The sequence below is a fragment of the Rosa rugosa genome, chromosome 1 (genome assembly GCF_958449725.1).
Source record: "Rosa rugosa chromosome 1, drRosRugo1.1, whole genome shotgun sequence".
Taxonomy (NCBI): domain Eukaryota; kingdom Viridiplantae; phylum Streptophyta; class Magnoliopsida; order Rosales; family Rosaceae; genus Rosa; species Rosa rugosa.
This window is the reverse complement of record NC_084820.1, coordinates 70386659-70526363: the sequence shown is the minus strand read 5'-3', so window position 1 is coordinate 70526363 and position 139705 is coordinate 70386659. Positions and strand designations below refer to the sequence as shown.

Below are 139705 nucleotides of genomic sequence, written 5' to 3'. Positions count from 1 at the left end.
ACCCTTCTGTCATACACACTCGTTCACAAGAATCAACTTCATTCAACATCAACATTAAACAAAATAACAAATATCAATCATGACCACCACTAAGCATATGTCCATCAAGGTTGTTCATGGATATATGATGATATATCTAAGCCAAGGTTTGCATGTCCCATTAAGTCGGGGTCTCTCTATATTAACTATATCTGTTGTTTCTGACTATACTTCTCGATCAATCTGTAGCCGGCCGTTTAGGTCATGATTATAATGTTGTGATTAATAATCATATCTAGGCATATCTAAAGTTCCCTTTGATATATTCAATTGGTATTTAATCTAAAGAGAAAAGCTGACGGGTAACCGACTAACGACTGGTCTAAATCGGAAAAAAGATATTATTGTTGGCAGAAAAGATGCATACAAGAAGAAGCTTGCAAAACATGCTAGTGATGCTAGTTAACTAATTAAACGAGCTCTTGTCCAAAAAAGAAAAGTTAACTAAACGAGTTCATTGTCTAGGTTGAAAGCGTGCTTGTATCTGGTTGTGAGTCCAACATGAGCAGATTTTGGCTTACTGTTCTGCTGCAATTGAGGGATTGTCTTACTCAACAATCTCCCTGAAAACAATGGAGATAATGGAGATTGTTGAGTAACAAGAACAACCAAGCAACGTTTATTACCTTACTATATTCAGTACTGGAATTCAGAAGAAAATTTCAAATCCAGTGCCCCAAAGCGTAGGAAATCGTTGCAAAATCATTGACATTACTCTTCAAAATATAACAAGAGCAATATATAATAGGTAACATTGGTTCCTTAAATTGGTTTCTCTAATAATGCCCGAGGGTTTATAATGCTTAAGAAAACACCATCGACGAACATTAGTCTACTTAAATTATCATAGAGAACTACAACTTGAAGAGTACAGCATAACTTGAACGAAAAGGCAATCTACTAATTAACCCAAACAATTCTCACTTCCAACGAGTTGTTTGTCAGTAAAGGTGTTTCCAATATATAATAGATAACATTCTGCTTACGAACATTCGTCGCTAGTCGTTTTTCTATTTTATATATCATTCTTACCAAACAATAACAACGAATTTTCAAAGCCAATGGTGTTCCCATTGATAATTTCATATATACCTATATCTTGAAACCAAACTCAATGTTATCGGCCTCTCCTCTTAAACATTGGCAGCGGTAGTTTCGCCCATATATAAAGTGGGCTCAATTTGTAAAGTTGAACCACCAATAAAACTGTGGGCTCGTACTGAGTCTTAAACCCTAAAAGCCCAACAAGAAGCTATATATAATAGCGCAAGCAGCCATACCTAAGACACATTAAGCTTCGCCTCTCGTTCTAGCAGCAGCAGCAGCTTCTTCTTCGTTTAGTCTTTGTTTCTGTTATTTTCTTATTAAATCGATGGGATTTTTTGTTTATACACGATAAGTTGGCAAAGATGATGAGTGCTTAAATTTCTGACACCTCTTGTATGAGAAGTGCCTGTAAAAGGGCTCTTCGTTGAGCACAGTTAGCAACTCTCTGAGCCTTTTCTTAATAATCTCCTCTCTTTTTTTCAATCCACCACTGGATTTTATATTATTTGAGCCTCCGATCTGATCAAAATTTTGATTTGGAAACATGGTTTGTTTGTTTTGCTGATTTCTTATCAATCTACCAAGAAACCATTTGGGTGATATAGTTCCTCCGTGTTTTTGTTTTGCTTACAAAACATGAATCTTTGGACCTTCTGGAATCATTTTGCTTAGTTTTGGATTCAATCTTGTTCTTAAACTCTTCTTATACTTTTTTATTTATTATTATTATTTATTTTTTGTCTCCATGGATTCAGGATTTGTTTTTTAATTGAGAATGAAGAATCTAAAAGACCTAGTACAGAATTGATATTGGGTTCTGAACGAAACTGTCAAGGTATTGTGTTAGTGCCATTTAGATTGATAAATAGTCTGATATGAAGATTCAGACCATGGCACTATTTTATTGGATATGAAATGATAACAATAAATAACATTGGTGGTATTAGTAACAGAGACATCCTGAAATTTATGTCTAATGCTTCCAAAACTTTTAGTGTGCTACTAAACCAGAACATACAGGGCTAGAACCCATGTTGGAACTTAATAGAATTGCTGGTTTTGGTTATAGCAACTTCTCAGTGTTCCTGACAAGAGATTTGTAAGCTTCTTATTCGACAATTCATATCTAAGATGATGAACACTACTAGACCCTTCATAATTTCTGCATATCTTCTTCTTTGACATACCGGTCTCCCCTGCTAGCTTCTCTGCCTCTTTCTCTGTTTCAATAACTCGATCAAAGCAAATGTATCTACCAAATGCCGACTTGTTCATCGCCTCATATACACTTACATGAACTTCTGCCAGTCTCATCACATCCACGGTTGCTAGCACGCCACATTGGTACATCTCTTGGGCACCTGCACAACATTCACAAGAAAGTGTTTCGAATTTGATTTAAAAGTCTTCGAGAACAAAAGGGTGATGGTGAATAATGAGAAACTTGTAGTCTATTGTCATCCATCAGTGAAAAAATGGCGGTATAAGGGCTCGGATCAATAAGTACCTTTGAGATATGCAATTGTTGCTGTTGGGTTTCTAGAGAAAAATTCAGGGCCAGTAATAAGACCTGGGCAGATTGTAGTGAGCTTTAACCCAGTTTCTTTGGCTAATGTCCATGCAGCTTTCTCTGCTCTAAGCTTCCCCAAAGCATACCACAGCTGCCAAATTTTGAAGCCGAGTTGAGATTACAAATAATACGCTAATCAACAAACAACTGTTGCCTAGTTTTGGGTGAATTTCAAACCTTTTTTTCTATGCAGAGTGACTCATTGCTCCAGCAGTCATGGTTGATAACAGGGATTGTGGAGAGGTCATTTTGTGAAATGTCTTGCTCTTGCCATACACAGGCTAAAAGTGAAGAAGTGAGCACACATTTTCTTACTGAAGGTGTCACTGCACATGCCCTCATCACATTCTGACTGGCCTTCACTTCGATATCAGCCATGGATTTCTAACCCAGATGATTCAAAAAGCCAAGTTACTATATGAAAAAGACCCATGATGTAACGTTGTAACAAGCTACCAGAAGTTGATTCATCCAAATTAAATAAGCGAAAAGCCCCGGGTCACACAAATATTGATATCTACAATGTTGGTGTAAAAAATCAAATGTTGAGTGTAGTAAGTTCTTTCAAATTTATTCTTAATCAAATAGCTCGAACAACCCAAATAAAATATCTGAATATGCGATTGATGTGTCATTCTTACAATAATATAGTGACTATGCTTAAGTTGTTCAGAAAATTCCAAGAGTACTCAGATTGATAAGATATACGAACCAACATTGAAATTATTATATAAGTTTCTTGCTCAAGCAAGTAATATTGGCAACGTGTCCGCATCAATGTAGAAATTAAATTAGAATTAGAGTGACGGTGACAGACAAAAATGGACTCACAGTGTACCCAGAAAGGCCAGCAGGATCGGTAAATCCAGAGGTGTGGAAGACGCCACGACAGCCCTGAAATGCTTGTGATAAGCTTTCAACTTCTGCTAGCTTCGCCATAACTACAGTGACGTTAACGTTCGCCGTCGTCATCTCCCTCAGTTTCTCAACGTCCACTGCATTTCCGGCAGGTCAAAATTGTCAACCAAACATTATAGTCATAAACAAAAAAATTAACTAAACAAATGATTAAGTTATATTATGAATCAATGGTTTGAGACTTTGAGTAGTAATTAATTACCGGAGTTATTAACGATGATGCGGACGGAGTAGCCGCGGAGGAGGAGACGGTTGACGACGGCGAGGCCCAAGAAGGAAACGCCGCTTGTGACGCAGACTAGCTTCTCTTCCGAGTCATCTTCATAAGCGCTTTTGGATGAGAAGCGCTTTTGTGGAAGGTGTGGTTGGTCTTGGCCGGCGGAGGAGACCAACATGCGGCGGAGCTCTTGTAATAGCTCGTGATCTTCTTCCCTCTCTTGTAAACGAGCAATCCCCATTTTACTTGATATCCAAGAGAAAACCGAAAGAGCTGATTAATTAAGCCTGTAGTGCTCTGCTTCTTCTTCGTAAAGAGCTGATTAATTAAGCTAGTAGTAGTAGTACTCTGCTTCTTAGTCGTTTTCTTCTTTCTTGTTTGTTTGGTTTCGTAGCGAGGTAGGAAAAGAATGATGAGTTTCAGAGGGAGTCTATAATTGGTTCTAGAACTTCTAGTGGCATTCATGCAAAGATCGCGTTTACTTTTCAGCCCATAAAAACTGTCAACTGAGTAGCTAAATCCGGCGGCTTCTTTTGCGACTTGGCTTGAGCCGTTGTTAATGGCATTTGCAAATTCCAAGATAGAATTACCCAAAAATATGAATTAGTCTTTTTTCTATAGTGTACATTAAAAGTCGTCGGTTGGGTCGAAAAGAGAATTCGTATTTACAAATATAAGTATTCATGCCATTAGACCGAGTGACATAATGATGTAAAGAAGAGTGTGATTCTAGTGTCAATTGGTCACCTAAAGGTAAAGGTGTTGGTTTGTGGCTTAAATTAAAAAGCCCATAAATCATTTTTTGAATAAAGCCCACATAATTAATTTAATTCTTGTTGACCTATTAGGTTTTAGAGTTTGCCTCATGCACATATAAATATATGTTTTCTGACACCTTAGCATTATTGAGAAGCAGCCTTAGTTTCGGGTTCTATAGAAAAAATTACATTTTGGCTTGTTTCCTTTGTCCTTGTGAGTGACGATATATATTCAAGTTAGTTTGTTCTTTTATTTGAAGTTTCTCTTTTTCTGAGTGTATTAAGGTGTAATTGAGAATTTGGGAGCCTAAAACAATTGCAACTCTGGCCGATTCGTTTCTTGCTGACCTTGATGAGCTATCTGACAGTGAAGCCGATGTTCTTGTTGAAGATGATGTAAGTGTTGCAAAGATGGAGGAAGATGTCGATGGGGCTTGGCAGACTTAAGAGACACTTGGCTATGATGATCTGGAAAGTGTTTCAAAATTGCAAAAATCACAAAGATTTGTTGATATGATGCAGAAAGTGGAAGGTGCACTTGAGAAGGGCTCCGATATGTCAAGTCATGCACTAGTTTTGGAGGATGATCCAGTATACCAGCTGATTGTGGATTGTAATGCTTAGTCAGATCACATTGAGAGTGAACTTGTAATCATCCAAAATTTTATTCGTGACAAATACGGCAAAAATTTCCAGAGCTTGAGCCACATGTTCATCATCCAATTGATTATGCCCGAGTTGTTCAGACTTTAGAAAATTGGGAATGAAATGGATATAACTCTTGTTGATCTGGAGGGGCTTTTATCTTGAACAACTATTGTGGATGTATCAGTTACAGCTTCAACTACAAGTGGAAAGCCACTTCCAGAGGACATCCTAGAGAAAATAGTTGATGCATGTGATCAAGCCCTTGCACTCGATTCAGCGAAGAAAAAAGTTCTTGATTTTGTAGAAGGGAGAATGGGTTCTATTGCACCAAATCTTTGTGCTACTGTTGGGAGTGTTGTTGCGGCGAACCTTATGGGGACAGCTGGTGGTCTTGCTGCCTTAGCTAATATGCCTGCTTGTAATGTTCAGCTTCTTGGTGCTAAGAAAAAAGACTGGGTTTTATATGCAGGGGATTGAGCTCTCGAATCCTCAGGCCCGTGGACAGCAACTTGGCCGTGGAACTCAAAAGCACGCATACTTATTTGAAACATGAACATTTTCAAAAAATTCAAGAGGATCTGAGCGAGACTGGAGAAGTTAAGCTAATGCGGCCCGCTTATTGAACAGAGTTCTATGGTCGGTCCGCGACCCTTTGATACAATGTTGTCAATATGAATATACTTTCTCAATCCTCCCTAAAAGGAGAGAACTTTTTTGATTGGATAAGTTGATTTCTTGATAGGTATGTTGACTAATTAATCAACTATGTATGTGCTTTTAGTTTTCTTTATGAGCATTGCAAAGTTTTACAAATATTATTTTATATAAATAAAAAAGTCTAAATATGTAATATTTCAGATGCCAAAAAGAAAAATTTGCATACAGGTTCAAAAAAAAAAAAAAAAAAGAGAAGGAAAATTTGTATGGCTCGGCTCCGTCGGCAAAGCCAGAGAAGCTAAGAACAAAAGGTCACGTGTTGAAGGGCCAGTGAGCACGAGATATCTACTTGCCGAGTTAGTTGCCGCCAAATATTGCTACTACTAACACGTCATCAATAATAAAATAATAATTAACAATTATAAAAGAATTTCGATGTGGGCCGCACTTGAAACATATAGGCCCAAACAATAATTTTGACGCGGCGGTGGTTGATCGAGTTTCTTCTGCTGCAAGTCTTCGAGAAGTCATTAGCAAACCCTAGCGAGCGAATTGCTTCGGTTTTGTGTGACCCAAAATTCAGAGTTTTTTCTTTTTAACAACGATCTATATGTGAACACAATTGTTCTGAAAATAAAAAAAAAAGCCAAAATGATCGAGTTCTTCTTCTGCAAGGCTTCAACAAGTCATGGACGTACAAACCTGTTCTTCACAAGAATTTCTCGTCGGAAATCAAGGTAGCCCTCTTTTTCATCCATGGAAGTACCTTTAATTTTGGTATCTTTATTTGCCCGCAACTAACCCTAAAAATTTGTAGGTACTAATTAAAAAATGTATTCCGTGCTAGTTTAGGTACCATGTAATTAAGGGTTTACCCAAAAAACTAGTATTTACTGTGTTGATGTTATGTTTGCAGGCGGAGTGCGAGAACAGGGATTTAATCAATGAGTTGCCGGATGAGCTTCTGTCTTACATAGTTTCATTCTTAAGCCTAAAAGATGCTGTGGATACTAGCTTGATATCCCACCGGTGGAGGCACCTTTGGAAGCATCTAATACTGACAAGGCGGAATCTTGAATTCGACATTCCAAACAGGCAAATATGCCCAACTCGTTACCGACCTTGAACAGAATAATTTTTTGATGCTGGCGGATCAGTTTAAAAGACAAGACTTTATAAGACGTGTACATGAGTTTTTGAGGCTCTATTCTGGTAAGAAGGTAGACACTTTCAAAGTGGCATTCTATTTGAATGGAGAAGATGCTGGCCACCTAGATGAATGGATTCGTTTTGCAATTGAAAACGGAGCCCAAGTGCTTAATCTTCAATTATATTACAGCTTCTGGTGTTATTATGATTTTCCTCATCAGTTGCTACTTTCAAACTCAAGTCTAAAGCATTTATCATTGCAGAGATGTTTTCTGAAACCTCCACCTGATCATTTTGACAAGTTCAATCAGCTAGCAACTCTTGATCTACGCGATGTCATTTTAGATGAAAACTTTACAGCGTGTCTCTTCTCTAATTGTTTGTTACTCGAAAGATTGACCTTGTGGCATTGCGATGTGGGCTCATTTCTGATCATTACTGGTCATCCTCGTCTGACTGATTTGAAAGTGCTGTGGTGTATTAAGTTAGAAAAACTAGCGATACAAGCAGCTAATCTTGTCTCCTTAGAACACAACGGCTATATTATGACTTTTTGCATCAAAACTCCACGGTTAGCAAATACCCAACCCAATCCTTGCAGAAAAGTGGTCTAAACCCTACAAATTTCAACTGTTTCATGTATCCAAATGAAGGTTTCCAGAAAAGTGGGAGAATGTAAGAAATTTAATCACATAACAGTATTTCAGTCCTAATTCTTGTGAACTAAGTAATAGAGTCTTCATTAACTGGTTACCTGTAAATCTGTAACCAGTGTGTGGGATTGGTCATATTAATTACTTTTTCCTAACATAAAAATTCAATGTTATTGAGATATGTACACTTCAAGAAAAAAAAAAAAAAAATCATGTTTAACAACATGCAATTCATGTTGTCAATCACTTTTGACAACAATTAATGGTGCATGTTGTAGATCATGCAATATATGTCATCGACAATTAGACGACATGCAAATGTCTCATGTGGTGGTACACATCTTAATATAATACACATTCTTTACCCGTGTTGTGGAAGATTGTAAGTAACAACTAGCAACTAGAGCATGTTGTTATTAAGATGTTGTCGTAGACTTCTTTTCTTCTAGTGGTATTAGGATTGCTTTCCTTACTAGGTTAGGATCCTATGATATAATATCTATATAAGTGCAGTTCTCTTCTGACAATAATATAAACACATTTTTGCGTGAGATTAGATTAAGGATCAATAGATCGATGACTGTTTCAGTTCGAAGACGAATGGATCACGGTGGGAAACTTTCTATGGTAAGGTTTTTATCCCCTTTTTAATTTTAGATATATTCATGTAAATAGCTAAGAAAAATAGTTCAACCTTCTATCCAACATAAAAAACTTCAAACTCACCAACCGAGTCTAATGGTATTTCTCTCCACTATATGAGTTTAAATTCCTTCTCTAGCTTTTAACCCACAAATTCTTTTTCTTTTAAAAAGAATGAAAAATAAACCCAAATACCTTGAGGTTTTCTTGCATATTAACCCGAATGGCCATTCAAGCGATTAAATGAATTGATATTATTACAAAAAGCAATTGTATTCCCTCTGTTGTAGTCCATAGGAAACAATCAGACAAAGATCTTATAAATACCTGGAGGTTTTCTTGCATATTAACCCATTCAAGCGATTAGCTGAATTGATATTATTACAAAAAGCAATTGTATTTCCTCTGTTGTAGTTCCATAGGAGACAATCAGACAAAGATCTTATAATCTAATAATCTATGAGTACACTGTCAAGACTTCGAACAATTCTAATAATTGCTTTTTAGTTTTTACTGTCAATCTCCTTTTTTAATTTTTATTCGGTGTTCATCTGTGTAGGATTGTGAGAAGAGGGATTTAATCAATGAGTTGCCCGATGAGGTTCTGTCTTACATAGTTTCATTCTTAAGATTAAAAGATGCTGTGGTTACTAGCATGATATCCCGCCGGTGGAGGCATGCAATACTGACAAGGCAGAATCTTGAATTCGACATTCCAAACATATTTGGAGGTAAATACGACCAACTCGTTGCTGAACATGAAGAAGATGAAACTATTGGGATGTTGGAAACTATGGATGAGTTCAAACAACAATATTTTGTAAGACGTGTGAATGAATTTCTCGAGCTCCATTCTGGTAACAAGGTAGACTCTTTGAAAGTGGCATTCTTTTTTGATGGAGAATCACCTGCTGTCGACGATCTCGATAGTTGGATTCATTTTGCAACCACAAGGGGAGCTGAAGTTGTTGATCTCCAGTTGTTCCAAGCCTTTGTTTTTGGAACAAGCAGCAGCTTATATGATTTCCCTCACCAAGTGTTACCTTCAGATTCAAGTCTAAAACATTTGTCCTTGCTGAGATGTGTTCTGAGTCCTCCATCTGATCATTTTGACAGATTCAAGCAGCTAAAAACTCTTCATCTGCACACTGTTCAAGTAGATGAGAATTTTATGGCACAATGGGCATAGAAAGCTTGTTTGTTTGTTCTAGACCGATTATGGCACAATGGGCATATCTCTTCTCTGTTTGTTTGTTCCTAGAAAGCTTGACCTTAGCGGAGTGCACAATGGGCTCTTCTCTGATAATTACTGCTCCTCCTTGTCTAACTGATTTGAAGCTGCTCCGGTGTCACCAGCTGAAAAAAATAGAGATTTGTGCAGCTAATCTTGTCTCCTTTGAGTACAATTGGAAACTTGACACGATTTCTTGCATCAAAACTCCACAATTAGCAACACTTTTTTTACGTAAGCGTGAAGCTTCTTCTCATGGACTAGACCGATTTGCCTCATGTCCTGGGCTTGAAGTGTTCTATCTGCTGCTTCAAGATGAATCGGTAAGTCATGACTATCGATCTATTTCTAATGCTTGAAATTCCTATCCTTTACATGCATGTTAATGCTAATGTTTGTGTGCAGGAAGAAATACCCCAAAGCGTATCAACGTTTAGAAACCTTAAGAAAATGACCTTGGTTCTCCGGTCGCCCAACTTTGACCTTGGGAGCGTTCTGAATGTTCTCAAGGATGCACCCCTTTTGGAAGAATTTGCATTAATGGTCAGTTGTTTATTTTTCCACAAAAAAAAAAAGTTGCTTGCTTCTATTTCTAGTATATCACTGCAATGGTTTATAGCACAATTACTGACTAGAAACATTTGGTTCTTTGTAGGTATTGATAGGACGCAATAAAGGAGAGATGAGCAATTTTTCTGGATTCTCACATAATCGTTTGAGAACAGTTGAGATGCATAGCTTCCATGGTAGATCAATTGAGATAGAGTTGGCCATTTGCATTCTGAAAATCGCCACGAAGCTGGAGAAGATGGTTATCAATCCAGTTGGAAAATACTATTTGGGTAATAGTCGTTGGGTGAATCCTGGCAGTTGTTATGATTGCTCAAATGGGGAAGACGAGCGGCCTTCGGACGAAGCACTTCATATTTGGAAGCAAGGAGGTAGAGCACGCGTCCAAGAAAAACTAAAGTTTGTAGTGACTGATGCTCAAGTTATAATCCTATAATTGTTGCAGCTCAAGAATATGTTTTATGTTGCAGCAGGCTTGAGTTGTCTTTTGATCTAAACCAAGAAAAAAAGTGCCCGCATGTCCGAATTTCCTATAGTGTTATGTGTAAGCAAACTCTCCCAACTCCAAGAAGATTGCAGTATTTCCAATGCTGACATTTTAAATTTATTAATTTGTTTGATTTCTCGGATCAGTTTTCCAACCAAAGTCTGTATTTGTTTTCTTACCTTTTTTAGGTTTTTCAATCCAAGAGTTTTTTGTAATATAAAAATTTATCACGTCCGCACAACATTTTTTTTATTAATTACAGTTCATTTGCATAGTTTATTGGACCCTTACAACTAAGTAAAGTAAATAATTCCAAAATCTGCGGCTGTGCAGTGTTGCCAGTTCTGAGATTTAATACATTAAAACTTTGACATGCTGTTTTATGAATCAATATAAACGTTCCAAGGAAAATTGATCTGAGAAATCAATATCTCAACAAACGTTTATGCTGGGAAGACGAGGAGTTCTGGAATGCACCTTGGAATCCCAGTGAGGTGGCAAATTGTTAGCCACTCATTTTGTCAGCTGATGGGATCACCAAGTTTATCATATTTCCTCTTCCCGTTTTACCCCCATCACCTCTGCCTCACCTGGTCTGCAAACAAATCCAGAAACAGAAGTCTGCACATTGGGTTTATAAACTTCAATTATCAGATGATTTTCCTATCAAATTTAGATTATGTTTTTAAATTTGCTCTCTATAATTTAGTATTTCATAATGCTCTCTATAATTTTGTTCTTCCTGATGCAGTAATCAGTATGAACAGTAGTCTTTGGCTTCTGGGATATGAATGAGTAGAACCTTCAAATGTTACACTCCTCTCTTGTTCAAAAAAATTTATGCACCCCTAGCCTCTTGGATTTGAAGGCTGTTGCCTGTGGTGATGGTTATCTAATTTGGGAAGCTCTCCAAATGGAGAGTTTTTACCGTAAAATTGCCTACTCAATCACCATTTGATTTTTCTGCTCATCATAATTCTCGCTCGCCCCAAATGGACGTTGTAGCCTGTACACAGAGAGAGAGAGAGAGAGAGAGAGAGAGAGAGAGTTACAAGATGGAAATGAGCAGAAAACAAATGTGTTAAGTAATCAATATGACGCTGACATTAAAAGTCTTGAGAATGCAGTGGCGCGCCACCTCTGCAACATTCATTACAATTTTTCGTCTACTTCTTCATACCGGTCATTAGCAAAGTCTAAAACTATACCAACATTATACAAGTTCTTCCCCCTCTATACCACCGATACCACCGTTCATTACAATATACCAACATTCAATACAAGTTCTTCCCACTTTATACCACCATTCTCCTCCCTCTTTCCACCATCCATTACAATTTTTCATTTACCTCCGCCCAGAATTCTCTTGCTTCAATCACTCTGTAAGCGGGGGGCCATTTTACCTTGTCAATCACTCTTACCAATTTATTTGAACTGGGCACCAAATGTTCCCCAATGCAATTGAACTGCCATTCTGTACTGCCGTGCCATTTGTTTATAGCCTGCTCATGCAAATTCACAACCTTATCAGCAGTCCAGGGAGAAAATACACAATCATCGGCATCGCAGCCATATGGTGTCTTGAAGAGAGAGGGCGTCTTGCAGAGAGAGTTCAACAATTCCCTTTCGGTAATTCCTTGCGCTAGTCTTGCAAACACCAGTTCTTTGTACCAGGTTGAGTGACTGTTGATGAGTACAAAGAATGAACCACATTCGCTCAGACCAATTCCAGGTTGGACCAGCTGAAAGAACTAAGAGAAAAAAAAAAAAAAATTCAATTAATAAAAGTTTAAATGCTATTTTCAGTGTGTTCCATGAACAGCTGGCAAGAGATAGCAGAGTTAACCATCCATTACCAGCTCATAAATCTTTTCCTGGTTCATGATCTAATGCTCATTTTAGGTTCAGTTATCAATTACCTCCTGAAGATCATCCTGTTTTGCCTGGACATCTCCCTCTTTAACAGCAAACCACTTCCCCTTTTCACCTGTCTTATCTGCCTCATCCCATTTTGCTCCAACTTCAGCTTGAGTTAGCTCGGGCTAAAAGATAATTCAAGATAATTAAGCAATGAGAATTTTCAGTTTTAGGCGCAGCTGACAAAGTTTTAACTCAGCTCTCTCTATGAACTTACCCATTTTGCCACTCGAATCTCCTTCTCATCTGCTACGTGCTTTGCTTTTTCCAAGATCAGACTGTCTATAACGACCACATCCACTGGACAAAACGTGCCACGTCTGATTCTCAACGCATCACAAGCTGCCCTTAATGTTGTAACCGGTTGATCCAATTCAAACGCAGCAACATGTCTGATTGCACGAGCATCTATCATAGCATCCACCAGCACCTCCCTTTCCTCTTTTGTGACACTGACATAGAGCATGCTCAAAATCTTTTCAAGCAGCGGTATGCTAATCCTAAAAACACATGAGATTAGCATCATTAATAGAGAAATCTCAAGTTCAACAAATCTATATTAACATCCAAAGAGCATTCAGTAGGCACAACATGCTTGAAAATCCACTAGAAAATCCATATACTTTTACAGTATTTATAATAAAATGGACCGATCTCAAGTTCAAGGAATCTGTATTAACATCTAATACAGATAATAGTAACACCAAATACAGAGCAACAAACACTCTACAAAGCAGAGACTGGAACACAGAAAGCGTACTTCTTTTCAGGAATCCTGGGCTTTTTCGGAAAACGCATCTGGACACGGCTTGTCATGGTTGGTCGAGAAAAATAATCCTGTGCTGATGCGGATCTTGAAGATGGATTCGAATATTAATCTCAGAAACAGATGGATCTCAAGGAATGAAATTAAAGAGGACAAGAAGCTCGTTCAAAACAAGGCTAACCAGGCTCAAGAAATCCCCAAATCAAAACCGTAATTCAGATTCGAGTGTTAACACTATGAGCAATCCCCAAATCAAAACCGTAATTCAGTACTAACAAGATTGCTTTGCTTTGAATTATAAATAGAAATGGAAAAAGGACTCACCTCTTGAGTACGATCTTCGGCTTTCTTTTCCAACAGGTTTTAGAGAAAATTGAAAACCCAAATGGGGGGAAGAATGGCGATGCTTTCGGTCTTTTATAGCTACCAAAAAGGACACGTGGGCTAGCTTAGCTCTAAAACCCCACTAAAACCTTGTGGCGGTGCGGATCCATGTGGGCATATGCTAAAAGGAAAGAATTTTATATTGTCTTAAACAATATTTTTTTCTTATTCTAAAAAAAATATATATATATACACACACACACTTTTCCTCAATTCATAATGTGATCGGGAATCTCATCAAAAAAAATAATGTGATCGGGAATTCGGGATCGGTTACATGTATGATGTATTATGTATGTTTATTTTTATTGTTGTTTATTTCAATTCAGTATCATTTAGTTTAGAGATTTTTCGTAAGTGGAAGGCAAGAGACTAGTTATAATATTTGAGTTGTTTATCTGCTAAAAAAAAAAAATGTTTCCAATAATAAATTGTTTTGGATACGGCTCGGCTCAGCAACTTACAAGTTAATGACATCATCAACAATAAAAATTACTAATCAATGATAGTAAACAACTTTCGGTCAAATTTGAGGCTCAAATAACATCGAGTGAAAACAATGTTTTTCTGGGTACATTTACAATCTCTGACCTGCAGTCTGTACTTTTTTGTATCGTGTTTCAGCATAAAAACACATTGCTTTGTCCAATTATGATCAAGTATCGGCTTTTATTTCGTGTAGATATGTATGTTACACTTTTCAATACCATCACCTAAGAACTACTGTGCGGAAGCATAAAACAATGATAGTACAATTGAGGAACTGATGTGGTCTGTATTTTATTCGTTAGTAATTAATGAGGAAGGGGCGACATTCAATCCAACGTACAGGTTGTCTGTGATCTTTAGCAAGCGAGATGAGGTAATCGTGCTAACTGCTAATGCTATAGCCTCTTTGTTTGTGGACTGGCTTGTGTAGTCATCTCCATCCATTTTTAAGAGGCTTGTGCTCGTCAACTTGTGGAAAATTGTCATGCTCTGGATCTGATGTCAGTGTATTTTAAGCATCTAACGCTGAATCTAAGGTGTGAGTGCTACAAAGTGGAATATAAATAAAGTCTTCATTCTAGGCTCGTCCAAACAATTTTCGGCTTGATAAACTCACAGGACTTCTCTGCAAAAGATATTAGAGATGGGTAGGTAAGAAAAACCACGCGCTTGATCAGTAAGTAGACTATGCAATATGCCAGTGAAGCCAATGTAGTTTTACACATACCATAATATATAATATCCCAAAATACCATCACATCACATTATCCTTTCTTATTGGTTATTTTTCAATTTAATGACCTTCACGGGCACCATAATGGTAATTCCCGCCCTATACCACTGTGTGACACATCCTTACGTCAACATAACCAATTAAGAAGTTCACATGCACCATGAATAATCTCAACCTCCAATTTCATATAATATATATAATGTAAATCTCATCTCAAAAATAGACACGCTTCACTCGAAAATAGATAGATAAAATATTAGAAATAGATATGAAATTTATGACACATTACATAACCCACTCACCTCAACAATACAAATCACCTTCTACTATACCGATCATAAATCGAGCCTTCTAGAAATAACTTTCTAATCTTATTCAAAACTCCATTAACAAAAAGAAGGCATCAATACGAATCCATAGTATTTTACGGATCATAAATCAGAATTACAGATAAAAAGTTATGATTCATGAAAGCAAGAGTAAATGTAGAGAGAACAACTGAACAACTGCCTTGAAAAATGGTACGACAAATATAGCCATATAGGTTGGCTGACTTCTTATTTATAAGGAGAGATCTGCGACGTGTCAACACATGAATAGTTGGTTTGATGCCACTTGTCAAGTTCTTAATCAAACACCAAAAAACTTATGCCACTTGTTAAGCAGACCACCACTTGACAAGTGTCAATCTGATCTTAAACCATGCAAAGCTGCTGCTACTTGCTTTCCAAGCCAAGCCTATCGACTAATGGTAACGCACCATATCGCCACCTAATTTGATTTCCACCTACACTTCAAAAATTCACCAAAAATAGTTTGGTATTCTGAAAAAATCACCGAAAAATACGCGAACTCGTTGCGATCTCTTCTTTCCATGTCCCACTTAAAAAATAAAATTCTAACAATTTCAAAATTTGAAATCTCACAAACACATCTGATATAGATTGTACATACTTGCAGCATTTTTTTTTCTTTCCTCCTCTAACATGCAAATTTGATAGGCTAGCTAAAGTTCCTACCCAGCAAGTCCCACTAAAGAAAATATATGCAATTGATTTATCCAGAAAAGTTTAGCCTAGTGTTCTAATGCATTGAATTGGTTTTGCAGTAATTCGTGCTTTTCCATGCCATTATTGCTTTCTCTTGGTCTCAGAGACCATTTTGTGGTATGAACAGTGGTCCTTTGCTAATTTTTGGTTAATGAGTTGTTAGAAGCTGTAAACTAAATCCGAATTACGTGATGCAGGAGACATTGAAATGCATTGGGAGCTGTAAGTTGGTTAATTAGTTCTTTAAGAATCATGATTTGATAGTGTGAAAATTTTGGTGCGAAAATAAGAATATGTAATTTTTTCTATAAAAAAAAGGTGTGCTAGAATTTGTGGAAATTAAAAGACTCGGCCTTTTTTTTTCACTTCCCACAAAGTTGGGACATATTTCCAAGGTGTAACGACATGGTTAGACCCTCCATTATGAAATACCCTACCGAAAATGCCCATTATAAAGCCTTGCTTACGGCATTGACTTGAGTGAAGAAAAAAGGCCCAGTCATAAGTTTTGGATCTTCTTCTCCAAGTCTTCTAGTCATGGACGACAGCAGTTTCCCTGTTCCTCACAAGAAGTTCTCGTTGGAAATCAAGGTAAACCCTCGATCTCTTTGATTTTTTGGACCTTTTGGTATCTTTATTGTCGTTTGGGGGTATTTTTGCGTCGTTGGGATGTTCTGTGTTTTTGCCCACAACGTGTTCGATGTAATGCCTCTGAGAGTTTCTGCATTATCAAAACTAGCGTTGTTAGCTGGAATGTGCTTCAGTTTTGGGGACCCAGAATTCATATTTGATTTGGGTTATGTAATCTGAGTATGAAATCCTACTGACCCAAGCATTTGTGGTTGGCAGGGGAACAAAACAGATGTGGTGATTTGCTGTTATGATGATCACTTCCTTGTGAGTTTTCGGGTTCCCGTTTTGCTTGAGTTGGACTTAATGTGGTCTCTGTGTGCAGTTCTAATGTTATGGAACACTTTTCAGGTCATTGCAACTCAAATAGGAACTATGGGGACCATACTGCAAGCCAGGTTTGCATACCAATTCTTTGAGCTGGAGTTGCTATAAGTTTCTATGTTAACATAGTCTAGAAGTTTTAGTTTTACCTCAATCGTCATGGAACAAATTGCTGTGTTCATAACCATTGTCTTGCTTTGTCCAATTATGATCAAGTATCAGGTTTTATTTTCTTTTATATTTGTTATGCCTTTCTTTATCTTACTTTCTTTGTTCATAACTCGAAACTACTCTGTGGAAGTATAAAAAGAATGATAGTACCATTGAGGAACTTATGTGGTGTGTATATTTTCTTCATCAGTAAGGAGGAAGGTGCAACATTCAATCCAACGTACAGCGTGTCTGTAATCTTTGGCAAGCGAGATGAGGTAATTGTGCCGATGCTATAGCCTTTTAGTTTGTTGACTGACTTGTGTACTCATCTCTACCCATTCTCATGTGCGCAGACAATGCTAGAGGCCTGCGCTCGTCAACTTGTGGAACATATCAGGTAGATCTTATAGATGGTACAGACTGCAGTGTTTTATTTTCTTTCCTCCTCTTACATGCAAATTTGATAGGCCAGCTAAGGTTCCTACCCAACAAGCTCCACAAACGAAAATATAGACAATTGATTTCTTGCTATTCTCCTTGGACTTGGGCACACATATCTACTAGCATCTTTCTTTGGAAGAGGTTAGCCGAAGTCCTAGCATTCTAATGCATTGGGTTGGTTTTGCAGTAATTCGCGCTCTTCCAGGCCATTGTTGCTTTCTCTTGGTCTCAAAGACCATTCAGTGGTATGAAGAGTGATCTTTTGCTAATTTTTGGTTAATGAGTTGTTAGAAGCTGTAAACTGAATCCCAGTTATGTGATGCAGGAGACACTGAAAGGCATTGTATCTGCTGTAATCGAAAATCGCCTTTGGTGATTGGTGTTGTGGGTCTAGTAAACTTTCCAGTTTTCACAGCCGGATTAAACCCTGGTCACATGTAATCAGTAGTTAATTACTTTTGGGGTGTCTGTTGTAATTTTCAATTGTTGCTGTCCTTGTTGAATATGACTTCTTAGCACTGGAAACGGTCTAGAGAATGAAAGTATTGAACCAGTTGATGAAAACTCAAATTACTTTCTCACAAATACTCTCGCTCTGTCTCGGTTCGTTAGTTCAACAAACCAATTGATTGGTACTATACGGCATTCAAATTTATGTGACAGACTTCCCATAACAATATTTGCTCAAGCAGATGTGACAGGTTCCCCGAAAGAAGATGAGCATCGAGATGCTCAGTCACAGAGATGAACTATAAAAACCAAAATCTGATTTTATTAACATTTTCCAAGTAAGGAATTATTATTATTTTTTTTGGTACAAAGGGGGTCAAAGACCCAGAAAAGAAGCAAAAAACAGAAAGAACTAAGAAATAGCTGTGGCAACAGCTCTAGGCCTTACAAGGCCATTAGCATCATCAAGGACGTCTTGGACAATGAAGTTAGGCAAATGGGGCAGCCTGCATAACCCCCGATCCTGATCAATGCTTTTCTTTGCTAACCTATCTGCAACCATATTTCTCTCACGGTGGATGTGAGTGAATAAACAGCTGGAGAAAGATTCCATAAGCTTCCTGCAATTTGCGAGTAAAGTACCAAGAGGATGTAACCCTGTGTCAGAACTCTTAAGAAGGTTGATAAGGATAGCTGAATCCGATTCAACCTCAAGATTATCTATATGAAGATCGATAGCAATACGAAGACCAGTTATAAGACCCCAAGCTTCTGCCTGTAAAACCTCGCCATGACCAATATTGAGCATAAAACCATAATGCCATTGACCATTGTTATCTCTAATTACTCCACAAGAACACCTTCCCTAGACCTTGACCCATCCACATTCAATTTATAATACCCAGCGGTAGGTTTAATCCAACTCAACAACTCAATCCTAGAATTAGAAGGACTGGTAACGGCAGTAGAGTTCTTGTGCCATTCAAGAAAATATTGCAAAATAGATTCTCTGGCATTATAAGGACCATGGAAATTATTATCAAAAATGTTTTTATTACGTCACTTCCATATAAACCAACAAGTAAAGATGAAGGCATGAGATCAATCAGTATGCATAAACTTACTTCCTTTCTGAAGGATATTTGCAGCAATCCAGGCTTCCCAGTCTAGAGTAAAGGTTCTTTGCATAGAAATAGGAACACCGATAACATTCCAGGTTGTGGCAGCTTTAGGACAATCTCTACAGAGAGATGGGTCATAGTTTCTTGTATTCCGGGGCAGTGCTTGCAATGAGGATCATAGGTGAGTCTTCTTCTAGTCTGTTGACATTAGTAAGAACGCGACTTTGGACAAATAACCAAGTAAAAGTCTTTAACTTGGGGGGGGGGGGGGGGGGGGGGGTGGGAGTTGGTGTAAACTGAGGCAAGGCTATTATAAGCACTTGTAACAGTGAGCTTGCCTTTAGAAGTGTGTCGCCAAATCAGCTTATCACATTGTTGTCCAGTAACATCAATGGGAATACATAAAATTTTATCCACTACCTCAGCTGGCAGACAAGCATATAGAAGAGTTGCATCCCATTCATTGTTACTCCAAAAATCTTGGACAAGCATGCTATCACCGACCATTGTAGAGTCCAACGCAAGATCTTTAAGAGCACCAAACTCAGTCCAGTTATCAGTCCAAAAAGAAACAGAATTCCCATTTCCAATTCTCCAAGTAAGACCTTTTTTTAATAAGGCAGCACCAAAGCATACACTAGACCAGGTGCTAGAATACCTAGATGGCATTGTATAATCATGATCAAGGAAATTCCCCTTCAAATATTTTTCTGAGAAGATTTTGCACCATAAACCATTATCATTTTGAATAATCCGCCAACCAATCCTAGCAAGCATAGCCTGGTTCATTTCCACAGATTTTTTAATTCCCAAACCACCAGCCATTTTAGGTTTACAAATGGTATCCCAATTTACAAGATGGACACTCCTTTTGTCATCACAATCACCCCAAAGGAAATTTCTATTCGTCTTGTCAAGATTCTCACAAATAGAGATAGGTAGTTTCGCAGTTTGCATCGAATAAGTAGGGATGGATGATGTAACAGCTTGAATCATAGTCAACCTACCTGCCACGCTCAAGGTTTTACATTTCCAGCCTGCGAGCTTATTTTGGACCTTATCAAGAAGATCAGAATATGTATTTTTAGTAACCCTAGAGTGAATTAAAGGCATACGTAAGTATTTACCAAGATCCCTTGTCAAAGGGGAGCCACATATAGCACTGATCTCCTTAGCTAGCCTTTTCCTGGTGTTAGGAGAGCAACAGGCTTAGACTTTTCAAAGTTGACAGTTTGACCTGAGAGCACAAAAGATATCCATGCATTGCTTGAGAACTTTGGCATGTTTTGTAGAAGCTTCAGTAAACAATATAAGATCATCAGCAAAGAATAAATGGGAGATCAAGGGTCCAGATTGTGAAGACTTAATAGGCTTCCATTGTCCAACTTCAACGGCAGAATGAATCAAATGGGACAATTTTTCCATACATAGAACAAAGATATAAGGGGAAAGGGGATCCCCTTGTCTTACTCCTCTGCCAGCACCAAATCTATCAGATAGTTCACCATTCAAAATTATTGTTTCAGAGTTGTGTGCAGAGAAAGGAAAGAGAACTGAAATGCAAAATAATTTACAAGATCGGGTCAATAAATTATGTTACACAATGAGATTCAGGAAATAGGATTCTCAAAATTTGAATAACTGCACTAACACACATTCACACATATGTTACACTAGAATACAACCCACCAAAAAACAAATAATAAAAATTGCTCCTATAATTCAGAAGAATCTTGCAGACTCCATGTAACATCACTGGCACCAAAGAAATCATCCCGCCAATGGCCACAACAGCGCCATCACGCTCCATTTTCTTTCTGTAAAAGTTTCCATCTGTTAGCCGAAACTGTTTGGGTGGCAGCTGTGGACTTTGCACATGACATGACACGACATCCCCATCACACTTCACTTCTGTTTCTCATATCTTGTCTTTGTTGGCCAAGGCATTCAATTGTCTTTCTAACTGCAACCAGAAAAAGAAGTTAGGACAATGCCTTTGACTTATATTTGAATGGAGGAAAAAAAAACATTCGAGTTGAATACACAAACCTGGGCATTTTTCATCTTCTGTCTTTGTAATTGTTCAACAAGATTCCCAACACTAACAAAGAAGACGGTGTAAGTAGAATGTCAACAAGAAGATCAACTTAGATCATCAAGAAGAATTTGATTATTTTCATACCTCTGTTGCAGATTAATCACCAGAGATTGCAACTCTCTCTCCCTACAGGAAGCAGGAGGTATCTGCATCCATAACATATATAGCATTGTCAAAACCTAGTGCAAGCTGGCATCAACAATAATAAAGGCTCACAAAAATGCAACATTTGGCACAATGAACATGAGATAAAAGCTTAAAAGCAACTTTATAATCAAGAATCACGTAGCTCCAATAGTGAAAAACCCTACTAGCTTCAGTCTGTAAAGTAACTTCTTCTACAAGCTACAACTCTAATTATTAACAAGGAACAATATTAAGTAACTTCTACAACCAAGATGAGTTTAGAACGGGGAAATTCTATGGTACATTGATGAAGCGATGCATAAATGTGGACCCATAAAGTGGTAAAGTAGTTCCATGCAATGGTTGACCAGCGGTTGATCGGTCTGCTACTACATGGAGTAATCTACACTATTGCACCAAAGGGGAACCCGTCAGAATTACTTCATATACCACAGTGCATATGAAGCATAGTCCCACAGTGAATGGAAATGCGGTGGATGGTGGACTCTCAGTAATTGTGAGTCCTCTATTGGAAGGTGGATGAGCATGCAGGCAGGGACCCACCTGGAGGTGGGACCAGCTACAGCAAGACCATCAGATGGTCGAGTTAGGAAGAATGTCACAATCCCGTGTCAGACAGGAATTTGGTGACTGGGTGAGTAATAAAGCTTATTAGACAGGTTCTCAGCTTAAAGGGGAATATTCAACCCAACTTAAAAAGGTCAGTAATTGCGTTGTATACATAAGAGGGGTGGACTTTACCTGCAAAAGGTCACTGGTGCTTACATCGGTTATCTCTCCTTGCATACCTGTGTAAAACTAGAAGTATTAAACCCAAGAAAGATGGCTAAACACAGTTAAATGCCAAAAGTGTTACATGAAAAGTTGGAAACATTACCGGAGGTCTGTTCAACATATTTGATCAATTTTACTATTTCCTCCTGAGGAAAAAAAGAAAAAAAGAAAAAACATGAGGATTTTAGATATTATCTTTTGCACATCAGGGTGAGACATAAAGCTGGCATGTACCCTTTGCGAGGTGTTTTGCAGCAGCATGCATTGTAGTGATGGGAGAACAGTGGCAGCTGTAACATTTGAGGATGGTGGACTACTTGAACCTCCAGAAACAGGACTAAAGAAGCTATTTGAAGAACCCTGGAACAGAGATGACAGTGCAATGGTTAAAAAACCATTACCTAAAAGATATCCCACTAAGTTGCATCATTACTATTTTGTAAAGTGTCCAAAAAAAAGTCAATACACAAATTATAATTGTCTACTGCAGTTTGAGCATATTATAAATTTGGAGAGGAATTAATATAGAAAATCCACATTCACAGAGTAGACATAAAAGACCAACAGAAATTGGGAAAGAGTGATATAAAAAGTATTAAAAACTGAAACAAGTGGGATGCCTCAATCTAATAAATAATGCTTTTATGGTGTGCATAACTATATAAAATGCAACCACATTCAAAAACTGAAGCATAACAAGTGCATCTATTACAACTTACAAAAACCACATTTAATCACATTTTGCAAATAAGTTTCAACAAGCAGGATCTTAAGGATACAAAACCACAAGTGGTATCTATAGCACAAGCATAGCAATCAGATATCAGATTAATGTACTTTTGTTTCTGTTAACTATGAGATGAATTGAGCTGTGTAGTAATAATATTTTACCTTGGGACTGAGGTCTGCTGAAGTGACCTTGAAGCGCCCCTTACGCTGCACAACTGCTCCTTCAGACATATCCTCAGCTGGATAAACATATGCAGAAAAACCATAAGAGAGGACAATCAGTAATTAGAAATAGAGATAAACATGGCGTGAGCAGAAAACTACAAGAGGCATACCAGATGTAGGGTTATTGGCATCTCTCTTTTGACGATACAACAATGGACCACTAAAGTTCCGTTCAGGTTGATGTTTTGATTGTAGATGATCCCTTCAAAATAAATTCAAAATTTTCAATTCCTTGCAGCAAGTAGAACCAAATTTTGAATAAAATTTAAAATATTCTAAAAAAAAACTAGATAAAATGTGTTTTAAGACTAGCAGCTTTTCATTTGGTCAGAGATAGAATAGTATGCAACAATGCTTGATGCATGGGTAGGGGTTAGTTTTTCGGGTTGAGGAAAAAAAAAAAAAAAACATTATCATCTATTCATAAAGTCATTTTATAGATCATAGCAAAAGCAAGTAACAAAACCAAACTATTATCTTGAAGAAAGCTTACCTCTCCCCTTCACCAATAACCTTTTTAGAAGAAAGCACATTATCCGGGAGTAATGAACCACTCATGAACTTCTTAGGCTCAGGGATATCATGACGTGATAAAGAACTACTTTTCCCTGAAGTCTCACCCCCACTTCTTCCATTTTCTTGAATAATGGTTGTAGGACTAGTCGCACTCGCATCCTCCTCACAAACATCAAAACAGCCTCTGCATCAGAAAACGTAATTTATTACATAAGTAAAAAAATAAAAATAAAATATAAAACTTGATACATTATGTAAAAGAAGCTCCAACAAAAGAATGATAACTCTGGAGTATATGTTACAAAATAAAAAGAATAAAAAGTCGCATCCAAACAGCCAAGAAGACATTAAGCGACTTATGCATCAAAATAAAAGGTTTTATGAAAAGGGACCATTACAGTCCCAAATAAAATTAAACTACAGAAGTTTTTACTCTAAGAAACACACTGACCGACTAAAGTAATAAGTAGCATGTTCCTTAAAAAGGATTAAATGCAGTAACTTGCAGCAAACATCTTAAGATGATAACAGTAATTAGACAGACAACAACAATATGTTGCAGAATGAGAATTCTTGACAAACGATCTGCCCACAATATTATCAGTTAATAATATGAGATTAGAGGAGTTTAAGTCATACTTGAGTGCTCGAAGAGGTTTAATAGGAAATGACGCAAGTGAGCCGTCCAAATCATGAAGCTCGTCAAAGCCATCCTAAAAGGTAGATGACAAACACATGAGATAATAATCAGAACTTCATAATAGAATATCTAAGAGATAAGAAAGATTAGCTAAAGCAACAAAGAGATCATTTTTCACCGAGGCTACTGTACCTCCTGATTAGATGCAGCATTTGACTGGTTTGCCATTTCAACCGTCGACCTCTCTGTTGGAAAATTAACATCTTCATAGCTGTCACTTTGCTCCTTACTCCCTTCATGTGGCGTGCCATCATCCTGAATCTGCAGGTTATTCAGTGACAACTATATTGTGAAACAAAAAGCTATAATAATGGTAAAATGAATATTCCATTCACTAAGCAATTAATTTTCATAACTAGGAAGAAGATGATTAGACATAGCCTGACATTACTTACAAGGGCAGCCTGATTTTTTAAATCTTCAAGGTTGAAATTCCAGGCACTGATTCCTCGGATATACTCTTGCTGCAAATAAGATAACTGATATTCAGGATGGTTTGATATCTGATTACCCAGAATGTGCACAAAAACAACTTAATGTTCATGAGGGATACAAACTTAGTCACAGGTCCTAATATGAAGGGATGTAGACCCATAAGTTAACAGCATTAGACTTAAGCTTCTTGGTGATAAAAGGTAATGGCCCGTAAAAGGCTCATTCTTTTGACAACTTACAAATGTCGGAAAAAGATGGAGTCATTTTTTGACTTCTTTACAAGCTACAAATAATATTTATCCATTTAGACATACTAAATACCATATTACTGAGGGTAAAACTTTGACGAAAACGCCATTAAGTGCTATGGGAGAAGAAAGTTGAAACTGTCAAGCCTAAAGCACGGTAAACCGTTACAACCAAACAACTAGATACACAAGGTACTTAGCATAACTAGTTTTGGAGAATGAAATTCACACTCCCTAATTTGTAATCCACACCCACTCCTTCCTTTTTTGGTTGATATTCTTACAAAAAGAAAAAAAATAAGTTACTAAAAAAGGAAACATGGAGTGTGGATTGTAAAATGGGGAGTGTAAATTTGACTCCCCCTAGTTTTACGTAATGTTTTAAACAACTCTCACCTGCGACAAATGTTCCTTATCCCCATAGAGAGCCTTATTCTGCACAAGAAGATCAGCTTCTTTTGCCTATAACATAAAAAAAAAAACAAGGAAAAAATGTAGCTTAAGTTATGGCACATATTCATAACAGAATCTACAAGTGGAAAGGATAGTCTGGGAGTGGCAGTCAGACCTTCAGAATCCTAAAACGATCTCCTAATGGAGAGAGGCCATCAAGGATGGTACGAGATAGATAATCAACTGGTCGTGCATGTTTGAAAAAATGGTGCTTCAAAAGCTTTTCAGAAGTGGGACGTTTCTTTGGATCCTTCACTAAGCAAGCAGCTACCAGCTCTTTGAAAGACTGGAAAATGTAGCACTTCAGGAATTAAATTTCAGAATGGAAGATGTGAGTTTCAACTGGCCAACACAAACCTTAGAAAATCTTTTGTCTCTTTCATAATCAAGGCCTGGCGGTGCATTTTGTAAAGTCATCAGCAAAACCTACAATAAAAAGGCAAAAGTGAGTGTGAATGGGGCACGTCCATGGGCAACAGTGAAAACTTCTTGTAGGAAGATCCCACATGAAATCAGAAATTCTAGAGATTTACTTTCATTGGTGGGTACTTGGAAAATGGGGCATGTCCATGGGCAAGTTCGAGTGCTGTTATTCCAAATGACCAGATGTCTGCTCTGTTCAAGGAGCAAAAGGAAAAGTATTACATAAGACACTCCAACAATACATTATGTTGAAGCAGCAGAGAACAAGGGAAAAAATAGAGATAATAAGAAAACCCACTCACTTGAAGTCGTATCCATGCAATTGCTGCATAACTTCAGGAGCCATCCTGAGAGAAAAGAGAGTATTTGAAGAAATATAGAACCTCAATGCCGCAAGTGAATCAACAGTGGCAATATGATTTTAAATGTTAGCACACATATATAAGGTTTAAGGATGTTAACATAAATATACCAGCAAGGAGTTCCAACAAAAGTATTTCTGGAACGTTGTCTATCTCCAGTATCAAACATGCATGCAGATACACCAAAGTCAGCTAACTTGACTGCACCATTAGAATCGATCAATATATTCCCAGCCTGCAAATGAGGGCTAAGAACATCAATAAGAAACTCAATGCATAACATCCTTCAACATGAAAAGACATGCATAATGCTGTGCTATGACATATGAAGCAAACTCATGAAAGCTTATCATATACACGGACACACTCGTATAGGTCTGTTTGTCGATGTATGAGGTATTGGACAAAGATTCAAAGAGAATGTAATACAATCATACGATTAATCTTGTCAAAGGCAATAAAAAGAAAATCTCTCATGCATTTAGGTAGTATTTTTTATTCATTGATTTTTAATAAAATGGGAGACAGGGTTACATATATGATACAGAAAACAATCAATAAATGAGAACTTCTAACTTATAACAAGCATCACTAATTTTTCTATAAAATGATAAGATTAGCAGACCTTCACATCTCTATGGATATGGCCATGAGCATGAAGATAAACAAGAGCTTTGAGGACCTCATGCAATAGAGTTGCAATAACAGGCTCTTCAAAACCTTCAGGAAACGAAGTCTTCATTATATGAAGGCAGGACCCCCCAGCCATATATGGCATGACAACCCAAAGGCTGTGGCCAGCTGTGAACGAACAATGTGCTCGTAATAGATTTGGATGATTGATCAAAGTCATTGTATGTACCTCCCGTCGGATACCATCCTGCATAATTTGGCAAACAGTTGTAGACGATCATAAAATTTATACTCTAATCAGCCCATTGATGGTTTCCACTAAGGAACCAGTCAATTATGCAGACATGTTCTTACAACTATAGAATGTCCGATGCATCTAAGAGTGATCCCTAACTCAAAAATTTTAAAGAACACTTCTCAGGTAAATTCGTTATAAATGCCTCATAATTGTGCGCAAACTGTAATGGGACAAATTCTTTACATACAAGTTTCCTATAACTACTCAAGTCAGCCAAACTTTAGTGGATGTGTGGAAAAAAGTATGTTATCTATAAATGTCCATATATGTTAAGACAGAGGACCCAAGAGAACAAGTTGAGCCAAATATAAGCACTAAATCACCAATATGTTGGATTTGAAAGAATAAAATAAAGAAACAACTTTGGATTACAAAGAGATTAGTCCACATACCAGGTCATTATTGCATTTTTCCAGATCAAGAACCTTGATAGCAACTATCTCATTAAGCGGTACGCAGAGTGCTCTGTACACACTAGCACTAACACCTTCACCCACTTCTTCATATAACTTATACTCGCTTGCATCCAAAGGAAATCTTTTCTCTGATACTTGCTCCATGATTTGTTCTTATATCACACTGTTTAGACCCTCTTTACTTCTGGATTTCTCAAAGAAGACAAATAGAGTGAGCCCCAAAGAGATTAGCATCAAACTAGAATGGGGCATCTTCCAATTTGGTAGCATTTTCCCTTCGTTCAACACAAAATAGTTGATACATTCAGCAAGTTCATCGGTATTCTTTTTCAGCAGAAGTTTCAACTTATGGGAACCGTAAACCAACACTAGCTATATACAGCATTGACAAACCATCTCTAATTTTCAACAATGAAGATCCTTGAAAAAGCTAACAATTACTTAATACCACTAAATCAGGCACGCGACCCTAAGCAAAAGAATAAGTATCACTCTCAACCACTTCTAGAAGACTTAGCACTGAAAGCTCGCAATGCTATATATGGTAAATTTGGCAATAAGTGCAGACTAACAGTGTGCAACTCTCACAATACCAACTGAAATGTCTGTCATATAAGGTGCATCCTGATGATGATGATGATGATGGATGTCTTAGTACAAAACAAGCAAAGAAAACCTACAAAATTATAGAAGTAGTATTTAGCCATAGTAAAGCAGGAAGAAAAAGCAAAAACGACAACTGTAATGATTCAAAAATCGCATTTTTCACATTAATATGTTATATTCTAAACGGCCTACTAATCGAAACAACAAAATTCAATAAAATGAATCTTTAATCCCACAGTTAGGGACCGGATTTTACTTTCTGGATCTTAGACGATCAGCATTATCAGACGGCACGAGTCTAATCAACATTGCTTCCAGAAAACAAACCATCCTGCTAGAAATATTGTTTGATTCCTGATGCCACTTCCTTCTATTTATACTTCTACGCAATCAAAACATCAATTCTTACTATCGAGATTAGAATTGTGACTCTGCATTATCACACTAGCCAAACTACACATTCCAATTCAAAAAACCATCCTAAATAATCAAAACTCAAAATCCTAGTCGTATCGGATCCTCAAATTACATCAAGCAATCACAGACGACTTCAATTCAAAGCAAATACGAAGCACTTTTTCATTGCTGCTAAATTAAGTTTCGAAACAAAATCGAAAACCGAATTTCAAATACGAACCTGTGAAAATGATGATGATGATCAGCGGCGCCAGTAGAGCCTCGTTTCGTTTCGTTTCGGTAAGAGACGAAGAAGAAGGTCCGGAAGTGAATCTGAGTTGTGACAAAGATTCAGAAAGAAATAGACTTGGAAGAAACCCTCCCTCTGCTGCTGCGCTATAAAACGACGTCGTCGCGATTCAGCTCAAATTTTGGTCGATTCAAGTCCCCTCGATTGCCTCTCTTATTCTATCTATCTGTTTCTCTCTATATCCAACTGTCTTCAGATCGAATCTTTTCGCCGTTTTTTTTTTCTCCCTTTTTTTTCTCTTTTCAATTTTTTTGACTAAAATTAAAATAAAGAGAAAAAATTTAAGTGAAAACGGCACGTCTCACTCTTACTCTCTTATTGCTTGGTAATAGAGGATAAATTTTTAATTTAATAAATTATAAATTATTTTTTAACCAAAAATTGGGGCCGAAATATCGGCTGTCAATTTATGAAGCGGGATTGATTATCTGAATCGGAGAGCATTTAGTCAATTAGAGAGTTAATTATTCAGTAATATGAGAGAGATGCGTAAATTAAGGTCAACCAACAAATGGGCATGGGCTGCTAATGAGAAAAGTTGGCCCTTTAGACTGGACTGCTAATTGACCAAGCAAGTCTTTATGATTTTTTTAAGGAATAAGCTATTCATCTCAAATACATTGAAATTCAAATTTCATTTTTTTTTTTTTGATTGGGGGAGCAAAGGTATAGCTACACACGGACTCCGTTGAGGTACAGCCCACCCCAAATTTTGAAAAAAACATAAATTTATAGCTTAATTATGGTTTAAAATATTAAATATTAAAAATTAGCTCACCTCAAATTTCTAAACTTAGCCTGATATGTTATTAAACTTAGCCCATATGTTATTTCTTTTCTTATTTTAGTCATACATAACATATTTCTTTGCTTGAAGTATTTGATTTTATTTTAGGGTGGTTCTTGTTTTACCTCCAAATTTGATATTTGGACCCGTATTTTTTTTTTTTCAAATATCAATAAACTTTGTCAACTCATATGAAAAGACAACTAGAGACAGAGATCAAAAGGAAAAGAAAAAAAAAAGGTACTCTTCTTACCTCGACCATTAATATAACATTCAACAAATAAATAATTTTTTCTTCTTCAGAATTTCCTTATACTACCTACATAATTTTATAATTTACCTAAAACAATTAAGTAGAAATAATAATTCCTATGGCCCTATCATTTAATACAAAAGTAGATTCAAAACAATTTGATTTGAAATTTTCTTAAAATTTAGAATATTTTGGTGTAGATAGTACTACCTAAGATTCAAGATCAACTCATTTTAATTAGATTTAATCAACTTATTTATTTGAGAACCAAAGTCTTTTCTAGAACCATTCATATTGCAAAACAAACAAAAAAAACTATGATCTAGAATAGCAAAAAATATTTGTAATTGTCTACTTCTTTGGCATCTCCAAGAATCACTTTCTAGTTCCACTAATGAAAGATTGAAAGTACATCAAAGATGTAGGCAGCTCCCTCACAAAATTCTTCATGGATGAATTGATAGAGATAAAAAAAAACAACAAATTTTTGAAAATACAATTTTAATTGTTCAAGGATATTTTGATAAAATTAAAGAGGTATACTTAGCTTTTTAAGTAATCAAAAAAGTGAATTTGAGGTTTAATAAGTAGGCGAGGTCCAAATATCAAATTTGGAGGTCCAACGAGAACCATCCTTTATTTTATTTTCTATTATGCTTTAAGAGACATAGTCACATAAAAAGTTTTTTTTGTTTTTTTTTTGTGTAAATTAGGTATGAAAAAGAGCCGGTTGAAAATTATAATACATATTCAATAATTAAATATTTTTGCTTCTATTCAAGGGCGCGGAGTACAATTTGAGTAGATGTGTTATTTTGTCTTAAACTTTTGTTATCGAATTTCTATTACACGTTATAATGTTGATTTTTTGGATCAGTTAGCTATTTGATTATTTAATATATAATGTGGTTTAATTTAAGAAAAGAATAAAACATATTACTTGTAAAACTTAAGAAAAAAATAATTTAAAAGCATTAGTAAAATTTTAAGAAAATATTTTTTTTAGCCCACCCTATTTTTAAATCCTAGCTCCGCCATTGTGGGGGAGGTTAGCGTTAGATATTTCATTTTCTAATAAAAACAAATTAAGTAAAAGTAAAAAATGATAGCAACGAGTTTTTAACCAGAACTAGATCCCCAACGAGATGGAAACTTGTGGCAGATCATGCATGCTCTTTCTTTCGAAGATTTCCCATGTCTAACAGCATCCTCGGATCAAATTGAGGTTCACAATAAAATTACCCGATGAATTTTTAGCTCCATTTATTCTTTGTCTACTCACGACTTTATATTCTAAAGTTTGAAGTTTAAACTAGTTCAACTATTATGGTGAAGAAGTTGAAAAGGTACACTTCTACATTACTTTATTGTCGTGTGATTGATGTCATGTGATTGAAGAGTTTGACGTTTTATGGTCACACCACTAAGAAGTAAAAACTCACTCATATTTTCTCAATGTTTCAATTCTTTATCTGTAGTAGACCTAGCAAAATTGCACATTGTAACATGATGCGAACATGAATGATATTATAAGGATTGAATTTGAGGTTTATAGGTCTAGTTTTATATAAGGTCATCATGATAAAATCACGTATTTTAATGGTTTGATTTAGTGTTAATCCATTAGCACGATAAAAACCGTTAACATAAGAGTATTCTTGTAAAATTGAGTTTCTTTGTCTAATATATATTAGGAATCGTAATGCTTCTCTCTAATTCACCATAGTTGAGAAAGAGATTTTCACAACTATCAACTTTCAAAAAGAACAAGGTACCCTGATTGTATAGAATTTACTTATGTTACTCTGAGATTATAGATTTTTGAAAGTTACGATTTATTTATTTTTTAAAGAATCTTAATGGGTTTTAACGGTTAACACGAAACTTAATGATTTGTGATTAATTTTAGCATACTCTACACATTAGTTTAAAGGTTTTTTTTTTTTTGAGTTAAAGAAATAGTATATTCATCACAAGTCAGAATAGGTCGTTACATACCCTTTCACCGTCATTTAAGACCATACACAAACAAGAAGCTAGTGGTAGTACCCACAAGTGGTACGTACATATAGTCCTACTCATTATACAATCAAATACGTAGAGGTAGCGGAGACCCTCCTTTGGTACTACCCCATAGGCGCTAGAGATTACATAGAGTGCACATTGGTGCTTAGCTTCCTAAATACAAGGAATTTATCGTAATTAGATAAAAACAAAAAACATAGAGATGGGCCTAGGGCAAAAACACCCCAGCCCAAATTATGCCACAAAACAGTCCCAAGAGAATGAGCCCAACTCAAGGCCCAATAGAAAGTTGACCCGTGCCCTCCACCATCCTCAACCTCCAGTGTCGCCCCCATCCTCAACCCCATTGCCGGTCACGCTGTCAAACCTCCAGCTGCTGCGACCCCACATGAGACCGACCAGAACCGCCCAGCTACGCTGCCCCCACTATCGGTACAGATCCACCACATCCATGCCACCTTAGCGATCCTTCTAGACCGCAAAAGCCTCGCCGCCATATCGATCCACCATTGCCGCAGGTCTTGAAAGCGCTCCAACCATCCCTACAGAATCCGACTCGCCCGGACCCTTCCGCCAAACCCCGAGCCACCTCCATTCATGAGACTATTCAGCAATAGCTTTCAAGACCTGCCCGGCGGCAGCCCAAATCGGCATGGCAAAACGCCGACGAGCGCCGCCAGACGAGAGGAAAATCGGGAAAACCTAGACGCAGTCTGAGTTTCCTGGAGCAAACCTAAGAGAGTTTTTCGTTTAACATTTTTGTTTAACACATTTGTTTAAAGGTTTGTTATCATGTTCCATGATAAATATATAAAATAAATTTAATACGATACGAATATGACACGACATGGTGTTTTGACAATTCTAATTTGTAGTCATAAAAAGAAAAAATAATAAAAATAAGAAGTTATTTTGTGAACAATTGGGCCGCTTAAAAATGTTCCTGCCCTTTTGGGCCTTTAATAATAATTCTTAGGAAGCTTTTTTTTTTTTCCTTGTAAGTTGAATATTCTTTTGTTACATAGGAGGGCCCTAAGGCCTAAACACAAAAAGAACAAAAATAATTAATTAATTTGGCCATTTGTAGTTCTTTTAAATTTAGTAATCTAATCAAATAAGATAAGAAAAATCTAATCAAATAAGATAAGCCTCACTCGCATGAAATGACAAGAGAATCAAAAGTGATGAATACTAATATTTGTTATAACATCTGTAGTGTAATCGTACTGCATTCATATTTATTATGAATCAAACTCACATCATCCTCGATGGGAATTCATTTGAGCCTGGCTGAGTTGAATATATTGACAACAAAACGTGTGGGATGGGAGTAATTTGCACTTCGATTTCTTTCCACGGTCATGTTGGGGTGGGGCTTGGACAAGAGGTGACACAGCTTTACCCGTGCCACGCACGCCACGTGGTATGCTATCTTACAAAGGATTGGGCGTGGACCGACAAGAATGACATGAAATGGGGCCCGCACTGCACGTGGCACAGTGCCAGTGTACCTTTTGATGGATTTCTACGTACTAAATTTTAGGGCCCATGACCACTGCATGTGACTCTTTCTTGTCTACCGGAGCAAGAAAAAGCCACTAGGGTCAACCGGAGGTGATATTAACATTTCTCCAATCTCCACAGCCATGGTTAAGCTTGATTAAGACTGCTTAACCAACTAATTAATAGATGATTACGTTATAATTAGGCGTATAATTAATTTCTTCCTTATGAAGAAAAACAAGTGGGGGGCAACCTCTACTTTCTTGACCAGCTTTTAATGATATGGGAAATCGTGCTAAGCACACTCTTCTATTCAAAGTAGGGGAAAACCCGTGTTTCGAGCTCTAAATTTAAAGCAGTACTGGGCAGGTGAAAGGCTTGGCAGTTATGAATGGAATGAAATGGTGGTGAAATAATGAACGTTGAACGATTGATACATGACTAAAATGCCCTTATTGTAGTTTGACTCACCTACTGATTGAGTGTACAATAATTTCGTTGAAATTGTTCAATTCATAAGAAGAAATGAAAACAAGTACCGAACATTGAACGCAATTTAAACTTTTAGCAAGCTATCAATTTTGCTAAGATGTGATTAAAGGATTATGACAAATCAAGCAGTCATCGTATGGGTTAGAAGCAGACAAATGATCGTCTAACCTAAATATTCTCTTAAGGTAGTTTTCAAACCAAATATGGAAAGCTATTTACACATTATAGACGATCGCTATTAAATTTTTTCAAAAAACAGAATCAACAATTGAATTTTAATATAATTTCATAAAAGGTAGATCTGATTGCGGGGTTTCAAATTTCAATTGAAACTTAAAACGTTAATGCATGAATTCAATTTTCAAATCTTGCAAAGTTGCAAACCATATTAGACAGATTTGATTTTGACCACCTTTCCTTTAGGATCCATACAGAGAATCACAAGTAGTAAAGTTGAAAGGTTAATACATTGCTCTTTTCATATTTCTTTAATTAAGAAGGCAAAAAAAAAGGGTTAGGCCGTAACATCGAAGGGTAATTCAGACCAAAAGAGCCCCCTACTAAGGTAACAGCAGCGCAAATCCGCCACGTGTGCGGCAAAGATTGCGACCCTTCTCTTCGTCTCTTACTGACGTCGTCTTTCTTACTCTACAGAACGACTCACTCACTCTCTCTCTCTACAATCTACATGATCACCTGCTTCGCTTCTTCGGCTTCCCCATTCTCTCTCTCCTCTTTTTTTATTTTTGCTTATTAAAGCGGCAAAGCTAACCACTCCTCTCCTATTCCTACAAAGGTCCCTATCTCACTCTCTCTCTCATTCTCTTTCTCTCTCTCTACATTTTGAGCAGCTCAGGCGGCAAGAAAGAGATCTCTGGAAACCTCGAAACCGAAGTAAGGTACTTCTCGCAGCTAGGGTTTCCGTATATTCCAGGCCTCGCTTTGCTCTTTAGCTCCTATACTATGCTCTCAATATCTCTCCGATTTGATTAGCCTCGCTTGAATTTGAGGCTGTGAGTTTTTGAGTTCATGTTGTTGCTATGTTGTTGCAGATTCGGTACTGATTTTCGTGTTGTAGTTTGTGTTGAGTGCGGGGATGGCTGGAATTTTCTGTGATTTGAAGAAGTAGGTGTGACTTTTTTGTTTGGTTGGTGAGTTTTGCGGAAATTTAAGGAGCAATGTGGGTGGGAAATTGAGGGGAGTTTGGTTTAGGACTTTAGAGATTGGATTTGAGAGTTTGAGGTGTGCGAAAAATGCCGAGAGGGAGAAGGAGGACGATACATTTCAGTAAATTGTACTCGTTTTCGTGTATTCGGTCTTCTTTCGAAGATGTTCATGCCAAAATTGGGGATAGGGGGTACTCGAGGGTTGTGTACTGTAATGATCCTGATAATTCCGAGGGGCTGCAGTTGAGGTACAGGGGGAACTATGTATCGACTACCAAGTATACGGCGGCTAATTTCATTCCAAAGTCTTTGTTTGAGCAGTTTAGGAGGGTGGCAAATATATACTTTCTTGTTGTGGCTTTTGTTTCGTTCAGTCCGTTGGCGCCTTTTAAGGCTGTTAGTGTTCTTATACCGCTATTGGTGGTGATTGGAGCTACTATGGTTAAGGAAGCTATAGAAGATTGGAGGCGAAGAAAACAGGTAATGTTACAAAACTTTTCTTTGTTTTTGGGTTATGTAGGTGTCCTTGTCATTTTGTACTATTGATTGAATGTTTATTTCAACTATAGCTCATGCTTAGTTAGTTACTCTGCAAAAAATTTGGAGTTTAGTTACCTTGGCATTATGATCTTCAACTGCAAGGCTCTCTTTCTCTATATATATATATATATATATATATTCTTTTTTCACAGTGTCCAGAGTCTAAAAGAGTGAAAAGTTACCAGATATATTATGTAGCCTTTTTTTATTGTAGATGTTTTTTTCTTTAGAATTTGCACTGACAGAGAATTTTTGTATATACATTTCCGTACTGATTGGTGTTTGCCCTCTATATCCACACGAGATGCAGTACAAATGCAGAGAACAACATTACTGGGAAATTCCTTCCAATTGATATTTTGATGTCATTTATTTGTTTGCTCTGTGTGAAAGAGTTGGCTAATATTTGAAATGGTTTCAGGATGTGGAGGCAAACAATCGAAAGGTGAAAGTGTATGGTAGGAATCATACATTCATTGAAACCAGATGGAAGAAACTCAGAGTTGGTGATCTTGTGAAGGTGCACAAGGATGAGTACTTTCCTGCTGATCTGCTTTTGCTTTCATCAAGCTATGAGGATGGCATTTGCTATGTGGAAACTATGAACCTTGATGGAGAAACAAATTTAAAATTGAAGCATGCACTGGAGGCGACATCCCCTCTTCAAGATGAAAATTCCTTGGAAAGTTTTAGGGCAGTGATCAAGTGTGAGGACCCAAATGAAAATCTATATTCATTTGTTGGGACTTTGTTCTATAACGGCAGAGAATACCCACTTTCCTTGCAACAGATGCTCCTAAGAGACTCTAAGCTGAAAAATACAGAATATGTCTATGGAGTTGTTGTTTTCACTGGGCATGACACAAAAGTCATGGAAAATGCTACAGATCCTCCTTCAAAGAGAAGTAAAATTGAGAGGAAAATGGATAAGATAATCTACATCCTTTTCAGTACTCTATTTGTGATAGCTTTTGTTGGATCTGTCTTTTTTGGAATTGATACCAAAAAAGATTATAGCGGTGGAAAGATGAGAAGGTGGTATCTTCGTCCAGATGATTCCGCTGTGTATTATGACCCCAAAAGGCCAGAAAGTGCAGCTATTTTACATTTTCTGACAGCTCTTATGTTGTATGGATATCTGATACCAATATCTTTATATGTTTCAATTGAGATGGTGAAGGTATTACAGAGTATTTTCATTAACCGAGATCAAGATATGTACTATGAGGAAACAGATAGGCCAGCTCATGCACGCACCTCTAATCTGAATGAGGAACTTGGCCAGATTGATATGATACTGTCTGACAAAACTGGTACATTGACATGCAACTCCATGGAGTTTATTAAATGTTCGATAGCAGGCACTGCTTATGGCCATGGTATGACAGAAGTGGAAATGGCACTGGCAAACAGAAGGAACGGAGTGGCTGAAACTGGTCATATATCATCTGATGTGGTAGAGCATAGTACTGGTGATACTGATAGCTCTCGAAAGTCAATTAAGGGTTTCAACTTCAGGGACGAGCGCATCATGAATGGGCACTGGGTTAATGAACCTCATTCAGATACCATCCAGAAATTCCTTCGGGTTTTAGCAATCTGTCATACAGCCATACCTGTTGTGGATAAAGAATCAGGAGAAATATCCTATGAAGCTGAGTCACCAGATGAAGCAGCTTTTGTCATAGCTGCCAGGGAGCTCGGCTTTGAGTTTTTTGAAAGGACACAAACGAGCATATCATTGCATGAGTTAGATTACGAGACTGGAGAAAAGGTTGACAGGTGAGCTCCTTCTGTACTGTGGCTGATTTGTGTTTTTCATTTGGGCACCTTATTAGAGTTTGATAAAACTTAGCACAACTGCTTTATAATTTAGTTCTGAGATCTGGTCCAAGTTTTCTTTCTGCTGCATTATTCCTTAGGAAACAGGTCTTTTGAAGTTCATGCAATAAATAAACACTTCTCTTATGAAACAACAGAGGCTTTAAAGTTTAATATGTAAGAAATACTTAGTTAAACACAGGGAAAGCAAACATGTTGTTTTGAGTCAAAATATTCGTTAGATGATGCTTCTGTTCTGCCAATCGAAGGAAGTTGCATTTTAATACCATAGTGAGACAGCACCCTTGAATATCTTAAGATACTGGCATCTTATGTGTACGTCTCTCTCTCTCTCTCTCTGTACACTCGAAGAAATTCTCTAAGACCAAGCTAAATAAGGAGTAGAAACGAGCACCTAATTGTTACACTTTGAATATTTTAATCCTGATTGTATAAATAGATCCATGGCCCTCTATTGACCACTTATTTTTGTTACTTACTGATGCCTTTCTGGGTGTGTATACAATTATATTTACATAATACATGCATGCATACATGCAAAGGCATATATGACGATCACTTCATATAATTTATTGACCACTTATTTCTTTATCCCAGAGAATATGAGCTTCTTCAAGTCTTAGAGTTCAGTAGTTCTCGCAAAAGAATGTCAGTAATTGTTAAGAGTCCGGAAAACAAATTATTGCTTCTTTGCAAAGGTGCAGACAGGTTAGACTCTTGACTCCTCTTGCTTTAGGTTCTCCATTTGAAGTTGCAAGTTGGGTTACTTCATTCCTTAACTTTCATTTATTCGTATATATCCAGTGCAATTTTTGAAAGGCTGGCAAAAGATGGGCGGCAGTTTGAGGATCAAACTAAGGAGCACATTCACAAATATGCTGAAGCAGGTTTACGAACCTTGGTGGTTGCACACCGTGAGCTTGGTCTAGAAGAATATAAAGCATGGGAACAAAAGTTTTTAAAGGCCAAAGCTTCTCTCACTGAAGGCCGAGATGCATTAATGGATGAGCTTGCTGATAAGATTGAAAGGGAATTAATACTACTTGGTGTGACAGCTGTTGAGGACAAACTGCAAAAGGGGGTGAGCATTGAATTTTGACATTTTCCTATAACTTTTTCCACATTTTTTTTTTGGTAGGTTTGTTTGAAAGTTCTTTTAGATTATCTATTTGATTTTTATGTAAATTGCAAGTGTAAATCAGAACAAAAAAAAAACAGAACCTACTTATTCATGCAAGAAAAGCTTGTTTGCCTGCCTGGATAATTGATTCAATACTAATATTGTTCTCTGGAATGCAGGTTCCTGAGTGTATCAGCAAGCTTGCTCAGGCTGGGATTAAGATATGGGTATTGACCGGTGATAAGATGGAAACTGCAGTTAACATAGGGTATGATATTAGTGCTACATTACTAGTTCCATTTTTTTTCTTTTTTTCTTTTTTACTGGATGCGTCAGTTTACTTAGACAAGGTATGTTTGCAGGTATGCTTGCAGTTTACTTAGACAAGATATGAAACGGATTGTCATCAGTCTTGATTCGCCAGATATAATTGTCTTGGAAAAACAAGGGAAGAAAGACGCAATTCAGAAGGTATAGAATTCTAAAGCGAAAAATCCATGATATAGTTTTTGCTTTCTTTTCTTTTTCTTTTACCCTCTTGGATTATTTCTGAAACGTGGATTGTTCTAAGGCCTGTCTTGCAAGCATAACGAAGCAAATTGAAGAAGGTTTTTCGCAAATTAATGAAGCTAAAAAGGGTTCCAGCTCCACTAAAGCATTTGGCTTAATAATTGATGGAAAGTCCTTGGAATATTCACTTAAGAAGGACCTGGAAAAGTCATTTTTTGAGCTTGCAATTAATTGTGCTTCAGTTATATGCTGCCGCTCTACACCCAAACAGAAAGCTCTTGTAAGTGCTCATGAGCACACTGATTCAAATCATCTATGTTTATATCTATGGCCAGTGGCTGACACCTACATAATCTGATAGTACTATAAAATTTATGCAGGTTACAAGACTGGTAAAAAATGAGACTGGTAAAACAACACTTGCTGTTGGTGATGGGGCGAATGATGTTGGCATGCTTCAAGAGGCAGATATTGGAGTTGGCATTAGTGGTGTTGAAGGGATGCAGGTGAAGTTACTTTTCATTTGTGTTAGTATCTTCATGATGTTCAATCATAATCAACACAACATTCCTTCATTCTCAGCCCCTTTCGAGCTGCAGAGAGGTTCTATTTCACATACATATTATGCTTTTCTTCAACATCTTCAGTACACAATTTCTTAGTATTCTACTTGACCATATTCCCATGTTTTATATTTCCTGGTAAAGATTAATACCACCCAAATATTTTGTCCAACTTGTATTTCTGTTTCCAAGTCCAAGTGTTTAGTGATTTGGTCTGCCAATAGTGCATTTGGCATCTTTTTGAAAACCACAATGAATAACAGTATGTAAGTAACCAATAATCAGTAAACTGTTGAGGACAATGTGTTTGTATAACACTCTTTAGTCTTTGACAATGTGTACATTTTGGTGACGGACATCTCTCAAACATTTAAGTTGAATAATGGATGATTAAGTCTCAGCTGCTGATTCCTTTTAATTTCTGAATGCAGGCAGTGATGGCAAGTGATTTTGCAATAGCTCAATTTCGTTTTCTGGAGCGTCTCTTGCTTGTACACGGGCATTGGTGTTACAGGCGTATATCAATGATGGTAAAACATATTCTTAGAATTGCCACAGAAACAAGTGTTTTTCCTCAATAAGTTTAGGCAGCAAAGCTACACTTCTTGTTTCTTTTTAAATCTCCTCTGTGATGCATCATGCAGTGATTTACAGTTCTCCTGGTTCTTATTTCCCATCCTATGAGCTTGACTAGCCGATATTAGTGGTATAAATTGTAGGGTCTGGAGATTTATGTAACAGATATTTCATACCCTGTTGATCTGTGTTTTGTTCTATTTGATTGATGCAGATATGCTACTTCTTCTACAAGAACATAACATTCGGGTTTACTCTGTTTTGGTTTGAGGCCCATAATTCTTTCTCTGGTCTACCTGCTTATAATGATTGGTACATGTCATTCTACAATGTCTTCTTCACATCACTTCCCGTAATTGCTCTTGGTGTCTTCGATCAGGATGTTTCTGCACGGCTATGCCTGAAGGTATACAATTAATTCATTTGAAAGATTTTTTACACAAACAAGGGAAACAGAATAAATTCACTTACAGAATAAATTCAGTGAAATATACTGACTGTTGACAGAGTATAGCTCTAAGGTGGCAATTGACTGCATAATCATGATATGCACTGCATGTTATTGCTATAGCTTGGCATATGGTAAATTCCAATTAAGAGAAACAGCAAGTATCAATTCCAATACCATATGTTTTAGATTGAGTATGGAAAGTTGTTGCACAATGTCTTTATTCTCGAAACCAAAAGCTAGTATAATTTACTCCATTGCTTGCCATATTGAAACTTGTTATATTTTTGTTCATAATCCTTGAAGCTCATCCTGGAGCTGGAAGAGTTAATTTATTGTTCATGCATGTTCTGTTCACAGTACCCATCCTTGTATCTAGAGGGAGTGGAGAACATCCTCTTCAGCTGGACCCGCATACTCGGTTGGATGTTTAATGGATTGTTGAGCTCCATAATAATCTTCTTCTTCACCACCAATTCTATGATTCCACAGCCGTTTCAGAAAGATGGTCAAGTAGCTGACTATGAAATCCTAGGTGTCACAATGTACACTTGCGTAGTGTGGGCTGTAAACTGCCAAATGGCAATCTCCATCAACTACTTCACTTGGATCCAGCACTTGTTCATCTGGGGCAGTGTGGCCTTCTGGTACATATTTTTAGTCATGTATGGTTCTGTCTCACCTAGTATATCCACAACAGCATACAAAGTGCTCGTGGAAGAGTGTGCTCCCAGTCCTCTTTATTGGCTGGTCACCCTTCTTGTTGTTGTCTGCACTCTGCTGCCATATTTCTCATACCGTGCTTTCCAGACACGGTTTAAACCAATGCGTCACGACGTAATACAGCAGAAACGATTACTAAGTTGTAACAATGATCAGATTGATGCTTCCGGTGAATTGCCTGTAAGAGTCAGGGGCAAGCTACGGCATCTGAGGCAGAGATTAAGAGAAAGAGAGTCATGAAACTCGGTGTGTTAGTGTTGTTTGATTAGGAATGCTTGGTTTTCTGTATATGTCTTACAGTTTGAGAGAGGCATTAGTATGTTGGCCAGTTTCTGTTTAAGTCGGGGCAGTGCCCAAATGAGAATGTACTATGTAGACAGATATACAAAACCCACCCTCCTTTGTAGGTTAACCTTGTAAAGCTAATATATATCACATTATAAAAACAAAAAAGGAAATCCAGTTTGATATGCCTATGTTTTTAAGCTGTTGTATTCAAGCAGTAATACCCATTTTCAAGTTTGCAAGTTGCATCCTTTAAAGTAAAAAAACAGCAAGTTGCACAATAGTTATTTCATGATTATATATTCATTTCAGATATGAAGAAAGGCAGATGGTGATTATTGCAAATCTCATCCATATTTAAACTAACTACCCATTAATCCTCGAGATCAACATCAGTATCAAGATGTAATATATATAAATGGTGTGGAAGATCCACCAAGAATATAACTAATTGCAAAACTTTATCAGAAGCCGCGTAGAAGATCGTAAATATCCACGTGTGGGATTATTGACCCTGAGAAGATTGGCATGAATTATTAATAAAACTAAGGCTAGTATTTAAATTTCTTTATCAATAATCTCAAGTTCAATTAACATGCAAATCTTTAATGATATGTCATTTGTCGGCAAAAGCATCTCACACAAAAAATAGACACATTTTAGCCTCACTTGTCTTGCTTATGCACATAAAAGCGAGGCTATTGATGACCATGTTTAGTGAGGCTAACGGTGGGCTTCTCAAACGAGGCTAAGCACACTAAAAAATATTGTTTGCCTTTTTCAAACTCTTGAAATACAACTCTTATAACTTTCTACCAAAAACAAAAATTGTCGGAGACCATCATTTATCACCCAAAAACTTGGACTACAAATATTTTTTTTTTTTTTTTTTTTTTACCAAAACTGCATACTCTTATGTACCCCCCTTGTATTCAGTTTCATTAATCAAGACTTGAGGGTAGCCGTACAAGATCTTTATTCTAAGAAAAATACTTAATATTTTTTAGCGTCGTGATCACTTGAAACATGTTCTAAAAATCATCCTCTACGAAAATTGTGTATGACATAAGAGAATTATTATATGCTTGGAAGTGCAGTGAAAATTATGGGACTTTTTTCTTAGAACATTGTCATCAAAAGCACTAATGATCTCAATTAATCCTTCGTTTAAACAACTAAATAAAAGGGCATGCAGAAACGTGCAACACGCAGCTCAATTTGATTCAATTCCAGGCCAACTCTATCTCTCTATGTGAAAAGGCAAGGCTGGCCGGTTAGATATGTCATTGTTAATTTATTGCGTAAAGCCCTAAAGACCTAATCTGGCATAAGAATGTCAATTTGGATTTGCTCCCACTTTTCAAGTACTTGGCACTTTAACACAAATCTTTCTTCCAGATATTCTTGGCTTTTTTGAATGGGTTGGTATGGCTGGAGATCCTTTTGAAATTTTCACGTTATATAACGGATTCTGTGATTATCCAACTCCATTGTTTATTACTTTATTTCCTTGAAGGACTGCAGACCTTGACATCCATGACCAATGGCTGCTTCTAATTGACTTCAAGAGGCTTTGTAATGTTGGCTTAACAAGTCCTTCGAGCGTAATTCTTCAGCCGTTCTCTTTGTTGCTTTACTGAGTTGAACTTTTGGACTTGGTTTTTTCTGCTTGGTTTTTTTTTTTTTTTGGAAAAAAAAAAAAGGCGATGGATATATATGAAGTTAGGACTTATATATACCAACCGGCGATGGATGCTTCTACTAGAATTTTTCTTCGTCTTGAAGTTTAATATTTATAAAAAGATGATGACGTCGAAAGTTTATTACTCACCTACATGCTAGACGATTTTTTTTATTGTTATGCATAAATACAAAATATAAGTGTCATACTTTTTTTTTTTTTGAATAAAAGGGCTAGTGCGGCTGCCCTCAAGCCTCGATTAATGAAACTGTCGAATACAAAGGGGGGACATTGAGCCTATACCCCTGATTACAATAAGCATCTAGAATATTTTCTGAAATAATATCAGAAATCTCTATAGTAGACTTGTATTCTAACAAGCACCAACTAGCAAAGAGTGCACAAATAGCTACTCCATTTGCTTTAACATAGCAGTGACATAGCGGAAAGATAACTCGATATGTACCCCTTGTACAACACAGCATAATTGCCTGCTTTAGCACAGCTTTCCTCCTATGTTGCCGCCGAAAAGTAAATCCGACGACACTTAGTCTCACCCTGCCACTAGGCGGGAGCGCCCATTTGACGAAGCAAATAACTCGCCGCCGGCCTAGAGCAGACAAGGCACGTAGAGTGCATACACAGGCACATAGCCCACTTAGGCCTACACAGTACATGTAGGATATTATTGCTGGCATAAAGCCCTTGATAACTAAAAATAACAAAAAATAATAAAACAAAATATAAAAGGAGTGTGGGCCCAGAGCCCAAACCCAGGCCCAACACACACTTAGCCCAATCCAAAAGAACAGTAGACAGCTGCCTCCTCGTCCCCGACACGCAAGCCCAATCCACGCCGTCCATCCACCGGCGGCTGACCCGCCGCGCCGAGCGAACTCAGGCCGTCCCGCCGAGCGAACTCAGGCCGTCCCGCCGTCCCTCCGTCCTCCCCAACCCCCCAACTGGCCTCGCTGCCACCCCCAGCCACCCCTCTCCACCGGACGGCTCCAAGTAACACAGACCAAATCGGGTCACCCCGATCCGATCTGAGTCCCTCAAAGCCCGCCCTCTCACCACCAGGCAAAGCCACCAGTCGCCATGGGGAGGCCGACCCCAGCCCGACCCATAAGCCTCTGCGCCCGATCTGCACTTTTCCGGCATGATCACCTTGCGGTTTGGAGAACGAAGCCACCGCGTCACCTTCTAATCGACTGGGTTTATTCCACGAACAACCATCTCCAGGCACTAGGGCCCCTTTACCCCGTCCGACGACGCCGCCACGAGGGCGTGCCGTCGGAGGGTTCTCTCGCTGCTGCTCTTGGCTCTCTAATAAGTACCACAAAAGAAAAAAAAACTTCAATTTTCTTTTAGAAAAATATAGATTCACAACCAATTATTATTTTGTTTAATGTCAGAAGTGGGAGGTTTTGTGCCCAGTACCATTCGGTCTAGTGGCATAAGTCTCCCTTTTGTAAGTAGGAGGTTGTGAGTTCGACTCACAATAGACTAGTTGTTGTATATTAGTTGTTTATTTGATAAAAAAAAATAGATTGCCTGTTGTAGACTTGTATATGTTTGATAAAAAAAAAAAAAGTAGGATGTTTTGAGTTTAACTCATGAGCAACCAATCTTTGTATAATCATAAATGAACATATGTTACCTAAACCTCGTTATGAACATTCTCCTTAGCTAGCCGGGAACTAAACTAGTTAACTAGTTCAATCAAGAAGGATAAGAGAGAAAAGTTGGTAATCAAACAGAATTGACTTTAATTTCTGCTATACTAGTTATGACAAATTAAGTCTAATTAAGGAGGATACCCTCATACCCCATAGTTGATTTTTTGCCGATCCTAAAACTACATAAGAAAGGCTCATCCTACGCATGTACATATGTCATAGGGTCAGCTTTAATTAGGTATAATATACGCTGCCCTATACAATTATAGTAACATTAACTATCCTATTCTTTTATACATAAAGAGGATCAAAAGTCCATAAGTCGTCGGCATTCAACTCATACAATAATATAACTTAGGTTGTCACGGCTTCAAGAAGCTAGGTCGTGTTCTTCTTCTTTGTCCTTGATAATTAGGCCAATTTGCATTTGCTTCCGGACCAAGTTTTCTATTCTATTGCTGTGCTGGTTTTCCGGTATATATGTGATTTTCCTTCTAGAAGTGCTAGTCCACATGGCCCCACGAGGTTGGCAATTGGCATTACTAAGCAAAATATTCTAGAACGCCTTCCATGACATCTCCATCATCGAGAAGTAACTTTTGAGAACACCACCATTTCAATTCGTTTGAAGTTTCAAGTTTGCGTGGTACGTCATCCTTGATGGAACTTATCTTATCCTCTCACTGGCGCACGAGTTCAATTTCTTCAAGTATGCATAGGATTTGCCCAATGAATCTAAGAATCTTCTATTATATACCGTCTTTTTAATATATTCTCGATTATCAACCTGCATTTATGCTCTTAATCTTGCATAATACAAATAAACTAAATGTAAAGATATTTCATGACTTATCAAATAAGAACTCGACCAATGACCATTGTCTATGTTACTTCACCTTCTATATCTGTCATGTCCATGTGATTCCACATAGTGAAACAAAATGGCGTAGCCTTAAATCTCATCTACGAGTGTCAAATTCAAATTTAATCAACTAACAAATTAGACTCATTTTTCTTCAAAGCATCCATTAGGAATAACCATTGTTATATCTATATTATTATTAAAAGAAGAGAGCTTGCTCTCTAAAACTAATTTTTTTTTTACCAATATAATCTTTATATATTAAAATACTATGAAATATAATTAATCAATATGGATAATATAGTAAATTGTAAAATAAAAAAATAAAAGAATAAAAATATTTATAAAAAAAAAACAGAAAATGTGGTAGTTGTACGAAAAGTTTCCCCACTACCTTTAACTTCTCTCCACACACATAGTGGGTGGGCACTATTATGCAAATAAAGAGATAATTAAAATTATGTTAAATCAAGAGTGCTATGTCTTGAACTGAAACTATTTTCAATAGATTTTTAGAATTTAAGGAAAAAATATGTATTAATTTTATATTCACCGTACTTAACATAGAAAGAATATAAAATTATGATATTAATAATAAGAAAACCTTCCAAAAATATTATTAATTTGATCGACCGTATTACTCGAGTAATTTTTTTTCATTTCTTTCCAAATGTTCAAGGATAATTAATACTAATTATGACAAAATATTAAATATTTGGTAATGAATACTTATCAAAAAATTAAAGAGGGTCATTCCACCCTTCTCGGCTCTCGCCCTGCTCTAGCTACATCCATGGTGAGAATGAGAGTTATGTCAGATGTTTTTATTAACCGTCATTTTTGAATAGTATAAGTAAAACTACGGACTAATTTGGACTCAAACTAACGATGTCAATCGGTGCATGTTGAGAAGGGTTGGCATTTCGGTTCTAATGTGTGTCATCTGTAATATATATTTATCCACAACCTTAAAGTAGATCCGAGTACAAATTTCTCAACAAAGTAGCTATGAACCTACATTTTTTGGTGGGATACGCGGTCCATCGTATCCAAACACACGTGGACAGGGTCACTCAGTGCACCTGGTTGGATATTGAAAGTGGGTACAACGTGCGTAACGTTAAACGCGTAAGCAAACAAGTGCATCTATTTATGTGTATCTCACTTCCACTTAGAATCCAGTAAAGTTAATTACACAGCACCTGTAATTCATGAAAAGCCGAAAGCCTCCCACCAAACTAAACCCCATTTATTAAATAATTAACACCTTCCTCGCCTTCCTTCTACCTTTCTAGCTTCCACTCCCCACCTGTCACCCATATATATAGAATCAAACCAAACCAAGAGTCACACAACTCACAACCTCCTCGATCATCATCTTTGTCAATTTTGTCTGCAGGTCTAGAAAGCCTTTTGATTTCGCGATCAATCCGAAAGGAGAGTGCGAAGAATCGAACAAAACAAAAAAAAAACAAACGCTCCGAGTCAAGAAAAATGCAAAACGAAGATTACTTCGACCAGGGTTTGGTCTGTCCCAGCTTCAACAGCTACGCCTCGGCCACCACAGCCGACACCGCCGCCAAGGTTTGCCGGGAATTCAGCAGCCTCGGATTAGTGGATGAGAACAAAGAGTTCGAGTATGAAGGAGGAGAGAAACAAGACGATGACTTCGAGTTCGTGTCGTTTCAGAAATCTGCCGACGAGGTTTTCTTCGGCGACAACACTCGGATCGGTCCGGTTTTCCCCGTCTTCAACCGCGACCTTATAAGTCAACGGGATCTAAACGACACCGACGACGTCGACGCCGTGCCGTCGTCGTCCTCAGCGTCATCAGACGTGGACGAGCTGGAGAACGTTCCGGCGGGTAGCTACTGCGTTTGGATGCCGAAAACGACGCCGGCCTCGTCTCCTTCCCATTGCAAGAAGAGCAAGTCGACCGGAACGTCGTCGTCTCGGCGGTGGAGGCTGAGGGACTTGCTGCGGCGGAGCAACAGCGAAGGCGGGAAGGACGCCTTCGTGCTGCTGACGCCTTCCCTGACGTCATCGTCGAGCTCCAAGAAGCTGGTGGCTGCTAACGATCATCATCATCATCATCCTAATGAGAAAATGGTGGTGACGAAGGGGAAGAAGAGCTTTAATGGGTCGAGGCCGAAAGGCCCGAACGCGGTGTCGATGGCGCACGAGCTGTTCTACGCGAAGAGTAAAGAGAAAGATGGGTATAATAAGAGACAGTCGTATCTTCCTTACAGGAAAGACCTGGTGGGGTTCTTTGCTAGTGTGAACGCCATGGGAAGGACTTTCCCTACTTTTTAATAATTAGATTCCAATAGTAAGTTCATCAGGTTCCCTGATGATCATAGTTTTGTCCTTGTTATAGAGCTTGACTATCATATTTTTTGGTTTTTATAGAAAAAGCAACATGTACATATTTATTTTGTTTTGTTCTAGTTCAATATATATATTCAAGCACATGGATCTGAAAGCAAATCCGAGTTGAAGTGGTTTGAGATGCTTATAGTGCAGAAAGTGTTTTTTTTTTTTTTTTTTTTTTCATTTTAACACTGATTGTTTGATTCTTGAGTTTGCATCAAGCATCTAAATATTTGTAGACACACTGATATATTTGTCGATATCTCATTTTATATGAAAATAGATATATCCTCTTTTTCCAACAAGTACACTATACTAATGATATTCTTTCGATATATCAGTTGATAACTCAATATATTCTAATATTTGAGTGCCCATTTTTTAGACCTTGGTTTGCATTAATGTAGATTTGAGATATATTAGTCACATCCTATGTTGTTGAGTTATCAATTTTGTGTCTCTTCAAATATAAAGGGATTATTACAAACCACTCATTTTCTTAAAGAAAATTCAACTTTTAGTCATGTGTAGTCTAGCTAGGTAGCATACACTATTGTTGGTGTGATTCAGATTTTTTTTTTTTAGCTATGAAGATTTGTGTTGAAGAGTTTAGCTACGTCTGTACTCCATTATAAGGCTGACATGTATTAACGATTCAAATCTAATTATGCTCGCGTAATCTTATAGTTGGTGTGTGTGAAACTTATATAATTCATACGTACACATCGACGATCGATAATATTTTATATTTGCATGAGGAATTATATCAGCCTTCTCCATTTGTCACTATTATTTTTGTAAGCTAGTTTGCAAGTCAAAGGGATGGCTTCATGTCACTAACTTTTAGTTTCTCAATACTAAATGGTGAAATTGCCTTTTCAGGTAAGGTTTAGGGGGGGATATTTTAATTTACTGTTTTTACAATAGTCAATGAATGATGATATGAACAAATATATTTTGTTTTTAAATCTAAAACATGTGTCTTTTGAAGGTAACAAGTTATCAACTTATTGGTTTATTAAAAAAATAAAATAAAAAATCTGGTACTGGGTCGAGTTCATATAAGCAGCATTTTTTCCTTTGAAGTTTTCAATTCAATGCTTCACTGTTGCAGTTAATATAATGTTGTCTTAGTCGTATAAACTGCACACAAAAAAGCCTATCTCAGGTAAGTAATTATCATATGTATTAGGAAACTATATGTGTCCGATCCGAAGATAATACAACCATTCATGCATAAAAGCGAGGACTAATAGAGTCGTTTATATTCATTTCTCGATGCTCGAAGTTCATATGTAAGCTGTATTCATCTTCGATAATGATACAGCTGGTATGTTGCTCAAAAAGGATACAACCGCTTAATGATTATTAGAAATAATACAGCTATCCGTGCTCAGTAATGACTAATGATAAAATCATAAATGCTATGATACTTACCATCGATCCATGCATCGATCATGCATATATAGCACTTTCGAAGAAACTACTAATGGATCGAGATAGTGATCGAATTTGATCTCCAAGTTTAAACATGTTGCTCAAACTGGGCCACTGATTACAACTAAACAGCACAATTTCTTCCCCACCCTTGTCGTTCCACATACACGCTTCTGTTATATTCCAACTTAGTTCGTCACTTTGCACTAAAGCTGGAAAATCTGAAAAGGTAAAAGTAGGAGTATCTTTACAAAAGTACTTCATAATCCTCAAATTCTACCATTTCCCACTGAAAAGAAAAAAGAAAAAGAAAAAGGATTGCTGTTAGTCAATGTTAAATGATGATAAGTACGTGTGTTTGGCGTGGTCGAAAGAAACTAATCGGGTTGTCTCCGTCTCCATGCTTGATTGTCAAGGAGCAGTTTAAGCGTTGAGGGTGGCCTGCAGCTGATATGAGAGATCGATGGCAGAGGGTGATTGCCTAACAATGTTGTTAAGTGTTTATTAATTATCTCCGACTAATTCAGTAGGCGTTGAGCATTGACTACTGTTATATTAAATCATACCATGAAGGCGATAGCTGGGTGCCATGCATATTCTTCCGCCCCTCTACTCCGATCGATGTTACTGACATTAATGTTAGGGAAAGTGACGGTTCTAATTACCAGTTAGTTAATTCAAGTTTACCAGATTTCATATTCTTCGTTACTGATCGATCTATGACATGATTACTAACTTGAAATAAAGTACCAAAGAGTGAGGAATTACAAATGGAAGTCTCTCCGATTATAAGTGAACCAATACGGTGTTCATTCGACATTATGAAAATAGATAAAATGTTGAGTACAATACAACATTCTTTTTAGAGAGACATATCATATCATATCATATCTTATCATCGAAACAAGTTAATTAGAGATTTGCGTACGTTAATGATAATCTTAAATCAGAAATCAGAGGGTCTAGATCAAATACATTTTAGAATTACACTTGGCAAATACTACTCTACCTACGACGAATCGTAACCCATACGTGTTCCAAGTAATCAAGATAAAAGCACTTACTAATGGAGAACGATTTCTGCCTAATTTTTCCTCCCCGGATTTTGAATTTGGGAGATAAAATCTGTCTCATTCAAGCTTTGTCATTGATTGACAGCTTCAAATTTTGCTTTGCTAAGGGTTGGAATCTTTCAATGTCCATGACAAACATCAACTCGGATCGATGAGATAAAGAAGAAACAAAATGTGAACAAGCTGCATTAGAAGTCTATGAGTATGAGTGAGCATCAAGTTAACTTTGATCATATGTGGAACTTGCGTGGAATTTAATTAACAAAAGATAATTATGCTACTAGCACATGGAAATTATTATTTGGGATCCGAGAGCTTAATTGGAAGCTGTGCTTTTGCAATGTTTATACTGCAGAAGCGTTTCTTCCGGTTTTGATCAATTCTAACATATAGTTGGCCGGTCTTCTTGTATAGCTGTATTGCTTTTCCAATACTTAAAAGATGATTAACTAATCAAATTTACCCTAGTAATCCAAGGTGATCTCATTGGTTGCTTCTGTTTTCTTCCTTTCTTTTTTCTTGTGAAGCCATACAGGAAGAGATACCTACTTTCTTCTGTATTAATTAGTGGTTAGGTATGAACCCCTACCCCCCAACCACGACAAATAATGATGAAATAAGTAATAATTAAAAGTAAGAAGAATTATTTGAAAGTAAATAATATCAAAGTGCAAATGTCAAACTAAATACTTGAAATTCCACTTGCATGATCGAACAAGGATCGAATATCCAACTTCACCTTGATATATATTCAATCCCTCGATTGATCTTCATTGGTTCTTTTCCCACATTTATGACTATATTGTGTGTACGAAAGAGAGTAATCCGATTGGCTTAATTAATAGTTAATTTGCTATCATAGATTTTCATAATTGGCAAATTTGTTACCCTATTATTTTTGTCAATTTGCTATCGTATATTTTTAAAATTAGCCAATTTACTACCATTTCGTAGTTTCATTATATCAATTCGTCTAAATATTGATGAATTTTAAAAAATAGGGTAGCAAATGACTAATTTTAAAAATTTAGGGAAGCAAATTAGTTAATTTTGAAAGCCTATAATAGAAAATTTGACGGAAGGGTAGCAAATTGGTTAACATAAAACGTAAGATACCAAATTGACACTAAGGTGAAATCTAAGGTAAGAAATCGACAATTATGTCATTCCAATTTGATTCCAAACGCCATTTCTATACACTAGTTTTAACTAATTCTTGAGTTAGAACTAAACTGATGTAAATTTCTTAGAAACATTAGGTACGTAGTTGACAATGTTCAAAAATATTAATCCATCATTGATCGTATTTCATGGTAGCAAACATTCCCGTAATCTCATTCGCAGGTTCAGTTTATCACTAATTGAGTCATCATCTTATGACATTGCTTGCGAGCACACTCTTTTTCAATTTCAAGGAAATAATCGACTTAGGACAATAGACCCTAAACATTATAGACAAAAATACCATGAAAGTCATTAACATTCCATGTGATATCATGCTTACAATTCTCTTTTATTTAGTAGCAAACAAATTCAATCTGCAAATTATTGGTCAGTTTGGTTATTTTGCGCCCTCATTCACATGCTTCCACAATCTCATACCACACTAGGTATGAACCAGGTAAACTTCACCCAAATGCGGAAACCTGATTGGCCCGATCACAAAAATAAATAAAAAAGTCAAAACTCTGTCTTTGACTAAAAAAAAAATCTCGCGGGAATTTGCACTCCTCAATCGTTGAATTACACAATTACCCTCACACAGCTGGACCTCATCTTGTGTGGCGGGCAGTGAGTGGCTGCAACCCGTCCGACGTGGCACCGCTCCCCAAAAAGAGAAAGAAACGATGGGGAAGCTCGTGACGCCGTGATCACAGGCACGTGACCCGAAACCAGAGATGAGATAAACTGAGCTCCCTTCAATTTCCCACACTTCCCAAAAACCCCAACCGATTCTCGTCGGAGAAGAAGAAGAAGAAGAAACCCTAAGATGTTCACTCTGCAACTTCCGAGTTGCAGAGCTCTCGATCGCTTCTCGCCGCCGCCATTGCTCGGCGGCGGCTCCTCGTTTTGGGGGACGGCGGTCATCAATTTCAATGGCAGATCCACGGCGGAGAAGAAGCTCCGGTTGGACGGACGGACGGTCAGGATTGTGGCGATGTCGTCGTCGAGCAGCAACAACACTTTCAAGATGAACTTGAACGAGTACATGGTCACTCTCGAGAAGCCGCTCGGGATCCGTTTCGCGCTCTCCGTCGACGGCAAAATCTTCGTCCACGCTCTCAAGAAAGGGGTAATCACGTCATTTCACTACCTTCTGGTTTCTTGTGTTACAGTGCTTTTCAGTGAGTGAGTGAGTGATTTTGGTTTTCTTTGTTCGGTTTTGATTTTGACAGGGGAATGCGGAGAAGTCCAGGATAGTAATGGTGGGCGACACTTTGAAAAAGGCGGGTAATTCGTCTGAAGGGAGGCTTATTGAGACCAAGGACTTCGGTGATACACAGTAAGACACTGGCATTTTACTTTTCACTTTGTTTACTTTTGTGATTGATCCATAGCTGTTTATGCCAAAAGCTGAGATTTACTCTGAGTAGTGATTCTAAAATTGCACCTTATTCGTCGAAAGATACCTCAGGACACACTCCTTGGATTATCTTGATATTGCAACGAACAATTTGTATTTGATTCGACTTAAGGAAGCTTTTGTTAGATTTTACTTTAAATCTGAAGAGTAGAGTTTATGAAGAGGTGTTGGTAGGTTGAGTGTACTAAATGCTGGCTTCAGAGCATAGTATTGGTTATTGAAGGGAATTATTGGCAGTTGACAAACATTTTTTTCTTCGCTGTGCATGTGATCAAGTGTCTGCATTTGCCTTTCCAAGTTTTTGAATTACTCTTCTTTATACTCACATTCGCCTTCCTGGATTATCTTGCTATTGCAATGAATTTGTATTTGACTTGACTTTAGGAACTTTTTGTTCTGTATTGGCGTTCTGTTAAGTAGATTTGACTACAAGTATCCATTGATCTGAAGGGTGGAGTTTATGGAGTAGGTCGAGTGTGCTAAATGCTGGTTTTGGAGCATAGTATTGTTTACTAAATGAATTAATGGCAGTAGGCAAACATTTTCTCTTCACTGTGCATGCGATCAAGTGTCTGCATTAGCCTCTTGAAAATTTTGAATTTGTGATTTAACTGCGAAAGATTGTCTGTTCATTGTGGTTTTTGTTTTTATTTTTTCAGTCTTTGGTTTCTTCAGGAAGATGCTGAAGGAGAAGACAGGATCTTATAGTCTTGTTCTTGAGAGGCCATTTTCTCCCTTTCCAATTCAACAGCTGCTTCTTATGAATGATCTTGATAATCTATTCAATAGAGGTCGAGTTCCTTTTGCAACCTGGAACAACCGTGTATTGGCTTCAAATTTGCAATCATCTGCTGGAAGCAGTGGCAATTCTGGTTTTGTCACGTTCTCCTCAAAGTTTCTAAAACCCCAAGGATGGAATTCCTTGAATGGAAATGGTCATGTTCAACCAACAGTGCAGAGGAACACTACTGCCAAACCCATAAGCCAACTGGTTTGTATTCTGTCCGAAGAGGAGCCTGGAGATGGAGAATGGGCTTACGGAAATTTTCCACTAGAAGAATATATTAAAGCACTGGATCGCTCAAAAGGCGAATTATATTATGATCACTCACTTGGTATGCGCTATAGTAAGGTGTGATATTCATCAAATTCTTCTTTGCTACTTGTCTAAAAACTAGCAAATGGATAGTATTTTATTCTTTTGATAGGTTATAGTTTATATCCGAGTTGTGCAAATTCTTATAAAACTGCTGTTTATTTCTGTTGTTCATTGTCAGATAACAGAGCAAATATATGTTGGGTCATGTATACAAACAGAAGATGATGTGGAGGCATTGTCAAATGCTGCAGTGAGTATTGCTATACCTTGTATTTTTAAGCAAACCAACATCTCTATGATGAATGTGAGGGGAAATTTGAAATCAACACAATATGCATATACACATTCCACACACTATCAGCTTCAGTCAATATGCTGTCTTTCATGGTGGCAAAGGAAGATGTTCTAGAGTCTCTGCAACTTATTGTATTTATTGATTTATTTAGTTCTTTCTTTAACTGCTATGAATTTTTTCATTCAGGGAATTACTGCTATACTAAATTTTCAAACTGGAACCGAGACACAAAACTGGGGAATCAATTCCAATTCAATAAATGAGTCATGTCAAAAGTTTGATATTCTGATGATCAACTATCCAATAAGGTAAATTAATAAAAGGTTGTATGCAGTGTTCTAATTATGCTAAAACACATTCACCAATTTTTGTTTCTGAGGTCATCTCTATCTTTGGAGCACTTGCCCAACATCTGTTGCATTTTTTTTCCCTACTATCATTGCATCACATGGTATACAGTAAAAATGTCAGCTCTTTTTCCATTTGTTAAATTTCACGTATGGCACATTTTTCTGGATTTTTGGTGGAAATGTGCTTTTGATATCATTTACTTTTCATTAGAGGGGGAACAGATCCTAGATGTTATTGTCTTATAATGATTCAGAATGTAATGCTTTAATTGGTTACAAGATTGCTAGTACGACCTTTTAAAATGTCTGCTTTCTTTTGCAGGGATGGAGATTCTTTTGATTTGAGGAAGAAACTACCTTTTTGCGTGGGGCTATTATTACGTTTATTGAAAAAGAATCATCGTGTTTATGTCACTTGTACCAGTGGTTTTGATCGATCTCCTACTTGTGTGATAGCATACTTGCATTGGATGACTGATACTTCCCTTCATGCAGCGTATAATTTTGTTACTGGGTTGCATTTATGTAGGCCTGACAGGTTCGTCTCACCAACCACCTTGTTTGATTTTATGGTAGTGTTTACTTAGAAGTATTATTTTGAATTGTGAAAATATACTTGAAATCTTACTGCAGACCGGCAATTGCTTGGGCAACATGGGATCTTATAGCCATGGTGGAAAAAGGTAAACATGATGGACCTGCAACACATGCTGTCACATTTGTATGGAATGGACAAGAGGTAATTGACAACTTCAGTATTCTTTAAGGCACATCTCTGTGTTTCTGTTGGTGCTTACTGTATCCTTGTTTTTATAACAGGGGGAGGATGTAAATTTGGTTGGAGATTTCACGAATAATTGGAAAGATCCAATTCAGGCAAATCACAAAGGTGGATCACGATCGGAAGCGGAAGTTAGACTTTCACAAGGAAAGTAAGTGAAAGGCGTTTTAACACATATCTCCTAATTGTCATAAGGATCAAATTTGGAGATCTAATGCCTGTTTTCTCCAGGTATTACTACAAGTTCATTGTCAATGGGCAATGGCGACATTCAACATCCTCCCCAGCTGAAAGGGATGACAGCGGGAATGTCAACAATGTAATCGTAATCGGTGATACAGCCAGTGTGAGACCTTCTGTTCAACAACAGCAAAAAGTTAGTGCATCTTACGTATATCTTTTTCCACATTTGGTTTCCTTTAATATAGACTTGAACGAGTACATGACTTTGTTGACCTGTTTTCTCCTTCAATTAACAGATAGTTACTGGACTACTTTAGATGCTTTCAGTTCTTACAAGAACTCTTCACATAATCTAATAGATACTTTTACCTCGGCAAGTTTACTGAAAAGACTCAAACAGAAAGAACTTCTCCATATATAATGCCAATATTTACAACAGTCTACTGTTTGAACTTGACAGACGAACAAAGTTTTAGCATTTATGAAATCTTTGTTTAGATAATGATAGGGAGAATATTGTTCTTTCTTATCTCCAATATATGATTCCTGTCACTTATGGGGCGGGCTCTAATCTCATTGTTTCAGGATGCAAATATTATCAAGGTGATTGAGAGACCGTTGACAGAAAATGAGCGCTTCATGCTGGCAAAAGCAGCTCGTTGTGTTGCATTTTCTATATGCCCCATTAGACTGGCTCCAAAGTAAGGTGGCATTTCCTCGGCACGACGATTATACATTTTTTGAGACTAGAAAGTTCCATGCCGAGTCCTGAAAATAAGGCATTCCTATAAATGTAACTTCTTTAGGTTCCGTCGATGACATTGATGGGTCTGTACAATAAAATTACAGGTTGTTTGTTGCAGAATATCCATGTACGCCATTTAACAGGTAGGACAGATGTTACAAGGATGTCAACACTATGTTAGAAATGTCGACATGTTAAGCAATCACTTTATTTCTTGGCAGAGCTTATAATAGTTTATATGTGCTGAACCTGAACACACCCCCTCACTCTCTTTAGCTCACTGTGGTTGCTCCTAACAATCATCCCGAGCTTCATTCCTTGAATTCCAGTTCAAGGCAATGATCAAAGAGGGATCCCATTTTTCTGGGATTTGATAGCTTCCAGATCCGAGGGCCAATCTCCTCATACTCCCTTGCCATTCCCAGGCCTACGTCTATCCATCTTAAAAGCTTGCATTGACTCGATGTGATTGAAACGTAGAGCGACTATGCATCATGAACCAGGAAACCAAAATAACAGGTATAACCATAAAGTATTTCCGTGCAATTTCCATATGTTTTATTTAGCTATGCATAAGGCGCACCAGCTTGAACGATTGGACTGGAGGCTTGCAGTTTCCAACTTTCTATCCTTGTTTGTTCGGCAAGTTGTGCAATCAAAATGTATCGATCAATGACGCCGTAAAGGTTAGAAATGGTGGTGATTATAACTTTAATGGTTAAAAGTGTTTATCTTTACAACAAGAATTTGAAGTTCAAACATCTAGAGGACTATGAAGGCGATACCCACGAAGTCATCGCATCCCCAACAAGAGGGCGCTCAATGACTCGAAACTGAAAACCACACACACGACACATTTGAGAAGTGAGAATTCGAAGTTGAATCACTGTAGTCAGTAGCTAGCTACCATCCACAAGAATCATATTTAAGGATAGGGCCTTATCTCTGAAATGCATCACCCATTATGTCTGTACTGTCACATGTCAGCCATTTATTCCCCATAGTGTCTTGTTTTGATCTTTCTAACTTCAAGTTTTGGCTCTTGTGGTGTACATGCAAAGCTCATAAGCTCACTTTATCTACATTGTAAGCTATGAAAGTTGAAGAATATGTGGACTCCTGCATTTGCAATATCTACCATCTATAATATACCTCATATCCTTCCAGAAATATGGATAAGATTCAAACCAACCACCAAGTAAAGAAGAAAATTTGAGTCTGTATAATTTAGAGTGAAGCCCCACGATTGAGAATGGTTGGTTTCATAATAATTGTATGTCTTCTTCATCAATCAGTCACCAAATATGGAGACTAGGTTTAATGAAGATTGAAATGTATCTACCTCACACTATTGAACTAACAAGAATGGAATGCATCTAACTCCTCTAAACTACATTCAAGAGTGACTACATTATACATAATTTCACGATTAATTTGGATCCATCATAGGAACCAGTGGCATGACAGTCGCATGGTAAATATATGAACTTGCGAGGTGGCCAATGCCGAAACTCCACGTGGTAAACTGCCCCTTTAATTTGGTTTCATTTTCCTCTGCATGTAGATCAAGCAATTTACGAAGATGATGTTGGATGACACGACGATTATCTATGACCATAGAAGTGGCAATCGAGGAGACATTGAGTGATCTACAACGTCCAAACCTCATCCTTGAAGGTTATAAGCTCTCATTCACCGAGCTTTCACTTTCATCCAGAGATGGTCAGTCAATATATGTGGGAATTGGTTCGATAAGTTTGCAGTAGTATAAAGCCAAGGCACGACCAAGGTCCTTTGCTCACAATGTCTGCGACTTCGATTATCAACAGCGTTCGCCTCACCACCTCCGCCTCCATCTCTTCCGGCCTCTCTCAATCTTCTCAACCTAACTCATTCAACCCCAGGAAACCTACATTGTTGCGCGTTGCCTCTTCCAGATCCCCCCCAAACCTCATTCAAAACAAGCCCGTTTTCACCGTTCCATCCCCTGTTCCGGTAGTTTTCACTCTTCCCCTTCCTTGCTCGCTCTGGTTTACATTTTGAACCATGCATATAATGTACATGAAAAAAGTGTTACTACCGTAACCCTAGATATAGTCTGCATTAGAGCTGTTGTTATCAATGAAGTGTTCCAGATATGATTTTGCTTTCCACATGTTTGATCATTTTGTGTTGAATTACTGTCACACAGCTAGTTTATAATCATGGGACCACGTGGCCGCTATACATTAATTCACGACCCTATTTGTTACCTCACGACTCTACGATTACACATGAGTTGATCACACGTGTGTGGTTTGGGTTCAATATACAAATTACACTTGTATGGTACAAACTATGAACACTTGATTAATATCTACTCGATATTGAGCTAATACAATTGTGGTATAATGAAAAACAATAGCTTGGTTTATAAATATGAGCTAAGCTTAATGCATGAAAGGAGCCACTAGCTAGCTTGGTAAAGAAATTAAAGGTAGGTTATGTTATGCATGCAAATTAATTTTGAAACGTTCTCGTTCCATATTAAACCTCTCCCATAGTCATATATCGATTAGTAACGGCTAGCATATATCATATATGTTTCAGAATCACATTGTTATGAGCATGCTGTATATTGTTTGGTGCAAAATTAAGTTCTTTGTTAATTAATCTACGTTACAATTGGCAACATTTCTAGGCTGAAGATATGGGGAAGAACTACGAGGAGGCCATTGCAGCTCTTCAGAAACTACTCAGGTCTTTCCCATCTCTGTAAATTAAGCACATCCATCTTCTCCAGCACATGTATGAACCTTGTGATTGTAAGTAGCTTAATCCAAATGGGTTAAATTAATGTTGCAGTGAGAAGGGTGACCTGAAAACAGTTGCAGCTTCGAAAGTGGAGCAGATTACTGCTCAGTTGGCAACAGCCGACGACGGCTCCAAGCCCTTTGATCCCGTGGAGAGAATCAAAAGAGGCTTCATTCACTTCAAGAAAGAGAAATATGAGTATGCATCATCTCCTTCAATCTCTTATTCTAAGTCATTATGACGACAAAGCCTTTTGTTTTGATCAAGATGCATGTTTGTTTTTCCCTAATTCGCAGCAAAAACCCAGCACTATATGGTGAACTTGCCAAAGGTCAAGCCCCCAAGGTATGGATAAATCCCCCCAAAATGTCTGCTGTGATCGATCAATTGTCTATTTTTTTTCCTAATTCATCTGGGTAATTATTTTCATAATCAATAACATAAATTTTCTTTTGTTATTGTAGTTTATGTTGTTTGCATGCTCGGATTCCCGGGTTTGCCCATCCCACATTTTGGATATGCAGCCTGGTGAGGCTTTTGTGGTCCGTAATGTTGCAAATATGGTCCCTCCATTTGATAAGGTACCTACCCTTAAATCCACCACAAACTCAATCTCATCACCCAACTTCTTTCTCCCATTTCTTATCTAAATCTTGATCTGGGATTACGTCGCTTAAACAGGTCAGGTACGCCGGAGTTGGGTCGGCCATTGAGTATGCTGTCTTGCATCTGAAGGTACTCTAATCTAAAGGTCTTATTCTTCTTCTTCTTTTGCTTTAAACTTTTCAGTTCTTATATAATTAAGCTAGAGATCATGTGTGTAAATACAGGTTTCATACATTGTGGTGATCGGGCACAGCGCTTGTGGTGGAATTAAGGGACTCCTGTCTTTTCCAGATGATGGACCAACTACCACGTAAGCCCTAGTCAACTTGTTGTTGAACCTTTAATGTGGATTAACTTGTTCTTGACTGAGAGATGCATGGACATTTATGTATATATGCAGTGACTTCATAGAAGACTGGGTCAAAATTGGCCAAGCTGCCAAGAACAAGGTGAAGGCACTACATGAAGGTGCTTCCTTCCCTGAACTATGCACTCACTGTGAAAAGGTACGTAATTATAGGATAAACAAAACTCGATTCTTTCACTCTCAATAAATTTCATGCTGTGCTACTACTTATTCGTTTGACATTGCTTCTAGAACTGCCAAAAGCATTTCTAAATGACTACCAGCACAATATAATGTTTGATAGGAACAAATAAAAGTGCATTCTTAGTTGTATCAGCAGTTTTATGCAGTAATTTTTGTATTTTGGAGTGTGAATATGTTCGGGGATTGTTGCAGGAGGCTGTGAATGTTTCCATTGGAAATCTGCTGAGCTATCCTTTTGTGAGAGACGGGTTGGTGAACAAGACCCTTGGATTAAAGGGGGGCTACTATGATTTTGTCAAAGGAAACTTTGAGTTGTGGGATGTTGATTTTGGCCTTTCTCCAGACTTCTCCGTATGAGCACCCTACATCCATATAAATAATCGGTTCCCAATTAATCCTAAGTTTTATTATCTCAATTTTCATCTTTTCATCTGCAATTGTACTCTCTATATTTTCAGTCTCATGTTACATACATGGCGTGACAATAAATATAACGGAGACCAATGTGGCTCTCCTTGTAGTACAACTTGCGTCTGAAATAAATAAATATAAAATTCTAGTCATATTAAATACTTTCAATACTAGTACTGCAATCTTCTTCTTTGTTTCTTTTGTTGTGTTAGGTCAAAGAAGTGGCTACGGTACTGCATTGGAAGCTCTAGGGAAATGGCTTAGAGCCTAGAGGTGATTGATCAAATGTTGCAAATATGTCATGTGGCTAGAGCTCTCGATTCATGCCAATCCTATACATTACACCTATAATTCACACATGAATTGGGTTATGTACGTAGACAGACCAATTAAGGCATCCAAATTCTTCTTGTTTGTAGCTGACTTCAATCTGGGTCTTAATTCTAGTTATTCATCATATATATACTATTATAGTTGATGAACAGAATAAAAGAGCTGAAACAACAATTGAAAAAACAAAAGTCATAGCACGTAAGTTTATAATACTCAACTTCTAGTTTAATGAACAAAACAATGCCAAACTTTTGACATCCAACATGAACAAATCTATGTCCATATCCTTCTCAACATGTAGACAAATCTATGTTCATATCATTTTGGATTACGAAACTTAGGAGGCAACTCAATCACATTCATTTGATATGAGGATGACTTTAATTTCTTAGATAGTAAACCATAGAAGTGATAAAGTAATATGAGGTTCACATCTAAAACCAATTGGCAATGGATAGAGTGACTTAAACCCTTATAAACCCATAAGCAAAGTTAAGTTTTCTAATATGCGAGTTATATTTATACACATTCTCAACACACCCCCGCACGTGCGACGATTTCTCAAGCATACACGTGGACAAGTTATATTGGATGACGGTGAGCACGTGTGGCCATCGCTGAAACCAAACACGTGGGTAACCAGCTCTGATACCATGATAAAGTAATTTGGGGTTCACAATCATAACCAATTGACAATGGATGGAAAGCAAAGTTATATTTTTCTAATGTGGGAGTTATATTTATACACATTCTCAACAAGAAGAACACTAGAAAATCACCACCATGGATAAAGGCTGAAATCTAAACAAAAGGGAATAAAGCTTGACAAACTAGGGTGCAAATCTAGTTTATGATCTATCGAGTAGCCAAACTCTTTTGGTTTATGATCTTATGAAATCGATCAGTATATTTGTCATTCTCTTGAATCAATCAAACATTCTCTTCCATATATGCATGTTGTGTCAAATCTACTGGCCACACACTCCTACTATTGAGCACCAGTCACACAATATTACTTTTAGGATTCAATCCAGGCATGCGTATTGCTGATTCAAATTGGTTTTGAGAAGTTCAGAGGTATTGTTCGTTTCTCTGATGACTCAAACTTTAAATCATCGGTCTATCATTTCTCACACTTTATATACTTTATATATATATATTTAATTTAATCTAGTCTGATACCTTAATGATCATCAATTTGGCTGAAAATTTGCCGATGTGTGATTGAAAAGTGAGTTCCATAAAGGAATCCCTAAGAAGGGCCCTATATATTGCTTTATTTCATTTTGTTATCACATTTTATATGATGTGTAGATTTGGTCGGATTTTTTAGCTTGTTTCTCTTATATATGTGTGTGTGCGCGTGCCATTAGATATGAAGTTTTTTAAAAAAAAAAAAATTTTGGACGATTAAGAACTGAATTATGATAAGAAAATAGGGATAACACATGAAATTTTCTCCCACTCATTCAAGAACAACGATTTTTCATATTCAATGGCAGATCTATGGTGACCATATTCGTAGAAAAGTTAACCAATCACTTTTCCTATTTTTTTGTAGAAATAATTGTAGAGAGAATGGTGAAAAATTGAGAGCTTTGGGTTGTGCTAAGGGTATAATACTAGTGGATTTGGTTTACATAATGCAGATGTTGGGCAATATTATTGGTTTAGAAATTAGAGATTGGTTGCAAGACACTCAACTGGCCATTTAATTTCCTTTTTAGCCTGTACTATCGGGCCATGAGTGCCCTTCATTTTAACAAAAGATGCAACGTAAAGAGCTTGATTTGGTATGCAAACATGCATAAAGCTAAACAAAGCATTAGTTAAACAATCATATATTAAATCAGTAATATATAACATTTAGAGCAAAAACATTCCATCCACACCTATCTTAAGTGATGACAGTATATATCATCTAAACATTTAGTTCAAAAGCAATCCTCTCATATTAAAACTCTTGGAATAACAAAACTATTTTCCTTATATTTCCTTGTTCCATGTTACCAAAACAATCTAGCTGTCACTCCATTTGCACAATCCCCATTAAAGTCATCATAGGTCTTCTCACCCAAAGATGATCATGTGAAAAGTCGTTTGTTAGATCACTTACACATAAAAGAATGTCTGTATTGTAAATCTTTTTAGGCAAATCCAATTTGTTGATGTTTGACTGTAAATAAAATCACGAATGTCAAAAGATGCATGTTGTTTGTATATATTTGGGTTTTTTGATTGGCCGACTACGAAGACTGGGACCGGCTAGGTTTTTTGTTTACGGGTCCAATCTTTTGATTTTCGTGTGTTTTTTTTTTTGGTTAAAAACTCAACTCGAACCAGTTGGTCCGGACCAATCCGATCCAGTTTTTTGGGTTTCAGGGTTAAAATAGCCACCCCTAGTTTCAAATATATATTTTTTGTTTGTTCATTTTTTTTCTCTAATTTCTTATATTCTTTTGATATATATGAAACAACTTTGAGCTTTAACTACTCATTGTATTGAATACAAAGATTTTTGCAACTAAGAGGCGTAGAACATTTTTATCACATTTTTTTTTCACATACAAGTAGAAGCTTTCATTTAGTTGAACAATTGTACTAAACAATTTATCTCTAATTCTATGTTGCTTCTAGCTCTCACTGCGGACTTACACAAGAGGCCACCTTCTTGATTGAACTCATCAACAGATATTCTCAAGATATTTTTATCTCCACAATCAAGTTCATGAGAGGTTAATATGTTTAAATATATATTAGCTGAAAAATGAAAGAAAAATTTATTGCTTGCCTATGGATGTGTTCAAGGTCAATTATCCTTATAGTACCAATAAAATTTGAACATCTTCTAGTGATGGTTGGAAACATGTCATGCAAGGTGTTAGTTGGTTATGAATATGTTTCTTAAGGAGTCTTCATCCGGCTATTTTTTTGTTTCTAGAAAAAAAAAAATTTATAATATTAAACATTCTGCTAAATGATTTCAACTATTTTCTTATCTTATCATCTACATATTCATAAAGGTGGATGAACACATTGTGGTAGTAATATAACTCCTTTATGGGTTCATCGTTTTGTTATCCTTGTGTCTTGTTGGGCTACGACAGTGATACACATGATGAATTTCATTGTTAGCACCTGTAGTTGGACTTGCAATGTTGACTATCCTATTCTTATTGACACATACACACTTTTCTAAGCGTTTTGCCATTTGGGCAACAAATGTAGATTTGTAAAAGTTTGCGATTTAAGCTTGATGACAATTGGAGTGAGGTATTGGGAAGTCCCGGTATGGTTTCACTAATGGATGGTTAACTTTAGAAGGATGGTTGAGTTTCTAAGGATATTTGAGTTTAGAAGTATAAAATTTTTGAGAGAAACGAAGTAGAGAAGCCATACGTAATTTGCTATACAAAAATCAGTCAAGTAGAACCCATAGATGAGTTATATTACTACAACAATGTGATCAAGCACTTTTATGAATATGTAGATAGATCTTTAATTGTTTTAGCTCTATAAGTAGTATTATCAAGCTTAAAAAATAATCCACTCATTAAAACTCTAAACAAATTAAAGAAACCTCCCTCCAAAACTCTCTTTGTTCCATATGTCAGTAGATCACTTTGGCTATCAGTCCATCTGCATGATCCACAATATTGAACTTGTCACAGATCTTCTCGCCTATAGATCCACCTGTGAAAAGTCATTTATTAGAGATTCACGTAACAAAACAGAATGATTTCTTTCGACTTGAGATATGCTAAGACTCTAACATAAACGGCTCATGAACAGACTCTCACAACTAAGAATATTGGTCAACATAAAGTGTAAAAAAAAATCTATGTTTGCTTGCTTCTGCAAGAGAAGTAGACTTCAATAGACTATTATGTACAGTTACAAAACCCAGATATGAATATATCAGCCCAAATTGAAACGGGAAACGTGTATTACCTGGCATTGTTAAACTGAGATCAATGGCTCCCCTAGTATGACCATCGTAGCACCAATAACACTGAAACATCTCCGTGGAAATCATTGGAGACACTGTTCTTAACTTCTTAAGTATTTATGTATCTACAACTTTCTGTTTGTAACAACTGTTTTCATGCATGATTATAAATTTTTGAGTTTAATTATTAGCATCTTACCGTTTCATCTGGAAAATTTTCATGAATGTGCTTCAGGATGTTGCGAAAGTAATTTAGTTTATCAACTGGATTACTATTCTGGTATTGGTGTAGAACTTCTAACTTATGCTTGATTCCGTGCTTTCTTTGTTTCTTAAATTCATAAAGAAGTTGTGAAATGCACTTCTCAATGTCCACTGTCCTACCGTGCTTTTGCACCATCTTTTTGTGTGTTATTTCCCATTTCATTAGTTTTTCCCCTGGATCATTAATTGCTAAAGATAAGTCAACCGCACTATTATGATGCTCATCCCGGAGTTCTGGGAAATAGCATTTTGAATTGTTGAAAGGATTCTTAGGGATACTGTGAAATTGATCAAGAGCTGATGGGATGAACACTAGTTCTTGTGTCAATGTGTGAAAATATTGGTGTCCACCAAGTAGAATTAGATGCCTATTGTGAAATTGATATATAAGTAATGTCTCATCAGTAACAAAAGTGCAAAATTGACAAACACAGCTAGAAACAATAGGGTGAAAAATCGTACACTTTCATAACTTTCTCGAGATAGATGTTGAAATCTTTATACAGTTAACGTTATTCCGTTGTCATTTGCTCACCCGTTTTCCATTCCATTACTCATCATCCATGTGGTTTCCTTAATATCTCTCAAATAAAACTTCTTCAACATCTCGGTTATTGTGTTTAATTAGATACTTTCTAAGTTTTAGATAACTCGGATATTTTCCGATCACATACGGCTCATCCGGCAAAAACACTTGACAACCAAGTAACTGACATATTCTTGGGATCTAAACACCCACTTTCCGTTCTATTACTCATCCTCCATGTGATTTTCTTAACATCTCTTAATTAAAACTTCTTAATATCTAGGTTATTGTGTTTAACTTGATACTTTCTAAGTTTCAAATATCTTGGATATTTTCCGATCACATACGGCTCATACGGCAAAAACATTTGGTTGTCAATAATCGGTCTCTTCTTGGGATCTAAACACACGCTTTCCATTCCATTACTCATCCTCCATGTGATTTTCGTTTTCTTAAGAATATCTCTCAAATAAAATTTCTCAACGACTATATAGGTTATTGTGTTTAACTAAATATTTTCTAAGTTTCACAATTTAACATTTTTTTAGATACTTTCTAAGTTTCACAGTTTAACATTTTTTTAGATACTTTCTAAGTTTCACAGTTTAACATTTTTTTAGATACTTTCTAAGTTTCACAGTTTAACATTTTTTTAGATACTTTCTAAGTTTCACAGTTTAATCTAGATCAAATGGTACTGGACAATTTATCCACGTTCTATTTTTTTTTTGGATCAAATCGCCACACAATTTATCCACCTCCATTATTCACATCTACTTCTTAAATAATAAAGTTTGCTCATAGACCTCTCTCTAGTTTCAAAATTGACACCCTCACCAACTTCACCACATTTGTATTCATTAATTTCATAAACATAGACTCCTTGGCCAACCAAAAGTTCCAAAGGGACACTTGCAACACCTACATTCCTCGTGCCAGCAAGAAGGGGGAATCTGGTTCTTGTTACAAATCTACGGGTTGCATGCAATGATGCATTGACTAAGCCATCCAAATGATTTTTCACTAATCTATGCCTCTATATTATTCAACCTTAATCTATGGTTGTATACAATGGTTAGACCAATACAATTTCAATCATATATCCTGCTCTGACCAATTGTATACAACCATAGTACAATTTGGAGATTTATGTCCATAATACTAAGAACCACACATTACGATGTCCATAATACCATTCTTCAGATGCAGAGAGGCACAGCAGCAAGCATATATATATATATATATATACATATCCTATCTAGAGCGGAGCTCCGCTTTGAAATTAACGTGTGAAGTTCGAGTTTTTGGACACTTTTCGGTCGCATATCCACATCTCGACCGTTCAGTTTTTAGGTACTAGTGTATAGATCGTCTCTGCAAGTTTTTAGCCAAAATGATGATCGTTAAGGTATCTAACTCGCTTAAACCAATGGACGGACTGAATCTGTCAACCTGAACCGTACTAGCTTTAAGGCAATTATCAATGCCTTAACGATCATCATTTTGGCTGAAAATTTGCAGAGACGATCTATACACTAGTACCTAAAAACTGAACGATCGAGATGTGGATATGCGACCGAAAAGTGACCCAAAACTTGAACTTCACACGTAAATTTTCAAAGCGGAGCTCCGCTCTGGATAGGATCTGTATATATATATATATATATATATATATCCTGCCCAATTTCCACGAAATAAGATCGAGGTAGCAATCAACTAGTTAGTTCATATGTTGGTTTATCATATGTCATCAATCGAGTTGTATCGGATCCATTGTGTCCACCGTTGGTTACTGCAAGTAATGGTTGTTTCAAAGATCAAACTTGTCCTCCAATTTACATGTTACTCGTGCTAATTGCTTCTGGGATACAATCCCGGGAATGCATGCTGCAAATTCTGATTAGTCTAGAAAGCTATTAGTTCTTTCTCTGAAAACTAATTCCAATATCGCTAGCTAGACAGGCCAATTAACTAACATCCTATTCCAATGTAGGTGGCTAGACAGACCAAATTAACAATCCAATTCCATCATTCCGACCTTATAACATGCACTTCTTGTTCTTCAACAATGACAAAAAACCACTGTTTTGTGCACGTGCTTGTTCTACATCACATGCATTGGACTAAAATATATAAAGGACAACGGTAATTACAGCAGTTAAACTATGTACAAGAGAACCCTTATCATCAAGCTAGTATACATAAGGACAAATGGCAATCCATCTGATTTGTAGAGGTAATGAATGATAATAATGCTGGTACTATTGTTACTAAGTGTAAAAGTGAGAGAGGTGAAAACTATGGTGAAATCAAGAAGCTCAGTAATCTCAGTCAGCAAAATATCACGTGCTAAGGGTGCATTTCAATTGTTACAGCTGCAGCTCTACCTGATCACAGGAGTAAAAGAATGCATGGAGCTAATTTAGAGCAGTTAATAGCTGATTACGTATAAACAATTTTTTTTTTTGAACATGTACGTAAAAAGAATTTGTATCGTAGATTTTTGTGGCCTTGGACTGGTGTCATATATTGCCAATATATTGTTGAGCCAGCCAAAGGATGAAAAGATTTGCTTGACTCTCTGGATATTGGTTGAAAACCTTCTCTAAGTATAGACCTGCAGAAGTACATACTTTCTTTAATGAAGAGGAACAAGCGGCAGGGGCTGTAGTATTCTTTAGTAAAGATTGGAACGGTTTCTGGAGTGCTACGGATTTTGAGAAGATGTTCTTATCCAATTGTGGAGGCAAAGAGCACTGCAGTATTTGGAGTGTCTGTTAGATATCTCATATGGTTTTAATAATCACTGTTTGATCAGATGCCACATCTTGCAACAACTTATGCTTCATTCAATTCACTGATTACTCTAGGTGGTCACAAAGCTCTCTCTCTCTCTCTCTCACACACACACACACAGTGGTTCCATATTCCTGGTGTCCATACCCATTTTAAAGTGGTAAGAGTGTAACCTACTTCTGGAAAATAAAGCATTGCTTAACAATATTGAATGTGTAAGGCATTGCCAATTGGTTTTGGGTTTCTACATATTGCATATTCTGTTTCTGAGCATAGTTCTCAAGACTACAAGGTTCAAAGTTTTGACTTTGGTAACAAGAACAAATCATTTTTCTGAAGTGCATGTTTATCTGTTGTTAGACTATTCGACTCGAGCTCTTACTGTATGACCAAAGGCTTCCTCTTGTTAAGGGTAAAAGGTAACAATGTAATTAGCCAATTAAGTGAAGTTAGTTTTACTGTACTAGAAGGATAAATACAGAGAGCCTTGTAAAAACAAAAACAACAGGAATACGATTGTAATTTTCTTCCTTCTTCATCTTCTTCCTCCTTTATAAGGATTCCAACATAGTATCAGAGCCATGGCGGCCTGACCAAAGCTCCACCATTGTTTCTCCGCTGCAATTCAATTACCAAATAATTTGTATAATTACCAGTGCAATACTAAGAATTCCCAGACCACAATTGAAGGTTTGTTCACAATATGTAGCAGTTTCTTTCCAAGATTCAAGTTTGTTTCATACCAGTTTTTAGTAGCAATTCTTTCTCAAGATTCAATCTTCAAGCTTTTCATCAATGGCGTCGATGAAACCAATTATCACATTTGGTTGTTTCTGATGCAACATCATCTTCAAAGGAGGTATGGGCTACTCTCAGTCTCAAGCAAAGATATGGTTCAATTTCTGAATATGTATCACATTATGCAATTCAAGTCCAACTTACATAATATCCATAGAGAGATACATATTAAAAGTGCTAGAGATCAATTGGCAGAATGCTGTAGGAGTGAGAATGTCAGACCCCTAAGCTATTTCCATAAGGGATATGAATGAAAATATTAATTCTCGCTGGACTTCCCTAGTGAATATGGTCATACCAGACAGATTATCAGAGGGAAAAACAATATAAGTATGGACGAAATAAGGTCATTGCTATTATCTGCGGAATTTGAGATCGAGCTTCAACACATCACCTACATTGTTTGGTACTAATGGTTATGTTGATATTCACTCTGGGTTTACAACACCATCTGTTGTGCCACAAGCAACTTACAAGCCACATGTGACCAATTGCCATGTTATGCCAACTAGTGTTATGAATACTTGTAGAAACTATGCAGCTGCTCCTACTAGTTCAGTAGATCAAATTGGATTTGTTCCACTCCACTTGCTACAACCGTACAAGTTTCTGGTTTTGTTCACAATGGTCCATCAATCTCAAGTATTGCTCATACTTCAAATGCTCTGACCAATAATGGGGCTGTTGCAACACAAAGTGGCTATGTGATGAGTACTGTACCTCAACTCCAAAATAATGGATTCATGATGCAAGTAGCTGCTTCTAGGCCTGCAGGACCAGCTCAGATCAATGGCACATGTCTTTCTCAATCACCTGGTACTGTACAAGAACCTCTCTACAACCGTGTTCCTGGTGATTACACTCGGCGACATGGTGATTGGTCTCTAATAGGACTGCCTGTTTCTTTTGCTAGTACAATCCTCAGAAGTAGTTCTAAAATTAGGGTTCCATATGAACATATGCAGTATCATATACTATTATATTCTTTATTCACAACATAGTTATAAGTTATTTACATGCTCACTTAATTCATTTTTGCAGGTAGCAAGTGTTTTGAACATTTTGGATCACAAACTGGTTGATAATGTTGGAAGTTACATCTTAAGGTTGGCTTCCAAGTCATGAATCTTTAGTGGCACTAGACTTTACTGAGTTGACAATTTTTTTTCCCTTTTCTGTTCATACTGCTGTAGACTTGGTGTAGTTAGTGCATGCTTCGTTGAGATTTATTGACATACTTGGAAGTTACATCTTAATGTTGGCTTCCAAGTCATGAATTTTAGTGACACTAGACTTTACGGAGTTGACTTTTTTTTTTCTTTTCTTTTCTGTTCATACTGCTGTAGACTTGGTGTAGTTAGTTCATCCTTGGTTGAGATATATTAACATACTTGGATTACTCTTGCTTGTGTTGCTGCTGCCGTATTGCGGATGGCTTTTTAAATGGTCCCTAGTTCTCAGTCCTCATATTTTCTAGTCTTTGTTGGTCTTTATTAGCAACTTTCTTCCTGTTGTATTTGACATCATTGAGTTGCTGACTGAAATTTGTTCTTCTTTGCAGTTGTCAAACTTATGAGGGTAGTATATATGGGGAACCTGGTTCTGAAGCTCATGGTGGGTATGTTTCAGACTTATACCTATTTAAAGACTATATATGTCGATTTGCATGAATGTTCTCTTTGCCTTTGATAATGTTGAGGAGTTAAGTGACCTCAGTTGAAGTGGATGAAAAACACTTACTAATGAAATTATCTTTATAAACTCTTAGGGTGGCCTCCTCTGACAGAGTTGAATATCTATGTCTTTTTGGCTTCCAGTCTTCCATTCACTCACATGTCAAATTGTTCTTCTGCCTTCTGTCACGTGGTGGAATTAAGGCACTCTTGTTAATAATCATTTTTTAGTTAAACAAAGAAAAGAATGCCGAATTTCCCTAAAAAAAAAAAAAAAAAGTCAATGCCGAATTTTTAACACATTGGCAAATCTATGTTTGTATCATTCTGGATTACAAAACTTAGGAGACATGCAATTCCAACAGCTGCAGAAGTTTCATAGATTTCAAAGAATTCACTTATTCGCATTCAGAAAATCTCGAGAGTTCATCTAATGGTTAGATTATGTACTGGTGCTTCAATTCGTTCACAATTTTATTGGAAAATCTTGTCATAAATTGTCATTCAAAAAGAAAAAAGGTATAATGAAGAAAAATTTGGTGCGTTTATTTTTGTTTTTGAAAAATAGAGAAGTACGTTTCCAAGTGGGGAAAAAAAAAAATATAGGTGGCGCATGGCCCTAAACCACATGTTTTTCGCGCCTAGTGGTCCACATGCATGATGCCTCGTCTTTTATCTTTTCTATCTTGGAATCGATCAAATTCGATTCCAATTCATTTACCATGAACAGATGCGTGGCTGTTATAATTATCAGAATTAACAATATTGACGACGATAGTGGAGCAATATCTGACCCTCGATCTTACTCATAGAATATTAACTAAAATTCAATGTGGGATAATTGCTTGCGATTAAGGATAGAAAATAGTTAATCAAAATTCATTTCATATATCCACCACGTCTCCTAATAACTCTCCTGGTAAAACGCAATAGATCTACCAACCGATCGGCTTCATAGACAAACCTAGCAAAAGCCTCCATACATAACAAAAACACGAGGAAGTTCTCTCTCTAAGAAGAACCAAACGCAAGAAACTATCTACATGCAGAAAGAAAGAATCAACAGGCAACAGCAAGCCCCTATTTCCATGACGTATTAATGCTCAGATGATGGGATCGAGGTGGTGTAACTCGTTTGTTCGATTAACTAGCTAGTTGAGCTGATTTATCCATATATGTATAGATGTTGGTTTATCATATGTATTCAATCAGTATTCATTGTTCTTGAATCAGATCGATGGTGCTTAAGGCTACTGCAAGTAATTGTTGTTTCAGACCCTCATTTGCCCGCTCTCTGTTTCAAACCCTTTACTCTTTCCAGGAGGAATCGATCCAATCCGGACATACTGGTCATTCAAATTAATTTCCCAGAGGTTGAAAGGTATTTGCTTCTGAGAAGACTTGGTTTTAGCTCATATATTTCTGTTTGGTTTATTTCATTTTGTTAACACGTTATATTGTTCATATAGATTTAAATCCGACCTGGTATATTTATGCATGTTATTAGGTATATTTTGGATGGTTACTGCACTGACAAGAAAATAGAAAATAGTAAGAGAACCCTTTTAGTAAACCAACGGTGAGTATATGTTGGTAGCGTAAGTTGAAAACCAGTCAGTCTTCACTTATAGGTCTGAAGTGCTAAGACTGCTGGATCTATTGTTCGTATAGATTTTAGATTCGGATGTGAACTGCATAACTTAACCAGTCGTAACCTTATTTGTTGCCAATGGCAGGTTTTGGATCACGTTAGACACAAAAAAGATTTATTCTCCCTCCCTTCATTCCTCGGCCATGTTTTTGGGCCATGAGTTCATATGGTTATCTGTGTTAGCCTAAAATCACTAAAATGTTAACCCTTAAGAGGAAACACAGAATTAATCTGGATGAAATCATTAATTGTACGAACAAAGTCGTAACAGTTTATATGATCCAAACATCTAGGTAGCAAAAAGGAAAGTTTTTTGAAAGGTTGCGTACTTATATACAGATAATTGCTCAATCAAGCTAGCCTTTGCTTTCTCCTGAAATGATTTAATAATATTTGTTCTCTAAGTATCAAAACCTAAAAATGCGTTGCAGGATATACAATTCCAGCTGGATGGGACTATAATGGTTGTCAGCTCTGCTCTTCAGGGTTCCCCATGTGTATCCAAACATCTGGCTGGGGAAGTAAACATTTAAATCCCTCAGTCCCCTTTGCACATCTTCTTCATCAGACAATTCTTCCCGAGGATACCAACAGTATATGCCTCCAACCTGAAATACTGTTGCAGGTACTGATTGATAGTCTCCTGGGGAAATTTGTCCTGCAGTCAATCCAAAACCAACATAATGTACAGAAATTTAGAATTGCAAATCTTGAGACAATCAATAACAAAAGAACCAGAGTCTTTATCCACCTTTGCTCCCTTCCTCTTTTTCACTTTAGATTTTCACAATCAACAGATCTTTTTGTCCCAACTTGAAAGAAATTGATAACAAATTATAACTAAAGTCAGGTAAAATTCAAAGTACATTTTTAGTCGAATTCCTTGTTTATGTCTAATTCTGATGTAATATTCATGTTTCTAAACTCATCACAGATTTGTTCGAGCTAGCTACTCAATTGAACAACATCTACAGCCATATTAAGAGAAGCTGATGTCCAGAATAAAGTGCAAGAGAAGTTAAAACTTTCAAATTATGTTTGATTCTGTTTCTTATTGACTCTATTGTAAATAGAATAAAGAAAAGTTGTTTACCAGGGCCTCCCTCCTCAGTTGTTCTTCCTATGACATTGCAGAGATCAATTCCTGCTATGCCATCATAACACCAGAAAAACCGGAACATTTCAATCAGCATGGTTGGAGACACCGTGAGCAACAATTTAGCCGTAGTTATCTCAGCCGTAGTTATCCCAGTAGTTATCTGTTTGTTTTCAAACACAGTTAAACACATGCATTTTTAGTTATCTGTTTCAAACACAGTTAAACACATGCATTTTTAAAAAGAAAAAAAAATTTAAATATTAACCAACCTTTTCCTTTGGATAATATTCGTCCAAATGCTTAATTGCATTGCAGAAATAGAAGAGCTCGTCCACAGGTTCATGATCAAGATAACGTTTTGGTTCAGTATCGCCATACCCATCCTCACATAACTGGAGAAATTCTGGATCAAGTTCTGAGAGTGATTTTCTGATATTAACTCTTTTGGTCCTCGTCTGTTTGACCAGTCTACTATATGCCTTTTCCCACCTCATCAACGTAGGATCTGTTGCCACAGCTTGTCCAACTTGGTGATGACTGCTGCTGAGTTTTGGGAAGTGGCGGCGACTGGGGAAAGCATGGTTGGGATTTTGTTGGATGATATTCAGCACACTTCGTCCTCTGGGTAAGAATGCACATGACTCAACTTCATTTTGCAGATGTGGATGGTTGTACAGTAATATCAGCTGCCTCCTGTAAAGGAGAGATGATGGTAAGCATTTCTTTACTTCATCACATTTATATGGAACTTAAAAAAACTGGAAACAATACATGACAACATTCTCTGACAAGCAAATAAACTTGTTTTGCAAAGGCCACTATTTTATATGATACTTCAAGATATCACAATTATTTTATCAAAGATATTGGTAATCTCAATACTTACCATATATCAATGTATGTTCTTGGAGCTTTGAAGTACAAAATCTAAATCTAACCTATATATGAAGGAAGATGATGTTCCACATTGTTACATATGAGTGCACCTAAAGTTCTACATTGTGCAGCAATTCTTAACCGGCAAGAACATTGTTACATATGAGTGCACCTAAAGTTCTACATTGTGCAGCAATTCTTAACCGGCAAGAATTTGTGGATGGTTCTGAGGAATCAACTTATGATGAAAATGCAACACCAGCAGCAGATGATTTTGATGTAAAGGTTGGTAGATCTGAAGATTAAATTGCCAACAGTATATGCATGCTTAAATTAGTTTGATTTACTTTTGAGGATTTGTTGGCAGGAGGAAAAAAGAGCAACTAGTATGTTCTTTCTTCATTTACCACTAACCTCTCCTATTTTTGAATATACCAGCCACAATAATTTGCACAAGAGTTTATTTCTGGACAGTCACGTGATATGAACCTATTCCAACTTATTCCATTCATCTGTTTAATACAGTTAGATATAAAGCATATTACTGTTATAAATGTTCATTTTTTTAATACAAGTATCAATAGTATCTGATATTTGACATTTGTCCACACAGAGTGGCCACTTAAAGAAGAAATACACTGAACTTAATGAACTAACAACCAGTGTCTAAAGGCTGAACTTGTTCATTATAACATGCACTCTAGAAATGCAGCAAACATGGATTGTGAGAAATCACATTATTTCTTGATTGAAACTTAGACAAATATAGGTTTTGAATGGTAGAAGAGCTAGTACTATTGCAACTTAATTCTTTTCTCAGCATGAATGTCTCCATTTTTTAAGTACTCGGAATTGCTGAACATCATAATGAAGTATGCGAGTTCAATATTTAACTACCCGAGTATCTTGATAGCACAATTTCATGTATTTGGTAGCCAAACAACAAACAGTAGGCAAATTCACAATAAAAAATAAAATGGAAAGCTTTCAACAAAAGGCAATAGAATTTACTCTTTGAACAGTATGTTGATATATATATACATTTGTTACCCTAAAGTTAATAAAAGAAAGAAGAGAAGGAAATGTGCAATTTGTCTTTCAAAATCAACAGCATATAGCAAAGAGGGATGAGAACAGTTACGAATACGAACCACTATCAGATAACATACCATGGGTCAGAGAGAGCCATCAGATATATGCAATTTTCTTTCAAAATCGACAGTAGATGGGAAAGAGCAATAGGATCAAGTGATAAAACATAAAAGCAACAAATGCACATGATGGAACTTGCTAATGGAAAGAAAAAGAGAGAAGGGAGTATCATCAAATGTCAAATTTATGTTTCAAAATCAAATATATGTTGCAAGTAGGGAAGAAATATAAGGTAGCACATACAGAGTGGTGAGTGTGTCTAAAAAAGACACAAAGTCATCGTACTGCAGCCGGTCCCTTGGGCTCATCTTTGGATAGTCACTGGCATGGAAATCAGTGACGAAGGACTTGATGGCGAGAAGGTACGGTGGATGTATGCCCTCTATGACTGCTTCCTCCGGCAACATAGCTCTGTCGTCAATGATTTCAATTAGCTTAGGGTCCAGGGATCCACTGTTGATGCCCTTGGACATTCTCCATATAATCCCTTGAAGTACTTCTCTGACCCAAGCCTTCTTAATGTCCAGTTCTGCCTCTAGCTTCACCTCTTCAAGGTACAACTTGGGAAATGGTAGGGTGGCCATGCCTGCGCCAATCCTGATCCTGAAAAAGTAAATTTATGTATTACAAATATCCAGTATCCTATTGAATCCAATATAGTTAGTTACCTGGAATATATTCAATTAACTAGTACTAGAATGAAATAACAAGATCAGATACATACATTATTGACAACTAACAGATTCAAAACACTAGAACGCGAGAGAATAAGCACAGTTCCAAAGGACACCCTCCCCTAGTAGAAGATGATAGCTAGAATGAGCATTAAAACTTGTCGACATATATATATCTCTGTAAATTACAAAAATCGAATATATGGGAGCCTAGATCTGATAATCAAATCCTAGAACGTACAAGACAATTACTGATAACAAACAGAGAGATCCAAGAGCACACTTTGGATTGAAACCTTAAAAAATGATGATGGAGCAAAATAAATACACATTTCCTTGAAACTTTTAAAGCTTTTGGTTTGTACATTACCTTGAAACAAACCCTCGAGGATGATCCAAGAGATTGTCAGTTTTGGTTTTGGGTCCGAAGAGTGTGAGGGAATTCAAGGGTTTTTAGGGGTTTAGGGACAATCTTGGCTATGTTTGGTACAGCTTTTAACCTCCTGTGCTTATAAGCAAAGTCCCATTTGGTGTTTGGTAAATCAGCTTCACGGTGCTTCTTTCGGAAGCCAGGGCTTATAAGCTGGAAAAGCCGAAGTCAGGGGACCCTGGCTTTTAGAAGCCAGAAGCCGCGGCTACTGTAGCAGCGAAGGTTTAATGAATTTTTCAAAATACCATTGGGTACCCTCATGAACTTCAAGGAATTACACACACGACCAGCCTCTTCTCTTCCTCAACTCTCCCTTTCTGTCTTCTCTCTCTCTCAGTGCTCTTAGGACGACGTCGTGCATCCATCGGCGCCTCCGCCTTTGCTCTCCCTCGAGTTCGGTAAGGAGTTTTGTTTGTGATTTTGATTTCTTGGGGTTTGATTCATTTCTCTCTGTCCTGAAAACCTAAAATCAAATAGTATCTTGATTTGGGTTCGATAAAATTCTGGGCTTTCTGACTGTATCTTGATCTGGGTTGTTCTGGGTTTCTGTTAAGAGTGAGGTGTGTGACTGTAGTTTGATATCTTGATCTGGGTTGATGATTATTTGTCAATATAGTTTCAATTGTTATGTCCGATTCTAGTTTTTCTAGAAACAAGCTATCATGAGTGAAACAAACTATAGTTTCCAATTGTTATGTCCGAAACAAGCTATCATATTTTGAACATGTGAGTAAGGCATATACAGAGATGGTAATTGGTTTAATTTTTGCAGCATGACTATGAATGATTGGGAGCTCATGATTCCTTTAGCCTTCTTTTCTGGTGATATGGTTATCTTGATTCAAATTTAGGAATAAAATTAGACCTTGGTGTTGCAACAAGGAAGAATTATCTTCAGTGGCATGGTACTCGGGCTGAGTTGGTGGTGACGGAAGCCGAGTTGTGCAATGAGATACTCAATAATAAAGATGGATTCTATCCGAAACCCAAGTTCAGAGCTTATGCAAAGAAGATATTTGGGAAAGGCCTTCCACAATTAGAAGGTGAAAACTGGGCGAAATCGTGAATGCTGGCCAACCATGCCTTCCATGGACAGAGCTTAAAAGTATGTTGTTACAGTAGTTACTTACATTTTATTCCTTCAAGGGTAAGAAAAAATTGAAAAAAAAAACTGCAAGTCCAATGACTATTGATAAAGCCAGTCTTTCTTTTCCCTGCATTGTGGTTTATGTGTTGATCTGGCATGGTGGTATTGTTTTGTATTACTAGAATATGATTCCAAGTTAGCTAGCATGTTATATATATCCTAATCCGTTTTTTTTTTATTTGATTTTGTTTGGAGTATAATGGCAAAAGAATGAAAGGAAGATAGGAGAGACCTCTTTGAATGAATGGATGCAGCACGGGAAGAAACGGACACATACCTTACAGAGATTCCAAGCTAACACGCATACTGCAAAATTCTTTGGGAGGTAACACGCTAGGACAGCCATCATTTGCACCATGAGCCCTGCACGAAGTCATGTTGAGCAATCAAAAAACACCCTGTTCTTTGCAAGTTGTGCAAAAGAGGTTACTACTAATGCAAAGGTCAGATAAGGCATTGGTAAAGCAATATCATAATGTGTGTATATGTGCATATTGCCATGAGTTATTTATGTGAAGGTTCCGTAATAGCAATTCTTACTGTATGTGAGAACTAAACATTCATACTTGGATAACCACAGACCAAAATCTTTCTTCTTTTGCTTTCTTATGTCGGTTTTTTTTTTTTCCTTGTGTCCTTGCTTTCCTGATTGATAGTTTACAAGTATACAATACCTTTAGATCCTTGCTAATTTAGTATGTTGCTGTCATATAGCTATTATTATACCCTTTGTCTAGTTGAAAAGTTTATCCTTTCAATTTTGAGTTGCATCAATATAAGTATCTTAATCATAATCTATTCCCAGAACAGTCAATTGTCTAATTTCCTTAAATTAGGAATTCCATTAGAGATTTAATCTTTGGCAGTCATAGTTTTATTTTATAATATAACAAACTTTTCCTTCTGTTAATAAATTAATGTTCCTGCAAAAGCCACTACTTGTCTGGATTGAACTGCTGATTTGATGATAGACTGGCTGGTCAGAAAAACCATTAAACTGACCAACATTTGCAGCATAGGCAGTATTGAGGTCATTGAGAGGCAAATTCATTGACATACCAGGTGCAGGAATACAACTTGAGCTTGTAGGAATGTAATTCGATGATGGCAAACACTTCATTTGTGCATGAGATGAACTTGAGTGAAAAGATGAAGCCTCAACGTCATTATTGAAGCTATTATGAGCAACCATAGTTTTTGGATCATTCTGAGATTTGTTGTTTGATTGCTGTCTATATCTACAGGTGTTAGCACTGTGATCGACTCTCTTGCAGATTTGACACTCAAAAATAGAGGTGGAAGCCGCAATACCATTCCTGTAATAGCATTTGGAAGCACTATGCCCTGTTTTTTCACAAATTTGGCAGATGATAGGACCCTGATTTGTATTGGTAAATTTTGGCCTGGTATTGTTGTTCCTGTAAGTGTTGTTGGAGTTTCTGTTGTTGTGAAACTGAGGATAGCTGCCTTGTCTGTAATTCGCTGAGTAAGTCCTATACTTGCCTTTATTTGGACTGGAAAGTCTAGTCAAGCCTCCAAATTTTGGGTCTGCATATTGCTGTTTTGAGAAAAACTTCCAATTTGTTGTGCTGCATAACCATCATAGTAATTATGAGAGTTGTTCTGCATCTGCTTTGAACCATTATATACAATTTGTATCCCATTTGTATTGCCACCATTTAATGCAACAAAACCGGATGGTGACTGAATAATCCCAATATATGGAGATGAAAAATAACCCTTAGATGATGTAATGTTAGCTACTGAGTTGGCATTTCCCATCATGAAGGTTGGCTTCCATTTGTGGTCATCATAGAAGGCACGTATCCAACTTAGCTAATGATACTAACTGATATTTGATTCATTCCAGAAAATGATGTGCGCATGAAACCATTTTGTGGAGTAAAGACCCCTGTGGTGCTTGAGCATTAATTATCATAAATGCAAACTGAGGTATACCGAGACTTGGATTTGCAGCACCATTGAGCACAGTAAGGTTACTATGCACAGGAGATGGTGACACAGTGCCAGAACAATTGTATAATGTAGGAGCAGTAATATGATTAGTCCATTGCATTCCCTGAGATGGGTTCCCAATGTTCAAGCCATTTTGTGCTAACTGGAATGTGAGACCGTTAGTTAACTGGAATGTGACATTTTGATGATCAAAACACCAGATTCCTGATTGGTTATTGAATTTTTATTAACATGTTACCAATAAAATTGATACAAAGAAAGTTCTATATTATATTACTCGGTGAAAATTGAAATACTCGCTCATATATGTGGAACCACCAAAATGGGAAGTTCTTTGTCTGTGTATATACAGAATAATTATACGTATGAGTAACTTTATGACAGAATATCATATATCCCAGGCCAGTTCCCTTGTTACTCACTTGCACAAATTTGATGATCTTTATACGACCAATTCCTCGTATAGAGACTAATGCTCCAACTTCTAATCTCTCAACCTGCAGAATACTGGAACTGATATTAGTTCATAAGGTATATAGGAGTGGATTGCTATATAGGAGTGCCTATGATATGAAAGCAAGCATTCAAACCACGGCATCATTGGTCAAGCAAACATTGGCCACTGCAAGTGTTAAAGAGTTTCCTGGCTGTATAACATGTGCTTGAGCTGCTTCATTAGATACATCCAGTCAGGCACACAACCCACAAAGCAGAGTCAGAAGCCAGCTTTGCGAGCAAATCCAAAGAGAGCTTCTGTGGACGAGAACAACAAGAATGAGGCTGGAAATGCATGCGTCCAGCATAAGAGGAGGGCAGTGCTTCAGGATGTAACCAATGCTTTCTGTAAACCTTCATATGGGTCTGTTCGTTTCTTCAAAGTCCCCAAAGAACATAAAATTAGCATCACCTGAAAGATGAAAAGAAAAACGGTCAGCAACTAAGCTAGAGTATAGAAAAGAAGTAGGATAATCATTTACAGAAAACTTATGATAAAAGGGATTAAAAGCTATTATAATCTATAACATAGTCATCCAACTTGTTTTCAGAAACTGAGACCGGCACAGTTTGGTTAGTTGAATGACTGTTCTGCTTCAATGAATTTGATTTTCAAGGCTGTATGTTGTACTTATCGAAAAATTGATTTTGTAGGCCCTCCATGTTGCAAACATTGGTAACTTAGCATTTATCATAGTCAGAAATGGTGCTGTTTTTAAGAGATCATCTCCAATGATTCATGATGGAACTCACCTGCCTTCCTGCCCGAGCAAGAAGAGTAAACTTCCGGTTGATGGTTGGTGAATGAGGTAAAAAAGCAAGACAAAGTTTGAGTAAGAAAGTGTAGTAACACTTGGAAACCATTTTTGAAAGCAAGATGAAGATAGTAGAGAAAGTTGATATATTTAGCTGAAAGGAACTAACATTAGAAAGCCAAAGCTGCAGGTCCTGGGAAACCACCTTTTTCTCAAACCCTTGGTGAGTGATTCCTACATCATCTATTCTAGACATATCACATATGGCAGCAAGTATTAAATATCAGGTATATAAACTCAAAAGTCCATCAGCTAGCAAGTTCCTTATACACACCACAGATCATATTCTATACCAAAAACGCTTAACTTGATCATTTAGTAAAGAGAAATTAGGGAATCAACTTTTATCACTGGATGCCCATGTATGGCAGCCTTGGCAGGACTTGGATTTGATGACCCAAAAGAATATTTGTGCAATATATGGCAGAACCAAAAATTAGAATAAGTGGAGTTCTTTTTCCAGACATTCAGACTCCCATAGACAATGTGCATCATTTACAAATAACTGAAAAGTATGAACCTCTCTTATAGCCCTGGTATGACTCTCAGACATAATGTAAGGCCACTTTCAAACCTCACCTAAATGACTTATTTCTCTGTTTTCAAATACCCAATGATAGTGTCTTTATATAGAGCCACTTTCAAACCTAGACAACATGGAACAATAAAACCATGAACCTAATCATTCCGACTAACCCCTTGCTGGTCCCAAGTCCTAACTCCTAAATGGCACTTTACAGTCACAGACTCACAATACAATCCTTGAAGCCAGCTAATATGTGATTTTTCCTTAAATTCTAACTTCCACCGACATCCCCACATTCTATTACAGTTCCTTGGACTAATATTAATTTGTTGCACTCTGTGCAGGCAGTAATGATGCAAGGTTTGATTTAAAATACTCCCAGCTGATCAATAATCTCAACGACAATATCATTCCAATCAGTCCTTGGAAACATATGAATTCCCCAGAAACAAATAGGATGTTTTCATGCTCAAAAGGCGAACTTAATTGAAATTGACAATTCAGGACATCTAAACTTTATCTAATATGAAGAAAACGCAGAGGAGGCCTGGACTACTTTTGTAAGTACTATCGCCAAGATACTAAATCTGGACCTAAACTGCATGCTTCATTTATACCCATCCATCGCGCGGACTTGAATATTAGATGAACGAAGACAGTTCAAAGCCCACTTCCAGTCTTCTTCTCCTACGCTGAGTCGCTTAGAGCTGCTTCTTCCTCCGTCACAATTATTTCTCTGGTTGGAATTGATATTACTCACAAATTCAGAAGCAGAAATGAAGTCAAGAAATAGGGAGAGGAAAAAAAAACAAAACAAAATCCTTAAAGTGATTCCATTACACATTTTTGACGAATGAATGACATGAGTATTTGGATAACAGAACAGTGATTCAACTAACCAAACTTAGTGTTTCTTCCTTTTGAGAAGAGAACTATTATGAAGTAAGGAGACCTCATAATCTGTCTGAGATAACTGTAATTCTATCAGTATGAAGTATATATCGAGTAGTCATACTCATAAGTATTGTCTGCAACTAACTTTAATAATAACTATACTGAAGCAACAAACAGCTAACATCTATACGTAAACAGCACCATCAAAAATGCTCCCAACACCCAGGAGAATTAGAAACTTTCACTCTAGACATCCAACTCTCCACACTGTTCCATTTAGTTCCAAGCAATAAAGCATCAAATTCTTCAATACCCAATTCAAGCTTCAAAATTTCACTCTACTCCTCTGTTCTATCAGCAACAAAACACACCTAATATCCAAATAACACAGAATAACAGCAAAACACTTCACATCAAATCGTGAAAACAAAAAATAAGAAGACCCAAAAAGCTAAAAGAATTGAACCTGAAGAATTAACTCCAAATTGGTAGAGATCCTGACTCCTGAGTAACAGAACAGGGAGCCTCCTGAATACTATTCCCACTCTCAAACCGCTCCATATCCTCCTACACTCTTCTAATAACAATACCTAACCAGGAACATGAAAACAGAGAAGAACCCAGTAGCTAAAATTCCCAAAACTAATCAAGGGTTGAATCCCAGAAAGCAAAATTTAAATCTAATAAGCAAAAACCCTTGAAGCTGAAATCTCCCCTAATCACAATTCACACTACACCCAATTAAAATTGCAGAACAAATTTCTCTGAAACTGTAAGTAGGAATCTATGCCTTAGATTTATAAGCTAACCCACAGTAGACTGGTGAAACAACAAATTAAAAACTGTATACACAATCAATCAACCCCAATATCGTTGATAAAGGAAAAAGAGGGAGAGCCATTCAAACATATTAAATAACAAACTCTATATGCGTATCTTATAGCAACAACAGAAAACAAAGACAAAAGGCATCGATTTTTTGCATCAAAACCATATCAGTAAAGAAAACCAATGAAACGGAAATCAAAGAGGCCAAAATGAAGATGAATAACCAAAAAAAAAAATCTAGCAATCCATTACGCAATACCTTCCGTCGATGTTAAACCTTTCAAAATCCACAGAAACAGCAACCCACACCAACCTCTCCTTCTCTTGATCCCAACGACCTCTATCGCCTTGCCCTTCTTCACACACTTCTAGAATTGTAAAACGGCAGAATCACCATCGAATAACAAACACCCCGTATCACCCAAATCATGAACAATGAAGCAAAAAACCAAACCCTTATTCCCAATTTCCACAATCCAAACCCCCAAAACCCAATGTCACCAATGGATCCGAAACCCCCAATTTCCATCCAAAGACCACCAACGTAACTTTAGTATAGTATATAGTAAATGTATAATTATAATTATGATTATAATTTGAGGGCTGACACTGATCCCTTTCCTTACTAGGAATGGTTAGTTGTTGTATATCATCCTGTATTAATTTAGGATTATAATATATTTCCTGATTATGTAGTGGAGTGCGTTTCCTAGATTTTAGTTAGAGATTAGTCATGGTCAAGGTCAAGCTCAACAAGCTTAGCGCCAGGTCAGCAAGACCTGTAACAGTACAGGCCAAGTGTTATCAGGTAATTAATTGGTCAGCAAGAAATGAAACAGAAAGCTGTTAAGCTCGCTCATGCTTAGACTCTACGTCTAAGCTAACAGATTTGAAGATCAATATAGAAACTCAAAGTCATCATCTTCATTCTGTTGATTATATTTGTAAAACTTTGATTGCTTCTACTTGTATTTAAACAAAATATAATCGAAATCACAACTTGTTGATTTGATTAATTTGCAGTAGCAAATGAAGCATGAACAGATCAACTTAACCCAGCAAACTTGTGTATTTGAGTTTCTGAACTTGTTCATCCTTTTTTCATCAACCAACACTTCCCTTATATAGGGTACAAGATTAACCTACGAAATATCTAAAATGAAAGCATATTTTTGAATAAACATCATCATAGAGATTTCATTAATAAATAAGGTCAGGCCAGAGCAGCCATTACATACCCTCTCACTGCCATCTATAGACAGACAGAGAGTTGTGAAGATAACACGGCGGTACATAGGATAGGTCTACTCATTCGACATGTCTTGCTCACTTATTTGAGTAAGCCTATTCAACTATGAACTAGTCATGCATAGTAATAGGCTAGCTAACAAACTAACTAAATAATGGGTATAGAAACCCCTTGGTTACTTTGGACCCACAAAATCCCGGCCCAAAATCCTTTTGCAAAGCACTAGGCCCAAACAACGGCCCACCAAGTCCACCAAGGACAAAACCTAGCAGCCACCAAGCCATCATCGGAGTGGACGTCGGCCGGTCACCCATCCAGCAGTCGACCCCTACAGTCCAAGGCTGCCGCGCCACCGTCTTCGTTGCAATTACCGATATTGAACCTCGGATTTGAGCCCAGACACTGCACATCCACCTGACTCGCACTGATTTGGACACCCAGATCCAATTGTGCCTTCGAGCCCTTAGAAACCGGTCGCCGACAACCGCAACCCCGCTGTCAAACATTGGTAGCACATCCTGACCGGCCCTCATCATAGTCTCCGATGCGAACCAGTCAAAACTCGGTGCCCCGATATCAAAATCACCGTCGTCCCGTCCTCCTTCGAGATTGGGTTCGAGGCACCAGTTCAGCATGCCATGGTTCTTCAACCGCCGCCAAGATTCGGGGGAGACGAAAGCCAGCCGCAACCAGAGGCGTTGAGATCGAAAGCAACCAACCCAGGGGGGTGGTCCAACCCTTGCTGAATTAAAGATACCATCGAAAGGTAAGGGTAGACCGAGAGGTCTTGAGAGAGATTGGCAGGAGCCGCTGTGTTCATCGCCGCATAGGAGCAGCGCTATAGAGATCGCCGTTAGGGGAGGGCTAGGGTTTGCCATCCTTAGGAAGCACTGCAGATAATTTTAATCATTGTGAATGAGCAAGTTATTTAAAAATGAAAGCATATTAAACTAGATTAAAAGTACTTTAGATACAAAATATCTAGCTTAATTTGAGTGGAGCAAACAGTAATGCAAGTGTTGTAAAATATCCTTCACCGCAGTTAAGACTTTCACCGCAGCATGTTTCGCGACAGCGAACAGACTAAGTTATTATGCGAACTGTTATTCGCAAACACTAACTCGCGACTTACTTTTCCCCGTAGTGACGTCATCCCCACGAACACACTTTTAGCGAACATTAGGGTATCAAACTTTTCGCGGCGAACCCTCAGTGAACATTCGCGGCGAACTCACTTCGCAAACTTTTCTCCGCGGTGACTTTATCTCGCGAACGCACTCATCTCGTGAACGCACTTTAGCGAACATTCGCGGATGGAGCAGGAAAACATTAATTCTAACACATTCTCTCATTTTCTCTCCTCTGCAAATTCTCAAACCCTTGATTTACTTTCAGCATGGTATCAAGATTCAAGAGCCATGCACGGAGTTCACTCTCTAGCTTCTCTGCGATTGCTACGGTCTTTTCTTCATCTTTCTTCTTCGATCCCTCAGTCCTTTCTTCTTCGACCTTCTCCGATTTCTTCAAAGTTTCAAGATTTCTTCCTTATGTATCACTATAAATACCACCCTTGAAAGAAAGAAAGAATCTACTCTACTGATCTATTGTCTTCCGAAGTATGGCTTCTAAGTTTCGTCTTTTTCGAAGATTGTTTACTTCTAAACCCTACTATCCTTCTACTTCTAGACCCATCTATCCTTCTAGACTCGTCAACCACACCTCTGACATTCACTTTACTCTAATGGATTTTAAACAAAATCCAACACAGTATGCAGCACAGTACTTGAGAAAGAACTTTGCAATGGATGTCATTGAAAACATCCGTTCCCAAAAGGGAGATGGGCATTGTTGGTGGATCCCTAGCTTTAAATCACATTAAAGTGATCGGTTCTAGAGCTACACTTCCACATGCAAGATGATTACAACCCCACGGTGCACAAGAATTATATTGAGGGCTACAAATTTTTCTTTGACGATTTATATGGAGGCAGTAGTACTGAACCATTGGACGACGAGAATTATATAGACATCAAGTCATATGTGAAGGATCTGAAGACAATGTACTGTTTTAATTTATTTATTTTTGACAATAACATTCAATTTTATTATTTATTTATTTATTATTTATACTCTTTTTTTTGCAGAGACCAAATGTTACTGCTGCTTCGCCACCCTTATTATCAATCAGTGGATGAAGCTCTGAGATTCATTCCATCCGCCCTTGTTGATTATATTTGTAAAATTTTGATTGCTTCTACTTTGTAATTGAACAAAATATAATCGAAACCACAACTTGTTGATTTGATTAATTTGCAGTAGCAAATGAAGCATGAACAGATCAACTTAACCTAGCAAACTTGTGTACTTGGGTTTCTGAACTTGTTCATACTTTTTACATCAACCAACACTTCCCTTATATAGGGTACAAGATTAACCTACAAAATATCTAAAATGAAAGCATATTAAACTAGATTAAAAGTACTTTAGATACAAAATATCTAGCTTAATTTGAGTGGAGCAAACAGTAATGCAAGTGGTTGTAAAATATCTTTCACCGCAGCATGCTTCGCGACAACGAACAGACTCAATGTTCGCGACAGACTTAGTTATTCCGCGAACTGTTATTTGCGAACACTACTTCTCAGCGAACTCGCGACTTACTTTTCCCTGCAGTGATGTCATCCTCGCGAACGCACTTTTAGTGAACATTCGCGGCGAACTCACTTCGCGAACTTTTCTCCGCGGTGACTTTATCTCGCGAACGCACTCATCTCGCAAACGCACTTTAGCGAACATTCGCGGATGGAGCAGGAAAGCATTAATTCTAACAGCTCTTAAAGTACTTGATGGCTTAAGGGGTAAAAAGTTTCCACTTCCAAAAACTGGGGCTAGTCAAGCAACCCCCGATCTAGCAACAATAGTGCCTGACGAATATCATCTCGGTAGGAAACGTGTATACAAGGCTGTATGCTGCACACACAGAGTTAATATTTCAGAGTCAATTGGCAGAATTGAATCTAAAGATTACAGACGTGGATTTACGTCTCTATATAATGCTGAAAAGAATGGCACACCGTATGAAGATACCGATGAGATAGATGAGCTGAAATTTTATGCAAACGCGTGTAAACATCTAGTAAGATATATGAAGGTACGTAAGACATTATTTTAATTGAGTCGTTTCAACAAATGGTTTAAATTGTTTCTTTTTCTTCTGTTTTTCAACAAAATTAACATGCAGTGTTTGCAAACAAATACGTAGCGAAGGTGATTTATACCAAGCCTTGTGTCGGGCGTTTCCAGACGTGCCCAGAAAAGTGTTCAAGTTTTTCTGGACCTATGCAGGATATCACGACGGGCAAGTTAACTTGGAGTTTGTCAGACCTCTGATGTAAGTAAAAACAATTCCTTTAATTTTACATGCATATGAACTAAGGTTAATTATCTTAGTGAACGTTTAGAGAAACGTATTTTGCTTCCTTCCCCGATCCGCTCACCTTCAAGATGAATGTGTCGTGTGTACCTGTTCTGGATTCTGTACGTAGCAAAGCATTTACATAGATCTGACAGTATTTTCATCAAGTACACCTTTTGTGCTCTGGCAACAATGATTCTGATCAATGAGGTCAGTCGTTTGGACTTGCCTAGACTATTGTAAGATTTGTTTTTTCTTTGTGTGATTCAAATTGGATGATAATTCATTGTGTAAATATATAGAAATATAAAACATCTGTTCAGGTAATATCTCTATAAATATAAATATTTACTGTAGCATTCCTCTTGTAATGGTATCTATGAACATGCTCTGTAATTTCTTAAATATAACTTTTTCTTGTAGTAGGATTGGTTGGTATTTCGACAAGGGAAGGAATTTGGATTTCAGGGGAGGACTAATACTATTTCTGGCACGTGATTCTCTTTATTAATTTTTTCTTTTTTATTTTTAATTCTTGGTCGTAGGGATTTTCTGCATCATAGTTGAATTAACTAAGATAAATGACCAGGGTGGTGTTTTTGCATTATTACAAATAATACCTGAGCAAATTGTGCCCCCGGATATGGGACTCTGCACTTTGGATACGTTACCCACTTCTACAACATCTCATATATCTGAAGTGGGCAAAATTTTTGAAGGTACTTCATCTCAGGTTGATGACACTACCTTTTTGGCAGGAAAGTAGACTGAGTTAGACAAGTTTCAGATGTATGGCTATATGTGTTTGATACTGTAACAAATTGGTTTTTATACCCATATGTTTGTTTATATGTTCCTAGTTTTACCTGCTGTGAGGTTTAATTTTGTTTTGCCCTTTTTATGCAGGGTTAAACGTCCCCTTTCCAGTGAATTACAATGATATTGGATATGATTATATCAACAGACGCGTAGAAATGAAGCCGCTTTTCCATGCCATTGCATTGCAGCGGCACATACTTTTATGCACACAGGTTATTAGTTTGTGAATATCAACTTCCACTGATCACTAAATGATTTTGCAAATGGAAGTCCCATTTTGCCTGATTAATTTGTTCAGTTCTATGGTTTTCTGCTACACTATTAACTTTGTAATGGGAGAGAATCCAGCTTTTTGAAAATTGTTCCAGGCATTAGCCATGATTAGATGGCATGTATTGACACTTGGATTAGGACTGTGTTGAGCATAATATATAGTAAAACTTCAGGGGAACAACTTGAACCCTAAAAACTAAATTACTCTTGATCGAATAAGGTCGAAATGAGTACTTATTTCTGAAATATATACCATCATATTGTATTGTATGTTAAGTTGTAATAAGAAGCATCTCAACCCTGTATACCTTAGTGACTTGGTCCTTCATATCTAATCTTCAGCTGAAGAACAGATACACGTGCAACAAATATGTACACGTGTGTGTGTGTATATATATATATATATATATATAGCTATAATTGTATCTGTATGGTACATATCTACAACATTAATTTATACTAAAACCAAATTCTAGAGTTTTAGAAACTTTTGATTGATGAACCGATACTAGAATTTCAAATCATTGGACTATCAGTTGTTATGTGCTGTGATCTGCAAATGTAGAGGCTTGGCAGATTGAACATTAAACTTAAAGATTTGCTTCAATAGTTGAAAACAGTACTAATATTTCATTAATGTTGAGTTTCATTTATAATTGTTATAGATATGTTACTTCCTTGATGTTAATATTCTAAATTGATCTGGTGAGTACAGGCGGAGAATGGTGGAATGATAGACAAACTTGAAAGCTTGAATCCATGAACACAGAAATGAGAGGAAGCAGAGAGAAAATAGAGAAAGAATTTTGTTATATTGATTAGGCCAATCTGTTACAATCGAAACAGAGGGCAGTGCACAGTCACATACTTTTCCCAGATTACATAAGAGAATGACAGGTGTACAATAGCTGTAATTCACTAACCACCTAAGTAAGTAAGCTGCAGTAATAATGTGGTAAAAAGGTAATTTTTACTACTCTGTTAACAAAACCTGGCAAATCTAGACACTTTTATCACACATGTTTTGGGTCAACATATGTGTTCAGACACTGACTCTCCAGTTTTGCCTAGAGCTGTTTTGGAACCCAATCTGTTGGAACCAATTCATCCCCTCTTCAAAGTCGTCTTTGTTCAGTATCATGAAGAGCGAGAATTCTTTACAACACACCGGGCACTATGTACAACTTTGAGGTTCTCCATTACGCTGTGTGCAATGTAACAGTTAATAATTCCAGGCCTTTGATACATGGAATTTGATCAATTTAGGTGTTTCATAGTGTACCTATAATATCTATTTATTAAATTTGTACCGGAAAATATATAATATAACTGTATAAGAAAGTTGTTAGAATTGCTATGAGTGGATATATAATTTTCTCATAAACGTATGAAACAATGAATAGTAGTTATCTTTACTCACAAAAATAATAGTTAATTTCAATTCTAAGATTATCCCAATGGCCAATACACTAACCAAAAAAAAAATTCCGTTTTTTTTTTTGAGAATGACTAAAGTTTTATTCAAATAAGATAAAGATTACACCATATGGGAAAAATCGGTGGAGGAAAATTCCCCACTCTCTTCCCTACTAGAACGAGTTACGGGTCTATCATCACCGATGACATCCATGAGCCAAGAGGGCCCAATCCCGAACCAACTATGACGCCCATTTAACCGGGCTACAAACTGAGCAACACCATGAGCAGCACCATTTGCCACCCTAGAAACATGATGAACACTTCGAATACCGACATACCCCAGTAAGAATTTAATCTTCTCTACTAACACTCCTTCCCCTGCCAGACAATCCTCCTCCCTGTTTATCAAATTAACAGCCTCCAAACAATCGGTTTCCACCCTCTCAGGCCGCCAACCATGCTCTATCATCATCTCAAGCCCCAGGATCACTGCCTGCAACTCAGCAGCACAAGGCTTAAGGCGGCTTTGGAGCCGCTCACCCACCGCAAGTAGCAGTTCACCATCACTGCCCCTTATAACACAACCTATGCCCACCTGATTTCCATTATCAAGGACAGATGCATCACAATTAAGTTTTCCTTTGCCAAATTGTTTAATGAACAATAATTGTTCATATGATCAAAATAATGTCACACAATCCTGGACTCTTAGTAGTTGTACCCTTGTAGGCTTCCTCCTTACGGCTGTGAAGAAGGTGGAGACTTGAGGGATTTTTTTTTTTTTAAATTTCTTAAGTTATGAAGTGGGGTAAAATAGTAATTTAAAATTTTATAAAAAATCAAGTAGAAATATATATGTCTATAAAATTACCTAAAATTGTTTCGTTGAAAAAAAATTCAAAATTTCATCTAATTGTCAGTTTATGACTTTGTACTATTGCTTCAATTTGTTAATTGAAACTATTTTAGCGGGAAGATCCTCAGTTAGTCCAAGTAGTGATAGAAGTTGAGAATTTAATTAAGATTATGCCAAATTAATTTTATTTTTTTTAGACAAAAACTTACACCACAAAACAGGTCCATAAAAATGAAAATTAAAAGGATTAAGAGGCAGTCCCCAAATATTAATTTTATAGACAAAAACTTACGACACAAAACTCCTAAAACAACCTAATTCCATAAAAATGAAAATTAAAAGGATTAAGAGGCAGTCCCCAAATCCAGCTTGCAGCGTTCACAATTAGCAAGATCAATCATGCTAGATCGTAGGCCCACTTAGAACCGGAAAACTGGTAAAACCGCACCGAATCGGACCGAAAAACCCGGTTCGGTTCGGTTCTTCAACATATTAACACACATTTTTTTCGGTTCGGTTCTTCACACAACGAAACCGGTTCAGTTCCGGTTCTGATTTTTTAAATTTATGCAGAACCGAAGTATATGTGTCATCTTACAATTGGATACTTACCTGAGCTTATTTCCCTAAAATACACCAAGTCACAGGTAATCCAACATGTGTTGAAACCCAGTCGCGACCGACACTTTTTCATCCCCCTAATCGAAAAATAAAAAATACTTTTTCATCCCCAATTTGCTGTAAAGTGTGGGGCATCCCTCATTCCCTTCATCACTTTTTAATTTTTTATTCTTCTCTCCTCCATTACTTTTTAATTTCTTATTATTCTCTCTTCTTCTTCTCGGGCTCCTCCATCACTTTTCAATTTCTTATTCTTCTCTCCTCCATTACTTATTAATTTCTTATTCTGCTCTCTTCTTCTTCTCCCTAAACTCTCTGACTCTTCTTTTAATTTCTTATTCTTCCTCTTCTCTCTTCTTCTTCTCTCAAAAAACTCTCCGACTCTTCTGAGATGTAGAAGTCATCACTGTCTCTTACTTAGTCTAAGATGCCTCTGTCACCTGCTCTTACTGAGACATAGGATTCCTCGATGAGATAGAGACTACGCCGCTGTTGCCGACTCATCACCACCGTCGGTTCCCAGCTTCTTAGAGACGGCAACGATCTCCATCCACGCCGATCTGTAGGATCTGAGTCTCTGAGTCAAAGAGGAAGATGACGACGTCTGGGATCGTAACTGCCAGAACGAGCAAAGAGAGAAGAGGTTGCCCTCAGAGTGAGCTGTTGCCGTCTTGGTGGTGGCTGTTAGGAACCGGAAGATGGCAACAACCGAACCGATTGGCTTCGGTTCGGTTCCACAACGGTTTCAGAAATTTTTACCGTCAAACCCGAACCGATTTCATAAAATGATTTCGGTGACGGTTCCTTGCAATTTTAACAGGACCCGAACCGATCCCAGGCCTACTAGATCGGTTGTGAGGTGGTTTTAATATTCGGCACTTTTGTTTTTATTTTTATTTTTATAAAACTAAAAAGAAAAAATTGAAAAAAGCAACTTCCACTTAACGCATGGCCCCAGACCACATGTTTTTCGCGCCTAGTGGTCCACATGCATGATTTTTATAAGGTCCACATGCATGATTCATATAGTAATGCCTCGTCTTTATCTTTTCTATCTTGGAATCGATCAAATTTGATTCCAATTCATTTACCATGAAGAGATGCGTGTTTTATTGCTGTTATTGTTAATTATTGACGAAGATTGTTATGGAGCAGTATCTCACCTTCTATCTTCTCATAGAAAATTATTGATTTATTTTCTTCCAAAAACTAACAAACTCTTCTCACCCCTAATTGTATTGCAGGTTTAATTGGTCATCGTAAAACGCATAGACCTACCTTCCTGCTCCATAGCAACATCCTCAAACACAACAAAAGGCTCTTCCTCCTCCTCCACCTCCTCCTTCAAACAGACAAAATAAATTGTTTACAAAGAGTCGAGATGCAGAGAGACTAACAGCAATCACATATCCTGCGCAAGTTCCATTATTGAGCACATATGATCTATCATGGTAGCCAAACTTTTTTGGTTTATGATCCTATGAAATCAATCTGTATATTCGTCACTCTCCTGAATCGGATCGATGGTTTTCCAAATCTTCTTTCATATATGCATGTTGGCCGGGTCAACGCTCTACTAGCCATTCTATTCGCTTACTGGCCTCTATTGTTGGGCAAGACACTTATCTAGCCATTCTTGTTGGGCCACGAGCATATCCTTTTGCTAAGGAGCCTGATCTGGTCATGTTTAACCAACTATCAAGCTACACATAGCATTAGGCAAACGATCATATTAAATCAGTAGCAAGTTGTAACAAAAATTATATAATCTAAACATTTGGAGCAAAAATAATCCATCCATAACTCTTGCAACTGGTAACAATATAAATAATCCAAATATTTCGGTCAGTAGTAATCCTCTCATATATAATCAAAACTCTTGGATAACAAAACTATTCCCAGAACTTTCCTTCTTCCATATGTCACCAAAACAATCTAGTTGTCACACCATTTGCAGAATCCCGATTATAGTCATCACACCTAAAGACGATCCTGTGAAAAGTCATTTGTTAGAGATTTACTTGCACATAAAAGAATGCCTGTATTGTAAATTTTGTTGGGCAAATCCAATTTGATAGCGTCTTACTGTAAATAAAACCAAAGTTTTACTATACCAGCATATATATGACTAGCTTGTAGCATGTATGTTTCTAGTCTCTATCATCTTTTTATGATCTTTTTCTTTTCTTTTTGTATTTTTACATGTGTACAAGTCTAGCAACTATTTGATCCATCTTATGCAATGCAAAGGACCATCGGAAATTCATACATATCTATATTTAATTATTTATATGCATCCGCTCAAAATGGTAAAGGGAATTATATTATTACCTGCTGCTGGATGTTTTCGAGGTTAATTGTCTCCATAGCATGCCTATCATAGCACCAATGGAATTTGAACATCTCCATGGTGTTGTATGGAAACATGTCATGCGAGGAGTAAACTGTCTGTTTTGTTTTTACAGCAAAAAATAAAAAAATCAGCAATATAATCACAACCACTTTCTATCATATAATTAGAAAGTTTTAAATTTTTTCTTACCTCATTATCTAAGTGCTTGATCACATTGCTAAAATATTGTAACTCATCTATGGGATCATGATCGTTGTATCCTGCTGTCTTGAATGAGCTATGGTAGTTGTACACTTCATGAAATTCTTTGCCAGCACTTGCAATTGACTGTGCAATGTGGACCCTCCTATTGACACACACTCTCCTATAAGCATCCTGCCACTGGTGTAGATGTTTCTCTGGAGTTGTAAATGCCAATGCTCTTGGAACTTGATGGCAATTGGGGCGGGGAAGTGGGAAGTGCCGGTATGGGTATAAGCCATTTGGTTTGGCAGGAATCAAATCCATTTGGTGAAGTGCTGCTGGTATGTATGCTACCTCTTGCACTGTTGTTTGTAGATGAGGATGCCCAGCTAACAGTACAAGATGCCTTCTGTTTGTTCAAATGCCAACAAACACGAGAGAAAAAAAATTTGCTCAATTATTCATCCATTGATCTAAAAATTCCTATCATCCAATTTATATGCATATATGTTTAATACAGATTGACATGCTAACATTTATAATTACGGATCATGTATAGGCCATCCTAATCTTTAGTAGCATTGTTTTAATTAACAGATACATACATTCATTGTGCATTTATCCAGAATTTCATGTATATCGGTTCACACATATTTATACACATATGAACATGTTATTTTCGATTTCAATCTGCCACGGATCTACCATATAAAGTAAATCTCACCCGGTCACCATCTACACTAACCTATGAGCACGCCGGGAATGCATCTATGGTTTATGTGCATAACAATAATTCATATGTATAATCATTTAATACTGAATATCGAACTCTTAAAAATTTGATAACATATGTATAAAGGAGAGGGAAACTTACATGTTGCTCAATAAGCTCGTGTAAATATTGAAATCTTCAAACTTCATGCTGTCCCTTGAACTCATTTGATTATTCTCATGAAGATGAACTGCCAGATCTTTTACTGAAAATAAGTAGCTAGGGTATTTCCCTACTACATATGTCTCGTCTGGCAAGTAAGCTCTGTGATAAATTACGGGAATCTGGAATCTGTTCCGGATCTGTGCATCCTCCTTGAATGCCCCTCCTCATTCTCCATACCATTTCATGAAGGAGCCCTTTCAAGCAAGCTTTCTTTTGCTCCAATTTGCCCAAATTCAACTTTGGCCCCATGTTACTGACAATGGAGCGGCTGCCCAATTTCCTCAAAATGCCACCTAGAAACCCCATCTGCAATCCCAATATGTTCCAGCATATGAATCAAATTTTCAGCAAATCATATAAATCTAATATCCGGTAATCAGAACCATAGATTGAGAGATTTCCAGTAATCAGATAAATCAAATTTCCAGCAAATCATATAAATCAAATGTCCAATAATCAGAACCATAGAATGAGAGATTTCCAGTAATCATATAAATCAAATTTCCAGCAAATCATATAAATCAATTTCCAGTAATCATATACCATAGAATGAGAGATTTCCAGTAATCATATAAATCAAATTTACAGTAACAAGAACCACAGAATGGGAGAAGATGATGAACATGTCTGTACCTGACCCGAAATCGAGGAGAATGAGCACGCCCAGATCGAGGAGAATGACCAGTCCGAGAACGAGGAGAATGAGCACGCCGAGATCGAGGACAATGAGCACGCCGCCGGTGCCGGCCGCCGGTTGATTCTTCGTCTGGGTCAAGACTCAAAAGTGTGTCAAGGAATGAAGGAAGAGGGATCGAGACTGGAGAGGGTTTTAGTTGGGTTGGGCAGCGATCTGGTGCAGGCACACGGAAATGTGCATCCTTTCGAGAGTTTTGACATCTGTCCTTTGTCTGAGCGAACTCGGGTACTTGGTAAATTCCACTTCTCTAACTGGTTACCTATGCAAGTTTTTAATTGCATCTCCAATTTGGCAATTTCTCCTTGTTCTTAAGGTGGTGATTACTGTCTATCACTGCAAGTTTATGTTGAGATAGAACTATAAAAGGCAGACCTCTTTTTGTACAAGTTATCACTCATATATATACATTGTCACAATATATATGGTGATTTCACCTGTTTTAATGTTGCTATTGTTATTACTAGCATTTTTCCACACATATCCATAGATTCCTCCGCAATTTCGTATTCAAATATTATGACAAGAATTCTTACCCTGCTAACATATCATCATCATCATAAAAAAGTTGGAATTGTTTTCTTCCGTGACCATTATGAGTATTATTATGAAGATCATGACGATGATGGTGATGATCACGACGACGACAATGATGATGACGATCATTTTCCGCCATCATCTTAAAAAAGATGATGATGATGATGACGGCGGAAGATGATGATGAAAAATATGGGTTTTCTAAATTTGTTCAATGATTTTCTAATTTTGTTCACGACGACGACAATGATGATGATTATGATGAAGATGATGATGAAAAATATGGATTTTCTAAATTTGTTCAATGATTTTCTAATTTTATTCAATGTCTGATTATAATGAAAATTATGATGATGATGATGATCATCTTCCGCCATCATCTTAAAAAAGATGATGATGATGATGAAAATTATGATGATGATGATGACGGCGGAAGATGATGATGAAAAATATGAGTTTTCTAAATTTGTTCAATGGTTTTCTAATTTTGTTCAATGTCTGATTATAATGAAAATTATGATGATGATGATGGATGATGATGAAAATTATGATGATCATCTTCCGCCATCATCTTAATGATGATGATGAAAAATATGGGTTTTCTAAATTTGTTCAGTGGTTTTCTAATTTTGTTCAATGTCTGATTATAATGAAAATTATGATGATGATGATCATCTTCCGCCATCATCTTAATGATGATGATGAAAATTATGATGATGATGATGATGATGAAAAATATGGGTTTTCTAAATTTGTTCAGTGGTTTTCTAATTTTGTTCAATGTCTGATTATAATGAAAATTATGATGATGATGATCATCTTCCGCCATCATCTTAATGATGATAATGAAAATTATGATGATGATGATGATGAAAAATATGGGTTTTCTAAATTTGTTCAGTGGTTTTCTAATTTTGTTCAATGTCTGATTATAATGAAAATTATGATGATGATGAAAATTATGATCGATTATATGAATCTGATGTAAAATGAAGGAACCGCCATGAATGTCATTCTTCTTTCTCCAATAGATGCTTTGCATTACGCTTATTGCATGAATCTTTTTTAAGTCTATTCATGGAGATTCTTTTAGATTCTCTAGAGTGAGTTTAGAAAGATTGATGGTAGAATGAGAACGGTTAGGTTTAGAAGAATTGAGTGTGAAATTTGAATCGAGACATTGAGAGCAACGAACTGCCAGTGAAAACATATTTTTACTATCAAACTTATTAATGAAGTAGAAATTTTTACATGTATTGTTTTCTCTCCAAAAAGGGTTATTTATACTGACACAACATCAATGCAATAAGAAAGTAAATCTCTAATAAATCTAGGAAATATAGATACAAATCTAATAAATCTTGGAAACATAGATACAAAATATTCTACATAATCAAGAAACATCATATAATCAACCAGATATCTAATAGAGGTAACGTGCCTGATTGGTTCATATAAATACATGTATAATATGTAATCGATTGGTATTCATTACTCTTGAATCAGATCAATGGTTCATATAAATACGTGTATCGTATCTAAACCCTTTCTTCCAATATATGCATCTTCTGTCTGCCTTCTGTTTCAGATCCTCTACTAACCGGATTGTTACGATTCAAATTGGCTTACATAAGTTACAAGGTATTGTTTTCTTTATCTAAACTCTCAAATATCGGTTCATCAGACTCATCCTTTAATATTTCTATCGTTTCCTTAACACTCAACACGTTAAACTTAAACATAATAGATATACTTAGGTAAATTTCAATCAGATTTTTTTTGCTTGATTGATTGTTTTTCTTTTGGGGTTAAATTCTGCTTGATTCTTCTATTAGTTTTTTTTTAGTATCCTATTCTCGATTCAATTGTTGCAGAAGTTGGGCAGCCTAAAGGTATTGCAAAATTTCCCGTTTGCAAATGACTCAATGGGGTGTTGTTTTACTACTCATTAGCTTCTATTGCTGGGCCAAGAGGTTGATCTCTTGCCCTTTGTTTCGACCGAAGGTGGCCTCAACTTCTCAGGGAAACTTCAAATAGTTTCAATGTCTGTTACTTCCTAGAAATTGGAGAAATCTAGGTTCAACTTCTGAGTAACTCTAATGATATTTTTAGCAAACAAAATATAGAACAATACCAATGCCAATTTGTCATACAAAATTATAAAAAATAAAAGTCTCCAAATAAAAGTCTTGCAATATAAAATCCATACGGATACATAAATCTAGCTGTCTCTAAGCCTGTAGTCTGATATACTGGGCAGGCAAACAGATTAAGGAAACACATTCCGATTAATACCAACACTTTTAGAGTGGAATAGGAATATAAACGGAATGAGAAAGTCATAACAGATGAACTGAATCATAACAGTTACGTATGATTCAAACATTTAGCTTCTATTGAAACTGATAACCATTAGTCTTCTTCACTAGTCTCCCCAAAGTCTTCACTAGTCTCCCCAAACACAAGGTCGCCCTCCTCAAAAGAAATCATGTGAAACTTAACAGAATCATTATATTGTTCATTTAACAGTAGAGACTATATGTACACCATTATTTATGAAGTTCAAATTAAAGGCAAGGAAAGGGAAGAGACTTTATTACTACCTGCTGTCCTTGAAAAAGTTAAGAGAAATGATTACAGCTCTAACCACCAATCTCAACAAATCATTTCAGATAAGTATATCTCCAAAATATGGTGCAAGGGAGGCATATTTGCTTCAGTTTATGGGATGGAAGATATTACAGTAGAGACTATGTACATCTCTATGTATGAATTTCAAATAAAATGCAAGGAAAGTGAAGAGACTTTATTATTACCTGATAGTCTTGACAAAGTAAAGAGAAATGGTTCCTAAAGCATGTCCATCATAACGCCAGAAAAATCGAAAATGTCCATGGGAATTGTTGGAGACATACTATGTAACGAGACAAGTATAGCTTCAAGGGTATGTCTAGCTTTATCATAAGTTTCCTGTTGTTTAAACAAAATAACAAAATTAATGCTAGACATAACTTCTTGTCAATATGTTTAGAAAATTTCAGTTTTAGTATCTTGCCAAAGTATTGCAAAAGTAGTGCAACTCATCAGCAGCATTCTTATCCTGGTATCTTTGAGGTCTGCTTCTTTTGCGCAACATTCCATCATTATATATTTCATGAAACTCAGAGGCAAGTTCTGAAATGGATTTCTGAATGTTCACTTTCCTTGCCTCCTTCATTATATTATGGTAAGCTGTCTCCCATTTCATTAAATTTGTCTCGGTAGATGCTTGAGCTGGATTAACCTGATGGCCACTGATGAGTTTCGGGAAGTGGCACTTTCTATTTTCGCCTGGATGCTTGGGTTTGTAGTTTGGATTTTCAGGAATGACAAACGTATCGCGCGCACTTTGTATAAAGCATTCGTCTTTTATTATGTTTTACCTATATTAATCTATTTTCATAATGTTGAACTTCACCATGATCATCAATCACGATGATTTGCCAAACATCTCAAACTTGAAAGTTACCTCTGAAGTCTGTCCAAAACTTTAGTCTTTACGTTCTATAGAGCATATAAGCGTTCGTTAACTCAAAAGATGAAATAGCAATGTATATGAGTTCTTCATCTTGCCTTGCTTCTTATATTAAGGCAAATCAATAAGTAGAATTAACGTAGCCATGCGCTTTACCAAGAAGGAACGTTGCCTCAATTTTCAACTTATTAGTTTTCAGTTTACTAACGAGGATATCTCACATCCTGGATCCAAATTTGGTAGGATAAGATTAGGAGATTAAAAGGTTTGGAGAAATCTATATTAACCTATTATGGATTTTTTTATCTTAATTCTTCATCCGTTTTTTTTTTGTTCACAAGGAACATATGTTAATGTTGTTTTGCCACCATTATTTACAAGCTTAAGACGATAATTAGTTAAGATTTTGCCACCTATATTTACAAGTTCTAGAGGCAAATTACAAGTTTAAGATGTTTGGTAAATCATCGTCATTAATGATCATGGTGAAGTTCAATATTATATGACAAATATAAACAAATAAATTTTATATAACTAAGTAGCATGCATTGGTTTAGCAGTCAAGCATTCATCCGAGTTATTATTCCGGTATTTTTGTTCCTATACTGAATTGTGATTGATTCCGTGCTTCATTTGTCTCCAAAGTTTAGAAGAAAATTATGAAATGGATCCATTAATTTTCAATTTTCTGTCGTTCTTTTTTAACATTTTTGTATTTTTTGCTATTTCCTAATAGAGTAAGTATGCATGGTGATAGTCAGTTGCTGCTTTACTCAATTGTAAACCCGAGTTTGGATGCTGTAATTGCGGCTTTGTTGTAATTGCAGTTTTAATGAATGATATTTCACTTGATCAAAAAAAAATAATAATAATCTTAACTAGGCCAACTAGACTATTAGGAAAATCGATCTTCATAGAGTTCTGAGAATTGGTGTTATGGAGTAGTGGTATGAATTCTTAAGATATTGTAAAACTGGTCGAGTACTTATTGCATGAATTCTTAAGAATATTGTAAAACTGGTCGATTGCTTGTTGTATGAATTCTTAAGAATACTGTGTAACCGTTTCTATGCCAAAGCGAGCGGTTTAGATATTTTGGATAACGTGTCAAAAAAAAAAAACTTCATCCGGTGCAATCCAATCCAATTAAAGAGGTTTGGTTTAGTCGGTTGTATAATATTAACAAGGTGTTTATGAAGTTTCATAGTAAAATTCAATCTCAGTAATAAAAATTTTGTTAAGTAGACAATATCTGAGTTTAAAATTTAACAATCAAAATCTAGAACCTATATTCATAAATCAAAATCTAATATAGATTCAAAGTGATTTACTTATTTGATGGCTTCAATACTAGCTTAATATAGTAGTATTAAAGATTAGAGAATGAGAGATTGAGAGATATGATGGAGAGGACCAAAGGAATTATAGCGATTATATACTAAGGTTTTAGGTCTTTGGGCCTTGGATTGAATAAAATCATGTATCATTTGAGTAGGGCTACACATAGATAGGTTAACAACTTAACCGTCTCTATGCCAAAATGAGCGGTTTAAGTATTTTAGACAACCAGGTATCAAATTAAATATGTTTCATCCAATCCGATCTAATTCTAATCCACTCTAATTAAGAACAGATGGCACTCCATCTGATATTGTGAGACCCCGTAAAACTTGAAGAAGTTGAATTAGAGTTGTTTGTGATTAATTTTATTATCTTGGTAATGGTTAAGGATACTTGGGGACATATTTTTCAGAAATTTTCTTGAGATGAAATGTCCAGTTTGAGGCTCGGTATTAAAGTGCATATCGAGATGAGTCTGTAGAAATTTTCGTTAAAATTTTTTTCGACACATGAGCTATTTCTTATGAATTTTGGAAGTTCAAGAAATAAAGAAAAGGAAGAGAAAAATCACGTTGGGCAATCTGGACCGTACGCTATCCACCATTTGATCTGGCCCATTGATTTTAATTTGATTGAGGAATATATAAATGCTCAAGCCAGATTGATTAACCCAGAAACCTCGATACAGTCAACCCATTTCTTCAACCCGATCACCCGAAAAAGCGACCCGGCCGTATCTCCACCTTCCGGTCGATTCACGGTGTCGCACGGATGGAGTTCTCCTCAACTCGATGGCGAGAAGCTGAAAGTGGACTTGGCTTGCTCAACCAAATCGTCACGATAGCAAAACGAATCCCGAAAGCTACGGCGGTTTCGATGCATTCTCCGGCGACTCCGATCACCGACGATAGCAACTGAGGTACGAAAATTTATCTCCTCGTCGAGCTCTACAAGAAAATGTAACTGCATGTCAATTTCGGTTAAGATTTGGAAAAGTTGGTGTTTTGGAGATGTACGGCCACCGCTCTGTTCACTGTGAGCAGCGGCGATTTGGGTCATTTTTAGTTTACTTTCCACCTTGGTTCATATCTTAGAGAGTATAATAATTCCTGGTTATGCTTGAACTGCAGAATTGGTTGAGTTGGTGAGATGAAGTGAGCAATCTTTGTAAATGGAATGGTTGACGTGCTTCAGAATATAGTTCGTTGTTTCCAGACTAAGAGCATGGACTTGGCGAAATGGAACTACAATGAAGTCTGGGATTTCATAATTATTAGCATGTATCATTGAAGGTAAATTCCTTAGGCTTAGAAAAGACGTCCAACCATAATTGTTGGAGACTTGTAGATTTCTGCTTGGTTTGAATTGGAATTGGATTGAGGTACCGATGAGTTTTGCTTACCTAGATTGGAGACTGAGGAGAAGCAAGTGGTCAGATTAAGGTTGTGGTGGAAGCTCTGTCATTTGGACAAGAATTGAAGCTGTGAAGGACAATGACAACGTGCATGTACCTTGGACCAAGAACCCAGCTGAATAAAGAGACAAAATTGGTCAAAATTATTTTAGGTAAGGTAAGCTGGAATTTCTTTCAAGGGTATGAAGTCATGATACTGTAAAGATGAAATTTGTGATGTTTGAATTAAGTTGCAAAGCTTTAGCTCCTGTAATCATGGTTCGATATTATCTGGAAGCTTAGGAATGAATTTGTCAGAGTCATTATCACAAGTTCCTGTGATTTTGCATAGTTAATGGTTAAGGCATTAAGCCAGCGGGATAATTAAGTTTGTTTGTGGTATATATGAAAACTATGAGTTGGGACCTGGTGTATATATTGTTAATTAATTTGGTATCGCTTCTAGTGCACTTGGTTTATCATTTGATTGTGGTACTGGACAAAATTTCTAAGTACGTCTACACCTTGTGTGTTAATGGATGGCATAGAGGTGTAGAGCCTTGCATTTTGGGATCATATGAAATTCTTGTCAAATAGAATTCTAAGAACTGTGGTCACTAAAGTGTGAGTTTGGTTCGAACTGACACTACTAGAATTATGGCCCTAGACATCGGCCAAAAACCGATGAGAAACAAAATCCTGACCGATGTCTTTGTGGGTGATGAGAAATATCCGGAAAATCCAGACATCGGTTTTTAGCCGATGTCTAGTATTCATGTAGACATCGGTTCCTTATTATAAACCGATGTAAATAGATTTAAATGATAACAAACTTGCATGTTTTACTATTGTTAAACCCACATTTTATTGTATTTAATGCTTAAAGAAATATAGATTACACAACACAAGTTTGCGTTTTAACATCGTTATTGATTTAAGAACCGATGACTGATACTGTTACAGACATCGGTTCCCATTTTGGAACTGATGTCTGGTACTCAGTAACATATCGTTTTCGACAAAAAATCGATGTCTGTATATTTCAGTAACATCGATTTTCATTTTGAAACTGATGTATCTATATTACTAGACATCAGTTTTTATGGTTAAAACTGATTTCAACTTTATATCTAGACATCACATTCTATAAAGAGGATGATGTCCACAAAATATATAGCTGCTGTTATAAATTGCAATTTCGATAGTTGACAAGAGTGATTTGAATATTGGGCTATTATATCTGAAATCATCATCCTTAATAGTTTACAAAATGGGCAAAATAAAACCCCAATTCACCTACTACAAGGCTAGCCTAGCAATTAGTATTCATGTTTGTTCATAATTGCTGCAAAAATGTTAATTAAAAGCTAGCCTAACTCAAAAAAGAGGCTGGCTTTCCCAACTTCTTGAATATAAGCAACCCCCATTACACCTGACAATCCTGCACATCACAGCACAATACTCAATCAAGATTGGTGTTCTTGGTGTGCGGTGCAGATAACTAATGGCTTGACAGATGACTGAAGAGACTCTGGTCCTTCTGCGGATATTCTCTTGCACACTGCATCACAGTTGCTAATAACCTCCGTCAACCTTCCTTTAAGTTCCCCAATCTCTACCTGCAGTGCATGAACTGTGTCCATGTTTCAATGTATAGGTTAATTTTACAAAGGTGTACAACTCATTTATCCATACAGTAGGTCCATCAACATCTGTTAAAGCAAAAGATCCTACGCAGAACTTATATTGCATATATGATGAGAATAATTACCTCCACATAAATGTTGCGAGGATGTCTTCATTGCTGTCACTGAATAATTAAAACGTTGCTTAAGTTTAACAGACAACGCGTCCGCAATTTCTATCTTGTTCTCTATCTCTTCCTGCCACAATTATCATCAAATCATGGTTAGATATTTCTCGTTGGGAGAAAGGAAGGCAGAGCAAGTCAATTTCCCAATATGCAGTCTTCCCAAATCTTAATTCCTAGGAAATACAATATGCAGTCTTTCCTGGACTTTGAGTTTTGCATTTGCGAAACCCTTCCAATAATCTTAAATAATAAATTGAAGTGCTGCAACATCTGTTCTATGTGTTGAAACTCAAAATTCAAAAGGCACTGATGCATCTTATTACAACAAACCTGTTTTTGGCTCAGCTTTTTGACATTCTCCTCCTGCCACTCACGATACATCGAGAAGAGTTCTAGTAACACTTTCGGATCCACAATACCTATATAGACAATTCAGAGCAGACTCATGAGTAACCAGCCTCATCACCAAACAATTTCCACTTCGAGTCAACGAAATTCTTGAAACAATGTTGCAAAGACAAATACATAGGACCTATTCAATTTCAACCGCTGTGCTTATAGCTCAAGAATTAAAAATACTGAAGCATAGAATATGCTGTAGACCCTAGGCATTTAGCTAGTCAGTAAAAATTTCATACATTTATACTGCTCTAATCCTTAATAGCTTAATTTTACTCTTTTTGCAGGAAATTAATAAGAAGAAAAAAAAAACATAACCACAAAATGTCAACAAGAAGCTTACTGGGAGCTGAAGAAGACGAAGGTTTCCTCACTAAAATGTCAGTCAAGCTACCCTCACTTGGGGGTGAAGTCAGTAGTGGCTTCGACTGCAATCAACAATTTACTGCCATCAATAATATGAAAAGTTATCTCTTACAAGCAACTTCTCATGTCCTATCAATCCAAGATAATTTGCTGAAGCAAAGTTCACTACTTCTTTGCCATTGACTATTGTATGTGGCCCTGCAGCACTGAATAAATTCTACTCATTAGCAAAATCCCTTAGAACAAGGAATACAACAAAAGAAAAGAGCAATGAACCGTGGGAGAAAAGATTTTTACTACTAGCATAAACTAGGACAAACATAGAAGCTGGATTACATTTTATTCATATGAGAAAGGACTATTCGGATACTTCCACTTCATGCAATCACTCTCGCTTACTGCAGTTCCTTGAGAAAGTCCGCATTGTCAACCTAATTATGTGAGCGCAACAAATAGATATGTATTACATTAAACAAGCCTATCAGATACATAAGGCACGGTTATATACAAACACAACCCGAGTGCCTAACATGTTTTAGCTGAGTGGAACTCCAACTTGGGTAAACCCACTTGAGTGGTGACATTACAAGGATGCCAATCTTTGCAAATTGCTTTAATAATTCCCATGCATGATCTTCCTGTAACTATGAAAGATTAATGAGCAATCTAGTCATTATTTGAAATTCTGACTGATGCAAATACTTGATATCTACATAGTTGATGTATTCACCAAGTCTGCACATTGACGGACTTATCCAATAAAAAAATAAAATCTTAATGTGTTTTAAAGTAGTAATTAGTATGACAGGGGATAATTGAGTAAGGAATGTAGTGATATATAGCAAAGATGAGACATGACCATCGTGATTGTCATGAAAGCATGTGTGAGTAAACATAACAGAGAAAGTGTAATCAGTGACTAAATAGCCTAAACCACAAAAAATTCATGAATCATAACCAATCAAAACTAATACCTTAACTCTTGGATTCCGCGCGCATTTGATCAAGTGTGGTGTATAGTGAATAGTCATGATAGAGAATTTGCATTGCCTGAACCAGGTTTGTTGGCTGTTGAATAAAATTAAAAGCTGCCCAACAAATTCGAGGATAAGGATCTTTGAGAACTTCAGAATAATGGTAGTAACTTGGTCCAAACAGTCTCTTCTCATTACCTGCTGCAATAGTATGGATGAGAGACAAGATTTAAGGATCAAATGAAAATTCTAAAGTATAAATGACTGAGGCTGTCAAGCAATAACCTAGCATTCTCATTAACCAACCTTAAACACAATAATCTCAAGGTAGATACGCAAATAGGATATTGAGGTAGAAAGTATATAGCAGAAAACATAGGCGTATGTGATATTCCTTTGTATTTTACTGATACACACAATATCATTTAATTGAACCATATCAAAAGGAAACAATTTATACTTTACTGGGTAACTCAGGCAAAGCAACAAAAGTTTTGGTCAATCATAATGCTTAGGAAGAGTGCAATACAGTAGTAAACAATTTATACTTTGCCATGTACTGTTATTTTAAGATAAAATATGTTGATCTTTTCAGATTTTGTCATGAAGCCAATTTAGTAGTTTACTGCTCTCAGCAGTTACAAAACTGTGTGTGTGTGTGTGTGGGGGGGGGGGGGAATACACACACACCCAAATTGTTCATATAGAAAACCGTACTTTAGAAATCAGAAGACTTCTAAAATCAAAACCTCAAATAATGCACGATACTTGCAAAATTGCTGTAAACTGAAAATGTGATTGCTGACTGCACATACCCAAATTTCAACAACCACATGCAACATTGCAAGTTTATAGAAGGAAAAGATTCTCAAGACCACACGACATTACATACCATATTCACCAAACTGGTGACAGAGGTGGAGGGTAACATGTGCCATTGCTGCTTCGATCAAGTGCTTCCACACGCCGCTCGAACGAGCCCGACACGAGAAACCCGGCTGTTGAATCGGGTTCAAACGCATAAACAGTTGTGAATTTTGTTGGTTCTTGGCAGGAATGATTCTGCATATGAAACTATGAAAGTAAAGAATAAACACTTTCAATCAGGTCTAGGCCAGGGAAGCTAGGTTTTGTAGATTTCAAATTCAATGACCACGAAATTGCATGTTGAAAAGGGAAACCAGCTCAATGTTCAGGCAGATTCATTATTTCATTTCTATTCTCCAAGAATCATTCATGTCAAGAATCAGCAATATTAATATTTGTTCATTTCATTTCTATTCTCAGTTTAGATATACCTGAAGTGATTGAGGATTAATTACCTGATCTTGTAAGTGGGAAATATGTGATTTCCACCATAGTAGGGCAGTAAGAAGAGAGACTGCAAGCACCTCAAAAATCTTGAGAGGAGAGAAGGACTCATGCTTCCTCTCCCTCACTCCTCTCCTCAACAACACACTGAAATGCTGCCACCATGTTGTCGGCCACCTCCCAAACTCCTCCTTACTATTGTCTTCTGGACCATTTGATAATTTATCTTCATTGAATTGTTTGCCTGCAAGTTCCTCCTTCAATTTCTCCGAAAGCCTCTCCTTATAGGCCACAACGATGCTCTGCATGTGATCATCCATGGACTCATTTGCATGCGCACCATCACTTGTCAACCCTACAAAAGCATAGCATTCAATTTCGTACTTGAAACTTGAAACCAATGACCAAACTATCGAGTATAGAGGATCTAAAAGATAGAAATTTCAACAAAAATATCAAGGAAATATCGGATTTCTATGAAACTATACAGAAGTTCTTGAGAGAACTTGTAGCATCAACTAAAGATATGCATGCATACCATTAGCAAGGTCCAAGAGAAAATCAGCAGGATTCATGGGTACAGATGAGGCAAACCCTATGTTCGAAAAATAGTCCATGACTGCAGAGACCTTGCCAAAATACAAAGCATTTCCTTCCGATAACAGCAACAGCTTGTGAAACATGTAAAACAGCCTACTGGAAGGCTGGTGTATTGTCATCACTACTGTTCTTCCACCACTGGCTAACTCAGACAATGCCGAAACGATGCATTGAGCTGTTGTGGAATCGAGGCCGGAGGTGGGTTCGTCCAATATGAGCAATCTAATTTCTCAGCAAACTAAATCCAAATCCTCATTCATTCAATCAGATTGAAAAATAACCTCACAAAAAAACATTAAGAAAATGCGAAAATCAAAAAGAGAAAGAAAGATTAAAGAGGAAAGGGGAAAGAGAGAAAGTGACTGACTGACATACATAATCACCCATGAAAAGGTAATTAGTATCAGGAGCGTTGCCTCCTATCCGAAAAAGCTCAATGAGGTCGTAGAACTGGCCGTGTATATCCCCACACACCGTAACCGGGCACTTGACCGGTTGCACGTTCCACTCCTCCACCAGGATCGCCCTCGCTTGCTCGCACAGCGTCTTCACCTCCGCCTCCGGCAACGTCTTGCACTCCATCAGATGCTCGATCTGACGGTCCAGATCCCCGTGAGACGGCATCGTTTCACCTCCTCCCGCGCTTTTTCCTCAGATCTCAAACCACCGCCGATTCCGAGCGGATCTGACGGTTGCGCAGCGAAGCTCAGCGCCGGCCGGACGACGATCGAAGCGTTGCTGCGGATCGGGAGAGCGAAACGAGTCGTTTTGAGGTTGGGTCGAGTCGGAGAAGGAGCTCGAGCGGCTCGGGTCGGAGAAGGAGCTCGAGCAGCTCGGATCGGACAACGAGCTCAGGCCAGGTTGGAGAACGAGGTCGGGGAATCGGGGCAGGTCAGGTTGGAGAGAGAACGAGGTTGACAAGGTTCGAGAGTTTTCAGAAAAGTGAGAGTTGGGTTCGATAGTTTCAGACAGAGGGAAAAAATACTAAGTGTGGGAATGAAATAATTGGTCCCGCGTTTCTCAAAAGTTTCAAACTTAGTCCCTCCGCGTTTTTGAAAATTTTTCGAACGAAACTTTTCTCATCGTTTTATTTGGTGACTGATGTCTATAATAACAATAGAAATCGGTTTTTTCACAAACTGATGTTAACATGTTTTTTAACATCAGGTGCAATCCTGACCGATTTAATAGTGGCGATGTCTAATGACATTATTCTAGTAGTGTGAAGAACTGTTTAGAAAGAAAAATAGTTTTTGGGTGTCCAGATAAATAAAAAGGATTACACCCATCAAGGAAAGGAAAGCATTCTTGGAAGAAATTAACTAAATGGGATTGACATTATTGTCAAGCATTACAGTTTGGGATTTTATAATGACACTTGAATTATTTTCGAACTTAGGGACTCCAATTACTCGGAATGTGAAAGGTGGTGGTGTTGGCCTAAGAAAACAAATGGAGTCAAAACGGCTATATTCCCAGTAGGGTGACTCGGGACTCTCTCGGTTATGATTTTTTATTTATATAAATGATATTGCATGGCTATGATTACTTCTTTATGAATTTGAAGGATTTGATATTTTATTGCCATGCTTGTTTTCAATGGTTTTCTGTATCGTGTGATGACCTGAGAGTGAGAGGAGCATAGCGACTACCTTGGGTTTCGATCCCCTAAACCTCCGGAGGGGCTGTATGGACGGTATGGTGTCTCACATCCTGTGAGGTGTGACACCATTTCTAGGTGATACGGCGTAAATGGACACTCTCGCTACTCCTTGCCGTTCATGAAATTAATCTTGGTAAGGGTGTAGTTGGCATAGAGACCAGTCATCAGGTTTGTGTTTTCTGGGCCCGCATATATGTTTTCGAAACTAATCCTATGATTTATGATTTGATCTTTACTTTTACCTATGTACGTAGTTTTCAAATATTGACCATAAATATATATATATATATATATATATATATATATATATATATACATTTTTACGTGTTTTTAAATCTAGCTGAGGTGAATGCCCTATTGAGTAGCGAGGACGAAAACTCACCCCTACAACAGATTTGGATGTAGGTACTGTGCACGTAAATGGGACAATACTGGAGTGAGCTGGGTGTGCTGATGAAATGATTTTGTGTAACAGTTATTTATTGATTTCAAGTTTCGGCTTCTTACTCTTTTAAATGTATATATTTCTATCATAGTCCACTCCGGTTTGCTTGAAATTGTGTCTTTGTTACAACTTTGTTGAAAGGATTTCGACTTGGAGTAACAACATTAAAAATCACCTCAAAATATTATTTAACACTTCCATTTCAACTCTAATTTCATAAATTTTGAAAAAGTACTACTTGCTTAATAACTCTTTATTTTCAATGCCTTGCGTATCTCTAGGATCACACCTAGCTTGTGATCCTAAGGTCCGCGGTACTGTAACATGATTGATTTGGTGAGGTGTGAATCGGGACGTTACAGATATATATAGCATTTTAGATACACAAGCTCAACCATTTAGTAAGTCACGACTCGTCAGCCTTCGGTTCAAATACAATAGGGATTTTCTCTTTTTGATCACCTCGACAATCACCTAAGTTCAAAACAGTATATTAATGAAAGATACACAAAAACATGCAGTCACATCAGTTTTGCCCATCTAAAATAGCCATTAGAGACCATAAATTTAATAAAGCTCATCACCATATAAATGGAGAAAGGTGCGGTTATATCTAGATGTTTGCAGGGTAATTAATCTGGAAATAATAAGGAACAAGGTCATGAAATGGAAGACTATACCTTATCATCCACGTGACATTGGTCAAGAATTCTATACAGGTCGCTGCCATTAGTGACTTTTTTTCCATTCATAGAAGTTATAATGTCACCCAATATGTGTCTGCCATAAGAATCACGCTTTGTTGGTAGCAGTTCCTGCATATTGGAGACTCATGAGCTCTATTATTCAATGGAAGCACAACAACATATTTCCATACCACGATTCTAGAATCATGTTAAGTTGAAAGTGAAAATCAATTTCTGTAGTACATGAAACTTAAGGAAAAAGAGACGGGGCAAAAAATACCGCTTTTCCAGCTGGACCATTTGCTGGTGCATCTAGGACGAGTACTCCACTGACCCCCAACTGTTCAACAGATTTTTTTTTTTTTTTTTTCATAAAAATCCTTAAAATTAAGAAAATATTAAATAAAGTATCAAGTATGAAACAATTCAAGATAAACAATCCGCCCCATCTTTTCAGTACACAAAATTTGCCAAAGGAAACAATAAAACTAGAACAACGAAGTCTGAGGCTAAACTTTTGATCAAAAATATAAGAGCCTGAAGCTAAAGTTATAAACTTGAGAAACTCAGCACATGCCTTAAGCCACTGGGAGGGCTGGGACCTCAATATCAGTTGGGGCCAAAATAGGTGCTGCTTCAATTTCTGGTGCCCGGCCGCCTGACAAACTCATCATCCTTTGGTTGGTGGATTGTAACAAGATCAGGTAAAGGAGTCATGGGTCCTTGCTTGCCCTTGGGATCCCAGTCGAGCATGATCTTGACCTTAATACCAAGAACAACCTGTCTAAGGAGAACATGTCTCACAGCTGCGTCAATGTACTCATTGACTGGCTGACCAGAAGAAATCATGTATCCATCCTTGAACTTCATGGACTTGGCTCTCTGTGCCCTCAGCTTTCCACTAACAATCACCTCACAACCCTTTGCACCACTTTCCATGACAAATCTCAAAACACCATAGCAGGCCCTGCGAACCGGTAGGCCTCCGAGAAGCTTGTAGCGAAGAGACTCAGCCTGGGCAGTAGAGCAGAGCCCTCTGTTGGCTACCTTCTCAGCATAAAGCTCCACACCTTTCTCCGGGAACTTAAACCTCTTCTGCACAACTGAGGTCAGCTCCCTAATCCTCCTTCCCTTCTCTCCGAGCACGTTTTGAGTCCGAGTCGCCCTGATTATGATCTCAGTGCGCATCGGCGTAACCCTAACCTCAGCGCCGGAGTAGCCGTCCTCGGCGAGCTCTCTCATCAGAAGCTCGTTGAGCTCGGCGAAGAAAACACCGTCAGCGACGAACTTTCGCTTCTTGCTCATCTGGGTCGCCATTTTCGAGATTGCGAAGCTGCAGATACGAGATCTGAAAATGTGGTGGCGGGAGCTCTGCAAACCCTAGCTTTGCTTTGCTTTGGTAGCACCACCAACTGTTCAACAGATTGATCGGGTGCAAACTTAATTCCTAAAATAGGTCTGGTGACCTTCCCGAATTTGACCAACTGGTCAACAATGCCATTTACCTGAATATTATTGAAAACAAGAAAGAAAGAGTGGGAAGAGATAGATTATTAGTGAAAGGAACTTCATTGATGTTTACTCACAGTATCAATTAGAATAGGAAATCCAACACCGTATGATGCACCGAATGGAGAATATATTGCCGTATTTATCCCGATAAGGTTCCCTGCACTGTCTAGAAGTGGCGCCCCCACTATTACCGGGGTTAATGGCAGCATCTGTCTGTATAACATCTTGGATTGGACGACCAATTGCAGCAAAATTGATTTTCTTTGCGGAGTCCACTATTTTTATAGGAAAGGAACTATGTTAGACAAATACGTACATACCGTGGATAAAAAGTTCATAGGAGAAAAAAATTTACAAGAGCTAAAACAATACAAAGCAATCATCTAAGAAAAACTAGCTAATAGCTGCCTTCTAAATATGAAGCTTATTTCAGTTAGTCGTGCACGACTCAAGAGTGAAAAGAATTGTGAAAGAATCGAATAAAGATTTATTTATTTTTTTATCGAGATGATACGGTTTCTCAAAAGTTTCCTCTCCTCGGCCACCAAGAATATATTGGGATTTAGCTCCAATAAGCGTCAACGGAATTCGAACCCGGGTGTGGGGGTTCCATACCTGGAGACTTTTACCAACTCGACCACTTGTGGTTGTTGAATCGAATAAAGATAGAGCAATGGACTTCTTCATAAGAGAAATGGATAATGGACTTTGTATTAATAAAGAGCAATATTGTTGTTTTGTGTTCCTCCTATCTAATCCTGCAGCACTAATTAAACACGGCTTAAACTAGTGTTCTTTATGCCGAGCTTAGCAGTTAGCACAAGCAGGACATGTATTAATAAATAACAATAATGCAATGCCTACTAATCCGGTGAACAAACAGCCCTGATATGGCAAACATGAACTAAATTGGGTATATTGCAACAGATTTATGGTACAAAAACATGAACTAATTGGCATCAGTATAAGCTCATGGGGGTCAACATAATAACATCATTAGAAGTGCAGTCATATAAAAGCGCCACACTGCTCGACCCTACAAATGGTCATTACAACCTCAGATGCAAACATCAATCCAATTCAACATATGAGAAACCAAAATTTAAACATTGTTGGTAGGTGATTTAAATTGAGAAGAAATTTTAAACTACTTGTGCCTTGCATGAAACACCTGTTAAGCTATTGAATGCTGACCGAGGCAAAGAGAAGGAGACTGTACCTAAACGCATTGAGACTTGTCCTATTGATCGTACAGATATGGCTTGTACACAATTGACTGATGACAACTCAAGCTCAAGTCCATGTATTGATGACTTCATCAAGGCAGTTACACATGAATTTAACCGGTTTACAGCTAGCTCTCTCACACTGGAAGCTTGGCTTGACGTTCCTTTAATTGAGTTAATCAGTTGCATGTGCATTTCATCCTGGCCGTTTCATGTCTTCCACGTGTCATGATCCTGAGAGATGTTTAGAAGAATCTCGATCAACTAAGCCTAATTAGTTTTACTAATTCTGTTTTCCTTTCTAGTATAAATAGCTTGCTTCTGCTTCTTTTTAGTAGTTGAGATCATTTTGTAAAAATTACTCAGCATCAAATATTATTTGCTTCTCTCTTTTCTCACTGTGAGCTTCGTCTTCCTCAGGTTAGGGTTTTATTTTCCACCATTGTTGCTTAATTTCAAAGCTTATATGATCATATACTAGAATTTTAGCAACACCCACATGATGCCGTCAACCATTCGTATCAATGATTTTCAATTTCTTGGGGGCTGGAATGCCATTACTGGTGAAACAAATATCATCAATTAAGAAAGAGTATCAATTTATTATCCATAGCATTCCCTGAGATGCAACAATGCAGAATTAAGCATAAGAGTGAAGGTTTAAAGGAGGGTCTTCTATAGAACCAAAGTTGCAAGAGAGATAAAGAAGGCGGAGATGTTTGAGAGAGGGTGCTCGGATCAGTGGAAGGATTCGCTTACATTTTAATGGGAAATGAGAGCTGGGTTCAGTGAGTATTTATATAGTGTGAGTATTTATAGTTAGAGAAACATTACGGTGGGAATCGTAAGTTTACTTTAAATTTTAGGAGGGGCTTTTCAATGTAAAAAAGAAAAAAGAAAAAAGAAAAAACTGCAGTGGATGTAACTTGGGCTAAAGCGACATGGGAACAATTGGTCTGAAGTCTCAACAACAAATTTCATGTATCGAAGTCAAATATATGTGGTATTGTCCATTCTTGCCAATGAAGCCTACTTTTCCACCAGTTTTTTCTTTGCCACACCATCACTACTGTCGATGTGGAGACCTTCATATTTCTTCCTTCTCCTTGGCAAAGAAGCCTCGTTAATTTATTTATTTATTTCTGACGAAAGTGCTTATTAGAGAATTAGGAAAGTTGGAACTTCCTTTCTTAATTAGGAAGTCTCAAGTCTGTATTTAATCTGTTTTGATTATATCATTGGAACATTATCTTTCCTAATTACGTACGTAATATATATATATATATATATATATATATATATATATATATATATATATATATATATGTATGTATGTAAAAATAAAATGGAGAATTGGAATTGGTCTACTCATTTCATTTCATAGTCCCTTTATATTTTTTTGAATAAACATCATCATAGAGATTTTCATTAATAAAAGGTCAGGCCAGAGCAGCCATTACATACCCTCCCGCTGCCATCTATAGACAGACAGAGAGTTGTGAAGGTAACACGGTGGTACATAGGATCACTATGCCAAAAAATGCTTCAGACGACAGACCATATCTGTCGTCTGATGAAGTAAAAATCTGTTGTCTAAGTGGCTGCCGTCTCTAAGTCATTCAGACGACAGATATTCTCCGTCGTTTATAAGCTACTCAGACGACAGATTCAGTTTAAGTTCTGTCGTCTGAAGTACCTAATATTGAAGAATCGGAGTCTATCTGTCGTCTGAAACACCATACCACTACATATTAATGTTGTTGGAAATTCACTTCATCAACGGATTCAAAAAATAACTGTCGATGTAGTTAATGTAAGATGACGGAGTTTTTGATGTTTCTGTCGTTTGATTGAACCAATATTAAGCTTAGTTGATGCTTCTGTCGTCTGATTTGAAGAACAATGACAGTTATATGTTGACTGATTTCGTACGCAACAACATTTATACCATGAGTTATGTTGTTTGAGATTTGTTTGGACTACAGATAATTTTGATTCTTGTGGTTAGATTTGGTTTCCAACTACAGTTTTAGTTGTTTTATGTTGTTTGAATGTCACTTAGAGTATAGTCTTACTCAAATTTCTGTTGTCTGAAGTAGTATTCAATCTCATTTTTCTGTTGTTTGTTTGCACTTTCAACCATTGTTTTAGTTATGTTCTGTTGTTTGAAGTTGGTAGAAACAACATATCAACACCTACTTCTGTTGTCTGAGAGCTATTTGACCTCTACTTTTCTGTTGTTTGAACGTGATAGAAACAACATATCAACACCTACTTCTGTTGTCTGAGAGCTATTTGAACTCTACTTTTCTGTTGTTTGAACTTGATAGAAACAACAGATGATCATTTGTTTCTGTTGTTTCTATTTTCTTGATACAACATAAACCTGCATATATCTGTTGCCTTTCAACCATTTCAACATCAGTCATTTACAATCATCAAAACCATAAAATTGGACTAAAATCTGCATTGAAAATGATGGCTACGTTTCATTAATTGCATCAACATCATCCAAAATACAATCCATAGTTCCAACTCTAAACCTAGCCAACAGTTACATAATGATCAAGAGAACCAAAAAACCATCTCATCGATCTCGATCATTTACCTAATATTGCACTAAGTCAAAAACCTATAAGGTAAAGAAAGAGTAGCTAGGCAAAGCAACTGCATGCATAATTTAGGTTCATCAACACTTTCCATCAGTTATATATAAATGCCCAAAAGCAGTTCTTGGTGCTACTCATCTACCTTAAACAGAACCAAAGTTAGAACTTCATAACATGATTTGCCCATTCAGCTCGAACCACATCAATATCCTTCTGTGTGTAAGCAAGATTTGATTTCCTTTCCCACTGAAACAAGAAAATGCAGCAAGTTATTATGATGCAAATGCAGCAAGTCCATTATAACTTGGTAGCAAACGTGAAATATGCCTATAATATGAACCTTATCATGTTGCATTTGCTTCTCAAAGTTACTTGCAGCAAGTCCAGTACCTTATTATGTTGCATTTGCTTCTCAAAGTTACTTGCAGCAAGTCCAGTAAATCAACCTTATTATGCCTATACTGGACTTGCTGCATTTGCTTCTCAAATTTACTGGACATAATAAGGTTCAGTAACTGAAATATGCCTATATGCAGTTGATCATTCTTACCTTGGTAGCAAACTCCAAGTTCTTGTCCTCCACATTTTCTTTCATATAATGCATGACGAAATAACCACAAGTCTTAGAATCAGTTTGCTAAATGACACACCTGTAAGAAGTCATAGAGGTCGTTACCAACACCATCTGTCAAATTTCAGAGTGGCAAATATCACGTCTGTCAGAACTATAACTGAATCCCGTACCAATAGGCTGGTCAACATACAACAGATTAGATGCCTGCAAAAGAAAGGAAAGAGCATTGTTACAGCTCTTGCAAAGGAACATAAAACCAATAGACACAGAGTCACATATCTTCAATTCAAATATTCAGAAAGTATTATACTTTGGATGGCCTTAAGACATGCAGTACTTCTCATATTTGGCATATAGATAAAACTAGGCAAAATGCCCGCGCGGTGCTGCGGGTATACTATTGATATGGTTGAATTTACATTGAAATTACGTTATAGTAGATATAGTAAAACTACATATACATTGTTCTAGTTGTCTGAAAAATCTTGTGCCTTTGCCATACGAATCTGGATTAGCAGCGACATCATAAAAGGAATGGATGCTGCCACTATCTTGGTTTCCAGCCCAAAATTGGTTTTGGAAGTTGTCCTTTGCTCCAACAGACATATCCTAGCATGAAATTGGAAAACCATTACCCAAAAAAAAAAAAAAATTCAAAGGCACTCAATGAAACACTTTTCTTCTCTCAAGCAAATGCATTTCTTTTGGTTACTTTGTCTAAGCTGGTAGAATGTTTTCTCAGTACGTGCATTGGAGAAAACGGTTTCTGATATTGACATTAATATTTTCAAGGGTTTAGGATCTAGGAATCAAGACTCATAGTTTACAATTTATTAACCAAATTGAAAAAGTAGGAAAAATTAAAAGAGGCAAAACAGCACTTTGCTGATGTACACACCCAAATTCAAAAGTAAGTGAAAGTGAAAGACTGCTCAGAGTATTACATAAAGCACAGAAAGTGTTATAAACAAAGACAGATTATATAAATGAAGACCTAAAGTGCACAGAAAAATTTGTACTACACAGATTGAAGAGGATCATGAAAATCTAAACATAATACTTTGCTGGAATGGGATAATCCCAAAAATGCTATGTTTTTTAAAAAAAAAAATTTTTTAACCAAAACAGTGGACTTAAACATATCTGACAACATAAGAAAGAAAAAATAGTCACCAATAAGTAAAAAGAACTACTTGCTTTCAAGGCTCTGGAGCAAAACACAAAAGTTTCTAGATTCATAGTGAACTTTAAACTTAGAAACACACTAAACAGACTTGGACCTGGGTTAATTATTCAGCAGCAGATGCAAAAATTGATCTGTCCAGGTTATCTCAACTCTTAACAACATTACCTCTATCACAGATCATCTTGACCCACAGATCACACTATTAAAAAATTGCCATTGTATGATTTAGACACCTAAGAAACTTAACAACAATTAGATACATATCTACATCAAATCCATGATTATCAAGCTCAAAAATCTGATCAAATCCATTGATCAACTCATATTATGCAAACCTCTTTTAACATAAAATTCATATTAGATGTCTATGAAATTAAAATTTCAACAGATAATCATCTTTTTTTTTTTTTTTTTATCAAACACAGACATACCTATTGAACAATCATGTTTCACATTCATACCGGACAAATAAATCTCCAAGCAAAAAATTTCAATATTTCTAGTTATGCTAGACTTGAACTGGCAAAAACACTCGCCCGTACTTATCTTAAAGCCCCGGTTCCACTATCAAAAGTAGTCACTGCAAAACAAAATCCAATGTTTCCTTTAGTGACTCATTCATAGACTTTATTCTGACTCTATTTAGGTTGCCCAAGTCTACATCGGATATGCAACTAAATGTGCTTGGTGGTCAACCATTCACTATGGACGTAGTAAGAAACTATTCTGAAACTCCTACATTCCTAATCTTACTACAACTTTATTATCATCTACATTTTGATCTTGTTTTCTCTAACAGAATGCAGCTCATTATTTTTATTTTTCTCTTTGGCAATAACATTTCCCGTTTATAACCATCTACTGTGCAGGAGCTTCTGGTTGCAAAATCAGCCACATTTGCTGCTACACTCGAAGAGAATCTGCAGGAAGATCTTGCCAACTTCCTCCAAAGTGTCCCTGCTACTGCAGACACTCTTGAGCTTGTTGCGAGATTCTATCATGGCTTTGATATTCAAATTTGCAGTCAAAATGTTATACAGCTCATTTGTGTTGTTGACTACTTGGACATGACTCAAAGCCACAGCAAAGATAATTTATTAAACAAAGCTATTTCATATTTTCAACAAAGAATCCTCCCTAGCTGGCCTGAAACTATTAAGGCTTTCCGATCCACAAAAAAGGTATTTCAACAATCCTGGAAGCTTGGATTAGTACACGAATGTTTGGACTATCATTAGACAGGCAAAAGCTACCCTTAGAGCAAGAAATATTATATAGCTTTTCATTGACCTTCCTATGTATGATGCTATCATCCACAGCCAGAATATGGAACTAAAAAAGCATGGGAACTAAAACATCAATTAACAAATGATTCAACCATCCTGCAATTTCAAATAGGCATTCTACAGTTTGAGGTTTGTGCACCATATGCATCAACTGTCTAATTTATTCTCAGCTCAAACATGCACCATATGCATATAAGACAAATCCCTTATGCAAATAACCAAACTCAAAAGGATTTGAACAAAAAATATGCAAATAACCAAACTCCTCTAACAACATATACCAAAGTTGTATCAATCCTTTAACAACAAAGGAAATACACAATCATGTCCAACCATAACACGGAAGAAATGCATTAACAGAGACCAATTACCTTATCCCAACCATACTCATTCCATACAAGAGACAAGTTATTCACAATCGTGAAAGGACCATTTTCATAGAACACAGCCAATTCACTACTGCAACCTGGGCCTCCAGTCAGCCATGTCACAACAGGGTCCTTCTTATTGGTGCAAGACTCGAAGAACAGGTAGAACACCCTACATGATCATACAAATTGAACAGTAAGCCCACCAAAGCAAAATCTAAACTTGATCAAAATCACTAATTTCCCAAAATTGAACAAATTTCAAACTCATTTACATAGAACTTCAACTCAGCTCGCTATCAAACCTAAACTTCATATAAAATCCAACAAAAAAAAAAAATCAAACCACAACAGATTAATTGACGAGACGACGATTTAAACAAACCTAACCACAACAGATTAATTCCACTAATCAACAAATCCACCTCAACAAATATCTCAAAATTCGATAACCTGGATTGTTCAAAAAAAAAAAAAAGAGAACTTAGTGTTGATAAGGGAATGTATTGGGTGAAGCTAGCTCGATAGAAATTCTATACCTTTGGCTTGTACATGACGGGTTAGTTCGAGACCCATATCTATCCTCCAGCTACAAGAGGATTCAAAGAAGCAATTACTCTTCAAGCCGAGAGTATCCATGAAATGAAAATAAACAATGTAATCCCCAACCGGGCCAAGGCTCAAGGAATTGCTTTCCTCGGCGTCTCCGTCACACGATTTCGTGGGTTCCGCCGCCTTCATCACCTCCTCAAACACCTCCACCAGCTCCTTCTCCATCGCCCCCAATTCTTTCAATCTTTCCTCCCTGAAATCCCTAAGTCAAATTCACACCCACACACAAAACAAAACTTTGAATCACTGAATTGAAGGGAGACACTGGAACCTAACAGAGAGAGATCGACGTTGTTAAAATCAACGAGAGAGGAAAGAGACACTGTCATTCTTTCTCCAATAAATTTTCCAGATTTTCTGTTTGGGAGGAAGCAATAATGAAAAAGCAATCGACAGATCAAGAAAGAGAGAGAATTACCCATCCGTGGGGAGCGGATTTATTTTGCTCAGAGCTAAAGAATTTGAGCTCCAATTTGGTTTCGACGAGGAAGAGATGGCAGACGAGAGAGAGAGAGAGGGACGGAGTCAATGTGAGAACTGAGAAGAATACCATTACCTTAGTTCAAATTGACCATACGGTCCATCCGTCCATACCATTACCTTAGTTCAAAACCAACAAGAATACAATATCAAATCGAAAGCCACAAATGACAAATCGAACACAATTTACATATCACGAAACCAATCAGAATCAGAAGCTCAGATTAATAAGAAGTCAACAAGAAGAGAAGAAGAGGAGCTGAGGAGGAGTGGACTGTCCAGGAGGAGAAGAAGACGGAGAGGGAGAGAGAGATACCTGGAGGCTGGAGGGCTGGAGGCGGAGATCGGAGACCGGAGACTGGTTTGCTAGTTGCAGAGTTGAAAGGAGAGAAGCTGGATAGGGAGTCTGGAGGGCTGGAGGTGGAGATCGGAGACCGGAGACGGGTTTGCTAGTTGCAGGTTGCTGGGCAAGGAGCTCGGTAGTGGGGGCTGGGTGGGGCTTGAAAGACCGGAGAGGCAGAGATGCCTCACGCCGAGACGGGTTGGAAGTTCCAAGGAGAGAGAGAAGCTGGATCGGGAGTGTGGAGTTCCGCGGAGCTCCGGCGTCAGAGCCGGAGAAGGAGGATGGGAGTGGAGGCGGAGGATGAGGGTGATGAAGAGGAGGTCGGCTGTCGTGTGGTTAGGGTTGAGAAAGAAACTTTATGTTTTTTTGACCAAGTGTTGAGAAAACTCGGGTATAGGCTAGGCATCTGCTGTTTTTTTTTTTTTTTTTTTTTTTTTGCAAATAGTTCACATTAAGTTTTAGTACGTTCAACCAAAAAATTTTTTTGTCCCGATAAACTTTTCCCTTTACTCAGACAACAGAATCTGTTGTCTGAATTCTCTAAATTATAACAAACTTGAAAAAGTTGAATTGGTGTTGATTTTGATACCATTTAGACGACATAAATAGTTAAATCTGTTGTCTGAAGACGTTCAAAAAAATCAGACAACAGAAAAAACGTCTTCTGTCGTCTGAGGGGTATGGTATGAAGCATTTTTTGACATAGTGGATAGGTCTACTCATTCGACATGTCTTGCTCACTTATTCCAAGCAAGCCTATTCAACTATGAACTAGTACTGCATAGTAATAGGCTAATTAAACAAAAACTAGCTAAAACATGGGTAGAGAAACCCACTAGTCATTTTGGACCCATATGATCCAGGTCCAACATCCATCTTCAAGGCACAAGGCCCAACCAGCAGCCCAAAAGGTCCACCAAAGACAAACCCTAGGAGCCATCCCGAGTTAGCCGTCATCGGGATTGACATCGACCGGGAACCCAGCCAGGAGAAAATCCAAGGCAACCTCGCCGCCTTTCGCATCGGAGTCACCGAGAGCAGAGCTCGGATTTGAGCCCAAAATGATCTGGACACCCAGTTCCAGCCGCGCTCCCGAGCCCACATAAACCCGTCGCTGACCACTAGCGTCGCCGCCATGCTCAGCTTCGTGACACCCGCGATTGTGCCATCCCATACCAGTAGCACAGCGCCATCATCTGTGATGCTATTCTTCGAATCGAACCCTTCAAAATCCGGTGACTTAATGGCACCACTATCCCAGGGATACCGGTGCAGTCTCCCTGGACTCAGATTAAGATCTGGGCACCACCAAGGTGTGGAAGAGGCGACGAAATCCCGTCGTGTCTGGAGAGGATGAGAAGGAAAGGACCCAGCCCAAGGGGGCGGTCCAACCATTGCAGGATCAACAATACCATGATTTGAGTCAAGAGGTAGGGGCAGACCTAGAGGTCCAACCATTGAGTGGCCGGAGCCGTCGAGTTCGTCGCCGCATAGGAGCAGCACTAGGATCAGCGCAAGAGAGAACGCTGTTAGGGAGAGGCTAGGGTTCGCCATCCGTTAGAGGCGAAATTCGGTGGAGAAGATTCCCTGCATTTATTTTCATGTTGTTTTGGGTCCTTCATTGAGATTTTGCAAATCTGGGATCTTTCCTTCATAGTCCCTTTATATAGGGATAGAATTACAACGAAAATATCAATTACATTAAATACATTGAATGCTGATTGATCTATAATTGTGCTGATTGATGGTAATCGCTGATTCCTTGATTCCCTCTCCGTCAGTCGCTTTGACGAAGGCACATAATCTGTTTTTCCTTTGACGAAGGCATATCAGATTCTATCCAGAGCGGAGGTCCGCTTTGAAATTAAAGTGTGAACTTCGATTTTTCGGTCGCTTTTCGGTCGCATATCCACATCTCGATCGTTCAGTTTTTAGGTACTAGTGTATAGATAATTTCTGCATATTTTCAGCCAAATTGATGATCGTTAAGGCATTGATTACTGCCTTAAAGCTAGTACGGTTCAGGTTGACAGATTCAGTCCGTCGATTGGTTTAAGCGAGTTAGATACCTTAACGATCATCAATTTGGCTGAAAATTTGCAGAGATGATCTATACACTAGCACCTAAAAACTGAACGGTCTAGATGTGGATATGAGACCAAAAAGCGACCCAAAACTCGAAGTTCACACTTTAATTTCAAAGCGGAACTCCGCTCTGGATAAAATCTGTATATATATATATATATATATATATATATATATATATATATATATATATATATATATAGGTTTTATTTTTCAACCCAAAAGTTTGGGGAGCGCTTGAGTCCTCCCACCCCTATACGTACCTAGATCCGCTCCTGAATCAAATTATACGGCATAAATTTCTAAGCTTAGCAATTTACAACATTGACAAAAATTTTATCAAAAAAAAATAAGGGTCGTCGTGGTGCGGAGAGATGCGGTACCCTGCTCTCTCTGGTGGGTACCGTATTTGCAGTGCATTATGTCAACACCTAGACAAAAAAAAAAATCGAAAAAAATTAGTTATTTACATGGAGCCAGTGTACTTGATTATTGAATCATCCACCGCCCCGCTTTCCCGATCAAACTTCACCGCCCTGCTCTCCCGTTAGAGCTAAGATAAAGACTATGAAGGAATAAGCAGCAGCTACCCAGCAAATCCATGTGAGGTTGTTTGGAAGGAAGATACTTGCCAATAGATAAAACCCGACCGCAGTAGAAAGAACCCCCATTTGCTCAAGGAAGCGTCCTGCCCTTAACCTCGGATAGGCACGGCTTAGAACAGTACCAGAGAAGGAACATGCAAAAGCAAGTAGCATGATCATTCCAAAGATGTGCAAATGATGCATTCCGTCTGACTGATCAAGTGGTTTGCCTACAAGACCCAAGACAACAACCGCCTGGAATGTGAGACGCGTAACTGTGTTGTCAAAGCCAAGTGGAGACTGAGGGTTTGGTGGCTGCCTTTGCATGTGCTGAGTAACTGGCAAGCCTGGAGAGGTACTTTCTGAACGATACCAGAGACCGCGTATCAAGGCAACCGGACTTTGAGAAACATGACCTTCTCTTTCCGTCACCGAGTGGTCAGCCGGAGGTGAACCGGTGGGGCTCTGGATTCCTAAACTTTGCCTCAGCTGAGTCTGGGAAGTGATGCCTCCGCTGGACTCAGGAAGATTAGTCGGATTCGCTGCTTCCAAATCATCTGCAGCGGACAGGACGAGCTGATTCGGATTCGAAGAGCTGCTCTCCTGATGAGGCCGGAGACAGCTTAGCAGAACAAGTGCGATGAGGAGTACTGTCTGAATTCTTTGGTAAAGTCCTGTAGGAATCGGCGGCGCCATCTCGATTTAGAAAGCAAGTGTATGGGAGAATTTAGACTTCCATTTATAGTAGTAGAGACTAGATGAATAAATGCATTAATAAGATTTTTAATTAAGAAGAATTTAAAGAAGAGAGAGAAGAAGAAATATATTAATGCATAATTATTTGATTTGATATTATATATTGCATTTATTTGAATAGAACTAATAAATTATTTTTAATCTCGGCCGTTAATAGTTAGTAAATTTACTGGATAAAATTTAGAGTATAATTTAATTATAATTTAGGTGGCCACGGATCCGTCTTTTTTTATTTGTGTTTTTTTTTTTTAAGGCCAAAATGAGACCTTCATTCATTCAAAGATAAAACTACATCTTTTTTTTTTTTTTGAAAGAAGGACGACAAACTATATTAAGTGAAACTGAGGAGTACATGGAGCAATGCATAAAACATCGAAAGAAAGCAATAAAACATAACGAGATGCACAGACGCATCTATTATAACGTAAAAGTAACGCATAACTAGATGCACAATCGCATCGAGATGAAAGGTAACCAGGTAACCATGTGACTTGATGCCATAAGGCATCGCTGCACTGCATATGTCACTAAAGCAGTGTAAATAGAAGAGTAACCGTAACTGTAGCCGATGATATGACCACCTAGGAGAGGTGATTCGCTCACCAAGAGATCGAAAGCAACCGAGGGTGTCAAAAACTCGGATGTTGGCAGACGAACTCAAGAACCAGAACCAGAACCAATACCAGAACAATATGAGAAGCTGTTTCGGATTCAAGATCCGAATTAGGGTACGACCCGGGTCCCAAATGCGGATCCATATCAGACCCGAAGACAAAATTGAAACTGATGCAGCAAAAAGGGCCCAAGCCCAAGAAGCGCTGCTCTGTGCACCCAGGCAACTGGGCACCCAACCATCACCGATCTGAGCAGCAACCCCGCCATCCCCTCTTGAATCAACTCGTCGCTCCACCGATGCTGATTGAAGAGATCGATCTGGGAAGAGCAGTTGAGCGAATGACCTGGAAAAGCACATCTCCGAAACTACATCTTTGTTTTGAAAGGATTTTGATTTTTTTTATTGTACTAAAATAAACTATTTACATGACTGCATTATTCAGACAAAAAAAAAATACTGCATTATGAGTTTTTATTTAGTGGATTACAGGGCATTCTGAGCAATCCATATTTTGATAAAACTTAAGCACTCAACTTTATAATATAGATATAATATTTATAAAGTTAGCTATATATGTTTGAATTTCTATCATAACGTTAAAAACTATATTTCAGTAACGATATCAAAGGCAACCCTGAGACATTTTTATTGATACCGTATTTCTGACACTATTATTATTCATGTTAGTTCACATGTGAGGAATACAAGTGACAGACGGGAATGTGGGTTTCCTTCTCTTTTCCTTCTGTAATGAAATTAAAAGAATATTGACCATGAGTTTCCTTCTCTTTAATTTCCTTCTATAATGAAATAAAAAAAAATATTGACCATGAGTTTCCTTCTCTTTAATTTCCTTCTATAATGAAATAAAAAAAATATTGACCATGAGTTTCCTTCTCTTTTCCTTCTATAATGAAAATAAAAAAATATTGACCATGGGTTTCCTTCTCTTTTCCTTCTATAATGAAATAAAAAGAATATTGACCATGAGTTTCCTTCTCTTTTTCCTTCTATAATGAAATGTGGGTTTCCTTCTCTTTTCCTTCTATAATGAAATAAAAAGAATATTGACCATGAGTTTCCTTCTCTTTTCCTTCTATAATGAAATAAAAAAGAATATTGACCATGAGTTTCCTTCTCTTTTTCCTTCTATAATGAAATGTGGGTTTCCTTCTCTTTTCCTTCTATAATGAAATAAAAAGAATATTGACCATGAGTTTCCTTCTCTTTTTCCTTCTATAATGAAATGTGGGTTTCCTTCTCTTTTCCTTCTATAATGAAATAAAAAGAATATTGACCATGAGTTTCCTTCTCTTTTTCCTTCTATAATGAAATGTGGGTTTCCTTCTCTTTTCCTTCTATAATGAAATAAAAAGAATATTGACCGTGAGTTTCCTTCTCTTTTTCCTTCTATAATGAAATGTGGGTTTCCTTCTCTTTTCCTTCTATAATGAAATAAAAAGAATATTGACCGTGAGTTTCCTTCTATTTTTCCTTCTATAATGAAATGTGGGTTTCCTTCTCTTTTCCTTCTATAATGAAATAAAAAGAATATTGACCATGAGTTTCCTTCTCTTTTTCCTTCTATAATGAAATGTGGGTTTCCTTCTCTTTTCCTTCTATAATGAAATAAAAAGAATATTGACCGTGAGTTTCCTTCTCTTTTCCTTCTATAATGAAAATAAAATAAAATTGACCGTGTCAGCCTTTTCCGTCTACCTACTAAAAATTTGACCTTGTTCTTGTGACCTGAGTCACCTGACTGACCTCTACATGCAGGTCAGGAATACCAAGTGACAAACGGAAGATTAGCATGTGGGTTTCCTTCTCTTTTCCAATAACCGTAGTTCATGTGGGGTCCACAACTTTTTTTTTTCCTTCGCGGACCCTTCCTTCTCTTTTCCTTGACCAGCTGGTCTCATCCAGCTAACATAAATAGGGGCAGTTTTTTCGTTACATAACCAGGAGGGGATCCAATTCCAGTTTTTATATCTCAAAATTGAGAAAAATTCACCGTCGTTCTCTTAATTTAAGTGTTAAGGCCAATTTAAAACTCAAATTCACAATCACAATACCTGAATTCTATATTTGCTATCAATGACATGCTTATGTTACTCTTCCATCAATGCTATGTTAGATATGAGGGTGTATTAGACATTTTACCTATTTTATTAACTAAAATGACATAATTATCTTTCAAATTATTTATCTATTTAATTAAATGGTTATAGATAATTTTTTTTCTCTCTCCACTTCTTCTTCCTTATCTTTCAAATCATAACCAGAAGTTCAACTTATCAAAAAAGAACAAGGAAAAAAAAAAAGCATTGGAAATTTTCTAAAGCCAACTGGAAATGACCATCAATCAATGCAAACCAAACATCACCCAAAACTTGCACCCAAAGCAGCAAGGTTCCAAATAGAATAATCTTGACGATTGTTTGACAAAAGTGAAAATTAAGGGAAAATTGTCCAAACAGTGTCCCACTTTTTTGTCATTCTAAACTTTCGTAGCTTACCTTCCAAAACTATCAGTTTGGTATCTGAGGTTCTCACTCCGACCCAATTTTAGTATCTGGAGCCGTTAGCTCCGTTACGGTGCTTGCCACTTGACATGTTTTAAAGGGTATTTTTGTCCCTTCATGTTTTAATTCATTTTTCTTTTTCTATACTTTTTTTTCTTATTTTTCCCTACTGTTCTTCGTCTACTCTCTCTCTTTTCAGTTCTTTTTGCTTCACAATATGGGTATAGTGTTTGGATCCAAATCTCATCTGGGCACCAATCTCCCCTTTCTTCACAAAATTACAGAAGGAGGAAAGAGATGCTTGGTTCAAAATCGGTTTGTTCAGCTCACCTAATAAAAATTTCAATTTTTATTCTTTTCCATCTTCATGCAAACCCAGAAAACCCTGCCATGTAGAGAGCCCAGATTGATTCCAAAACGCCACCACTTATATGAGGCCCGGATTAATTACCTCCGTTACGACATTAGCTAACTGATAATTTTTGAAGGGTATATGGGTAATTTAAGTCTCCATTATTATTATTATTATTATTATTATTATTATTATTTTCTCAACTTTGTGGCTTTGGTCCAAATATGATTTGGGCACCCACAAAGTTGTTATGGGCACCCATCTCCTCCTTGGCTGAAACACTTACTTTGCTGGACGCTGTACATCGACACCCATTACACCCATCTTTAGGTGATCCCAAAACACACTTTGTTATTCAAGCATTTGGTGTATATACAATTAAGAATTTCTTGTTGAATAGGATTGTATTCTCACTAGGACTCTATTTAGATTCGTGAGAATCTAATATGCTGATGTCGAATTGGTATAATTTGGATTTGGTCAGGTGCCAACTGATGAAATGTTTCCATCAATGGAGAAATTACTTTTACCTTTATTCTAGGTATATTTATATTGGTTTTAAGCCTCGAACTCTGCAGTATTTCCTCATCAAATTTGTTTACAGCGTTCTGGGGATTGAATAGCCACCATGGATGTCACCAAGCCCAAAAAAGAAGAAATCTTTGCCTCCCAGGGTCTGCCCTCCTTCCGATCAATATCCTTCTGCTCAATAGCCTCCTGCTCCATATCCATACCCTTATAGTTCATATCCTCCTTACCAACCTGCCACATATCCATACCCATCTTCAGCTTCAACTCCTTACCAGAAACCAAATCAACCACAAAAACCAAAATTCCTCCTTAAAATTCAAGAACTTGAAGAAACCCAATAATACGAATCACACATGACATTCACACATAGCGGCTCCGCCTTGGCGAGAAGTGTTGAGCGGCTCGTCCTTGGCGAGAAGTGTTGAGGAGTTGTGGAAGACGGTGGCGGTGGCGAATTGTAGAGTTGTTCTTCAGAGATGAAATTGGCAGCTTGCATTCTGATATTTTTTCGATAAAGATTAAAACTTTAGCAGACTCAAGAGATTCAAATCATCAATCTGAGATGAAATTGAAAATTAACGAGGAGGCTTTTCATTTCTTTATGCAAATAATCTGTCAAGAAGGAAGCTTTGAGTTTGGGTTTTTCTATGTTTTATGCTGATTGAGAGGACGAAAAAGAAGTTCGGTGGTGCTAATCGGTGGAGTGGGAATATGGGTGGGATTAGTGAGAATTAAGACATTAAATGATAAAATTATCCTTCAAAAATTGTCAGTTGGCAACCTCCGTAACAGAGGTAACGGTCATATGTACCAATTTTCGGTCAGACAGAAAATCTAAGGTACCGTATTAATATTTTTCAAACTTGAGGTACCAAAATTTATAAAGAGACAAACGTCAGGCACCGTACGGATAATTTTTCCAAAAAAAAAACTCCAAAAGTTATTCCAAGAGTTACCAGTCACGTCCACTAATGAATTTGGAAGGGATGTGGGAGCTAAACTACATTTGACGGTGCTTGTGAAAAAGTTAATGGGCGTGCGGGCTTAGGAGCAGAGATCACTGATGAATACCATTACCTTTTTCCTCTTAAATCAGCTGCTACTGAAGCATTGGCATTGTGGCGAAAACTGCATTATTGTAAGCAATTGGGTGTGCACAGAGTATGACTACAGGTGATGCTCTAAATGTCTTAAGTGCACTTGCACCATCTGATTTTAGTGTTATTGGGGGTGTTCTTGCTAGTATTCGGTTGTTAGCCCAGTTTGAGCTAGTATTGTAAGAAAGTTAGGTATGCTGCAAGCCTGCAAACTATGTTTTGTAAGAAAGTTAGGCGTTGATATTTTCATAACATAATATTTCCAATAGAGTATCTCCAACAGAGTATCCAGTTAATACGAGCACATCAACTTTCTTACAAAACATAGCTTGCAGCATACCTAACGCTTCTCTCATGAGTAATCTGATTGTAAGAACACTCACAATAACACAAATATCAGATGGCGCAAGTGCACTCAAAACAACCGAACACGCCCAATATGTTTGTATAGCATAGCAATTCTGGTACTTAATTAACTTTTCAATTAGGTGATAATTCAAATCCTAACTTTCATATATTAATTCACTAGTTTAATTTAGAGTAATTTAGTTTACATTTGAGCATTTACTTGTTTTCAATTTAAAACTATATTAAAAAACCAAAATCAAATCACCACTCCATCTTGTACAGATTCACCATCCTGTTGATATTTTCATAACAAAGTATCTTTGACAGTAATAATTATTTTTAGGGAAAATTTCATGAATAGTATCCAAAGTAAGGCTCACTATGCATTTCAGTACATCAAGTTCCAAAATATAAACTTCGGTACATCAAATATGAAACCCGATCCAATATACGTACACGACGTCAATGACTCCGTCAGTCCACATGCCATTACACACATAATGAAGGGCAAAATTGGTTTTTCGTTTGTCAACGTGTTTCCTCTCTCTTCTCTTCCGAACCAACGGCCCCAGCCTCTACCACTTTGTCGACGACCCCGAGAGTGTGAAAAATCCAATTGGATTGGAAAGCATAAATTTCCAAACACGAAGTTTCCAAAACAAAAACACTGTGAATTAAGAAGAAGAAGAAGAAGAAGACTGGGAGGACCTGATCGGCGTCGGGAAAAGCAAACGAAGGATCAGTGCGATCAGGTGTGTCGGCGGAGCAGGAGACGAGTGGTGAGGACGAGGCGGCGTCGGAGTCGGTGGAGAATCTGGACGGCGAGGGCTCAATGACGGGGTGCTGCTGCTGCTGCGGCGTGACTTCGATTCTGTCCGGGGAGGAGGAGGCCACGACCATGGCCATGGCGGGTCGGGTCGGGAGAGTCCGAAAGCGAGAGAAGGAGGGGAGAGAGGGAAGGAAGGAAACCCAACAAGGCTTTTAGTTGGGAGTGAAGAGTGGAGAGGGTTTAAATATGTGATTTGGTCAGAAGGTTGCTTTGACTTGCATTTGAAATCGATTTGGGTTCTTTCTGTGCATGTGGTATTGGCAGCTGGAAGATGATTTGCATGACATTTCAGGGCCGTTGAGCTTTCAGAACAACATATAGCAGAAAAAGGTGGCATGAGTCGAAAAATCCTGTCAGGTTAGGTCAGAGGTGGGTAACTGGGTTTTGCTCAAACTTTTGGCTTTTGTATGGGAACTGTGGAGAAAGATTGAGAATTTGATGATGGCTTGAATATTGTAGAATATAAGCTTTATTATTTGTATCTCTGGATTTGGTTCAAAATAGATGGCAACCAAATCGCCATCTCTAAACTCATCTCCTTCAGCTGTGACACCATAACTTTCCCTTTGAGAGTGAGAGAGAGAGAGAGAGAGAGAGCTGGGTGCTCAGAACAAAAGAAGAGAAATAGCTAGGTGCTAAGAGTAAAAAATGTGAAGATACCATTTTACCCCTTGAAATACTACAGCTGGCACCAAACTAACGGCATCATTGACGTCGTGTATGTATACTGGGTCAGTTTTGAAACCTCATGTACCAAAGTTTATGTTTTGGAACTTGGTGTACTGAAATTAATAGTGGGCCATACTTCAGGTACTATTCATGAAATTTTCCCTTATTTTTATTGGTTAAATTAGCTAAAATTGAAATATAGTTAAGTTATTTTTTAATTTGGCTCCAATAGAATAAGCTAATTTCAAGTTAAATTAATTTGAACGTAAGAGAATTTGAGTGTTAGTTTAATTTTCTCTCTTCTATAGCTATATATAACTAGAGAATTTAGGAAAAATTAAATTTAACTTTTATTTAGGTGTTCCGTTTGAGTATAATTTTAAGGGAGTGAAACCCACACTCATCTTTTCTTTTTTTGATAGAAATTTATATAAAATACAAAATTTAAGTTACTATAAGATAGAGTTTAAGTTACCAGAAAAAAAAAAAACATAGAGTGTGGATTTCAATTTTCTAATTTTATCTTAAAATTAGTTAAATTTTAATTTATTTTGAAATAAGTATTATGTGGATGAAGTGGTGTTAGCTCAGCGGTTAGAGCACCCACTACCTAATGACGAAGTCATGAGTTCGAGTCACCATGGGAGTAGGAGTGAAATCCTTTGATCCTTTTTTTTTTTTTTTAAGCCGTACTATTATGGGTGGTGGGGTTCACAATTTTTTTTCCCTTCATGGGACAACCCTTTCCTTGTCGTTTCCTCAACCAACAGCCACAATTCATGTGGGGTCCACAGTTCTTTTCTGTTTGTTTTGGCAAGACAGACTGGAAATTAGCGTGTTGGTTTCCTTCTCTTTTCCGCCAGCGGTCCACATGAACATGAAGCTTTTTCCTTCGCGGACCCTTCCTTCTAGAATTCCCTAAGCAGCTGGCATATAAATAGATGATGCAGTTTTCAGATCTCAAAATTCCAAGAGGGTATCCAATTCCAGTTTTCAGATCTCAAAATTCATATTAGCAAGAAGATATGAAGGTCGCGCAAACGCCTGTACGGTATCAGCAGCATAAGCATAACGACGATCAGCCGAGATTGCAACATGGTGGGATTTTCACGGCAATGATAAGTTGTATTATCGTTGGTTGCTTTGCAACAGCCACCGTTCTCATCCAAAGCCCACATGAATATATTAACGGAGCTCCTATTCCGACAGTACCATTTAAAGGCCTCCCATCTACCTTCTACGCCTTCATCATCTCGATCATCTTAGCTTTCTCCTGTGCTTTCAGTGCGTTGATGATGTTGCCGGGAAGGCCCAATATTGCAACGATTAGCGGATACTGTTCTATACTTTCTATGGCTTCAGCTATGGCTCTGCTGATATGGGCAATGTACTCGTCATAAAGCAACAATTATAGACGGTAAGAGGAAGGAGCAGGCAGCTGGTTCCTTTTTGTTCTTGTTTATATAAACACTTATAATTTATTTTATCGAAGAACACCACAACTAAAATTGTCGTCTTCCATCTCTTCTTCTTCCGATCCCCGCTGTTACAGACTTTCTCCTCACTATTTCTCTCTGTTTCTCTTCACCTTTGTTAGAAGAGTATTTTACTAAATAAATCTGATAGGAGCTGGGATTTGAGATTCAAGGACGGGATTTTGGTTTTGGTTTTGGATTTGGATTTGGATTTTGTTAGAAGAGAGGGTCAAGTGTGTCGTAGACATCTATAACATAACTTGTTGTAACTCTGTTGTCGTTAGATTTAATATCTCGATACTTTTCTAATTTTATACCATATATGTAGTTTTAGCAATTGGAAATTACAATCATGCAGTTGTCATATAATTCAAGCCTGCAAGGAAGGAAGCAACCTCCAAAACTTGGAAATACGTACAGATGGTATGAACAATTAAATACTAGCTTCCCATAAATCACAAATTCACAATAACACAAACAGTGAGAGAAGGAACAAAGAGAAAAGGAGAAACGTACAGAGAGAGAGTAAGTGAAGGAGAACCAGAGGAGAAGATAGGCGAAGACCGCTCGGCTGTACTGGTGTATATTTCTCTCTTTCAATTTTCTGGATGGCATAATGGGATATAAAGTTTATAAAATTTTGAGAAGGTGGAGGTATAAATAGAAAACAGTAACTGCCAATTTCAATTTCAGACACTTTGGACAGAACGTCTCAAAAGTTTCAGAGGTTATGTCCCAAACTAGAAAAATGACACTCTTATACGCTTGTGGATGAAAATTTCATTAAAATAACAAAAAAGAAAAACCAATGAAAATTTCATAAAAAATAAAAAATAAAACATGTAAATGCATTATAAATAATATAAATTCATCAGATTTGCCACACTTTTTAGAAACTCAAATCCCATTTTCTTTGTTATCTTGTTTTGTCTCTACTTGCCGTTATTTTAGCAACAAGTGCCACAGAAGATCATTTAGATTTGGGACTGTTTTCAATTCAATTGAGATCAGATCAAGAAGAAGGTGCTTCACTCCAAAGATGATATCATAAAGATAGCTGATGTCAACAGTTTCAGACGGTTCCACATTCAAATTGCTTCATTCGATCACTTTTATTAAACTGCTGGTGCTATTTGCGACTCTAATCATCTCTACCAAGTGAGAGACGTCTCAATCCGGACAATGGTCAATTACAATCTTGACTCTTTTTTACTAGACAGCTCGCCCGCGCGATGCTGCGGGTTTGTGTTTTTTCTTTCATTAATTTTATATGCAATATAGTAGTAATCATAAGCTAAGAAATATTAACCAAATATGTTATGGTTTTACATAACAAACTCCAAACTTGAGACTATTTCAGCCTACATAAAAGAAGATAATCGATAGGGAAACTAATGAGGTACATTTATTGGTTTAAAATGGTACTAACTATGGAAATAAGTTGCCCTTTCGCATCTGTGCTAGTCCTACATTTCTCACTGATGAAATTTACAAAATATTCCAAATCTCAGCCTCCACCATACACTTCACCATCCTTGTTGCCCTTTGGAAAAAAATTTCAATGTAGGATACTCACTCCATACCTACATAGGACTTTGCATCAAGCCTGCCAATCCAAACCACATATTTCATATCAAAAAATTCAAGTTAATAATCTTGGGGAGTCAAATGCTATTAGTCAACACCAAGAGGAAAATAACTCTAATTCAGGAGCTAGTTCCTCTTTTGCTCGATTCAGTTTCAAGCAAACACATAACCACCATCGGAGAACATGAATTATCTAAAGGCTTGTTTCAACTTATGAAAGCTCTAACATTAGCAAAAGCTTAGAAACTAAGATGTATTATCAGGTCGAACTCAATGCTTCGAAAGTATCTAACAAACGCACCAAATATAACATAGAAGGAAAATTGGAGCTCATAAAATACTTGCAACGTATTCATCAGGGGTCCAACTAATTAATGAAATCCCATTTAATCGTGATATTCTCAAATGGATCAAGCACATCATAAGCTTCTGCACAAACATCCATCAAAACAAACCTTAAAACATCAATCCTCAAGATTTCCTATAACGTTGACTTCATTATATGCAATGATTATCATGTCAAAACAAAGTTTCATCCAAAACCAAAACACTTGTTGATTCAAAGACAACTTCTTTCGGTTCATTATATTAAGGCATTTATACTATTACTAAATATAAATAAATTTGGAACACCAAATACAGATCATGACTATTTGTATTCAAACCCAAGAATTAAACAAACTGTAAAGGAATATTGAGTTTAAATGAGCATAAGAAAGAGAAGAGGTTGTCAGACGCATTTCATCAAACATGTGGTGAGCAACAGTTTCAGTTTGTCTTTCGCATTCATACTCAAATCAAACTGAACTAAATGCAAGACGTTGAATTTTTTATTGGGTTTTTCGATTTCAGATCGCACAACTCAAATCATGCTTGATTGAGTTCAACTGATTGCTCCTAAATCTCAGCTACCAACTACTTCAAAACCCACAAAGCGTTCAACTCAAACAGGAAAGAAAATTTCGAAATCCAATTCTCACCTATTCTCCACAACTTGGTGTATCGAATAGTTCTTCCTCTTCCCGTCTTATGTTCTTCATCTCTCTCGGATCAGCCTTCATTCTCTCTCTCTCTCTCTCTCGCAGAAGACCCAGAAGAACTCTGTTATATTTCTCTCTCGCAATCTTCTTTCTATCTCTCAGCAGATCAGCAGGGCAGGGCAAATGGGTGTAATTTGATTAGAAAGGAAGGGCAAAATCGTCGGCGGGTATTTATAACAGACTGAATGGCAGGGATGTAACTTAAGAAAAAATTAAGGGCAAAAGTGTCATTTACTTCGGGCTCGAATGAACAGTGGCCACGCGAATGAACAGTTGACGCCCTTTAGATTATAGATAATGTGGCGGTACTATTTCCTCTGTTTGGAGTTTTGTCCCAATGGGTTTTATCCGAACCAGGTTTTAATGAGACCACCCTTAGAATAGGTTTGAGAAGAAGTGAATATATTTTGCCACTTCTTCCAATTGGTTTATAAGTTTGCTTTTCCGATTGTTGCAGGCAATCGGCCTAGTTAGTAGGTAACTACTTATGTCCTGGCTTTCGCCATAGGTTGTGTATACTTATATTCCTTTATATTGTCCCTTGATATGTTCAATTCAATTATCACCAAAAAAAAAAAAATCCCATTAAATTCTTATTTACACACCCAATTCCCATAATCACAAAAGAAAAAGCTCAATTCTTTGGTGCCAAACAAAAAAGCTCATCAAAATGTCATCTATGCAAATCCTACTTGTATCATTGATTTGAGCGTTTTTCATTCGCCTATCGCGTAACAATCAACACGGTCATCAAAGATGGGAAGTATTTACGTTCCGGTTTATCGTACCTCGGGGATTACGAGCTAGCTAAGAATCATATGGTTCTAAGTCACCGAAAATCACTTGCACAAACAAATAAAAATAGAATAAATGCTATACAAGGCACCGAGCCTCATTCAAGCATGACTTTGCATCACACAAAGTCACATAGACGGCCTTGCACCAATCAAGGCCTAGATAGGGCCGTGAAACACACAAAAGTGCTTGTAATGCTCACGCCCATATGGATTTACAAATGAATGGTAGTGGGAAAGTCACAATGTTTTTGGATTTTCATAAATGATAAACAAACTAACTAACTACGACATAAAAATAAGATAGATAGAAGGATGGGATGCATTGCATCAAGGGTCACCATGGAAATCAAGGTTCTCCACACAAATCTACAATCATATGGAATGATGATGATTAATTCAAATGATTCTTCAAATATTTTGTCGGATTCCATTTAGCATTAAGAGGTCGAAAAGAAAGCTAAATTGATTGTCATAAAATAGTAGTCAACCCCTAAACAAAAACAAGAAGAAGAAAGAATACTTAGGTTTTGGCTACCCTATCCTAGTCTCAAACCTTATGCCATGTTAGGGCCATAAGTGCTCAAAACTAAATGCTTTTAGGTTTCGACAATCGATTGTAACATACTCTAGCAACCATCACCACAAATAATAAGGTCGAAAAGAGTACTTGTGATAACAATTACCCTACCCAACAATTCCGAATACTATTCCGACAATCAAGGGTAATAATACTCAAAATTGGGTCATTTGAGAAACACAATCTAAGAAATCCAAATGGAAATAGGGATATGCAATGGGCAAATTCCACCATACTCATGCTATAATATAAATTGAAATATAAATTCCCCAATTTAATATTCCAATTCCAACACACCAAACATAAATTAAGGAGGGGAAAACCTAAACCATACATCTAGAGTGAAGAAATTAAAGCAAGAGTACACAAATCATATGAATAAACATCCACTACAAAAAAAAATTGCAATAGCCACGGCGCGTCCCCGTAGCAAAAGGCTCTTTTGCCGTCGCAAAAGACAATTGGCGACGGCAATGCTTCCGACGCTGTTGGTGGCGTCGCCAATGGTATTTGTCACGACAATGCGCCGTCGCAAGAATTTTGAGACTGAAAAATGCCGTCTCAAATACCAATGGCGACGCCACCAACCGCTACTGAAGTTTTTTGCCGTCGCCAAAAGTCATTTTGCGAAAATGCCGTCGCAAAAATATTATTTATGAATAAAAAAAAATATCTGGCATGCAAATGCATGCCAATTTTTTTTTTTGGGATAAAAACTATACAAAAAGGAATGCAACTTATATAAAAAGGAATGATACATTCATGAATGTTACAAAAGGAATGAAGCTTCTACGAAAGTTTACAAGATAATTAAGCTTTGTTTTCTTCCTCTACTTCAAGATAAACTTTGCAGGGATCTTCTTCGTTCTACTTCACGTACCAATTACTCTATTGTTGTTGCAATCTCTTTCAATAACTTCAATAGCCACTGCACAAAAAGATGCTAATCTATTTCAATAGCTTAACATTCAAAACAAAAAGTCTTTATAAAGACACTAATCTATTACTCCTAGCACATGCTTTCTTTCATCTATACAGAAGTGTGATGACTAGATACTAGTTTTAAACATAGAGCTGATGGAGTGGAAAGTAGTTAACATAAAACCATCCTTATCCTGTAAGCCACTAAGCCTCATTGCAAAGTTTTATTGAACAGATATACAGCAAACTACATTAAATGATAATACATCTGAATGTCTACGGGACACCTCTATGGAGAAAACAATGCAGATCTAGTCATTCAGGAAGAAGCTGACAAGTATAAAATGGAGAAAATAATCTAACCTAGAAGTAGGGAAGGATTCTATGCTCCTTATAGTAGGAACATATGAGAAAGTATGTAAGAAATCTGTACTCAAAATCAGATATAGTATGTAACATATGAGAAGTACACTTTCTAGCAGATCCTTAAGGGCATTAAAAGCTCAACAACTATGTATAGCAGCACAAAAGGTGATCACATAAAAAATCCTTGTGAACTCAGATAAGAACCTCAAGAACCATTCAATGTATATATATTGATGGTTTTGAAAGTAATTACTCCAAATGTTCCATTTAGATGTAGGCCAATGAGAAATATTGGATTAAAAATATGTCAAGTATAATACGTATTGCAGGTAAGAAACATTAATCAAGAAAGCTTCAAGGCCTTTAGAAATGGAAACAGTGCTTATAATTGGGATGATTACTAAGAACGTATAGCAGGCCTTTAGGCTATTCAAAAAGTAAAAGTG

The 139705-nt window shown here is 37.2% G+C and overlaps 13 protein-coding genes, 7 long non-coding RNA genes, 1 other non-coding gene and 1 pseudogene across 43 annotated transcripts in view; 11 read left to right on the top strand and 11 right to left on the bottom strand.

Annotated features, from left to right (window-relative positions):
• Window positions 1-1441: 1441 nt before the first annotated feature.
• Window positions 1442-1538, top strand: LOC133727580 (small nucleolar RNA snoR1). Its single transcript, XR_009855261.1, has one exon. It is a non-coding gene; the product is annotated as a small nucleolar RNA snoR1 (small nucleolar RNA).
• A 384-nt stretch (window positions 1539-1922) lies between these two features.
• Window positions 1923-4245, bottom strand: LOC133706758 (cinnamoyl-CoA reductase-like SNL6). Its single transcript, XM_062132304.1, has 5 exons — window positions 3777-4245; window positions 3488-3651; window positions 2834-3040; window positions 2594-2747; window positions 1923-2447 (listed from the first exon to the last, which is right to left on the bottom strand). The coding sequence occupies exons 1-5, from the start codon at window positions 4030-4032 to the stop codon at window positions 2128-2130; spliced, it is 1101 nt and encodes a 366-aa protein (XP_061988288.1). The 5' UTR covers window positions 4033-4245; the 3' UTR covers window positions 1923-2127.
• Window positions 4246-9516: 5271 nt separating this feature from the next.
• Window positions 9517-10535, top strand: LOC133734240 (uncharacterized). Its single transcript, XM_062161881.1, has 3 exons — window positions 9517-9852; window positions 9935-10072; window positions 10185-10535. The coding sequence occupies exons 1-3, from the start codon at window positions 9517-9519 to the stop codon at window positions 10533-10535; spliced, it is 825 nt and encodes a 274-aa protein (XP_062017865.1).
• A 1071-nt stretch (window positions 10536-11606) lies between these two features.
• Window positions 11607-13342, bottom strand: LOC133706749 (uncharacterized). The gene is made up of 4 exons (XM_062132292.1): window positions 13264-13342; window positions 12721-13003; window positions 12506-12628; window positions 11607-12337 (listed from the first exon to the last, which is right to left on the bottom strand). The coding sequence occupies exons 1-4, from the start codon at window positions 13317-13319 to the stop codon at window positions 11918-11920; spliced, it is 882 nt and encodes a 293-aa protein (XP_061988276.1). The 5' UTR covers window positions 13320-13342; the 3' UTR covers window positions 11607-11917.
• A 3011-nt stretch (window positions 13343-16353) lies between these two features.
• LOC133706740 (uncharacterized) lies at window positions 16354-18059 on the top strand. Its single transcript, XM_062132283.1, has 7 exons — window positions 16354-16515; window positions 16774-16821; window positions 16906-16952; window positions 17240-17306; window positions 17385-17428; window positions 17660-17717; window positions 17798-18059. The coding sequence occupies exons 1-7, from the start codon at window positions 16462-16464 to the stop codon at window positions 17846-17848; spliced, it is 369 nt and encodes a 122-aa protein (XP_061988267.1). The 5' UTR covers window positions 16354-16461; the 3' UTR covers window positions 17849-18059.
• A 163-nt stretch (window positions 18060-18222) lies between these two features.
• LOC133706731 (uncharacterized) lies at window positions 18223-19283 on the bottom strand. Its single transcript, XR_009844699.1, has 2 exons — window positions 19047-19283; window positions 18223-18542 (listed from the first exon to the last, which is right to left on the bottom strand). It is a non-coding gene; the product is annotated as an uncharacterized LOC133706731 (long non-coding RNA).
• A 1308-nt stretch (window positions 19284-20591) lies between these two features.
• Window positions 20592-29055, bottom strand: LOC133726578 (serine/threonine-protein kinase BLUS1). 3 transcript variants are annotated; one of them, XM_062154151.1, is made up of 21 exons: window positions 28744-29055; window positions 27477-28176; window positions 26779-27033; window positions 26264-26388; window positions 26094-26138; window positions 25902-25983; window positions 25726-25794; window positions 25484-25654; window positions 25312-25377; window positions 24628-24696; window positions 24365-24493; window positions 24172-24245; window positions 23510-23716; window positions 23127-23218; window positions 22954-23030; window positions 22297-22422; window positions 22166-22208; window positions 22030-22076; window positions 21226-21287; window positions 21093-21144; window positions 20592-21006 (listed from the first exon to the last, which is right to left on the bottom strand). In XM_062154151.1, exons 2-21 carry the CDS (start codon window positions 27642-27644, stop codon window positions 20962-20964), a joined length of 2004 nt encoding a protein of 667 aa, XP_062010135.1. In that variant the 5' UTR covers window positions 27645-28176; window positions 28744-29055; the 3' UTR covers window positions 20592-20961. The 3 variants fall into 3 exon arrangements, with proteins under 3 accessions (XP_062010135.1, XP_062010137.1, XP_062010138.1); XM_062154153.1 differs by having other exon boundaries at window positions 27477-27775; XM_062154154.1 differs by having other exon boundaries at window positions 27477-27684.
• A 5499-nt stretch (window positions 29056-34554) lies between these two features.
• LOC133726577 (probable phospholipid-transporting ATPase 8) lies at window positions 34555-41830 on the top strand. 3 transcript variants are annotated; one of them, XM_062154150.1, is made up of 12 exons: window positions 34555-34766; window positions 34925-35518; window positions 36000-37360; window positions 38018-38128; window positions 38225-38501; window positions 38720-38808; window positions 38903-39011; window positions 39112-39330; window positions 39431-39556; window positions 40045-40143; window positions 40404-40595; window positions 40998-41830. In XM_062154150.1, the coding sequence occupies exons 2-12, from the start codon at window positions 35126-35128 to the stop codon at window positions 41598-41600; spliced, it is 3579 nt and encodes a 1192-aa protein (XP_062010134.1). In that variant the 5' UTR covers window positions 34555-34766; window positions 34925-35125; the 3' UTR covers window positions 41601-41830. The 3 variants fall into 3 exon arrangements, with proteins under 3 accessions (XP_062010134.1, XP_062010132.1, XP_062010133.1); XM_062154148.1 differs by having other exon boundaries at window positions 34555-34771; XM_062154149.1 differs by having other exon boundaries at window positions 34555-35518.
• A 5083-nt stretch (window positions 41831-46913) lies between these two features.
• LOC133706723 (uncharacterized) lies at window positions 46914-48382 on the top strand. The gene has a single exon (XM_062132269.1). It carries the CDS (start codon window positions 47362-47364, stop codon window positions 48178-48180), a length of 819 nt encoding a protein of 272 aa, XP_061988253.1. The 5' UTR covers window positions 46914-47361; the 3' UTR covers window positions 48181-48382.
• Window positions 48383-52616: 4234 nt separating this feature from the next.
• LOC133726574 (phosphoglucan phosphatase LSF1, chloroplastic) lies at window positions 52617-57021 on the top strand. Of its 3 annotated transcripts, none has more exons than XM_062154144.1 (10): window positions 52617-53040; window positions 53144-53250; window positions 54007-54463; window positions 54609-54680; window positions 54912-55033; window positions 55398-55613; window positions 55709-55810; window positions 55894-56007; window positions 56088-56232; window positions 56625-57021. In XM_062154144.1, the coding sequence occupies exons 1-10, from the start codon at window positions 52738-52740 to the stop codon at window positions 56742-56744; spliced, it is 1758 nt and encodes a 585-aa protein (XP_062010128.1). In that variant the 5' UTR covers window positions 52617-52737; the 3' UTR covers window positions 56745-57021. The 3 variants fall into 3 exon arrangements, with proteins under 3 accessions (XP_062010128.1, XP_062010127.1, XP_062010129.1); XM_062154143.1 differs by having other exon boundaries at window positions 55709-55814; window positions 55895-56007; XM_062154145.1 differs by having other exon boundaries at window positions 53022-53040; window positions 53991-54463; window positions 55709-55814; window positions 55895-56007.
• A 1505-nt stretch (window positions 57022-58526) lies between these two features.
• Window positions 58527-61567, top strand: LOC133726575 (carbonic anhydrase 2-like). 2 transcript variants are annotated; one of them, XM_062154146.1, is made up of 10 exons: window positions 58527-58779; window positions 59465-59523; window positions 59629-59775; window positions 59874-59922; window positions 60042-60158; window positions 60259-60312; window positions 60408-60493; window positions 60584-60689; window positions 60926-61084; window positions 61357-61567. In XM_062154146.1, exons 1-10 carry the CDS (start codon window positions 58588-58590, stop codon window positions 61393-61395), a joined length of 1008 nt encoding a protein of 335 aa, XP_062010130.1. In that variant the 5' UTR covers window positions 58527-58587; the 3' UTR covers window positions 61396-61567. The 2 variants fall into 2 exon arrangements, with proteins under 2 accessions (XP_062010130.1, XP_062010131.1); XM_062154147.1 differs by lacking the exon at window positions 58527-58779 and adding an exon at window positions 59119-59260.
• An 8611-nt stretch (window positions 61568-70178) lies between these two features.
• LOC133734232 (protein farnesyltransferase subunit beta-like) lies at window positions 70179-91022 on the top strand (annotated as a pseudogene).
• On the top strand, window positions 72380-79749 carry LOC133726572 (uncharacterized). 3 transcript variants are annotated; one of them, XR_009854881.1, is made up of 7 exons: window positions 72380-72604; window positions 72717-72864; window positions 73566-73759; window positions 74069-74945; window positions 75241-75394; window positions 78138-78470; window positions 78708-79749. It is a non-coding gene; the product is annotated as an uncharacterized LOC133726572 (long non-coding RNA). The 3 variants fall into 3 exon arrangements; XR_009854882.1 differs by having other exon boundaries at window positions 75303-75394; window positions 78708-79748; XR_009854880.1 differs by having other exon boundaries at window positions 74069-75394.
• Window positions 74486-77758, bottom strand: LOC133726571 (uncharacterized). The gene is made up of 2 exons (XM_062154142.1): window positions 76505-77758; window positions 74486-74926 (listed from the first exon to the last, which is right to left on the bottom strand). Exons 1-2 carry the CDS (start codon window positions 76843-76845, stop codon window positions 74494-74496), a joined length of 774 nt encoding a protein of 257 aa, XP_062010126.1. The 5' UTR covers window positions 76846-77758; the 3' UTR covers window positions 74486-74493.
• On the bottom strand, window positions 80771-84717 carry LOC133726573 (uncharacterized). Of its 3 annotated transcripts, XR_009854885.1 has the most exons (4): window positions 84307-84717; window positions 82107-83061; window positions 81909-81987; window positions 80771-81396 (listed from the first exon to the last, which is right to left on the bottom strand). It is a non-coding gene; the product is annotated as an uncharacterized LOC133726573 (long non-coding RNA). The 3 variants fall into 3 exon arrangements; XR_009854884.1 differs by having other exon boundaries at window positions 81909-83061; XR_009854883.1 differs by lacking the exons at window positions 81909-81987; window positions 82107-83061.
• Window positions 91023-92908: 1886 nt separating the features above from the next.
• LOC133726570 (uncharacterized) lies at window positions 92909-95752 on the top strand. Its single transcript, XR_009854879.1, has 2 exons — window positions 92909-93558; window positions 93944-95752. It is a non-coding gene; the product is annotated as an uncharacterized LOC133726570 (long non-coding RNA).
• LOC133726569 (uncharacterized) lies at window positions 94555-96395 on the bottom strand. Its single transcript, XM_062154141.1, has 4 exons — window positions 96110-96395; window positions 95242-95644; window positions 95031-95147; window positions 94555-94691 (listed from the first exon to the last, which is right to left on the bottom strand). The coding sequence occupies exons 1-4, from the start codon at window positions 96172-96174 to the stop codon at window positions 94680-94682; spliced, it is 597 nt and encodes a 198-aa protein (XP_062010125.1). The 5' UTR covers window positions 96175-96395; the 3' UTR covers window positions 94555-94679.
• Window positions 96396-102996: 6601 nt separating this feature from the next.
• Window positions 102997-104064, top strand: LOC133712351 (uncharacterized). Its single transcript, XR_009847304.1, has 3 exons — window positions 102997-103177; window positions 103389-103550; window positions 103665-104064. It is a non-coding gene; the product is annotated as an uncharacterized LOC133712351 (long non-coding RNA).
• Window positions 104065-104866: 802 nt separating this feature from the next.
• Window positions 104867-110095, bottom strand: LOC133726568 (uncharacterized). Of its 12 annotated transcripts, none has more exons than XM_062154133.1 (9): window positions 109490-110095; window positions 109053-109352; window positions 108526-108869; window positions 108096-108265; window positions 107204-107404; window positions 106207-106291; window positions 105795-105883; window positions 105423-105534; window positions 104867-105284 (listed from the first exon to the last, which is right to left on the bottom strand). In XM_062154133.1, the coding sequence occupies exons 4-9, from the start codon at window positions 108132-108134 to the stop codon at window positions 105118-105120; spliced, it is 693 nt and encodes a 230-aa protein (XP_062010117.1). In that variant the 5' UTR covers window positions 108135-108265; window positions 108526-108869; window positions 109053-109352; window positions 109490-110095; the 3' UTR covers window positions 104867-105117. The 12 variants fall into 12 exon arrangements, 9 of the variants coding, with proteins under 9 accessions (XP_062010117.1, XP_062010116.1, XP_062010119.1 ...); XM_062154132.1 differs by having other exon boundaries at window positions 108096-108277; window positions 109490-110094; XM_062154135.1 differs by having other exon boundaries at window positions 107204-107401; window positions 108096-108277; window positions 109490-110094.
• A 2194-nt stretch (window positions 110096-112289) lies between these two features.
• On the bottom strand, window positions 112290-113328 carry LOC133726566 (small ribosomal subunit protein uS3x). Its single transcript, XM_062154129.1, has one exon. The coding sequence runs from the start codon at window positions 113223-113225 to the stop codon at window positions 112545-112547; it is 681 nt and encodes a 226-aa protein (XP_062010113.1). The 5' UTR covers window positions 113226-113328; the 3' UTR covers window positions 112290-112544.
• Window positions 113329-117111: 3783 nt separating this feature from the next.
• On the bottom strand, window positions 117112-120832 carry LOC133706718 (uncharacterized). Its single transcript, XR_009844697.1, has 3 exons — window positions 120673-120832; window positions 117806-118033; window positions 117112-117501 (listed from the first exon to the last, which is right to left on the bottom strand). It is a non-coding gene; the product is annotated as an uncharacterized LOC133706718 (long non-coding RNA).
• Window positions 120833-138832: 18000 nt separating this feature from the next.
• The window catches only part of LOC133725567 (uncharacterized), a 1665-nt gene continuing 792 nt past the window's right edge, over window positions 138833-139705 (bottom strand). The window contains exon 3 of the long non-coding RNA XR_009854507.1: window positions 138833-138900. This is a non-coding gene — a long non-coding RNA (uncharacterized LOC133725567). The remainder of the gene's footprint in view (window positions 138901-139705) is intronic.

Excerpts from the sequence above, each read along its gene's own strand:
- LOC133706758 (XM_062132304.1), bottom strand. The coding sequence starts at position 4,032 with ATGGGGATTGCTCGTTTACAAGAGAGGGAAGAAGATCACGAGCTATTA. Across the intron at positions 3,652-3,776 it reads CATCATCGTTAATAACTCCG|TGGACGTTGAGAAACTGAGG; the intron begins GTAATTAATTAC and ends CCGGAAATGCAG. Across the intron at positions 2,748-2,833 it reads CACTCTGCATAGAAAAAAAG|CTGTGGTATGCTTTGGGGAA; the intron begins GTTTGAAATTCA and ends AAAATTTGGCAG.
- LOC133734240 (XM_062161881.1), top strand. The coding sequence starts at position 9,517 with ATGGCACAATGGGCATATCTCTTCTCTGTTTGTTTGTTCCTAGAAAGC. Across the intron at positions 9,853-9,934 it reads TGCTGCTTCAAGATGAATCG|GAAGAAATACCCCAAAGCGT; the intron begins GTAAGTCATGAC and ends GTTTGTGTGCAG. Across the intron at positions 10,073-10,184 it reads TGGAAGAATTTGCATTAATG|GTATTGATAGGACGCAATAA; the intron begins GTCAGTTGTTTA and ends GGTTCTTTGTAG.
- LOC133706749 (XM_062132292.1), bottom strand. The coding sequence starts at position 13,319 with ATGACAAGCCGTGTCCAGATGCGTTTTCCGAAAAAGCCCAGGATTCCT. Across the intron at positions 12,629-12,720 it reads AGATTCGAGTGGCAAAATGG|CCCGAGCTAACTCAAGCTGA; the intron begins GTAAGTTCATAG and ends ATTATCTTTTAG. Across the intron at positions 12,338-12,505 it reads AACAGGATGATCTTCAGGAG|TTCTTTCAGCTGGTCCAACC; the intron begins GTAATTGATAAC and ends TTTTTCTCTTAG.
- LOC133706740 (XM_062132283.1), top strand. The coding sequence starts at position 16,462 with ATGGACGACAGCAGTTTCCCTGTTCCTCACAAGAAGTTCTCGTTGGAA. Across the intron at positions 17,307-17,384 it reads TCTTTGGCAAGCGAGATGAG|ACAATGCTAGAGGCCTGCGC; the intron begins GTAATTGTGCCG and ends TCATGTGCGCAG. Across the intron at positions 17,718-17,797 it reads GTCTCAAAGACCATTCAGTG|GAGACACTGAAAGGCATTGT; the intron begins GTATGAAGAGTG and ends TATGTGATGCAG.
- LOC133726578 (XM_062154151.1), bottom strand. The coding sequence starts at position 27,644 with ATGGAGCAAGTATCAGAGAAAAGATTTCCTTTGGATGCAAGCGAGTAT. Across the intron at positions 26,139-26,263 it reads TTTGTTGGAACTCCTTGCTG|GATGGCTCCTGAAGTTATGC; the intron begins GTATATTTATGT and ends CTTTTCTCTCAG. Across the intron at positions 25,984-26,093 it reads TTGCATGGATACGACTTCAA|AGCAGACATCTGGTCATTTG; the intron begins GTGAGTGGGTTT and ends CTCCTTGAACAG.
- LOC133726577 (XM_062154150.1), top strand. The coding sequence starts at position 35,126 with ATGCCGAGAGGGAGAAGGAGGACGATACATTTCAGTAAATTGTACTCG. Across the intron at positions 38,502-38,719 it reads AGGACAAACTGCAAAAGGGG|GTTCCTGAGTGTATCAGCAA; the intron begins GTGAGCATTGAA and ends TCTGGAATGCAG. Across the intron at positions 38,809-38,902 it reads GAAACTGCAGTTAACATAGG|GTATGCTTGCAGTTTACTTA; the intron begins GTATGATATTAG and ends GTATGTTTGCAG.
- LOC133706723 (XM_062132269.1), top strand. The coding sequence starts at position 47,362 with ATGCAAAACGAAGATTACTTCGACCAGGGTTTGGTCTGTCCCAGCTTC.
- LOC133726574 (XM_062154143.1), top strand. The coding sequence starts at position 52,738 with ATGTTCACTCTGCAACTTCCGAGTTGCAGAGCTCTCGATCGCTTCTCG. Across the intron at positions 55,034-55,397 it reads ATGATCAACTATCCAATAAG|GGATGGAGATTCTTTTGATT; the intron begins GTAAATTAATAA and ends TTTCTTTTGCAG. Across the intron at positions 55,614-55,708 it reads CATTTATGTAGGCCTGACAG|ACCGGCAATTGCTTGGGCAA; the intron begins GTTCGTCTCACC and ends ATCTTACTGCAG.
- LOC133726575 (XM_062154146.1), top strand. The coding sequence starts at position 58,588 with ATGTCTGCGACTTCGATTATCAACAGCGTTCGCCTCACCACCTCCGCC. Across the intron at positions 60,159-60,258 it reads TGGTCCCTCCATTTGATAAG|GTCAGGTACGCCGGAGTTGG; the intron begins GTACCTACCCTT and ends TCGCTTAAACAG. Across the intron at positions 61,085-61,356 it reads GCCTTTCTCCAGACTTCTCC|GTCAAAGAAGTGGCTACGGT; the intron begins GTATGAGCACCC and ends TTGTTGTGTTAG.
- LOC133726571 (XM_062154142.1), bottom strand. The coding sequence starts at position 76,845 with ATGGCCACCCTACCATTTCCCAAGTTGTACCTTGAAGAGGTGAAGCTA. Across the intron at positions 74,927-76,504 it reads TTAGACACACTCACCACTCT|GAGGCAGCTGATATTACTGT; the intron begins GTATGTGCTACC and ends TCTCCTTTACAG.
- LOC133726569 (XM_062154141.1), bottom strand. The coding sequence starts at position 96,174 with ATGAGTTCAAGGGACAGCATGAAGTTTGAAGATTTCAATATTTACACG. Across the intron at positions 95,645-96,109 it reads ACGAGCTTATTGAGCAACAT|AAGGCATCTTGTACTGTTAG; the intron begins GTAAGTTTCCCT and ends TTGAACAAACAG. Across the intron at positions 95,148-95,241 it reads TCAAGCACTTAGATAATGAG|ACAGTTTACTCCTCGCATGA; the intron begins GTAAGAAAAAAT and ends AAAACAAAACAG.
- LOC133726568 (XM_062154133.1), bottom strand. The coding sequence starts at position 108,134 with ATGTTACCCTCCACCTCTGTCACCAGTTTGGTGAATATG. Across the intron at positions 107,405-108,095 it reads TCACCAGTTTGGTGAATATG|CAGGTAATGAGAAGAGACTG; the intron begins GTATGTAATGTC and ends ATACTATTGCAG. Across the intron at positions 105,884-106,206 it reads TTCGTCTTCTTCAGCTCCCA|GTATTGTGGATCCGAAAGTG; the intron begins GTAAGCTTCTTG and ends TTGTCTATATAG.
- LOC133726566 (XM_062154129.1), bottom strand. The coding sequence starts at position 113,225 with ATGGCGACCCAGATGAGCAAGAAGCGAAAGTTCGTCGCTGACGGTGTT.